We start from the raw sequence: 144179 nt of genomic DNA, 5'->3' as shown, positions 1-144179 counted from the left end.
CAACACGAGTCTATCTAGCCCTGTATGCCTGTCTGTCCGTCCGTCTGTCCGTCCGTCTGTCCGTCCGTCTGAACACCTGAATCTCAGAGACTGTAAGACTAGTGACACAAAATTTTGCACAAAGATGCCTTATGTGTGTACGCTATACGAGTTTGTTTTATTTATTTATTTTTTTTTTATTTCCCCCCCCACCTCCCCCCTATTGGAGACTTTCGGAAACGCCGTTCGTATAATCACCTATATCTCGGAGACCTAGGAGCACCAAATTCTATTTCAAGATTCCTTTTGTGAACACGCAGAGAATGTGAATTTTGGAATTCCCCCTTCCCCCTCTCCCCAGCAAAAACTGATTTTCCATTTTCTTGGAATTTTTGACTCAAATTTGGCAAATACCTTCAGTAAGGGATTAGTCCGTGTCCCAAGTTGCATTATGATAGGCCGATTTAACAAGAAGATATAATGTCAGGCCAGGCATTGCCCGCAGACACACACAAACTTGTAAGACACACCTACTAGGTACAGAGTATTGCAAGGTCGGGACTTTAGCTTTTTTACTTGTTTTATTATCAATCTTGTCTATCGACGCTCTCAGCTGTACTAATTTAACACACTTGCACTTGCAGCATATCAAATGCCAGCCTGCTCCGCTTGCCCGGATTAGTTGGCGTTTTATTTCATTTTTAAGTCGACCCAACACACAATGCTACCAATGGCGGCCGCAAGGACATGTGGAGTACACAAGCAAACGCATATGTACAAGGGTCTGACAGAAATACGGCTTAGGCTCAACAGAATTAGCATTAAAATAAAATGCAGGAAATGGGGCGCAGTGTGTTAAACAAATAACACACACACGCACACACACGCACACACAGTTACACAGCACATAAAGCGGCTTGTGCTTATGCGGGTAGTGGAAATTTATCCCTTTGCCATAAATGTTCGTTTTTAGACATTTCTAAATTTTAATACATCCGTTCTGCGTCCCATACACACACACACACATATATATATATATATATTTGTATATATATACGCATATGCCCATTTGTTTAACTCAAAACTGTAACGGAAACGGAAATATATGCTGTCAGCATTTTATTTGTTTGTGAGTGCGTGATTTTTATGCTTTTGCCTTGGCAAACAAAACAAAAAAAGGGCTAAAATAATAGCAAGAGAAAGAAAAGGAAAACTGCTGGGCGAACGGAAAATAAAACGGAAAGGGACTTAGAAAATAGAGCAGCAAAGCTGAGCACAATGAAATCGCCCGAAGCATCACTTTTAGCCGCCATTTGCGGCAAATGCCCGTCATTTTGTTAAGTTTCATTTCAATGGCAACGGCAGTGCGCCCCCAGCATTGTATTATTTCATTTTACAAAATTTCTATTTGCAGCTGCTGTTTGTGTTGTTTTGTATTTTTTTTTTTTTTAGTCTGTGCAATCAGCGATGCAAATATGCGGAGCACAACAAAGAGGCAAAAAGGAAGCAAAACGTTTACTGCTTCAATGGCTTGAGGGCCTCTAATGCTTTTAAGGCCATAATTAAAGCCAGTTAATATCAATAGATAAGGCCAATAAACAACAATTTACAACAAGTGCCGGGCTTCTCTAATAAATTCACACAAGTGGAATCGAAACAAAGCTGAAAGCCGAGCGGCAGACAGCAAGAACACAGCCAATACATAAGCGATTGCACACAAAAGCAAATAAATCCGAGAGCATCCACCAGACGGCTGCATCCATTCGTACCATCGCCTATAGTCTATACCCGTAAGTGTGAAGTATGTACGTGTATGTGTATGTGTATGTGTGGAACATGCGCTAGATTCTCATTGCTGTTGTGGGTTTAATGCCTCTCCTTTGTTTATCATTGCTCGAGCTGTTGAAGCCAACGCCGATCCCGTTTCCAGCATCAAACTTGCAGACTCATTGCAGTGACTCAGCGCATTAGCAAGCGGAAGTGTGTGCTTCGCTATTAGAGAACAACAATGCTGCGAATTACCGTTGGAATATCTTCAATAGTTCTAGAGTATTTAAATTATAAGTAAACGCAAATTAAAAGTAGATGAACATTCCGATACTAGTAATTAAAATCAAAACTCAATTGTGGAAATATTACGGATCAACGCCAGATTATTAAACCAAGTGTACGCATTTCTATACGTGTATGCTCTACAAGTAAATAATAATATGTGAACAGACGTCTTCACTTCTCTTCTTTTGTTAAATCTTAAACATACCGCAGTAAAAATTATATACAGGGTGTCTTTTGAATATCTTTGAAAATAAACAACCAATTTTCAAGTATGAGATAATATTATTTAATTTGGTTCTGTACAATTTCTTGAACTGAGGTTTTCAACACTGGTCTACTCAAGTCAATCGGTTCACTAGTGACAAAGTTATTCAATATTTACTTACCGACATAGAAGATTGCGCACCCTGTATGTATGTGCAATATGTTTTTTTTAGTTTCATAGGAACTCCTGCATGTTCGATTTTTATTTTTTTAATAGGTAATAGATATTGATAATAAGGAAATATTTCATATTTAATTATACGACCCTAAAAAAAAAACAAAAACAAATTGTTCATGGAAAGTTGATAATTGTGCAAATGAAAAGAAATTAAGATTTTAAATATTATGTACATTCTAAATACAATTTTCTTAATGTTTTAGTAGGATATGGTGTATCCCTTCTGGAGTCGGACCATTTGCAACCGTCGGGCATGGAATTTACTAATTTTTGAAGGACCGCTATATCAATATTTGGCCATTCCTGGCCAATGGCCTCCCTTAAATTTTGTAAGAAGTCAAATTGTATTCCACCTCTGAACAATTTGGCTCATAAGATAGCGATATTTCGTACATGCCATTATAAATATGCATTGATATTGGGAAAAACATATGTTTTTTACCAGCACACATACAAGTATGAGACTATTGCATCTTCAGAGAGTGGCAGGCAGTTTGGTCCGGATCAGTGGCATCTTTGGTTAATTTTTCTTTGAATATATTTCGGTCAACGGCGAGCGCTACAAAGGGATGATTTTTTGTTGCCGGAAATTTAATTGTGTTATCATCCGTTTAGACGAATTAACAGGCAAAGTTTTTTTCTTTCGAATAAGCTAATAATTATCCGGCAAAAATTTAAAACGCAACCAGTATATGGGCCATCCTGTATATTTTACTTATTAATTTAAACTTTCATAATCATTCGTCTTTTTGTTGCACCATATTTTGCGTTCATTGGAATCAAGACTAATCTAAAATGAGTTTCTTTGTTAAGTTATTATACACTTTAAATAAATACCAACAAGAAGATTCAGAGCTTGGTCCTGCGGCAAACGTGACGAAAAAGTCGAAGAAATAAGTTCACGGTTTTGGCAGAATGTACGCGCTAACCCAAAAACAAGGACAAAGTACACTCGAATTGCTTATCTCTAGTTGCCACATACACAGCGGCGTTTTGTGCCACTCAATATATAGCAACAAAAAAGAGCTTCCGGTTTTTGTTTTCATAAATTACGCCGCATAAATTGCGCGTTCAATCGTGTGTGTAAAAAGACACAGCATGCAAGCGGGACTTGTGTTCGACTTGTGTTGTGTTGTGTTGTCCCTACACACGGAGAGCTCCTCTGCTGTCTGGTACACTTTGCTTTTACGATATTTTTATTTACTTGGCCCGGTCTGGCCCTCAGGCGAGCTGAGTGTGCCGTTGTTTACTGTAGTTGTTGGCAGGCTCTTTTTGCGAGCGAGTGTTCGTATTGGTGTTGATGTTGGTGTTGGTTTTGCGTTTAACCCGCATCTACAATTCAATTGATTTTCATTTTTCCGACGGCTGTTGAGTCATTTGTAAAGTACGCGCTTCGCAGCCCTCCAGTTTGCACTTTGGCAATGAATTCCAAAGCCTATGCTCAACACTCGACCCATTCAATTACAAACGAGGCGGGACAGCAGTGTGGCGCCTTTTGTTGGTAAACATGCGGGGCAGGTGGCAAAGTTTAATAATGAAACACATAAATTGCAAAAGGTTAACACTACACGGACGCCGTAGGGTGTGTTTGTGTGTTATGTGTGCGTGGCAGATAAATGTACGAGAGACCATAAAAAGGAACACCGGCTGGCCAGCTTGCCAGCTTCCTCGGCAAATATGCGGCATGCTCTGATTTCATCCTGTCCTGTCCTGTCCTGCTGGCCTTCTGCTAAGCCACTGAGTAAAGTGACGTTGTAAATGAGTGCAGGTGCCGTGGCTGTGTTCGCCTTGCCTGTTTGACTTTTCAATTTTGTGTTTCAACAAAGCACACAACCAAAGTAAATTAGCAGTTAGTTTATTATAAATATTTGTGTTAAAGGGAGAGAGCGTCGCCATGTTCCACAGCCAAAGCCAAAGCCAAAGGAAAGCATATTGTAAAAGTTTTTATTGCAAATCCAATTAAAATACTTTCCCAACACACGAACACACAAACAGGCTCCTTTCACACACACACACACGCACGCACGCAGGCAGGGTAGGGAATTGTTAGGCTTGCAGCTGTAAAGAATTTTGTGAGCCGTCTGCGATAATAAGGTCAGGCCGGATAAGAGTGGCCCCCATATACTTGACCCCATTTTTCGGGCAATAGCCATATTGCAGGCCATCTGGGTGGTGGTTGCTCAGCTCCATTTAACTGGACATGCTCTGCTAAATGTGACAAATCTCTCAGCTTGTACTACACACAGATTAAACAAATAGCCGTGTGCTTATTGTCAATGCTTCCACACATAAATATGCATTTATTCAATACAAGCCGAATATAAGTAGCTGAAGAAGAATACAAGTAGAGCAAACAAAAGAATTATAAATAAATTTCAGAGTGCCTTGAACAGACCAAAAGTCTAGACTAAATAAATCATGATGCATGCGCTTTCTGCCCTCCGGGAGCTAAAACAAAATACCAAATACTGAAAACCAAGCACTGAACTACGCAGAAACACATGTGACGTGTGAGTCTTAAATTATATAAATTGGCCAACTTTTCAGCAGTTGACTGTTAAGTTTTTCCTCTATCAATCAAATTCAAGTACGCTTATGACGGACAACGGAGCAGCTGTACCCACCTGTGTTGGCCGCAGTTCTTCAATTACTTATGTTTTACTCAAAATGTGTAAAATTTTAGCTTTGTAAGTACTTAGTTTTAGCATGCACAGTACAATGTCATTAAATACAATACTTCAAAAATCTGAGCACTAAATTCTGGTTAAATGAAATCAGTTCCACCGTTTGACTAACAAATTGGGTTTTATTAAAGGTTTTCCCATTAAGGAGCAAACAAGTCGAAACAAGATTATTTCGATCTACTCAATCATACGCGGGTATGATACCAGTCCGTGGTGCACTCTACTTCCTCTAAAAATGGGATAACTTTGAATTCTGCTCAGGGAAAATATCAGGATCGGATCCAATGGTCCAATCATCTACTTATCCAAATTACATTTTTGTCTTACACTATGTATTTATACCAAACAACCGCTGAAAACCGCCTTGGGGAATTCTAGTCAATGTTTGTTTAGTATTTGTTATTGGAATACGGTGTATATTAAATTTAAATATGGTTCAACATTAAATTAAGAATGAGACGCTTTAAGGATGAAGACTTCCACTTTTATGTTGAATATTATTCATGTTTCTGTAATTGAATATGTTTTTAGTTAAATTTACGATTTTAGTATTTGGTTAAAGCACGAAATATTAGAACATTGTATTGAATATGAAAATATTCATATTTATTATCTTAAATAACGGATAATTTACGATGACATAGCCAGGACAAATAAGCTGTGTGTATGAAGCTATAATAAGGTATCATTTATGTTTATGAAGGCATTGTATCAGTTTCCGTGTTGTTTAACAATTAAAAATGAACTAAACTTTAAACACATTTTAAATCGGAATAGTTTTAGTTTTATAGTTTTAGTGAAAATATTAATAAATTAATTAAAACTACAAGTATATCAGAGTAAAAATATAACGAGTATGTGTAAATACTGAACGTAATTTTTCTTGGAGTTTTTTAATTCATCTCAGCAAACAGGCATTCCTTTGACTGTCTGTCGAGTAGCCTCATTGTCTAGTGAAACGGAAAGAATGCCAAGCAGATAATTAATTGCTTCTTACAAATAATAGACTGCATATTTGCCAGACCTTAGCAAAATGGAGACAGCGCTAAGTAGATTATAAATTTCTTGTTAGTGACTTGAGTGGAATATTCCTCAATTCACTTCACCATCAGCATGTGTCTTTGTGCATTTTTTCCAGCACAATGAAATTTTTTCCACATATGTGGAGAATTTGAGTGCCTTATCTATAGTGGTTATGCACTTTCAAGCTAAAGCTGCTTTGAAATTTATAAAAACAATTGCATTCATAACGATGTGTGCACTATCGCCACTGCTGTTGTAATGACATCCTGTGGCTGCTGTCATGATTTTGTTCCCCCCTCAGCCTGTTTGTTGTTGGCACATGGCCTTTGGCAAATAGCATGACACCAGCCCGGCAAACGCCATAAATGTGCTTAAATTTGCATTTCAATTGTGTTTATTTGTTTATCAGTTTGTTTGTCTTAATGCTTTTCATATGTATTGAGGCAATTCTCCCACACACCCACACACACCCAGCTTAAGCTTATAAGAGCTTTTTCATACAGAAGTGTACAGTGTTCGTTTAACGTCAATGAATATTGAAAGCAACTTTAGAGCTAATTTGCTCACCAATATGAACTAATACAAGTATGTGCGAGTATGAACTCGTATATTTCTGTTTAGATATTGGTTGGAAATTGCTTCAGACCATTAAATCGGATTACAGGATTTAAAAACTACCCACAACATTGAGCTAAAAACGAAATCAATTATTGTTACTACATTCATATGATAAATGCTATTTGTTAGCTTTTGCCAACCAAATTAGCAGAACAGTCTTAAAACTAAAGGGATTTTTGCGCATTACAAAGAGTTGAGGAGTTTTTCGGACTGTTACATATTTACAAAACAAGACTACTCACAAATAAATGTACTTGCTTACGTTGCTCTTTTAATTTACGTTTTAAGTCCCTCCATGTTTAATTTGTCCTTTACATGCTTTATACTTGTATATTCAGTACAATATATACATTTACATACTCGTATATACATACGTAGTCCATAAAGTATGCTATTCATACTTTAAATTTTTGTTCATTTCCACTCAACTGATAATTACTACTATGCAACCATTCCAAAAGAAGCGTAATCGGAAGAAAATTTGAACAGAAAAAACTACACGCTTTTACCCAACGCTGGTTGGAATAAATAAAGTATACAATAATCTGTTCATACTTATTTTGTTTCGTGAACATAAAACAAATATCTAGTCAAATTTTGAGAAAAATATCTTTATTTTTTCGGTTAAAATGTACAAGTATATCTAGAAATATAATTTACAATATAAATACAAATAATTTATGCCATAAATATATAATTCTAGTTTTGGTCTCTCTTAACTTTCTCATTTATGAACAACTTATTTATCTACAAGTATATTATGTGTTTACAAAAGCAATCTTTCTAATTGATTTTATGCATATAATAGAATATGTATCTGTAATTTGAATAGTCTAATATTCAATGTTGCATATTAAAAGGGCATTCTTTTCTTTTTAGAAACGTTGATTAAAGAATGTATTTTCATTTAACAACTTGTTATCTTTTAGAGATTAAAATATAAAATTTTAAACAATGGTTTGGCAGAAATGTTATTTCTTTGTTTTAACATATTCTCTTCCCATTGGGTGAACCCAAATTCTCGGTATACAAAAGAGCATAGCTATTAATACCCCACAAATTCTAGAGAGGGAAAAACACTAGGCCTACCTTTAAAGTAGTGCTCTACTATCACATGTTGCTTGGACTCGAATTGCAGTTTATAAGTAGAAATAAATGTATGTAGATAGATTTTGTCAACTTGGCTATTTAGCAGTTCATTTTGTGGTCAAGTTAGACGGAAAGTTTGAGCCACATAACCGCAACTTATTGCTGAGCAAGGCGCTAAACATTTATTGCTTTATTACTTGGAAATTTTATATGTTAAAGGAGTAGGTGGGGGTCGTCAGGACATGTGTCGGTTTCCATTAAATGCGGTTGTATTAATGGGCCATCGCACATAACCCAAAACACATTCAAACACACAATCGCACCCATTGTACATGGATCGTTGATTCTCGTTATTTGTTTTGCCATACAGACAATATTTCTTTGTCGGATTTGAGTGTAGACCAGCCGTCAATATGCCATTAATAGGATAACAAATGACAATTGTTGTTGATCGTGGTAATTTGTTTTGATTTTGGCCTGCGACAGCATGACAAGCACATGAACATGTTTAAAGGAGGCAAAGTTTTCAAGCCAAAAGTTATTTTCTTCCTACTCCTATCCCTCTAGGAGGGAGTGTGTGTGTTTGTATTACTTGGCCAACAGTTAGGGCTCATACTAATAATAATAATGGCGATATTTGCTTAAAGCAACTAACGCCATGTAAACATGTGCACGCATCTAAGAGGGGATTTGTTCGACATGTTGTCATGCGATTTGGCTTTTTATTATCACCAAAGAATTTTCATGGGCTTGCTGGCTTGTGAATTTATTGTTCAAATATAATATTTTATGGTTGCTTTTAGCCGCTTGCCTTAAGAGCCATTTATGCTTTGATTTCACAGATTTCCGCTGTCAATGGTTATTAATTGCTATCTAAAGCCGACGAAAGGGCAAATTTAATAAAAAAGCCAACAATTCACTAAACTGTTTTAAAGACTGTGTGCATTGCCTAAAAAGATAATTTGTTTTTGTAGTTGAATTTTAGGGATGAAAAATATGCTTGAGTTAAATTCTTATATGTATTTTTCTTTGGTTAATGTTATCCAAATATTTTCCCTTTGCAACATAATATTAACAAACCTCCACTCTGCCATACACATATGTATGTAGTATGGTATATATATGTATGTATGTATGTATGTATGTGTTTCTATACATTACGTGTATGCCACGATTATGTGTACTTTACAGGCTTCGTCAGCATAATTACATGTCAGGCTCCATAGTACTTGCAACGTTGACGCTTGTAATTAATTTCCTTGCACCACATAATTCTAAGGATAATATGTATAAACAATTCGATAAGCTCCGGCTGGGTGTGTTGGAAATCCGCTCTTAAGCATGCGATAACGTGCAACGAATATACGGAGATTTCGTGCCACACATACAAGTAAGCCAAGCAGTCGCCCGTCGATGCTTGCACAGGCCTGAGACTCGAACTGCCAAGGCTTTAATCGCATTTCAGCAACGCTGCCATGACCGCGAGCAACAGGAAGCTAACGAACACGCACAGCAACCGATTACATGACAGCACTTCCCAGACCAGCCATCCTGGTCAATATCTGAGCCTGGGCCTCAGTTGAGCCTTGGCCTACACCTGTGTCAACGCCAATATCGTTTGGCGTTGACAGAGCTCGAGTTGCGGGCTCTGTTGTTACTCTGCTGCTGTCCCCGATGTCATCGCAGGTGCGAGGGAAATGGTTAAATGTCCTTTGATTTGGTTAGCAGCAACGTACGCATCACCATCGCCATCACCATCATTATTAACATCATTTGGCAGCCACATACGATGGCAGATTGTTGCGCGACCAAGCCCTGTAATGCAATTTGCAGGCATTTCACTAAATTACAAATTCCGCATATTCCAGTTATTGTTATTATACCTAATCATCAATGTGTCCATCAGCAGCAACGACCCTACACAATAGATGGGAATGGAAATTCCTGCCGAGTGATGCAAAAACACATTTCAGCTAATTAATTTACTTTTTCACTCTCGTACCGCAGATTCTCATTTAAAATTGTGTGGAATACTTGTTTAAATATCGGTTACCAAACATTACGACGCGCTCAAGTCCCATCGGTAAAACAGCTGCCACATCATAGGATTGTTCCCTTTTTTCATATTATTAGCTCAGCCAGAGCATATTGCTTTTTGGTAAGATCGATTTCCGCTAAGAGCAGCTTAGCTATCTAATGCACAAGCATTTTTATTTTTCAGTGCTATTATATCAGCTAATTAAAGGAGATGTGCAAGTAACGCAACTAAACAGTGCATGCTGCAATAATTATATGTGTCTTTTTTGGCTAAATGCTTTTCAACGGGTCTAAATGCTTGTTAACGGGTCTATACCTAATTGAAACCGTCGACGTCTGCATACTCTACACGCCTGCTTTAAAAATATTTCTTTTGTTGTGACTCTAAGGATCTCTTTATATCAGTCGAACAAGTGTAATGAAATGACGAGCGATTAACTATGGTTTGAAATATGACAACTTAGGTTTGTTGTCTTGAAATAATTGAATTCTATTTTATACAACTTTTTTAAAATATAAATCAATTAAATTTTAAAATCTAAGTACGTGTGTAAAAGTATTAAAAGATCAGTAATACTTTCTTTAGCCAGAGAATCATCAATAGAGGCACTGCCTGGAAAGGGATTTCAATTTAATTCAAACTCTTCTTTCATACTTTTGTTAATAATAGAGTATCATGCCGTCATACTCCACAGTATCAATTAAAAAATTAATATTTTGATTAAATAATGCACGATGCATTTAAAAAATAATTTATGCATATGATCAATGAAAAATCCACAAATCAACAAATCCAACTCAGTTCCATTGTAAGGCGAAATAGTGCGTTATAATAATGAACGTGTGGTCGACTTTGTATGGAAAAATGTTCTGCCTTCGCCCTTGTCTTTGCGATTAAACTCAAAATGAAGACACATTAGCAACAATTGCATGTAATTGCCAATTTAGTAACAAATTTCAACAATTACGAGAGTGGGGAGTGGGGGTGCATTTAAAAACACTACATTGATCTTCCTAGGAATTATGAGAACCTGCATAACAAGTTTGATAATCTAGCTCTTATATTTATACTACTTGTACTTTCAGAAGAGCAGTTTCAATTTTGGGTACAGAGTTTGAAAAGGTAAAATCTGTAATTAGAAATCGTTTCATATTTCCAAATTTTCAGATAAAGCTCCCTATAAATATAGGCCATAGAAATACTCTATAGCACAACGCTATCAAACCTTAGCTTTAAATACTTGTACGCAAATCGTTTTAACAATGAATATCTAGACGAAGAGGTATACATGTACGAGTGTTCATGATCAGCATTACTAGTCTAAATTTCAATTATAGTGAATGGAAAACACACTAACTTGCTCCTTGGCTCGCTCCCTTTCCTTCCCTTCCCTTCTCTTCCACTCGTCTAGAAAATTGTAGTGAAGTGATTTTGTGGCATCGTTTCATATTTTATTGTTGAAAGAGTTTCTCTCTAAGTGTGAATAACGACCATACATGTGCACTTTGTTAATCGATTTTCGCGGCATTGTACCCCTCAGCTGCGTAATGCGGTGCGCTTAGCAGCAGCGGGAAGAGCAGGAGCAGGAGCAGGAGCAGCATCTGGGCGAGCTATAGACCATGGCTTATGCATATGCTGAAACGTGTTAAATTTATGGTTTGATTTCGTTTTGGCAGCGCCAATATGGCTGGCTAACATGCCCTGCGCTCTGTAATATTTATGGATAAGACGTGAGCACATGTGCCAACCGACGCCGATTCCCCATCAGTAGTTGGCGCTGAGTTGCAAGTGTTTAAGGCTCCGTTAGGGGAAACTCGAAATCCGTGCATTGCAACCTGCGAATGTCTGCGGATGCGACAGTAAATAAAGAATTTATGGCCTGGCAGAGTGCAAGGAGCACTTGGGCAATCTAAAAGGAAGCGCATATAAGTAAGTAAACAAGATCAAATCATTGTCAGCAACAGCAGCTTTATTAGCAAATATATATTATAAAATTATAAAATTATAAATTACCGGCTACAAAGAAATCTATCAATAATTCACAGCTATGCTTTTGCTCATCTTCCTTTCAAGGGCATATGCAAGGTTACTGCAATCGTATAATTATAAAATGGTTTAATTTCTCTGATTTATGATTGCTCGCAGAGCTAGATTTTTATTCCAGAGCGAGGGGAGAACCTCACATGCTCGGCAACTGCTTTCAGAATTGTAGAAAGCAAATAAAAATAAAAGTAGAACAAATTGCTGTTGTGCCAACTTCAATTACAGCGGTGCACGTAAAAATCACGTAAGTTTAAATTCGCTTTAACATCATTAAGATAAAGTGCACTCGCTGCCTCGCTGCCTCGCTGCAATGGAACCCTTTGCCCTCCGCACCTCCCCTTCACAGCTCCACTCTCCTCCACTCCACCTTAGACCATGCACATGCCTTTAGCAGTGAAAGCAATTGAGACAGGAAACGAAACGGTTGGCGGTGGGAAGGCGGCGGGGACAGCGGTTGCTGCGGCTATGAAAACAGTCTAATGAAAATTTAAGTGGTGCATGCTTGATTTAGCAAATGAGTTGAGTGTTGAGTGTTGCTAAGCACACCCACCCACACATAGATACACAGCCACATACATACCATTCCATACCATACCATTCTATACTATATAGTAAGTGTGTGTACGTATGTTTGCACGTGGATGATTACTTGCTGCCTGAGTTGATGAAGAGCCATGTTGTAATTTTCAAATTAATTAAACGCCAAGTGTTTTGTGTGTTTTTAATTGCGCTTTTGAGCCAACAACTTCGCTTACGCAAGTTTAGTTTAAGCAGGCTTTCATAAAACGCTCATAAGTATAATCGGCAACCACACAATGGATGTGTCTAAAATGAGGACGAATGAGTTGTCGGCTAAGTGTGCCAAATCCCTGAGAGCTAAAAACTTCGATATTTAGTTATGTATATATACTTGTATGTATATGTATGCATCAAGACTTCAGCCTCAGTTTCAGCCTCAATTTTCGTGAATTTTGTCGGCCATATTTTCGCAGCAAGTTGCTGTCATAAGCCTGCTAAGTGCTTGGGCATGAAATGTTATCGAAAATTCATAAATCTATTTATAGCAGCGAGGCAGACAAGGCAGACATGTAGGAGGCGCCCTAATCTTAACAAGCGTTGCTGCACAGTTTGAGATTCTGGCGGCGTTTTTAATGGGCGCGCGCCATTTGAATTCAGATGCGCCGACTGCTGACCGCTAGCGCACGCAGCGAGCCCAGCGGGTGGGCGGCCGGAAGGAGGAAAGTGGAAAGCGGAAAGCGGGTGATGACGACTATTACGACTGCTAGGACTACTGTCTAAAACAAAATGTCGAGCACGCCGCCATAACCTTTGACCCATTAAGATAAGCAAGTGCAAAAAACAAAAACGCAAAAGCAAAAGCAAATGGCCGCTATGTAAATATAAGCGTAGTGTGCAAATCGTGGCCGCCAAGTAAACAGGGAGAGAAAAGAAAAGGAAAGAAAGCGACAAAAACTGTGCTGCGAAATGAATTATTTGAGCAGGCACGGGCAGGCCTGGGCGATAAGCAACTCGTTGGCCACTGCCACCCGCTTAAAGACAAGGCAATGGCCGGCAATTCATTAGCGGAGCTTTAAAAACTTTTCCTGTCGCAGACGGGCCCTAAAGTTGGCTCATTTGTCATTGTGGCCACCGCAAAACTTGAGCCATATTATAATTCACCTCCACAAAAAAATAAATGGTAAAAAAAGCTCAGATAGAAAAAAAAAAACAAATCGAAATCGAAATCGCTGCATCTAAATCCAAATCCAAATCCGAGTCCAAATCGAAACCGAAATGCAAATGCAAATCATTATTTTGTGGCATTCGAAACTGCCTGAGCTGAGCAGAGCAGAGCTGAACTGAACTGAACTGAGCTCGACTGCGAATATCTGAATCGAGTTACTTGACTGCGACTGCGACTGCCTCGAGTGCAGGCGCACGTGCTAGCCAGCAGCCACGTCTCATTGCGGAACATTTCGCATAAGTATCGCACTCTCAGAGAACTTATTGATGCGCATAAATCAGTGGAAAGCAGCGTCGCGGCCCATAGCGAGGCGAAGTGGAAGTGGAAGTGGGACGGAAGTTGGACCAACTAAACGAAACGAAACTTTAGACGATGCATTCAAAATCACTGCAGTAGAAAATTAGAAAATTTTCTGTTGGGCCCGGCGGCGTGCACAAGAAATACAAAGAAAAAGCGAAAAGAAAAAATAGCAGAAGAGGAACAAAAAATTATATTTAGTCCGCATCGGTTTACGTCCATCTGCACGTAGTTTGGAGTTGCGTGCATATCTGCATATCGTTTGCCATCATTGACGACAGCCTGAGATGAGCCGAGCCGAGCCGAACTGAGCTGCCAAGCCCGGCGGAGCAGGCAGTTGGCTCAATGGCTTACACAAAATGAAGTCATATATAAGAGCAACGTGACAAAGGTCCTTCCTGGTGAAGATGAAGACGAAGATGGAGATGCTGATGCTGATGCTGAGGGCAATGGTTATGGAGGCGGGGGCTAAAGATGGCAGTGAGAACTTGCCAAACGATGCTAAAAACTCACTCTTAAGCGCATCACGACCAAGCGCAAATTGCAATTAACTTTTGGCGCTCTCTAATTAGCTGGCGGTCGTTGTTGTTGCTGTTACTGTGGCTGCTATTGCTTTAAGTGCTCAATTAGCCTGCAGCAAAAGGCGTTTGACAAAAAAGCAACCACAACAACATCAACCGAAAGACAATTAATTCAACATCCACCCACTTGTACTTGTAGTTATACTTGTAGTACATATAATACATGTGAGATTGCGAACGCACCTCTCTAAAATGTACGTGGACATGGCTACTTAAGCCCCAATCGGGTGTACAGACAGCCTCGTTGGCTGGACAACGACAACGTAGTGGGTGGTCATACCTTTTGCCGCTTATCAGCTGCTCATGTCATCAGTCAAACGCTTTGTCGTCGAAAAGCCCAGCAGGTGTGAGGTCTGAGGTCTGAGGTGTGTGAGTCGTTGCTACGTGCGAAGGGGGCGTACCTTTGAATACGTGTAAGCGCGAGCCATTGTTGCTAAGGCAAATCAATTGTTAAATATACATATATATAAATATAAATCAAATGCTGATATCATCATCATATGCCGACGCCTCAATACTCTCTTCAGTATGATTGTTCATTTAATCTGTACATTCTCTAATATAATTACTATTGACTAACAACAATTTCTCACATACGCAACAACTTAATTCTCACGCAATAGATAACAAAAAAGCAGCTTGATAAGATAAGCATTGAAAATATGAATCTATGTTGACCTCATCGTGAATAAATATATTCCATATTCTGTAATCCATATAATACCAATAGTAAAGCCTCTATATCTTTGAACATCAACTCAAACTAAATACTTTTTGTATAGAGTATACAAGTGCTGTAACGAATAATTGGCACATACGAGTAGTGCCCGTAATGAATATTTTAATTGCTTTCAGTCCAATTAATTTAATTGAAAATGCAATCGTGTATGCAATGTGTGGTACATACATATACAAGTACAAGTATAGTAATTGAGGAGCGGTTGCTAAGGCGACCTCTTTATTTCAGCCAAGTTAGACGAACTGCATGCAAATGTCAAATAAAATGCAGACAGTTTAAGTTGCTGGTACTTTAATATAAAAATAATTAATTGAAATGAAATACAAAGTCCTTTTGCTTACGGTTTAATTATATTAAAGGGGGTCTTTTCTTTTAATGGCCATTCAAATGGCGTATACAATGCAGCACTATATAGAATACTTATATATCTTTATAACATTAAAAGCAACGTCACTGTTTGACTCGAACTTTATGTTACAACATTTGCGCTGCTCTTGCATTCCATTCGCACTTCATTTAAGAATAACTTTTAATTTGATTAAAAATTACGGCAACAAGGACATCGCCGAGCAACGGCCCAAAAGTGAAAAGCAAGTGGAAAAGCAAAATCTTATGCAATTAACTTAAAGCCAACTTGACTTGGCGACTTGACTTGCTGCAGTGCAGAGGACAAGCGTTGTTGCCATTGCCCCGGCTAAGGCTGCCAGGCTGGCAGACAGGCGACGAAGGACTCGCGAATTGCCTGCCGCCTTCCTTTGCTTTAAAAAACTAATTGACATCGTTACAGTAGCAAGAGGCAGTGCTGACAGCGTTCGCGAAGTTCCTTTAAAGTGAACAAAAACGCAAAAAAAAACACTGCACAAATACTCGTATATCCGCAGTTGTGTTTTTACTATTTTCAATTTTTTTTTTGCGCTCGACAGTTTTAATTTAATTTTACAGCGAAATTTTCGAGCCATGCCCTTCCAGAAAGTAGAAGTACAAGTCATCGTCGTTGCCGGAAGGAGACGGGAGGCAGGCGACAGGCGACAATTTTCGCGCCATCCTCGACGAGCGTCTTTTTGTGGCTGGCGTGCACATTTTGGCCAACTATTGTCAGTTGTCAGTGTCATTAAAAAAGTTTAGTGCGATTTGAGCGGGCGCACTCGCTTAATGGCTAAGATTTTAATCAGAAAATGAGTTAAACGCAAGCTGGCAGCTGAAGGAGCACGAGACCTCGTCCTCCTAAAACAACGACGCCTGCCACTGATTGTTGCAACTGATGCACAATTACTTGCACACGCAAGTCCTTTGCCTCAAGCCCATTTGAGGCCAATATGGCTGCAAGATTATAGCCAAACGGCTTAGCAAAGGCGAGGGCATTAAAAGTTTCTTTCATACCCGTGGCATTAAAATAAAAGTTTCATCAAAAGAGGGCTTAAACTTAAAGGCGCTACTGATGTATTCGGCCCAACTACATTTTGTAAGCCCTTTCTATCGATCAATCACACAGTTTGTGGAAGCGACAAACTAACGAAAAAACATGCAAGTGGTGGGAAAAAAATTAAGATTCATGGGAGCTGCTGAAATTCGGGAAATGGCTTGCCATTGTTTTATCTGAAAGGTGGGAAGGCGTTAAAATTGATAATGGAGGGTTCTACTAGTTTTATGTTCTAAGTTATTCCACCTGTCTATTATTTAAGTAGCTCAAGTTTTCGCACTTCTACATATTGTCAATAGCAACAACAACTTGTATCCTCGTATTCTATTGAACGCAGTGGATATAGTTTACGATTGCATTTAAATTGAATATATCAAATATGTAAGTCTGGTATATTCAAATTCTCAATGGGTGAATCATCTACCAAGACAACCAATTCGGGCAGTACAAAATTGAATTAAGAATATAACACCTGAACTTATTTAAAGAGCACGAAAGAATCTGTATCTAAAGCATATATATTGATCATACTCGAGACTACTATTCTATGGGCTTTAGTGGTTGCATGGGCTGCCATTCCAGGGGCTTCAGCGTCTGCATCGGCTGCCATTCCAAGGGAGGCAGTGTCTGCATGGGCTGCCATTCCAAGGGAGGCAGTGTCTGCATGGGCTGCCATTCCAAAGGTGGCAGTGTCTGCATGGGCTGCCATTCCAAGGGTTTCAGCGTCGACAATGGCTCCCATTCTAGAGGGTTAAGGGTGGGTAGGGAAGCACAACCAGATCCGCTGCACTGCGACTGCGATTGTGTGCCATCACCAGTCTGGCTCTGACTCTGGCTTTGTGAGCCATCCTCAGAGGTTTGGGTTTGACATCCAGGTCCAGTTTGCGTCTGCGTCTGAGAACCGTCGGCTGAGGTTTGCGTGTGGGTGCCACTGCCCTCATTGCATTGCAATGTACGAATAGCCAGCGACTGTTTTAAAATAATTAGTATTCTATATAATTCGATATTTCTTCGTTTTGAACAGAATCAATTAGCATTACATTTACGCAGGCAGCCCCGATAATGGCTAAAAAGCACGCCAACCAAATTTTTCCCATACAGCACGTGTCGACTACCAATAATCAACTAAAACACATTCCCACATTGTGAGGGCATGAGCATAACACAGTAATATAAAAGCAACTGTTTACACACAAATTGTTGAAATGATAAAAGCATAAGAATAAGCAGTGATAAGATATTTGGCTTTTCGTTGTATCATATATAGAATATTAATGTATGTGTTTTTCAACTTATTAGCGCCCCTATTCTACTTTTTGTTTAATAAATTAAAAAAACAATTCACAAGTTTTTTCGGCAAGCCGAATACTAAATGCACTAAATTATAAATAATATAATATAATCATTTTAGGAAAATTAATATATTTTGTTTTTATTTAATTCGCAAAAACTTTACACAAAACATAAAAAACAGACAGAATTGTTTTTAAATAAATTAAATTTTTAGTTGTACAAAATTCATATACTATAAGACTATAATGTCGGTTAAAATATAGATATTTAGAATTAATTCGAAAACTGGATCAGTTTTGTTTTTGTCTTGCAAAGGAATCTTTCTAATGATTTTGGTTTTATTCCTCTAATTAACGGAACATGTCGTCCATACTAAAGCTTTTCTAATTCGACGAAACAATGGGGGCAAATTTTGGGTTTAGATTGGTAAAACATACAAGTAGATTACACAAATAAGCACACAATCATATGTTTTTTGTCATAACTTTTTATTAAACTAAAAACGGCAGTCCAACGCTTTGTTGCCTTCGTGCAAATAACCGTACAACTACTTATCCAATTAATTATTATATAATAATCCGCTTGTCTGTATTTTTCAACACCATATGTTCAAACAACAAACAAACAATAAAGAAATTATAGAGTGGAGCCGGCTCAACTTTTAAATACCCTGTACCCACTCGCACAGAAAAGAAAAAAATTAAAAAATTAATTTTAAAAAAATGGCATTAATTTATAATATTAATTTACATCAGAATCATGCCTATAAGAATTTAAATATATATGTTCGTGTGTGTGTGCACCCGAGATTACACCCGAGAGATTACATTTATGGCTATAACTTCCTTTTTCATACCGACTGGTCTTATCATACTAGTCAATAATATATTTACTTTTATGGGTCTGCCACTCCTCCTTCTTTTACCATTTGGGTACTGGGTAAAGAAAAATAGAAATTCAATTCAAAATAGCGATGTTTAATTCACTCGGATAAGAACTCTCAAGAAAAATGTAAACGATAAAATAACTTTAAAACAAGATGAAAGTTTTGACTTTTACTTAAAACGGCCTACTTTGTTTTAAACTGTCTTTGTGGAAGAAAACCAGCTCCGAACGTCCAAAACAATATTGAGGATTGGCGGATGCGGCAATTGAAGCAAATTCACTATAGATTGGAGAGTTATCTTGTTGGAAACGCCATTTTTGGACCTGGACAGCCCAAATTCCATGGAAGGCTTCCCACTCATTAGCTTCCGCTTCTTTGATGATGATCTAAAAAATATTGTTCCCTCCGTATACTGCTGAAATAATATTTATAAACATCAGGTTATTAATTTCCATTCCATAAAGTTGCGCGTAAATACAGTAGGGTCTTTACTAATTGACAATTTTTATACCCTGTACCCGTAGGGTAAAAAGGGTATATTAGGTTTGTGCAAAGTATGTAACATACAGAAGGAAGCATCTCCGACCCCATAAAGTATATATATTCTTGATCAGCTTGACGAGAGAAATCGATCTAGACATGTCCGTCTGTCCGTCTGTCCGTCCGTCCGTCCGTCTGTCCGTCCGTCTGGATGAACGCAAGGATCTCGGAAACTATAAAAGCTAGAATAACCAAAGTTGGCATCCAGATTCTCCTAGGTCCGAGTAAGGACGAGTTTATTTATTTTTTTTTAATTTCCCCCCCCTCCCCCCCCTCCCCCGCTACAGAATTTCGTCAATAGCGTCCACATTTCAAAAGCTACCTAAACCAAACTTTGCACACATAATTTCTATACAATTATCTAATGTTGTTTAAAATTTTATTCAATTCGGTCAATTCTAAGAAAAGTTATTAGCAAAACAAATTCTCACCAGTACAACCCCACCAAACTGCAGCAACAAGTTCGCTCTTCTTCTTCCTCTTTTTGCTGCTGCTATGGGCGCATATAACTCAGTGACGGAAGTTTACCTGGGTACAGGGTATTACACTGTCGGGCTTGCTCGACTGTAGCGTTCTCTCTTGTTTTTTTTTTTGGTTTTTTGAGATGTTCTTTGTAACGAAAACTTTGAGTTACAGTCGAAATACCTGACTTTAGCCCCAAGTCAGATCTAATTTTGGGAGCTGACTGAAATAAAAGAAAGCTATTTTGATTAAAGCTCGTGTTACAGTCGCTGAAGACGCCTTTTTGGTTCGACAGTAAGTCTTGTTCCCATACTTGGAGGATTTCTGAAGAAAATGAAATACTGCTTTAGAACTCTTTCCAATTTTTCCCCGATTTCTCGAAACGACTACTTCATCTCTTTATATGGCAAGGCTTTATCTTCAGCCGTCAAAAGAACGAATTCTTATTTATTTCATTAAGCTGAAACGACCTCCAATAAAGATAACGAAGGACTGATCGTTTTCTGATATTCTTATTATAGTAACGCTAAAGAGGGCGCTATTTTAAAACAAGGCTGCGCTCAAGGCACGGTACTTAAAAATAGTTAATAAACGTTAGTTTCAAAGTGTCATAAACCAATTTATATTATAGAAGAGATATTATCATGTGAACTCAATCATGTTCTTATTCAAATGGCCAGAAGTATATGTACATAAATAAATTTATGTATTTTGAAATTGAATGAGCGTGCGAGTAGGACTAGCTGTGTTCCAATTAGTCAATGAATGGAGCCCTGTATAACCATATGAATATGGTGGAACCCTCTTGGCATGTATCCCAAATTTGTATACAACCTAGTAACCTTCTTCATTATTTCACTAAATTTGCTTATATGTTCTTGTTTGCTTTATTATGCATGCTGCAGTAATTGAACGCTCATTTAGACGCTTGAGGCATCTGTCGATACAGATGCTTCGGGTGCATTCGTTGTATCGGTACTGGAGTCTACAGTAGTGTCAGATGTTGACGAGACATCAGCAGTGGCGTCGGAGCTAAGAGTAGTAGCGGCAGTAGTGCTGACAGTCCCGACTGCTGTAGATGTTGTGGGTAATCCGTTTTTCAGACAGCTGTCCAACAGATCATACGTGGCTGCCGTATCACGCACATAGTTGCTCTCTGTGGTGTTTGTGCACTGATACTCCGTGTCCTGTATGGCCTGAATGCCTTGGCTTAGGGAGTTGGCCGTGCTGGCGGCATTGGTGGAAATGTCGTAAATTACAGATACATCGCTCTGGGCCTGCAGGGCAGTAATTAAAGTTATATTGGTCTTCAAGACAGTTGAAATGAGACTTACAGCAGCGGCGTAGCAGTTGAAGAAGGCAACAGTATCGTTGTCGCTGTCGCAACTGGTGAAGGCACTGCATATGCTGGTAACTTCCTGCTTGTACAATTGCTGGTTGCTCGCTGCTTGCGAAGTTATATTTGCAATTTCTTCGTTGGCCACAGCGATGCATTGCTGATACTGGCTGGAGAAACTGGCGGCCACCTCATTGAGCATGGGCAAGTAGAGCTGGAAGCATTCGGAAGTCACATCGGGATCAAGATTGACATCAAAGTCACGCTGCTGAAGCAGATACTGCTTCATTGCATTTTGCACACTCGCGCTCACTACGCTGCTGTTGGGCTTAGCCTGTGTTCAAAAATTGTAGATTAAAAGCAGATGCTTGATTTCCAATTCAAACCTCTTTATACTTGCACATAAGCAGCGAAAGAGCTGACCAGGATGAGAAAACTACACAGAAACTTCATATTTCGTTCGATTCGTTGCTGGTTGAACTGTGGGTGGCAATGGGCCAGCCCATTTGCTTTATATAGTTGGCAATCCGTCTAAGCATACAAATGATTGATAAGTTTGCAAATGGTATTTACGTAAATATTTTCGGTGATTTTTGTGCATGTCTGGGCTGGCAATTAGGCTGATGGAGTTGCTATTTCTGAAAATTGTACGCACTACCCCAGCCGACTCATCAATTAGATGGCATTAATTATACGCGTACGAGTAATACTTTGCGCCAAACCGAGGCCTCAAATTGCTTTGCATGTGCATTTCAATTGATCTCATTCACGTGCAGCCAGGGTTAACACGAACGGCCCCTTCGCCCATCCCACCAATGAAACGCTAGGTTGTGCGTGTGCCATTGGTGAACACCTAGGTATTGATTTCTAAGGTATTATGTACAATTTGTGATATCATTGTTCGCAACTCTGCATTTGTCGAAACGCACAAAAGTATACTATACCCCTTCTATGGGTAACTACTGTTAATACACAGTTTGGAAACAACTGAGCTTTATCTTCCCTGCCTGCCTGCCTACCTGCCAGCCTGCCAGTCCGCCTGTCTGCCTGCGATAACGGCCAGGCATTCGTAAACAAAAACAAATCATGCATCACTGTCATTTATCATAAGCAAATACGAGTTTGTCAAACACAAGCCTTCCTGCCATGGAAGCATGCGATAGCAGTAATATTTTGGTCCCAGAACCGCGCAGACATGAAAGCACTGCTAACAACGCTGGCCTTCAGCATTTGGCTCACTGTAGGTTAAATGTTATACCCGTAGAATTGACTAAAAAATTGTAGCTTCGAATAAATACTTCAGCACTCGCTGTCCTATCTGGAAGAAGATGGTCAAAAAGTCAGCGCTGCCGGGAACGACACGACGCAATGTTTTTCGCTTTATCAACCACTTCTTAAGGAGTTGGGTGCACAGTGGTCCACAGACTATGAGCAATGTTTGCAAAATGCTTCCACTATTCGCGTTCAACTCCTAACTGATATAGGTGCTCTGAAAGACGACATAAAGCAGGCGGCAATGGGCGTATCCAATTTTATAGAAGAATGCCTACAGTTGACCGATGCTCTGGAATATTTCAATTGTTTTTCCAAGTTTGTGAGTATTGCAAAAATTGTGAACTAAATTATAATTACGTCTACTTATTAATGTGTCATATGTAGTCCAAACAGAATCTAGCTACTGTCTATGCAATATCCTTCAATGCCTCAGCAGATGCTTTAATCCTCAATGAGAAACTGGCCAGCAATGAGATAAGCAAGTATCAGTGCACCAACGAAACGGAGCGTGATTATGTAGTGGGGACCTCACAAGTCTTTGACGCCCTGGACCACTGCTTGCTCTACGGGCCACCCTCAACAGCAACGACCACATTTTTGGGATCTTAAGTTAATTTACTAAACATTAAAATATGCTATTCGAACAGTTTTCCATCTGTGCACGACATTCCAAAAGTTCATTGTAGGCCAGTCGCACACTGTTCACATAGACCTGTTGCGCCTCGAGAGTGCACAGCAGGAAAGTCTGGTGCACCTCGTCGTAGTCGGTGCGAAGACGGGTGTGTGCGCTCGTAGCATTAAAATGAATCTCAACAAGTATGTCCAAGTTCTTGTTTCCCTGTAAAAGTGAAGGCGTCGATAAGCACTTTGTCAAGTTGAAAGCATTTAACCATATCTCTGAAAGTACTTACAATCTCACGAATGCACTTCATGTAGTCTAAGTCGTCGGCAATCGCAGAGCATTGGGCCAAATTGTCACATACTGCCCCGGCACCTTGTTCGATTTGCATTCGCTCCAACTTTTCATCAATGGTCAGCTCAATCATTGTGTCATTAGCCGTCTGCTCGCATAAAGTGTAGCTCGAAGTATAAGTGTTCGACGCGTCTGCAGCTTGAAGAGTATACGTATTATGGCAGCTATCGTTGTCGACTTTAGGCGCCATGTTCGCCAATGCTGTTGTACCTACTGCCATGAAGAACCCAATCAGGCACAAGAACTGGAGACTTCTAGTCTCGGACTGGTTTATTGCTAGCATTATTTTGGAATTCAAGTGTTATTCTGTTGTACGTATAGGAACTTAATATCAGTTGGGAACTTCCGACTAATTTGTAATAATCAAGTCGTAAATACAAGTATTGTCGAAAATAAAAATACATAAATATTTAAGATTAGCATGTACTCGTTAATCAACAGCAGATAACCGTTTCTAGTAAAATTCGTTGCCAGTTCTACGAGTTTGTTTTGTATTTGTATGATCCGATCTCCAACAGAGCTAAATTCAACTGCACCAGCTCTAAAATAAATCATATGTTACATGTGTGCGATTTGTCTTAGTGGCTGTTTTATGATATAAAGATAGTTCTCAATTGATAAGTTTATTGTCCGATAAGAACTTTGTACAGCTGGTTTTTAAAGTGCAGCCTAGAAGTATGCAATGAAATAAATTACGAGTTTTTTTTTTCATATATACTTGTTTTTTTTTTTACATATATACAATTTATTAAACTAGTTTTCTACTACCAATATGGCAGCTTAAGCTAGTTGAAAGTTAGGGAATACAAAAGTTGTCTATAGTAAGCATCTATAGGACGCACTTATATCTATGTACATATATAAAATATTTACACTGTTTTACATGAAAAATGAAATTATATTTTATGATATATACTATATATTTTATACAAGGGATCTTGTGGGGAGATCCTTTGGATGGCACTACTTCAGTGTTCTCTTCTTAGGTTTGGACAGGAGCCGCCTCGCTAGTGCGTTGGGGTGACTGCCGAGTCGCTTCTCGTAATTGCTTGCGTGCACTTGAATGACATCGCCAACCTTGGGGACACATAAGTCTCTTTCGATGTCCCTAGTTGCATTGTTTTTGCATATTTTTCTCAGTATTTTAGCTTGCGCAACTCTTAGAATTAGAATTCTTCGTATAAATACGCGAGATCCCAGATTTCGATGTGCGTATGTCGTAATCGTCAGGGGAGACAGCAGAATTGAGCGCCACCTCCAGCTTATCCAATTTGTTAACTTGTGGCACACAAATAGCAGGAGGCTTAGGAATAGTACTTCCCTGCTGGAGACGGCTGGCTTCATTTTGCTGGCTCGATCGATCTTCGGAATCTGGCTCTTCCATTTCCATAATGGAATCAGCTTCTTCCGAAAGTGTAACGACGCTGGCGGCGAATATCGTAAATTAAATTGCATTCCCTTAGTCAAGCAGCTCATTGGCTATTTATGTTTACGCACTGCTTGTTTAGTTACGGTTTGAATTGGCGATTCGTTTTAGCGCCAACTGCCTATGATCGCATTTTTATTATTCTTGCCTTAGCAGACGAAACAAACCAATTTTCCATAATTGTTTTTATATATGTACAAAAAAATTATTTTCTGCAGCCGCACGGCTATCGGCCACCTATGGGTTATTTTCAGTATTGCTCAGTGGCATTATTTGCTAGTTGTCAGTGGCCCTTTCTTCAACCTTGACCTGTCAAAGGGAGATTGTCAGAAGAGGGGGTGAAGCAATTTCCGCAAAGAAAAGTTGCTTTCTTTTCGCTTGAAGATCGCATGGGAGCAGGTTGTGCCCAATATACTCTGGCTGGCAAATATATGGTCATACATATAGTATAACCTATAAGCCGTTTCAAATTCGGCTTGGCCAAAGCGTAAAGCCTGCCGCAACAAATTTGCAGAATTTGCAGTAATTTTTCACTTTTTCACTTCAATTGTGTTAGCAAAAGGAATTCTGCCTGGAGCCACTTCCGGATATCGGGTAAATTTTATTTTTTTTTTCGTTTATTCGCATTTAAAATGCAAAAGCTAATGCTATTTCTTCATTGTACATTGTTTTCGTGCAGAATTGGCACTTAATAAAAAGTCCAATCCCAAAAAGTGCATTAACCTTTGCTTATCGCTTTGATGGGCACTTGCTAGAGCGACGACTAGGCAAAGGGAAGGGCACGGGAGAAGGAGGCGTGCAAGAGACGAGATCGGCGCTTCGCTCAGGCCATTGAAACGGCGAAAAGAATCACCGCCTCAGTTGCGTGGATCATATCAGATATGACAGTCGTCGGCTTAAACTAGTGCACCTGTTTTTTTTGTTGCGTTTCCGTGCACCGAAAAGGTGGCAAAGCCCCATGTGGCTTTAGTGAAGAGTGCCTGCATATCAAAAAAAAAAATTTTTATATTTTTTTTATTTTATAACTATACACAAATGTGGGCCCTGCAAAAACAACAAAAACGTGCTAACCGAGAGAAATAGGCATTTTTTTTTTTTTTGGTATTCTTTCATCTTATATTCTTTTTTTTTTTGTCGTATACGGCTCTATACTTAAATTAATCTATATTCGATGTGAGCAAAGCAGCACGGCCTGGTGTGTAGAGCGAGAAAAAAAATGAAATAAGTGAAAACCAAAAAAAAAAGGAAAAGAAAAGGCGAGAAAGGCAAATCAACAAATAACAAGAAAGGAATGCTAAAGTCGAGCAGGCTCAACTCTTAAATACCCTGTACCACCCCACAAAAAAGTAATTAAATTAATTTAATTAAATTAATTAATTAATTTAATTTAACTAAATTAATTTAATTAATTAACCAAATTAAATATAAAATATTCCATGCATGCATAGATACATTTACATTTACATCAGAATCGTGCCTTATGCGTGTTTGTGTACTTGTACATATGTATGTATGTGTGCATTGGGCCTGGTTATATGGCTATAACTTTCTTTCCGATCATTCTATCATAATGAAACTCGGTATACGGATATACAATTACTAACTGGATGTGTCTACCAAATTTCAAAATTCCAAGAATTACGGGAGTTATAGAAAATCGTTAATAGGGGGGGAGTGGGGGGGTGGATCAGAAAAAATGAACAAACTCGTCCTTTCTCGGTCTCAGGAGAATCTGTATACCAAGTTTGGTTATTCTAACTCTTATACTTTCGGAGATCCTTGCGTTCATACAGACAGACAGACAGACGGACAGACGGACATGGCTATATCGACTCGGCTTGTCATGCTGATCAAGAATATATATACTTTGTGGGGTCTACCAAGCCTCCTTCTGTGTGTTCCATGTGCGCTCGCACAAAACTAATATACCCTTGTACCCTTTGGGTACAGGGTATAAAAACCCCTTTGACTAAACGTTTCAAAATAACATTTTAATATGCATGGCGACAAGTGAATGTACAAGTATGAAAAGAGCATGTTTTAAAACAAAAATTTCAACATAAAATTTTACATTTACAAACAAATTAAAAATCATAATTAATGTGCATTTAAGCAGCAACGAGCCTATGCAGAGCGCCTCAACGGAAAGATCTTTCGACGTTGGACGACAACTGTAAGTAGAACCGTTTGAATTTTATTTACTTTCATGCAGGAGAGCACGCGTACAAAAACAAAAAAAATAAAACACCTGTTCATATGCGTCATATGTCTGCCTGCTGGCCATGTAAAGTAAAATTTCCGCATTATTTTTTTTTTTTTTAAATCACCGTAATAACGTAATACTTGTTTGCGGTCATTTCTTATTTAAATTTATGGCCAATCTTTGCAAATAAGGCACGCCTACGAAAAGCGATGCAAGAATTTATAACATTCTAAATATCAACACATTCTCTTACATCATATTTTTATTTATTATATTACGATCCATTTCAATTATTAACCATCTCTTACAGCCAAGCCGTTGCTTTACTCACCTTGCTCAATTTATATTTTAATTAGTATTTTAGGGCAGTCATATGTTCACCTATTCTGCCTACTGGCTACGAATCCAGTGATAATTAGCTTTAGATTTCTATTATCGGTTAATGTACGGTCACTTTTTGAATTCCTTGAAAATTATGAATTTTAGTTTTTAATAAAAAGTTTATAATGTTTGCTTAAATTCCGCCTAACATTGATTTCCGCTAGCCACAGCATGTAGAGGTTCGAAGGGGTCATTTGCATAATTGTTTTTGGATATAAATGACCAAGGATGGGTGGGCCAATACTTCCTCAACACCAACAGAGGAATACCAGATGTGTGTACACTTGTGTTACGTGGTCTGCCAACCAACGTTCCTTTTGTTAGTCCTATTTATGTATGTCTTTACCGGTTTTTTTTTTTGGCTTTCACAATAGCACGCTTTAACTTTAAATAATAAGCTTAATGAAAGGCCGTATGATTTGAGAGACATCGAACACCACCCACTAGCCGACGAGCCCGAGCCGGAACATATAGCGTGCGCTCTCAAACATACACACACCAACTCGCGTAATATAATGGGATATGTCCTATACCCGTTACAAAAGGGCTGCAAATCTATTATTTTGAAGCGCTGGCGGAGAGGAGGACGCAGTTCGTTGTCCTTGGGTTGTATTGACAGGAGTTGGCTTATTTTTTTGAGCCGATTTTAGTGACTCGACGGCTCCTTTTCGCTTCCTATTAATACCGGGTACTGGCATTTGAAACGAGCAAAATTTGTCCAGAGTTGGATTTGCAACTAAGTTTGTGATTGAAGCCGGTGTACTCACAACGGCGGGTGTGGAGCACAAACTGTCATTTGATGTCGCTACTGAGGTGTACATTGATTGAGAGTTCACCACAGAAAATGTAAGGGTACTTGTAGTCGATGTACAAGTGGTTGAGGCAATCCAGTTACTGGTTGAACTTTACGTATGGTTTTCCCATTGACATATGCAGGTCCTTGGTTATTTTTCCTCTCAGCTCCGAAGGTGATTTACCAGAAATTTTTCTCATCTCCACGTACTTCGGCATCTTATTGACTACTTCCTCAGCTGCTCCGAGAGCGGCCGAGTCTTCATCAGCATCTCAGTGAGATAAGATGATTTGCAAAAACAAGCAAAGAAGAAAAATTCTGGGCTGTCTCTGCTTCGATGACGTGTATACGTCAGCAGAGCAGCCCCATACAGCAGATTAATTTTTGAATGGAATCCAAGAAAATAAGGACACTAAACGATTGCCAAACAGCCAAGATGAAACTAGGTTTCCGGGTGATTTTTTTTTTTTTTTAAACGCACTAGACGCGAATTAATTGAAAAAAAAAGAAGGAATTTAATACAATTTTTCACGAAGCGCACAATCAAAAGTCGACTAGTCGACAACAAATGATTTACATACTTTTTTTTTTGGTACATTACTTACAATTTATTAAACTAGTATTCTGCTACAGTCACCCCAACGCACTAGCGAGGCGGCTCCTATCCAAACCTAAGAAGAGAAGACTGAATAAGTGCCATCCAAAGGATCTCCCCACCAGATCCCTTGTATAAAATATATAGTATATATCATAAAATATAAATTCATTTTCCATGTAAGACATTGTAAATCTCTATATATATAAAACAGTTTGTCCTGACTGACTGACTGACTGACTGATTGGCAATCAACGCACAGCCCAAACGGTAAGAGCTAGGAAGCTGAAATTTGGACACAAGATCCCTCTTATAGTGAAAGTGAGCACTAAGAAGGGGTTTCGGAAAATTCGAGCTCCAAAGGGGGGAAAACGAGCTCCAACGTTTGTATGAAAAATCTACAATTTTTATCCGATTAACTTCAAACTTAGTTTGTATATTCTCAAAAAGAATACAAAAAAAACTGTATACTTGGATTTTCAATATTTTTCCTGCGGCCTGAATAATAATGATTTTCCGGTGGAAAATTCGGTAAACGAAAAGCTATGTGCAATCAACGCACAGCCCAAACGGTAAGAGCTAAGAGGCTGAAAATTGGACACATGTTGTCTTCAGTGGTGTAGGTGAGCACTAAGAAGCGGTTTTGGAAAATTCGAACGCCAAAGGGGGGAAAACGTTTGTATGAAAAATCTGCATTTTTGAATCGATCAACTTTAAATTTAGGTTTTATAATCTATAAAAGAATACAAACAAAACTGCATACTCGGTTTTTCAAAATTTGTGTTGGAGCTTGAATTATTGGGGTTTTAATATTTATTCATTTTTTCAAATGAAAAGTTTGTGTTATAAATTTTGTCAGATCGATTTCAAATTTGGGTAATATAATCTACGTAACTAAAATTACAACTTTGCATTTAACGATTTTTAAAATATGCATTTTACAAATGCAGGTAGAACAAACAATACAAAATATCAAACAGTTGGGGACAGTTCGTGTCTATGTGTGCCCATGCATACATACATACATATGTACAAGCATATGTATCTATGCCTGTATATGTATGAAGCATGTAAATACAAAACAACAACAACAACTTCAAGTTGTTGGGTCGCTCATATTCTTTCGTTTTGACCATTTAATGTTAATTGCAAAGGCAAAACGCCAAAAGTTTACAGTTACCGTCGCTAAGCAACGACTGCGTATGCGATAGTAAAGCAGAAACCGAATAACGGAGCTACGCATATTCTGCTTCGCATTGCGGGCAGATGTATGTATGTATATGATTTGTTCTTATCGATCTCAATAAATAATTAGATTTTATTATTTAAATATTCTGCTTATTGCATTCAAACTTCGATATTTTGATGGTATCGGTGGCTTCAACTATCGAAAGTTTTACTCTAGCAAATTAAGATGAGAATTGTCAGTGCTTTTTGATCGTGGCTCATCGCTGCACGGCATTGACACGAGTGCCGTGTTTCATATTCCGAGTTTGTGCGTGATCGTATTGACTCAATATGACACGAAAAGGCTCAAATGTGAATTTAAAATTAGGATATACCCTTATAATTATTCCCCTTTTTTGCACATAGTCTATCTTAAAACGTTGCGTTATCTCTATATATAAAACAGTTTGTCCTGACTAATTGGTGATCAACGCACAGCCCAAACGGTAAAAGATGAAATTTGGACTCAAGTATCTTTTCATAGTATCCATCATAGTGTAGGAGCACACTAAGAAAGGCTTTTGGAAAATTCTAACTCCAAAGGGGGGAGGTTTAAAAAAGTATTAGTTATAGTGGTCATGTTCGTTTAAAGAAATAGTTTGGCAAGAACAAAAATGTAACGGACTACTGAACAATTTTTTGTCAAGAACAGAAAATGTTCATTTAAATACCTTAAATGCCTTCCTACTGGTAACTTATAAGGTGAAAACATATGGGTAGGTTATGCACACACAAAATAAATACAATTGGAAACATTATATTGAGCCGGGTTAAGACGGGCAATACCTGCTAGTATTGTATATATGTACATAGATGTAAGTGCGTCCTATAAATGCTTATTATAGACAACTTTTGTATTCCCTAACTTTCAACTAGCTTAAGCTGCCATATTGGTAGTAGAAAACTAGTTTAATAAATTGTATATATGTATGAAAAAAAAGTATTCTGCTAGCAATATGGCAGCTTTAGGTAGTTAAAAATTAAAGCGAATACAAAAATTGCCCATATTATATATCTATAGGACTCATTTAAATCTTTGTATATCTATGTTTATATGTACAAGTATAGACAATGGAATATTTACAAAATTTTTAGATTTTTAGATTAAATACGGAATATATTTTATGATATTATATTATATATTTTACACAAGGGATCTCGTAAACTTGAATGACATCACCCACCTTAGGAACGCCTAGATCTTATTCAATGAACCTAGTGCGCACATACATATAAATTGATATATATACATACATATATATGACAAAAAAGAAAGGAATGCTAAAGACGAGCAGGCTCAACTTTTAAAAAGCCTGTTCGTCCCACCAAAAAAGAGACTGAAAAAAATTTTAATTAATTAAAAAAAAATTATATTAATTAAATTAAATCAACAGCATACATTTATATCAGAATCGTGTGTCTGCGTGTTTATACAAGTATGCGTGTATGTATGCAGCACAAAGTTGAACGAAAGCAGCAACAACAAAAGCTGCAGGTAGCGCATGGGCAGCGAGTTTATTTATGGCTATAACTTTTTTCAGAATTGATCGATCATGATGAACACACATAATCATTAACTGGATGTATATGGCAAATTTGAGTTCAAAATTCCAAGAATTGGGGGGTGTATCAGAAAAAAACACAAACTCGCCTTTTCTCGGAATTAGGAGAATCTGGATACCAAGTTTGGTTATTCTTGCTCTTGTACTTGCTGCGATCCTTGCGTTCATACAGACGAACGGACGGCTACTTCATAGTTACTAAACGTTGCATGGATTCTCTGCTGAGTGAGTAAACATTATGTTCAATGCATATAAATAGTTTTATGTATTTAATTTGTTTGTGGAATAATTTAACAATGTTTCTTTACTTTCAAATTTGTTTACTGAATAGTTCGTAGTCGATCGCACCCTTTCTATCAAGATTGTTAACATGATTTCTGATTAAAAGTGGCGCTTAAACAGTTGCCAATTATGTTTTTGAAGCAAAGGCAGAGCTTTGAACACATCCTCTTCTTGACTTTTCTCAGTAGTTTCTTCAGGAATTATCTCCTCAGGCGTTGTTTCCTCAGGTGCTGTCTCCTCAGGTGTTGTGGGTTCTTCAGTGGTGGGCTCTTCAGTGGTCGGCTCTTCAGTGGTGGGTTCTTCAGTGGTGGGTTCTTCAGTTGTTGGCTCTTCAGTGGTGGGTTCTTCAGTGGTGGGTTCTTCAGTTGTGGGTTCTTCAGTGGTGGGTTCTTCAGTGGTGGGCTCTTCAGTGGTCGGCTCTTCAGTGGTGGGCTGTTCAGTGGTGGGCTCTTCAGTGGTGGGCTGTTCAGTGGTGGGCTGTTCAGTGGTGGGCTCTTCAGTGGTGGGCTCTTCAGTGGTGGGCTCTTCAGTGGTGGGCTCTTCAGTGGTGGGCTCTTCAGTGGTGGGCTCTTCAGTGGTGGGTTCTTCAGTGGTGGGTTCTTCAGTGGTAGTTTCTTCTGTGGTATCCGAAGAACCGCCAGCCAAACAGGTCTGCAAATTCTCATTGGCAACGTCCATGTCCTTCGCATAGCTTAAGCGTGCCTGATCAAAACAGACACTGAGATCACTTTCGATAGCCAAGTAAGCAGCGCTTATAATAGTGTACTGAGTATTGGCATCAGAATTCAAAGTGAACAGGACCTTGTATGTGTCACTTGACTGAAAATAATTCGCAAAATGTACTTATATTATAATAGCTCTACCAAAACACCAAACTCACTGCGCCATTGTAACATTCAAAGAACTCCAGACCGTCAGTGTAAACATCGCAGACCGTCAGAGCTTGACACACATCGTTGCTCCGAGACAACAAGTCATTACGCTGCTCTGAGCTTTCTTCAGTTAACTTGTCTTTCTGACGTTGGGCCACATCGACACATCCATTGTATTCTTTATTATAGCTATCAACAACGGCTGCTTGATCCTTCAAGTATCCATTGAAACACAAGTTCACTAATTCAATATCGTTGGGCGTATCATATGTGGAAACCAATGATCGCATGGCAATGTGTTGATGACGTAACAGTAAATCGAAATCGATATGTCCCTTGGAAAACAAGGCGCTGCAACTGCTGGCCAGAAGCAGGCAGGCTGTGAATGCGATCGCGAATTTCATGACTTCCGGTAATATTTTAGACGCAAGTTCACAAAGTCGGTTTCAGTTAAAAGGTTTCGAATCTTACTAATAGCAGTATCAGTACAGACTTCACTTTTATAGTCGCACATTAATCATTAAGCCAGTGCACTGGCAGTGGTCGCTTCCTATAAAAGTTATTGGTTGATTAAAACCCAATTTTGAATTTATCAACACTTGAAATCATGGCAAGATTATTCTGATTGTTCTTTAATGAGATTTTTAAGAAGTCTTATTAAAAATTGGCAACTATATAATGACGAATACGAATACCAGACAATCGCACAAGTTAAAGAAGATCCTCTTGTTGATAAGAATTTGTTAAAAATATCCCCGTTTGCCAAAGCCGAGTGCCGATCGACCCTTTTATACCCTCTAGTTATTTTTTTTTAATGATTCTAGAAATTAATTCGTATTGCAAGAACAACATTATGGTAGACAGAAAATGAGCAGCACATTTTTTTAGAAGATAAAGTACATTCGTGGAATAATTTCGTTGATTTAAGAGCCTAAATTGCCAATAGTCTTTCCGAAAATCCACTAATTTCAAAAGTAATAAAAATATTCAAATGTACATTAGGAGCCCTGTTGTGCCTGCCAAACTCTTTGGGCATAGAGTATAACGAACAATGTTTAATGGTAAGCCACAAACAAGAACGTCACTTCCTAATCAAAATCGTGTGCACACCAGAATATATCTGTACCATTCATCATACACTAACACGAGTCTGACTATCTCTGAGCAAAAAGCTTTACAGATATTCACGCAAGGCCTTCCATTTTGCTATGGCAGGCAGCTTATAAAAAGTATAATCTATTGAAAATTGTGCTTTATATTTTAACATATACAAACAAGACTAAGCTAATCGCATGAATCACATCGTTGGAAGGGGCGACTGGAATGATAACCTATTCCTATATCAGCCACATACAATATTACTGAAGCTTTTTCAATTATATTGTATACAAGTAGAAAATGAATTGAATTTTCTGAAGATGGCGTACACATTTACACAGCTCTGGCTGTTCTGTATGGAATTACTTCATTTTAAGCTCGCCATAGAAAGTCTTAAGCAGCTTTCAAAATAATATTCTCTGGGCAGTTCAAAAGCTTTCAATGTCAGTTAAAAATCAATTTGGGCATTACAGTGCAACTGCTCTTTGCGAATGATAGTTAGCTAGCCAGCCATCTTGCTCAAATTTTGACACTTTTATAAATGATCAATTTATTTTATTTTTCCTGCATATTTGAGGTGAACAATTTGCTTTAAAAAAGCAATAATTGTATATTTATGTGCTCAATTCAATAAATGTTAATGTATAGTCCAAAACTAAATTCACCATTCCAAAAGGTTGTTAATTATTTATGGACGAATAAATTCAAATGCAAAATGATCTGAATAGCTTTGAAGGTCTACGCAATAAATAATCTTTACTGCATTGAACAAAGGTGGCCAACTTTTATGGTCAAACTCCAATTGTAGTGGAAGTATAAAATACCCTACATTGGCCCGGTGGGGGGTGTGTCACAATTTTGTGTCTTTACTATAGTCTCTGAGATCCAGGTGTTCATACGGACGAACAGACTGAAAGGCGGACAGACAGACAGACAGGGCTGGATCGACTAGTTTCTTCAAATTGATCAAGAATATATATAAGTAGTTTGCGTCAGGCACTCCTCCTTCTGCCTGTTACATTTTTAGCTCGCGCACACCTCTTGTACCTTTTAGGTCAAAAGCAGTCAACACGAATATTTAAAAAATTTACATTCCTGTTGGCCACATTAACACAAAAATCTCATGTAGCTTCAAAGTATGTGCACAAAAATTCATTCTTCTAAAAAGTAGGCTTTGATAAAAAGTTTTACAATCATTTTGTAGCTGCAAATTGGTATTGGTTTTTTATTGAATTTGATATATATTCATGAACTTTGATTAAATTGAATTGAAAATCACTTTTTTTTACAGTTTTCCATTTTTGTTTAATTATCGATTATACAATTTGTTGTAATACTAAATTAGGAACGCTGGAACTTATTCTTCCAGCCGGACAGCCATTTGTCGAATATATCTTTAATATCCTCTTCAGGTGATGGTTCTTCAGTAGATGGTTCTTCTGGAGACGAGTTTGCTGTTGATTCCGAAGAATCTGAAGGAGAGGAATCCTCGGGTGCGTCTGTTGGCCCATCAGTTGGTGATGGCTCAGAAGGAGATGACTCAGACGGAGAAGGCTCAGAAGGCGATGGCTCTGAAGGGGAAGGCTCATCGGTGGATGGCTCAGAGGGGGATGGCTCAGCGGTGGATGGCTCAGAAGGAGATGGCTCAGAAGGAGATGGCTCAGAAGGGGAAGGCTCATCGGTGGATGGCTCAGAGGGGGATGGCTCAGCGGTGGATGGCTCAGAAGGAGATGGCTCGGAAGGAGATGGCTCAGAAGGAGATGGCTCAGAAGGGGAAGGCTCAGCAGTGGATGGCTCAGCGGTAGATGGCTCAGAAGGGGAAGGCTCAGCGGTGGATGGCTCAGAAGGGGATGGCTCAGCGGTGGATGGCTCAGAAGGGGATGGCTCAGCGGTGGATGGCTCAGAAGGGGATGGCTCAGCGGTGGATGGCTCAGAAGTTGTAGATGATGCTGGCGCTGAAGAGGAAGACGTTGCCACGGGCACTCCTGCACCGGCCAAACATTTACTAAGCTCTTCATAGGTCTCAGCGGTATTTTCAGCGTATTCCCGCTCTGTTTTGTTTGTGCAAACATATTGATTCACATCAATTAGTCGGTATTCTTCGCGTACTTTAGCCAACAGCTCAGATGCATTTGCCGATATGGTAAACATTGATTTTGCATTTTCAGAACCCTAGAAATTTGAAAGATGATACTAAACGCTCCTTTGAATATTGATATAGTTTCAACGTACCGCTTCCGCGTAGCACTCGAAGAAAGGAATCGAGCTACTGTTTTCGTTACAGTTTTGCAGAGCAGCGCAAGAACTGCTAGCGGAATCCTCGATAGCTTCACGATCGGGTTTCGTTGACTCATCAACGTCCAAACGTTGGGCATCAGCAACATCCAAGCACCTAGTGTACTCCACTTGATACTCATCAGCAATATCCTTCAGTATGGGAACATAGTAATCAAAACAGGACAGCGAACGGGTGGGGTCGTCTTGGGTCAGATCACGGGACTGCATCATGAAACTCATTAGACCAAGCTCGTGGAGGTTATTCTGCGGAACAGCTGCATAGCTAAGGCAAATGCTCAGAAGGAGCACACACAATTTCGTGAACATTTTTATTGTTTGGTAAATGCTTTGCTGTATTTTTCAGTAATTTTCACTTTGTTCGTTCGTTCGCGACAAGCGCGCTTTTACTACTTGGCCGTATTGTGAACCTCAGTTAGGCTTTATAGGCATCGTAGTCAAGTACTAAGGTCCATAAAACGTCGAATATAAATGTCATGTTATTGCCATATTATTACTTTAGATTTCGTTCTATCACTTGAGTTATCGTGGAATCCAGTCGGCGTTATCATTCTTATCACGAAGCCACTACTCACAATGCGTTTCAAAAACATTTCCGAAGAAGCAGTTAAGGGGTTTTTCTTGCAGGAGATAAGGTATTTATTATTTTTTATTTCATTCAACACAATTAATATTATAAAAATATTCTCGAGTTCACACAGTATATATTTTATATAATTTATTTATAGCATAATCTATATAAAAACCCAAAAAATTGTACACGCTCACAATCTTATCAGAAAAGTGAAAGTGTTTTTATAGTTTTAGGCGTAAAAAGTAAATCCATATTTATTGCTTCCTTCGAATCTAATCATTGAATTCTAATCTTGTGTTACTACTTATAATAAGCTGTTAAATTACATGCATTAACAAAGTATAACAAATCTGTGCAGTTTATTACTAATAATTTAAAAATTTTTATTTCTAATTATTCAGTAATTTTATGAGTATACCCGCAATTATTTTATCTCTGCCACAAATTTAGGTGATGGTCATCGTGTCATTGGCTATTGCTATCAGGTTAAGTTTTAAGTACGCATGGCGCTACAACTTGATAAGATTTCCCCATGGAGCTACTTTAGTATTTATTTATTGAAAATATTAATATACTACGTGTTACTTTAAACACTAAAAACTATACATCAATAATTGTATTGCTTGGTGTCACCGGAAAAAAAAATCACAATGTCCCCTGAACATCGTCTTATCGAAACACGAGGTGCGTAGTTAACTGAAAAAATCACAAAAACAAATTAATATACATGAGTCATGAAGTCTAGGACTTGTTACTCTTCGGGTCTCTAATAATAAACATCTAATCAATACTGATAGCGATAAGCTATAACAAGTGGAAAAGCAAATGTCGGGTGCCCCGACTTTTAAATACTCTGTGTACAATAATTAAATAAATTTATGGCAATCGGAAAAAAGCAATTAGCAAAATTGTAAAAAATTAAAATGATTGATTACTACACATTTGCATCGGCATGCAGTACAGAGTTGGTCCAAAGCAGGAACAGCAGCTGCTGGCAGAGCTTAGGCAGAGATTAGATTAATGGCTATGACTTCCTTTAGCCAATCGTGATGAAACTTTACATATGGATACATAACCACTAATTGGATAAAATTAACAAATGTTACAGTAGTTATGTATATAAGGCATCTTTTGCTTGTAGCTCTTACACGAGATGAGATCCAGGTGTTCATACGAACGGAGTTTTTAAATATCCGTAATACCCACAGCTATAGTTAATGCTTCATTTTATGCCATTGAAGATAATCTGAGCAAATTTTTAATTAATGCAATTTTATATCTGTATAGAAAGGCAATAAACGACGCTTGAGAAGATAGCAACATGTTATGAAAAAACATTCAATTATCAGTCATTGTCTTATCTCGCGATCTCAGTAATTTCTTGGAAGAGCCCAAGAATTTATCTAGCGCCTACAATCGCATGCCACCACCTGAGACCTTAATAAAGCAAGCAAACGCAAACACACATCACTACACACATCTTCTAATTTGCATATCTTAATTGCGTTCTTTGTGAGCACTCCGAACAGCACGCAGCCACATCACTCGCATATATGTACAAGTATAGTACTTGCATAAATGTGTGCACACACAAAGGCCAGTTTGTTGAGGTACATTCAACTTGCAACTTGCAGAGTGCTACGCGTTGCACGGTGCCTATGTTATTAGGTTCATTTGTGTAGGGCGCGCCATGTTGGGGCAACTGCAGCATTCGGAGCTTATTTTAATTGCTAAGCCAGCAACAAAAACAACAAAAACCAAAAACAAATTCAATTAAATGTTAATGTTAATGACAAAAACGCCTGGGGGCCAAAATGCAACAACTGTTTATTCAATTCTTTGCCTTGCATTAATGTGGGCTCCTACTTGTTTGCCGGTCCTTAGCAACAGGCGTGAAAGTTAACAAACTGATTTGCATGTTTGCATTTTAATGTTGCTTCAAGGCTCTTTGATAATCCACTAGCAAAATTAAAATCACGTCGCAAATGCAAAAACTTTGTGGCTCTCCCACTCTCTTCCGCATTGCCTATGCAAATTGCAGAACGGCGGCTCTTTACTTTCCCATGTCGTTAATTAAGTTGCAATACGTTTTTTATGCCGCGCCGTCTCTCACTTGACGAGTGTTGTCAATATCAGCTTTAACTCGTCACTTTATTTCTAGTAGTTTTTAGTGCTGTGCCTGCGGAAATAACCAGGAAGAGAAATTGAGAAAGTTGGCCTTCTCTTCACTCATTCGTAGTCTGGTTTTCATGTTCTGCCGCTAAGCCAGCAACTTTAACAAACGCATCAAACAGGAAAATGTACAAAGGCATAACAGGATTATAAATTCACTACCTATTCTGAAAACCCTTTATCTTACACAATATAAGCTGAAAAATATTTTTGGACAAGTAAAAAAGCTAACGTCCGGGGTTCCTACTTGGAAATACTCTGTACATATGTTTAGAATAATTATTAAAAAAAAAAATTTATTGATTTTACCTCTCTCGGTATTCGAACTCACGTAAAGCGTGTATAATTGCACATTCGTCTATGTGAGTGTATGCTTGGCTATGAGTGTCTATTCGTGTCTGTGTGGGCATGTTTGCAGTCAACCAAAGCACCAGGATCAACAACAGCTGCGGGCAGCGCTTGGGCAGCAAATATATTTAATGCTATAACTTCTTGTTAAATCGGTCTATCATAGTGAAACTTGACATACGGATACATAATCACTCACTGGGAGTATTTGAGCTCGAAATTGCAAGAACTACGGGAGTTACGTTTTGCGTGGGAGAGGGGAGAGGGAAGGAAACTCCAAAATACACATTTTCTGCGTATTCACAAAAGGCATCATGGAATAAAATTTCGTGTCCCTAGGTCTTATAGTCTCCGAGATATATTCGATTATACGAATGGCAAATCGGGAAAACCCCCATAGGGGGGAAGTGGGGGGGAAAATGAAAAAAGTAAAACAAACTTGCACAGCGTACACACATAAGGCATCCTTGCGAAAAATTGTGTATCTCTATCTCTTATAGTCTCTGAGATCCAGGTGTTCATACGGACAGACAGACAGACGGACAGACAGAAAGACAGGCAGGGCTAGATCGACCCGTCTTGTCATGCTGATCAAAAATATATATACTCTGTGGGGTCTGCCACGCCTCCTTCTGCCTGTTACATTTTCAGCTCCCGCAAACCTAATATACTCTTCTACATTTCATGTGCAGAGTATAAAAAGCAGCGCATTAGTTGAACTCACTCTTGTCTCGTTTAACACGATTTCGCTTAACACGAGGTTCCCTAGTAACGCAAGCGAGTGGTAGGTGTATATTTATATTTCATATCGACTTTGCTTCATTGAAATACATGTATAATTATATATACAATAATTTGTTCTGTTTTGATTTGATGTAGTCAAATCAATCAAACGTTTAAATGTTTGATCTTATTCAAAATATTTGCGATGTCGCTATTAAAGTTGTCCTCCGGCGGCGTTGGTACGGTGGTTGGCGTCGTCGTGGTCCTGGTTGTCGTGGCAACAGTTGTTGATATGGTCGTCGGTTCAGGTGTCGGCACAGGAATCTCGCCCTTCAAGCATTTCTGAAGATCAACATAGGCCGCATCACAACGTTGCTCGTATGCATTTCTGGAGGTATTCTTGCAAGTTTCTTCCTCGAACTGCGCATATTGATATTGCAGCAGCAACTGACCATAGTAAACCGAAGCGTTCGTTGAAACAGCGTATATATCTTTGGAAGATTCGGGTCCCTGAAACCAAGCCATTTGTTAAATATCTTAATAATAAGTCGAGATAGGGTGTTGTACTTACCACCTGCGCGAAGCAGCCAAAGGAGTCCAGTACCCTTGACGAGTCATAGCATGCGAGCAAATTAGTGCACGCCAAGTCCGAATATGTATTCAGGTTTTTTAGTGACCCCACATAGTTGGAATCGTATTTCTCAGTTAAGTTCTTCGCATCAGCCTCACACTGTGCAAATTCAGTCTCGTATATCTGCAAGTACCCTTCGAACAGCTCACTGTAGTAATGGAAACAGTCCAGAGATCGCTGAGGATCAGTCTGCTGAGCGCTGCGAGTGGCGCGCATGAGCTGCAACAGCTTGGAGTCGCCAATGGGTAAGCTGGAACTTGCGCTGGCGCTGGCCAGCAAACATGCCAATAAGGCAAACAAATAGCAACATTGATGCATTTTCATTTGAATAAAATGTTTAAGTAATGTATATTAATATTCGGTAACAGCTTTAGGGTCTGCGCCTTCGACACTGAGGCAGCTATTGAAAAGGTGCGCATTTTTATACGAAAAGATTTTGATAATTGGCCGGAAATAGATCGACAGTCCACATATAAACTAAAAATATCAGTATAGCAGTACACATATTCGTATGCTTTTTTTATTCAATTTGTTATCAAAGTTATAAAAACAATTGTTAAATTCTAAGACTTTTAATAACAATTTCCATGCCGCCGCCCACTATGTTATTTAAACTTAAAGAAATTGTTAAATGTTATCGTACAAAGTACGCAGATTAAGTTATAAACAAGTAGAAAATGTAAGGTCGCGCGTCCCAACTTTGAAATACCCTGTACTTATGTCTAGAATACTTGTTTCATTTTAAAAAATACACAAACGGTTTGAAAAAGCAATATGCAAAATTGTAATAAAAATGATTTTATATGAATAAAGCATATGTGTGATGGACAGACATACCTCCATCGATTTATGTTGTCCTGCCGGAGTGGCTAATAAATCTTCCCCCCAATTAACAACTAATTCTAAGCTTCTTCTCTCTGTTAGGCTTTTTATTTTTATATTGGTAGATCTGTTGCCGCCTCTGTCCACACTTGGCAGTAAGACGGGCTTAGCTAGCCGAAAGGCAAACAACGCTTATTAGATACTATTGTAATTTGATCACATTTCTCCTTAATCTTTCCTACTTTGTAAAGATTTTTTTATAATCTTTATATATAATTTCCCGACAGTGAATTTTTTTTTTTTTGACATAAATATAATTAATAAATAAAATAAAAAATAATTTATTTTGTTGGGTCTGCCACGCCTCCTTTAGTATGTTACATTTTTTATTTTGCAAAAACCTAATCTAGCTAATTTTCCTTGGATTTCTTTACCAAACTTTGCATCCGTTCAGTAATTATGTGCCATTAATTCTTAAGGAAATTATACCCATAAATGTATATGTGCCCAAGCTCTGCCAGCAATATACGATTTGTTGTTGCCGATATGACTTAACTCTGTATGGACCGGATATCGAAAAGTTCGGCAGGCTTGACTCTAGCATTTTTGTTTGTTTTATTGACTGTTTTACACTCGGAAAATATCCCGGAAATTGATTCATGCAATAGGCTTTAACATAAGTTTGTCAATTTTAGCTGCATATCGTGAATCCCGTGAAAAATACATTTTTTGTATGACTTGGCAATACTTAAGAGCTGACTTGTCTTTATCAACAAATGATTTATTTACAAACTTAATATAGATAAATCGACACGTTATCAGCCGAAGGTATGTCAATGGCAAACATATTGGTTTTATTTATTTTAAAGGAATTCCAAGAAGCACCTTCCGATTGATATTTCAATCGAAATCTTGGCCACATAGTGGTCAAGATAACTTTAATAATATTCGCAGACAAGTACTCAGGAAATTACAGTAGTGGCAAAAATCCGTTTCGTCTCTCTCAATAACGTAGTCACACAACTGACACACACGCAAATAATTCATTTCATTTTGCACGCGCACAATTCACAAACGACGGACTTAAGAGTTTACGCCAACAGCGCGTACCACCACCTCCCCCTCTGCCACCACCCCAGCACCCGACCACCACCAATAACACAATGAATTTTCAATTTTCCAATTTCTGCACGCGCTGTTTGATGCATGTCTGGTGGCAGCCGCCCTTCACCTGCGGCACCGCTGTGCGTATGATTAATTTTATTTACTTAAACGTGAATGCTAACATCGCTGCTGCAGCTGCCGGCCCCCGAAATGCTTAGCGTGCCGCGACCTGTCTGCCCTGAGCTGAATACTAAGCGAGCTCTGTTGCTCCTGCCACATAGCCACACCGCCGCACAGCTCTACTGCCACGGTGCATCAAAGTGCATTTCAAGAGGCTGTCAGGCAATATCTTCTGCCTCGCAAATGAAGTCGTGCAACACATACAGACGAATAAGCGGAGCGAGAAGTCAAGTAAGGAGGCGTGGGGAAAGCCGACATTGAGTTACTTGCTCAGCGCTCTGATAGATTGGCACTCATCAGCGCCGCTGTTCTTAAAAAGGCAGGAACTGCATTTGCAGCAACATCTGACGAGTGGCCCACAACTAATTTTTTTCTTTCTCAAATGGAGCTAAAACTACAATATAAACACTTTTCCGAGACAGCAACTTTGGAAATGCCACATTTAGGTAATGTGAATCACATGAGTACACAAAGCTATCTAATGGGGAAATATTTATGATCTAATTTCTTTATTTAAGAACTAATAATCTCCAATTTGATTCGTCTTTTGACAAGCTAAATTAAAAATTTACATGTCAATTAAATTCCAATAATTATTAATTTATTAAATATGAGTAAGCACTTACAAATCACGTAAAAAAGCTAAAGTCGGGTGTCCCGACTTTGAAATACTCTGTACACATGTTTACAATAATTATAGAAATTAAAAACAATTAAGAACATAAAAAAAAATTAGATCGATTTTACCTCTTTTGGTATTCGAACTCACGTAAAGGGTGTATAATTGCACATATATAAAGCAATTGCCTCTATGTGAGTGTATGTATGTTTATGCTCGTATATTCGTGTCTGTGTAAGCATGTTCGCAGTCAACCAAAGCACCAGCATCAACAACAGCCGCGGGCAGCGCTTGAGCAGCGCCTGCCACGCCTCCTTCTGCCTGTTACATTTTCAGCTCCCGCAAACCTAATATACTCTTCTACATTTCATGTACAGAGTATAAAAATTTAAAATAACGTACATGTAGTCAACTTAGAGGAAATATGGAAATATAAATTAAATTAGTTTTTTTTTAGTAATTTGCACATTCATAAGCTTGATCTTATTCAAAGTATTTAGGGTTCCACTATTTTTGGGAATAATCTGTCACCCGACAAGCGTTCTCACAGTCAATATGTACAATATCGCAACGATCCTCGTAAGCACTCTTCGATTTTTACCTGCATGTTTATATATTGATAAAGTAACGACAACTGACCACAATACTTAGAAGCATTCATTGATATAAGGATTATGTCCTTCGAAGATTGGAGTCCCTGAAATTTCATTATATTCAGACTCTACTTGGTCAAGTTGGTCATCTTAAAGATATTCTGACCAAATAAAAAATTTTGTGTGTAACTATTACATACTTAGTTACATTATAATTAAATTTAAATAATTAAACAGCTAAAATTTGTAAAAGAAAATATATAAAGTATGTACTATACATGGGCTCTGTCATACCTCCTTTTCTTCATTAAATCAATCGGAATGTACATATACAAATGGTATATTGAAGTCGAATGAAATATTGAAGTCGTTTTATAAAAAGGAAAAGAGAAAGGAAAAGGCATTGTTGTTATTTATTATTAATTAATACGTCAACGACAGAGCATGCAACAATAATTGAAAATTTATACAGTCAAGATAAGAAAGTTTCAGAAATACTCTAGCAGCATTAATATAACACCTCCATTAGGGGAATTTTATTTACCATCCGGCCAACTATAGCCTGACTCACGGCCAGATATGGTCTGAAACGTTATTAAAGTTACTTAAGTTAGAAAGTGTAGTTTTATTGTCATGCTTTCTATAATTTACAAAGGATTAGATGTATAAGGATCATTAGAATCCTTGCATCAACGTTTAATGAATACAGTTGTGGAGATGTGAAGATTGAAGTTAATTTGGAGTCAAAATGTTCGCAAAGGTATTCTTCTTCCAATGGTACATTTTCAATAGTATAAGTGGCTAAATGGGGTATAGTTCGATGGAAGATCATAAACTTAAGCTCATATTAATTTAAGTGGAAGTGGTTAGCCAAGCATCATGATAAAAATACTTATTACTGATTATAAATCAGAGTTTGATAATGAGATTTCAGGGACGCCAATCTTATGTATTAGGGTCAGCTGTCGCTGCGATATCCATATGTAAAGTTCGATGAAGAAACTTGCAAGAATATCTCCAAAAGCAACGTTGTGATGATCCTCAGAAATGCTTGTCGGGTGACTTAGCTTTAACGGCACCTGCAACGACAACAGATGGTTAGATGATTTAAGTATAAGAAGAAATTAAATCGCACCTACACACATCAACGCAGTAGAGCTAAATTTACAGGTCAACGATGAGTATGTAGACTTACGTATTGAGGTCAAGCAACATTTTGAGCGGGCCCGGAGCAAATACAAGCACAATTATGGCAAGAAGAGCCTTACTAAACATGGATGGTTTCGTGCCCATTAATAGGACACATTTTTTTGCACTTCGCAAGATGCCAGTTCATTTATTGGACTCAACAAAATCAACAAAAAGTGAAACACAGCAGGTGCTTTGATATATCGAAAGCTAGAAACGACGTCGAATTCTGAATGTTAGGCATTAATAAGTCAATAAAACATATTTCAATATGATTTCTTTATAACTATTTCCATATTTCTTAGCCCTTGACTTTTTGAAATAAATGCAATGTTATATATGACTTTGGATCTTATTAATTTGATTTTGGATTTCATTTTGTACCCTATGGAAAGAAGGCACAGGTGCGCAATTCCTAAAAGCAGACAAAAGAGTCCACCATTTGTGTTGGATCGTTGCAAGGAAGCAAACTATTGTGTGCCTCCATTGTTGAATCATTCAAGTCGTCTAGTAGCTACCTATTATTGGAATCATATGTTTCAGGTAATTCTTGGGCGTCAACTTCTCTGTTGTAATGGAAACCTTCCAGAAACCGACCCGAGCAACACCAGGTTAGATTCGGCATTGCCAGAACTTTCGCTGGCGCTGGCAATTCCGTATAATATATAGTAGAGTCAACTATATAGCAGGAAATGAGAAAGCGACAAGTCCGTGAAGCGGATGTTCATAAATTTCATTTACAATAAGATTCAACGGCCGAGTAGCAACAATAATAACTATTGAAATGAATTTGGCATTTAGATAAGTTCCAAGAAACCTCATACGACGTTGGCAACAGCTACTTATATAGCTTATCACAAATCCAACCAAACTTAAACGTGACACGGCAGCAGTTTTTTGTTGCTTTTATGTCGATTTCTCAGTCCTTATTGGCTAGATTAGGACTGTTTACTTTGCGATAATTGTTTTTTAATAGCAATCTCGAGCAACATCAGTAATTGAAAGCAAAGCAACAAACAAGGTTTGCAGGAAATTGGGAGTACAGCAAAATATCGTAATATTAAGTTAATAATCCTAATCATGTTTTGTAAAGCTGTGTGAGTTTAAATTATTATTTCGCAGCAAAAATAACGTATTCGCGCCGATGTCATGCTTATTATTATTATTATTTTTACGAACTACACACAACGACGAGTACAGCAAATTGTTGTGCCGTAATAACAAAAGATTTTACGATTGCAATAACAAGAACTGCGCGCAATTAAACACGCTGTCATTTCCCGGATGCGAGTCCAGGCAAGGACAATGCACATAAAAGAAAGAAGCTAAGTTCAGCAATGAAACGCGAAATAAAAATAACAATTCGCCAATTGTGTGTGTGTGTGAGTGGTTGTAATACTTAATAAAACTTGGGCGTACCAAGTGTTGTTGTTGCTATTTTTGTTAATGCTTCTGCTATCTCTTGGCTAGTTATGAGCAACTATTGGCAGAAGCGCGTTCGAACTTTACGAGGGAGTGCGAAATTCAATTAAAGCGCATGTTCGTATTCCATATTAGTTACAATGGCCAATTCTAACGAGGCCCATAAACAATAATATTGAATCGCATCGATGGTGGTGGTCGATGGACCGCAAATGCGGCTCCGGGGCGGTATCAATGCCAGTGGCAGTGGCAGTGGCAATGGCAATGGCACTGCCAATGCTTATCGATAACTCCTCATGTAAATGTCGGCAAAATAGTTGCCATATGATTTATGCCACAGAGAATTGTAGAAGCGCTTGTGCTGCACATCAGTTGCCCTTTACGGCAGCCATGTGGGCGTTTTATGGTCAAAAGCTTGTGCGTCACTTTTATCGTTAGCCGCACATATCTGTAACTACGAGTATGTACTATTATCCGTGGGCATGCGTACTATATAGATTACACGCTGATTATGAGTTCTTATCAAAGCACAAGAATTTTAATTGAATGCGAGTCCGTTGCAGTGTTTGCCGCCAAACAGCGGTCGCATGAAAATTAATTAAACACAAATTTAATGAACTGCTGCAAATGTCCCTGCATCTAATTGTGAGCGTCATAAAAATTTGATTAGCTGCAAGAACAAAGGCACTCACTGGGAACAGCAAGTAGCAAGCAGTCATAACACCATCAGGAACAACCAAACTTGACGGGCTGTTACACATAAAGTACAGAAGCAGATCCAACCTCGACTAGAGAAGTAGCAGAAGCAACAACTTCCCTGGCAGCATAAATTGAAATTTTCGCCTTGTTGCACAGAGAAACAAAACGAACCAGCCCGCCTGCCAGCCAGCTTTCTTGTCTACTATACTTCGTATTTGTGTGCAACGAATGAAAATGCTAACTAATTAAATTTGTACTTGCACAAACATTTGAAGCAGGACCAGCGAGGTCTGTCTGTCCTGTTCCCGCCCGCCCTTTCCCTATACGGCCAACTGCATGTAATTGCCATGTTGACTTAACGTAAAGACCAGTATAGTATACGAGTAGTACTCGTATAGAGTACTATAGTTTTTCCCCTGTAGGAAATGCAATACATTTTTAACAGCCCCCACAATATTCCCCAATAGAATTTAAAATAAAAAGTACGTTCACAATCACATGATTTTATTTGAGGCTTATAAATTTTGAGCATATCTCTCTTTTCAGTTATATTAATGGATTTATAAACGAGCTAAATATTATATTCGCACAATCTACTATTAAAATGGACGTGGCAGCTTGGTCTTGTCTTGTTGTACTGATAATACATATATATGTTCATACTTGTATGTACATAAGTAATAATACCTTTACTCAGCCGTCCTTCCTTCTGGGTATTACAAACAAAATAAAGAGTATACACATAAATAATACATATTATTAATTCACACAGAGGTTAAGGATCTACGATATATTCGTACTGACGTGCTAAATAATAAAATAAAAAAACATTCTCAATTTTCATTCCGCAATTTAAGTTTTGGAATAGTAAAAATCTTTTGAGGAGATATGAAGATTTTTTAAAAACGCGTTGTTAGAGTTAAACGGCTTTTAAACCAAATATCTATTTTTAATTGCTTTATTCACTTTAGCTTATTATATAAGGTACTTACAATTGAGATTAAGATATTCTACTTATATATTATAGAAAATATACAGCTGTCAATGTAAAGTGGGAAAAAATTTTACAAAAGCAATCCATTAGGTAATTTATATCTATTTTTTACAATCATACATATTTTATATTTAGATCATAGAATAAGACCAAATAGAATAAATTTCCAACAAAAGGTTTTTACAGCTTTGCAAAACCAACTTAACTAGTATACCCTTCTGCTCATAAAAAGGTATAAAATATGTTAGCTAACAATGTCTTCTAATAATGAAAAATGTACTTATTACAACATAAATGTATATACAAGATATACGTAGAATGCTGCAGTCGAGCATGAGGACATGTCTGGAGTAAAATCGATTCGCCAACATCGTTTCTTAGAATTCACCAATTTGGATAAAATTTTAAATAACGAAAGATAATATATTAATTCTATTATACATTTATTATGTATGCAAAATTTAATGAATATAGCTTTAGAATTTTGGTCAGATTTGTCAAAATCTATTTATCGTATGACGAGACATTCCTATTACAAAATATAATAATATAATACTATATATAATATGTATACTTACCCTTTTTACACTTCGGGTACAAAGTATAATAACATAGACAAACCGATAAACAATTTTAACGTAACAAAATTAATGAAACTGGCTACTTGAATCCCACAAAAGAGTGCAACTGCTCTATAAAATGAACTTTTTTCCAAATTCTACAAAATAAGTTTTCCAGAATAAATATGTAGAAGCATTTCTAAAGTAATACTGCAACAAACTACTGGACAAAAATGAAAAACAAGCAAAATAATAATAAGCCTCCATAAACACAAAAGTTGTCTCCCGCAGCTATTTTATGAACTTTAAGTTAGAAACGCCGAGAAAAAATGAAAGTAAATGTTCCAAATGAAATGAACGAGGCAAAAAAGTGAGCATTTATGGCCAGTTGTTGTAGGAGGCAACAAAAACCGCAACATGAAATGAAGTCAACAACGTCAACGGTCGCCATCAAAGCAACTGAATGAGGCAGGCTGCAGTATACAAGTAGTTTTCCGACTATGCTTTTAAAAGTTCGCCAAGTTATGCTTTTGTAAAAATTTGGTTGGCTTATGCAAAATGTATGAAAGGAGACCAACAACAAACGTTAGTTGAGCAGCTTACTTGTAAAAATGTTGCTTCGTTGTTATGTGATGTCAACTTATTGCTGTAACTTTTTTGGCGACTAAATACGTGAATATTTTTCGACGAATATTAAATTTCTTGGCAATAAAGCAGCCAATTCGCACAACTATTGTGGTATATCAAGCACTAGGAGAGTGCGTACGTAACAGTTTCCAATATTCAGTAAAAATACAATAAAAACCATTTAAGCCGTTCAGAGCTAAGGAAGTATGCAGTGCAAGCAAATGGCAAGGAACACATTGCTATTTCGAATATTGGAAAACTTGTTAAAATGAAAAAGCTGAAGAAAAAAAGCCAAAAATATCAGATTGCACCACACAGCCACACTCACCGAATTGTATTAAACCGAGCTGCAAAGCCGACTGAAAACAATAGCTGCATTTTACAACGGACAAAGCCGGCAGCGTTCATGTCGATATCGTCCAATGTAAACAGGAAAAATTTAAGTTTGCTGGAATAAAACAAGAACCTGCCAATTCTTAGATGAGGGCGTGCATGGGATTGCCACGAATATCGGCACAATAAACAAACCAACAATGACACAAGTTGGGCATGCCAGCACACACACCCATTTGGGTATACGAGTATACCCAATTAAATCGCTTACTCTTTGTTGAATCACAAAGCATGTTCAAAATGCTGTCAAATGTCTTGAATATGGATGGGCGTGGTTTAACGTTTTTGTGGTGATACCATCGATGATTTTTGAGGGAAAGTTTTATTATCATTTGTTGGTCTTCAGTAAACTTTTAGGTCTTACAAAGATTCTCTCTTATCGATTAATTATAATTATTTACATTTGATAATTGACAAATTCAACGTTTTCAATTTTGAACGTTTCTTTCAATTTATAACATGTTAGTCAAACTCATTGTTTTGCCACCGACTTTTCATCAAGCAAATTGATGTCGCAGTACATAATATAAAGGAGTAAATGGAGAAATTGGGGAGAAGTACGCTTATATCGTCACGTACCATTGTACCACTGTACCATTGTGGCTTTATTGACTACCGTAACAAATGCCATCGCGCCACCCATTGGGCCTACGCTAATATCACGATTGACTTATCTTCTACTTTATTTATAAACACTCCAAACAACACACGTGTGAGCACTAACACTTTAAACAATCAGCGTTCGTCATTCCGTAGTGTGCTATATATTTTGATGTCTAGCCACTCTTGATTAAAAACAATAGAAAAACAACGATTACGTTCGATACAAATAAATAAATAAATACAAATAATATCAAAATCTCAAATATTGATCATTTTACAAAGACGTTGGAGCCATAAAGCTTAAATGTATAATATAAACAAATATATACATAATTAATTATCTTTTCTACTCCCAGAGTTCTAGCACTAAAATAAATGTTTTATTTTACTAATCATGTGGAAACAAATAATGTTATTATCTTCTGTACAAAAAATGTATAAGATAAATGTATATATTAGGTTTGCGGGAGATGAAAAATGTAACAAGCAGAAGGAGGCTTGGCAGACCGTACAGAGTATATACATATATATATTCTTGATCAGAATAACAGGGCGAGTCATCTACTCTGTCTGTCTACAGAAGCTAGAGACATCAACTTTTGCAGACAAATGCCTTATATACGTACGCTGCGCAAGTTTGTTTTATTTATTTGATTTACACCCCCACCCATCTATTGATCCCCTTCCCATCACAACTATGAACTGTTTTAAAACAAACAAACAAAAACAAAAAATGAGACCGGAACTCGCCATAAACCGGATGGGACCGCAAATCCCTCAAATCAAATGGTCATAGACTTGACCGTCACAAGAATGGGAACTCCCATACCATTGCCGTCAGTGCAGGTGGAGCAAAGCCAAAATGCTCATCGGGTGTGTCCTTTTCTGCGAAGCAGCTTAGCCAAGCTGCCAAGCCAGACATCACCAGACAACCAGGCAGAGAGGATGGTCTTATCCCAAGGTACAGATGGACAGGAATCAACAATGAACTAATATATAATATATATACATACTAGCAGGTATTGCCCGTCTTAACCCGGCTCAATATAATGCTTCAAATTGTATTTATTTTATGTGTGGGTGCATTACTACCCATATATTTTCACCTTATTAATTACCAGTAAGAAGGCATTTTAGGTATTTAAATGAACATTTTCTGTTCCTGACAAAAAATTGTTCAGTAGTCCGTTCAGTAGTCCGTTCTTGCCAAAATATTTCGTTAAACGTACACACACATGACCACTGTAACTAATATTTTTTTAAGCTCGTTTACCCCCCTTTGGAGCTCGAATTTTCCAAAAGCCTTTCTTAGTGCGCACTTACAATGTGATGGATACTATGAAAGGATACTTGAGTTCAAATTTCAGCTTCCTAGCTTTTACCGTTTGGGTTGTGCGTTGATTGCCAATCAGTCAGTCAGTCAGTCAGGAAAAACTGCTTTATATATACAGATTACACGTATTAGTATATATCTAAATACTTGCAACAAATAAATACATAAATAAATAAATACAAAGTTTTACAATTACGATTGAAAACTACAAACTAAATCAATTATATTTTGGCAATCGGTATTTTTATAAATATTATGTATATGAATACATAAAACTATCTTCTTTTTCGTAAAAGAGGAAAGCAAAAAATATATGTTTCTCAATTGCTTATTGGACATTCGAAAATGAGCATTTACTGTTAATCGAGATCGGAATGATCTCTTTGAAAATCTTTTAAAACAAAGGAAATTGAATATTTTTTCTATTGTTTTGTCACTTCTATGTGGAAATGCCCACATAAACATCTAAACAGAAATTCTTCACTAGCTTTAATCAAAATTACAGTAAGACCCATCCTTTTATTACATCAACTTGCGCGTTCAGAAGTAGTCTTTGATCTGAATGAAGCTACATAAATATCAAAACAGAACTAATGTTTGCATTACAATTTTATCATTATTTTGCAGATGCATTATTTAAGCGAGGAAAAGGCCCCAACATTTGAACTGTGATAGGAGCGACAAATATTAGAAGGGAATAAATTATGCAAAAATTAACTACACATTTGAGTGCAAATCGAAATGATGCCCAAAATTAAGGTCACGGTGGCACAAATTGATTCAATTCTCTATGGCCACTTTACGTCGAAGTTTCGATCGTTGTTGGTGTCGACGTCGCGTCGACGTCGCGTCGTCGTCGTCGTTGTCATCGTTGACGTTTGCGCTGCACGGTTGTTTTGATATGCCAGCCAACGTACATGATACGCTCATAAATCAAGCCGAAATTCAAATGTTATCAGCATACAGTGTGGGAAATTCCAATGTAGCAAACGACGTAACGCCAAATAGTTGCCCATGTGTGGGTGCCCATGAGTGCGAGCGTGTGTGTGCGCCTGTGTATTAGAGATAAACAAGCAGCTGCTACTCAGTGAGTTAGTGCCACTGCAGTGAACTGGCAAAGCATGTTGTACACGTACACACGTATCTACATACTATAGAAAGATAGTATGCATGCATATGTATATGATGTATTGCTAGTGTCTGTGTGGGTAGCTGGCAAAAACATTAATGAAATTTCTTGCCGTGCCCTTTTTACACGTTTTCCTCTATCTCCATATATAGTAGACTCACTCACACACACACACACACACACACACACACCTATAATCACTAACACAATCACAGATGTGTTCTCTATCACTTTTTACAATTCCTGACATGTCCAACACTACACCAGCTGCAAAATCTTAGCAACAGCTTCAAAATCAAATTGGCAAAGAGAGAGTGAGTGAGGATAACTAATAAAGAGGGGAGCGTTAAAGAGCGCTGAAGAGCGTTGAAGAGCGCCGTGTAAGCGGTACATTAGTTTAATTATTGCAATTAAATAATTGCGGCGTCAATGTGGCTAAGTTGACAACAACAACAGCTTTACTGTGCCAACAAAAATTGCTCTTATTGCCATAGCGGCACCTTTAGCCAATGGCAAGTGTCGCTTTCTATGTATAGGTATAGCGTTAGCTTTATGTATCTAACAATAGAGGCTTCAGGTTATATAGATATCACTGCATACTTTGAGGGCGCCCGTTATAAATGGCTCCGTGCTGCGGTTTCTGTATTCATTTCGGAAAAGGAGTCAATTCGCAATTCGTGCGCGCTGGCCCTAAAAGCACAATTTCGGATAAATAAAATTAACACCACAAATATATTAATTTAAAAATCTGTTGCGTTGCATTTGGGTGGAATTGAAAACTAAACACGCTATAAAACTATTATAATTATCATTTCTAAGCAAAAAGTGGCGCTTGTATTTAAAAGAATCGAACCACTTGTGTCCAGTGTTAATTTTATCGCCAATCGCCATGTTCACCAGAATATTGGTAAGTCGGCAACACTAAATATAACATCATAAGCTTCAACACACGTACAAATTTGGCAATGTTAAAAGAATTTTCAATTTTCGAACGAGATGACCTGCAGAGCATGCACATCAATAAAGGATATTGGATAGTCACATCACTCCATCACCAGCCAGAGTTTGACAGGTCGGCGCCTTTTCAAAAGCTCAAAAACAAATTGCTTCCAGTTATGGCTAAGGCAGTAAATGCTAATTGCATAATCATGACGTGATAAATGCGATTTTCTGACATCAATCACATGTGCCTTCAAAATTGTTGGTTATATGCAGCTTTTGCTATTTGTGCATAATTAGGAAATCAATGAGTTTACTTTCAGTCCTAGCTTGTGAAATCGTTTTTCATTATGTAATGTTATGGAAATAATCCTTAAAGTGAGCTTTTATTTAAAGCATGCACATCATATACAAAAAACATACAAGTAATAATACTTTTCTTTCATCATGAATTTTTAAATTTTATTAAAGAACGCATTTCTTAAACGCTTTAAAAAATATCAAGCTAAAAGAGATAATCGTTTTTAATAGTTATATTATATACATAAATCCCAAAGTCTTTAACAGCTCCACAAACATTGGATACGCCTATACCTCTCTCATAGACACATATTTTAAGCAGTCTATGCTTACAAAGTGGCTGCAAACTTTATTATTATGGCAACGAAAAAGTTGCAATATGTAGCAATTTGTTAACCACAATAAACAAACAATAACAAACAAAAACCAAACATTACAGAAAAGGATATTCCTTCTACGAATGCAAAACAGTTTTAATTATTTTGAGGGAAATGCACAATTTAAACTTAAACATAGCATACATTTCTGCGCAATGCAAAGATGCATTGAATGAAAGTTTGGAAGAAAGTAGATAAAGGCATAGAAGCCCAAATATGAACATACGCTAACATACGCGAGCTCTAATTTTATTAATGCCGTTAGTTTGCTTCAATTGTAAGACCAACCGCTACAAATGCCAAACGAATTATTGGTTAGTCGAGCACACAAGTACACAAAACACATGCCTCACAGACACAGGCGTAGGCACAGAACTAGACACACAAATGCTCAGACTGCAGAAAATGGTTAGAAAATTGCAAATTAACAAAAACCAACACTCAAAAGTGCTGGAAGAAATTTAGCAGAAAACCCAGAAAGGGGGAAAAACAGCAACCGATCACATTGCTTGGGCAAAGGCATGACCATGTGCTCGGACGTGCGTGTGCATGTTTGTTGCTGGTGTTTTTGTTGTTGGCGCTGCTGTTGCACATCAATGCTAACTATGTACGTCGCTCAGTTGAAAATGCGAATTAGTGTAGCCACTCGACAGTTTGTACAACAAGCTAGAAAGCAGGGGCAAAAAGTGAGCACAATACCAACCAAATCAGAGCGAAAGCGTTGCGGCAGTAGCAGTGGGAGAAGCACCAACAAAAAGTTGAAAGCGGGCAAAAAGTGTTGAATTTCTTTCAAGTGCAACAAGAAACGGTTCTCGTAGCATTTTTTGTTATTTGTTTCGCCTTTTTTATCATTGTTTTTGCCGCCTACAAGCTCCTTCCGTTGCATGTTTAACGTGTCACTCGCTTGGGACGACAACGATGATGACAACCAGACAACCGGAGTCCGCGCCGGCTCCGGCGTCGACGTTGGTGTCCAAAATATAAAAGCCTTGCGCAAAAATATGCAAATTAGACATCAAAAATGCTTTAATGAAAATTCCGCTTGCAGCTAAAGGCAAGAAAAAATGCTCATTTTGACACCATGCCACATTATGCCGTTTTTATTCTTGTGACACTTTTCCCACTACACTTTCACATTTCGCTTTTTGCATGTGAATACCAATTGTTTTTTCTACGAGTGCGCACACCGCTTGCACGAATTGCTTTATAGCAACAACAAAAACAACGACAGCGGCAGATGATGAAAACAATTAGCCAAAATTTAAATTTTAATGAATGCTAGGATGAGAGTGCATACAATATTTTATACTCAACACTGTTGCCAACATTTGTTGCACACAATTGCGCACCAATTAAGCTTGACAACCGCAGCACGACACCGCACGACGCAACAAAAAATAAGCAAAGCAAAAATTCAAATATTGCGCATAAAGCGCAGTAATCGGTCGTCATATACTCGTATGTATGTATATATTTTATATGCGCTTACAAACTCAAACATTTACCCTGCAAACATAGTCCAGAGTTCGCCATTTTTGAAGGGTTTTGAATGCTGGATTCTCCTACATTACATTAAGCACGCAATCAAGAGCAATTGATTTGCCTTCCTTTCATTTATGACTACCGCACCACTCTAACTATAACTACTATAATTTTTTAAAGTCGCAATTTTTTGTGGTTTTCGATGGTTTCCATTTATAAAAGATGCCCTTACCAATCCAAAAAAAATTAAATCATTCCAATACAACCGTTAAGTTTCACTTCAATCGCGTGTCGCCCTAACTCAAAAATTTCTTTTAATATTTCCAAAATTTTTTACTTTCTTACAGTCTTTCTAGGAACACTAAGTAAGATTCTCCTATTCATCGTAAAGTAGTTTATCGTCTAAGTTGATATTCTACATTGGCAATACGAAACCTAAAACATGATTTATGATTTAATATTTGTATAACTTGGCTGTATTCTTTACTAAACTCTAAATAATATAAAAACCTAAATAAACGTCAATAAATATTCATTCTATTTTCTTCTGCAAGAGAAAATGTTCGCTGGATAGATGACTGTGAAGATACAAACATTCATAGATACGTAGTGACCAGCTGCATGTAATTGCTATGCTAAACGACAACCACAAAAATTGTTATCGGAATATATTCTAAAAGCTTGACCATTGACTTCAAAGCGCACAAATTGCGAACAAGTGACATATAAAAAAGGAACGGCTTTCCTTTATTCTTGTGCATTTGGTGAAATGGCCACGCAGATTACCGATTTTAGTATTTGAACTGAAAAATGTCAATAAATTCGTAAAGGTCCATTAGCACTTCAGGCCTTTATTCGAGTATGACCAAAGTTATATTTTAAAGTTTTAGTATTTGATTGCATATTCTGACGGGAAAGATATCCCGGAATGCGCATCATCAGTGAGTGTATTCAGAAAGTGCATAAACAAAAGAGGAAACACAACCCTCCTCTACACCACACAATGAAATAAATTTTTCAATTAAAAGTTGCACTCCTTCGAAAACATTTGTCACCGCAAATAAACGTAAATTAAGTTTATTTTGCATTTCGTTACATTTTTTCTCTGGCTTGTTTCTTTGCTTTTCATTTTGCTTGTCTTGCCGGTTTGTTAGCAGTCCTTATACACACACACACATAGATTCGCGCATATCTATGTATGTGTGCATGTCCGTACGTACGTATGTAGGTATGTTTTGTTGTTATTTTCTATTTGTATTTTGTTGCGCCAAATGGCTAAATAGGAAACACGAGAGAGGATGCCAAGTAGGAAAACAAGCGCTGCTTCCGTTGAAACTGTAACTCGCATTTCATGTTGTTTTAATTACTTTCTGATTTATTTAGCGGGCCAACAATGACGCGAACTCATACACACACTCCATTTGTGTTTATGTTTTGTAGCACTGTTTATGTTTGTGTTTTGCTGGCTACTGCAGTTTCCTATTCAGCGTCCCAGATTGCACGTTGCTGTGCTTAATTATTTGCATTGTCACCTGAGCGCTTATTTTCCCCCTCAGTCCGCTCCCGATTCACAAAATGCATTACTAAACAAAACCAAATGACATAAATGTTAAGCATGGTGCTGCATAAAATTCAACTAATTTAATCTGAAATCTAAATGGGCTGGTGCCCAGACACATATTTGAAATGCAAAATCACAGGCAAAGAGCCAAATAATATTTACATTATTTAAGTGCAACATCAGAGCTAAAAAGCAACAACAGCCGCCGCTATATAAGTGCCTTTGTTTTGCGTGATGCGCTCTTGCATAGCGTATGGCAAATAGTTTTTGGTTTCACACCATTTTCCAAACAAGTCAACATTTTCCATGGGGAATTGGAAATGCTAAACACTTCTGTTTGACTAGTGAAAAGAAGTGGATCCCAGGAAAACAACCATTATTTAATTCAAATGGAATAAAATATCAATTAAAATGCAACAGAGCGAAACCAATTTGCCAAATAATATAATACATTTCATTCAAACGTGTGTATGATGTCGAATTCCGAGAGTAATCATAAAACAAAAATTGTATTTACATATAATCCGAAGACAAAACAACATTGGAAAGCTAGTGTTGAGCGGGCCAACAATTTTTTTTAAATTAATGAAATAATATTAAAATTATCAACACATACAGACATACCTCTGTTTAGGTACATTACTGTCTGTATCTATGCAATGAAATCCTTTCATTCAAAAGGACCAACATCCGTAGAGAAAGACAGGCGCTATATCTACTGGTATTGTCACCTGATTAAAATACTTTTTAAATATTTACTTTTTGTCGTCTGCCGTCCCTCCTTCTGCGTGTTACATATTTACATTCGCACGAAACCAATATGCCCTAATACATACATTTACAAAGTATAACAAAAGAATTAGAGAATTTTTCTTTCTTTGTTGCATGAAATAATGTTCTGGAATGCATGCCGAAGAACAACTGTGTTGTTATCGAAATATACAACAATAGTAGGGATTACTCGTATGAATAATTTCCGAATAATTGATGAACAGCATCAAGCCCAACCCATTGTTAAATTTGTTGAGCTATTGAAAAATTGAACCGCAGTGTTTCTGTTACCAACCATTAGATATTCAAAAATGGACATCAGTCATTGCTAAGTTTTCATATGCAGCAAATCTATTGTTAATTAACATTTAGGTCGGTAGCTAAGCAACCGTCTATCCAATTAAAATGTGAGCTCAACATTTGCATAAGCTCGAAAAAGTTTATGTGCTGGCGGATTAGAAAATACTGCTCGCTCTGCTACCGTTACATTAATTGTGTCGGTCGAACAAACTCAAAAATTGCAAACTGCACATTGCGTGGCTGTCTCCAAAATTAATTGGAATTCTAAATTCTGCATACAAAATACATTTAATTGCATACTTTTCGGCGTTGCAATTAACTGCAGCAAATTTCTGCCACACACAAAGAGACATACTACTTGTATACGAGTACATACATGCATATGTGCGTATTACATTTTTGCTGTGTGGCGGTGGTGATGGCGATGGTCTCTATGGGAAATAGCACAAACGAATTGTGGAATGCAAATTGCACTAAATATTTAGCTGTTGCCTCGCCTCGTGACAATTACAAAACTAATGTCATTTAATTAAGTTAACACGTGCCACAATTAAATCCTCAACGCTAATTGATGAACGTGCGAAGCGTGTGCAGCAAGTTTTGAAAGGCAGACAAAAATTCACACACTCAGTACATACATATGTATCTGTGCGTGTGAGTGTGAGTGTACGCCTATGTTTGTATGAGTGCGTACATCCGGTGATGCATTCAAAAAACTCACGTAGTCAGCCATCAACAAAATAAAGGAATGAAGGTATGCCCGCGCGTGGGTATGTGTGTGTGTATGAGCGTAGAAACAGAAATCGTGTTGGGAAATCATAAACACTTTTTGCCCTTCTGTTATATAGTACACCAAGTATCCTTTTTGGAACTAAGCAAACACTCACACACAATAAATACACGATTTTGCTTACGCGATGCCCATGTCCATTTTATTTTTTGTTTTGTTTTGTTTTGTTGTAATTCGGGCATCCTTTTTCACTTGCTTGCCCGGCATTAGCGTAGATTGTTGTTGTTGCTTTCACTGCAGATTTGGCACGTTTGCGCTTGGCCGGACGTTGGCGCCACCTTTTTGTCCAAGTGGGCGTGTCCGGCCCGAAAGTTAGTGGCGGCATTTATTTTGGCAGCAAGCACAAAAATTCGAAAATTATTTAGCAAATTAACACGCTGACAAGTTAACAACAAGTATTGAAGTGGACGTGAATGTGGACGAGGCCCAGCTAAATTATGTGACCTGACTGCCATATGTATGTGTGTGAGTGCCTTTGCGTTTTTGGCCTTGTTTACTTCGCTGTCATTGTGTATATTTATGTATTTCATGCATTTCAGCTAATAAACGCCGTCCTACACGGACAGCATTTAAATAGAGCCCACAGCAATTTAGCAAACCTACACAGGTAAACAATGTGTTCATGATTGCTCGCGTGTGTGTATGTGTGTATGTGTGGCTGCCAACCAAATAAATATGCACAACTTGAGTTGGCTAAAGTGTCCAGGCTTATGCTCACAGCCATTGGCTTTAGAAAGCGAGTTTATGGCTGCTGACCGACATGGTCATACATACGTACGTAGTCTGAGCTTGCACGTAAAATACAAGCACGTTTGAAGTAATTTTCTTATTGTTTTGTTTTGCTTTGTTTAGTTTTTGGCTTTTGCTTGCTTACTTAACTTTTCGAAGCATATATGTATACTCGTATAGACATACACATTCACAAACTCTCGTACCTGTCTGGCTGTTGCATTTTACTATTTTTCTCTCTATATATATATATACAAATACATATACAAACGTCTGCATTTACGCAAATATTTAAGTTACGGTGGTTGAGCAACTTCTGAATCTCACTAGGAAACACATACGCCGGTACCGCAAACTTGTCTGTGGCCACTTTTATTATGTGCATGTGTCAGCTTAATGTCTTGTTAAAACCAGCTTAGTCAGTTCAAGCGGCCACACAATACAATTCCATGTAATTTGCCAGGACATATTAAGTTTTAGACGCTACAGAACAAAGCGTATTGTTCTTTGCATCGTTGAACAAACCATATTCCATTGAATTTGTTCTGCACATTTGAATAAGGCATCGAATGTTTTCGATAGCCGTTGAAAACAGGCAAAACGAGAGCCCTTCACACTCTCAACAATGATTGTAATATAAGATAATACTTAAATCGTACATACATATGTGGGCAATACTGTTGAGGAAGATTCAACAATTACACTCTCATAAGTTGACCCATTTAGGATGAATGTACTAGTTATTATATGACCATTATGATTTATATTTTTATGTTTTCTTGCAGTGTTATATGTAGTTATTTGTAGAAAAGAATAAATATCTTCAAACGAGTCGTCTATTTGCCATTAAATATTCGGATACTATATTTAAATGTATTAGATAATGAATGTACTTAGATAATGACAAAAATAACCCAAATGTTCGAGCGTACACACCATAGAGGGGACAACAATATTAATTAATTAATATTCAATTTGCACCTCTCTTCTAAAATAAACTCGATTATGTCATTCGTTTAGTTTTTCAATTGAAATGAGTTCATGACTTTGAGGGGACAACAACATTTGCTTCGAATATTGTTTGAGTCCTAGTTCCTCGAATAATGTCAGTATTTTCTTTGACTTTAGCTTAGCATTTAATTTCAGCACCTTTCTTCTAAAATAAACTAGAACACGGCATTTCTTAAGCTTTCCAATTGAAATGAGTTCAAGTTGTATGCGCAAATAATTAACTTTAAGCCATTGAGTAAGCACTCAATATTTGCTGCGAAAGTATTGGGCTTCTCTTAAGTACAAGATAAGTTCATTATGGTGCAGCAGACATCTCGATATATTACGGGACTGCCCGCCTCAAGTGTACAGTCAGTGGTTGTGGATGCACTTGGCATAATTTGTGCAGCCAAAAACTTGCTATATATCAGGCAAGCACCCAGCTGGCAGCAGGCAGGCTCTATGGAGAAGACTTACGCTGTGTTCGACAAGTCGACTAAAAAATGTGTGGTCGGCAAACTGCGAACGGCAAACGAGGTCAACGACTGTGGGTGGCAATGCGCATTTAGCCACGGGCCTGAGGGTGGCATCTGTGCGCAATGGTCAGCCACTTGGTGGATAATAAAACAATTAAACGCAAAGTCAACATGGCGCGCCAAAAATGTCGCTTGCCAAATGAATTGGAAATGGAAATAGAAATGGAAATGGAATAAGGAGGAGGTGCCTCAAATGCATTTAGCTCGCACAATATTCGAATGCAAACCGCTGGCAGGCGAGGCCACATGCGGTCTGTAAGGGCGTATGTTTAATCAAAACCTAAACATACGCGGTGGGATAGAACGCCGCTTAAAACCACTGCCTTCATATATATGTAGCCTTAGACCATAAACGCGCTTGCCCCGGCAAGTTTAATTGGAATTTATGGTTGACACTATGACCAAAGCGGCGGTCATTTAGAATCGTTTCTCTAAAACCGTCCGCTTCACGTTTGATTTGTGCCTTTGAAATTTAGTTTTGGGCTTGTTAAAAATTTCAATTATGCATATAAGATATCCAATTACACATATTTGCGCTTCAACGTCTTGCCAGCGCATGGCTCTCTTCCGGCATATATAGTACATGCGAGTACATATGTATGCGAAATGTGTACGAAAGGAGCGAGTTACGTCGTTTGTAATGCTTGAATGCGCTGTTGAGTGACGTTATCCGTTGAAAGTTTTATACGCGCTACGCGCATTATTAAGGCACACAAATAATGCGCTTATGGTGTCGTTCTTGGTCTTGGCCTCCACGAGTGTGTGCTTATATCTGTGTGCGCGTGTGGACATGTTTGACTAAAGCTAAAGTTACTGAACATTTCAAGGATGGGAATGCTGCGCATACTTACATACATATTTCATAAGCATTATACAATGCGTCGTGCAGAGCATAATTTTACCCGACATACTAAAATTGTGGTCGTAAAGCATTGTGTGGCAGACACCGCAAAGCAACGATATACTTGTATGCATGTGTGTAGTGGTAATCTAGTTAGGTATAGTTAGGCGAAGACTTATGCAAATGCAGAATACATAGCACTCACTGGAATATTTAGCAATACCATATGAGATAGTCAATTCTGAACATTACTGTTTTTAAGACATTCGATTTATTTTCATTTTCATATTACATTAAATTATGAAATTTTACATAATAGCTTCTTTATTGATCATTTAGTAAGTGATATTATGGACAGATGTTGAATTATTCGCACACTATCTCTTATTAGTACTATACACTTGTCCACTCGTAAAAATTCTTAGTTTTTACTTACATTAGAATAAATACAAGCATTGCAGAACAGCATATTTTTCAATATTATTCTTTTGTTATACTCGTAAGTATAATCTATTTAAAGTTGTAAGCTGAAATTGTTGAATAATTTGCGTTAAGCATTTGGCGCGTGTTTTCCCGCATACGTTTATTAAAATGGTAAAGTTTCCATTCAAGAATAGTATATCATTTTTATGTACAGCCAACAACTGCCAGTTAAGCAGCTCTAATGATTAACTGGGTCATCATTAATGGGCATTCAGAGGCACTTTATTGGTTTTGTGCAGAATAAGCCTGCCTTTGTGCTGGCATGCTGATTGGTTTAAGCGAACTGAATATAATGAAGTGATATCCGCCAATTGAGCTGTATGGGCGATTCAATTTATAATGCGCTCAATTACGAGAAGTCAACGAGCTCCAAATTTTTGCATCTTACGGGCTGGGCAAATATATTTATAAATTGGTGCAACACAGCCGACGCATTGTTTAAGTGGCCAGGACCAGAACAGACGACACAGCTGAGTGGCGCCTGCAGCACAATAAAATAGCGCAAAATATTATAAGCTTATGCCTTTTACGACTCACTTGTCGCAAAGTTTATGCGCCGGCGACAACAAGCGAAGCGATCACACTAACAATAACGATGGCAACAATGGTGGATAAGAAGACAACGACATCGACTCGAATTTCGGGAGCAGCTTACTACCGCTTTATCCCCACAGACTGGGCCATGAGGAGAGCGTGGGCGAGGGCGAGGGCAAGGCAGAACAAGGAGGTGTGGTGCTTGCAGCAACCACATATGTCGGCGTTACGGCGCTGAACCATAAAATAAAAGATAATCATTACTCCTCTAAGATTGCACATAAATTCTTCGTGTGCGCGCTGTAGCGTCGAACGTGCGGCTGCACTTGGTCAAACCATACACACACACACACACATGCACCCACCCCACATGCACATGCACATGCACACCCACACCCACATCCGAGAAGGCGCACACATAAGCGCCGGAAATGCATCAAAATTCGTTGACGTTGTATGGCAGCGGCCGCCGGCAAGCTCATGGCTTGTAGAAAGCGGAGAGGAAGAAGAAGGAAACAAGCTAGCGCACAGGAACAGGAATAAAGTACGTAAAATATATGTATGTACAAGCGTACAGACGGATGCGGCGGTGGAGCTGGACTGGCGGGCGGATATGTGTGTGTATATGTTGTAGGTATGTATGTCGAGTTGCAAAAAAAGTGCCCAAGCGTTAAGAATGCAGCGGTTGCAGTTGGCCGGATGCAGCTCATTTCACTCAAGCGAGCGCAAAATGCGAGCCACACACCCACGTATACACCGATATACAACAATATACCGTACATGATGCAACGTGATAGTAAAATAATACATTTTCGAATATTGAAGGCGTGTGTATTGCTTATATACGCACAGTTCTTAGGCCCACCATTTACTCTGCTCCATGTGCGTTTAAATTTAATAAATTGGTTTCAAAGGAAAATACTCAGTATTCTATTGCCATAGAAATAAAATGAAAACTTAATGATACAGAAGCCCTTTGTGTACTTGATTAGATTTTTAAGGAGAATTATTTTGAAACTAATTACAATGTCTCATTGAAAATTCATTAAGCTGCTAGGTTGCAATTTAAATTTGAATGAAAACCAAAAAATATATATCCAATTAGTCTTTAAGCTAGTTGTGTTGAATACTTGTACAGTATACAAGTATGTGGGGATTCAACTGGCAAATTTTTGCAGCTAACATTAAACAATAATAACTGATATGAAATCAGAAGTAATTGGCTTAATGTATAAATCAAATGTGATTGAGCCAAAAATTGTAATATTAGAGTAATAATTACTAGGAATATTTTCAAAATCCAGTACATTTCTTTCTGCCCTTCCATGAAGGGCACGCAGCCATGTCTGACTTACTATTATTTATTATCTATTTCAAAAACAAGATTCTTATCGCATTAGTGTTCTTCTTTTTTGATTATACTTGCTTTGAGCAACGTTTTTACTACTCTCAAAATAAATTAATATGTCTAATTTTTAAAGTACCCCGTTCATTGGCCTAAGAACTGCGAATTGCACAGTCCTACAGGTTAGGAATCACAAAGCCTATTCAAGTCACATAGCTTTCTCGTAAATCATGCAGCACAATTAGCAAGGAATATACATGGAGAAGAGCTGTTATCCCTGGCCATTTGGTTTCCTTTACAAGCTGTGTAATAATGATGAAGCTTTAGACCAAACTAAACAAGTTTATGTTTAGGAAGGAGCAAATGAAAAAACGATTCTTGCAAAAAGTCTAAGCTACACTATATTCAAGAAATTTTTGTACATGCCAAACAAAAGTTAACTAAGTTATCTAGTGATTATGTATGCGTTCGTCTGGTATCGCAAGTGTATTAAAGAGGTGGTATACTTTTATGGCCACACTCCAGTAATGTGCACACACACACACTCAATATATTACAAACGCACTTCGTATATCTGTGTGCACTTATGCCTTCCATTACAAGTTAAAAAGTTTCGTGCGCTTAATTAAATGTCGTATAAATGAAATTTGCGATAAAAAAATACACGAGAGCAGCACAAGCTTCAGCCACAAAGACGAGCTCAGCCCTGTACAGCCTTGGCTGAATTCGAGGAAAGACAGCCAATGTCGTCGAGAGGACGAGCAGCCACATCCTTCATGTCTGAAAAGTGATTAAATTGAGCAACCATTAAAATAAATATGGCGCCAAATGGCATAAGTGGTGGGCGTGCTCCAGCAGCTCAACGCATTGGACTGGGGAATACTCATTAAGGGGCGCTCCGCTTGTCTTACTCCCCAGCTTTATGTGTAAATTGCTAAAGTGTAAAAAATGCCACAAAATTATGCGCAAATGTGCGCACTCTTGTGCGGTGTGATTTTTTGTTTCAGTCTATTTAATAAAGCGCCGCCAGTCCCAGGACCTGTAGCCGTCCCAGTGGGCAGGTAAACAGCAGCTGTTGCTACTACTGGTATCAAAACTGTGAACAGCGGCAGTTAATTAAAATGATGCCAACAACTGTTGGCCATTTATTAAACGCCGCTGCGATTAAAGACAAATTTAAAGTCCTGCCTACCGCAACAAGCGCATTGAGACCGCAACGTCATGACCAAGTGGGCACAATCGGACTTGAAGCCCCACCAAGTTTGTCACAACAGGCGCTGCAAACCTCAACCTCAGCCTCATATTCTGCTTAAGCCTCACTATCAGTCTCAACGTCAACGAGTGACAAACCGAGCAACTGTCGAGTCATCCAACAACAGAACGTTGCCAAGTACACAACTTACAACTACACTTACCAGCTATTTTGACCACTTTCGTCTTGGTGCTGCCCCTCACCCATCCGCAGACAACACTGTTGTAGTTGGAACACTTTGACTGCCAGGCATCCAAATGTAGCGCCCCATAGCGCTGCGAGTGTTAGTAAACTGTCATTGAGCACGACCAGTCTAAAGCAACAGCCACAGACAGCCGCCCCATGAACACAATTACCCAACGTTTTTGTGTTGCTTATAATATACAAAGGCATACAGGCCGCACCTGGCGCGGCCTCAGCGCCTGCAGGCAGTTTTACAGCGGTCCTGCAAAATACTAACAACAAATACAAACAAATATAGTCCCATCACTTGTGTTGCGCCTTTTGCACGCTAGTTAGTCGTCGTTGTCGTTGTCGTTTCTGTTGCCATTGCGATGCTTGGCCACTTTATCAGCCCAGACAGCAATGACGTTTGCTTATTTATTTTTGTTTCCGCCACTCCTTGCACCCACACAACAACAACAACAACAACAACAACACCAGCAGCAGCACCACCGCCGCACGCTCCACACCGCATAAATCTTTCCGCACACTTTAGCAATTTAAACATAACCGCTGGCATTTATTGTCACTTTGTCGAGAGGCTGAGCGTGTCTTACCCACCACCTAGCATTTACGAGTACATCGGCAATCGTTGCTCGCCATTGTCGCAACCTCTTTGCGCGTTTGTCACCCAAAAAGTGGCCCGTTTTTACACACTGCCTTCGACCGATAAAGTCATCTTGTTTTTTGCCCACGGCTAGCCAAGTTCTGCGAGCTGCGAGCTGCGAGTTGCGCTGCTTGAGCTTCAAAGTGTCACGTTGCCTAGTCACTTATTAGCTGGGCACATTAACGTTTTTGGGCGAACCTACTCGGGGCATATAGATAGCAGGCCAGAGATCAAATTACGAGGCGTGCATTTGTTGAGGTAAAAGTATGGCCACAATTTATAGTTTTTTCTGTTTTCCTTTTTCTTTTTTTGTTCAGACCACAAATGTGAGCAATGGCTGCAAGAGTAAATAAGTAGAAAGCTAGTAGAAAGCGTGGTTTTTCCTTTTGTCATTTGCAGGTCACGTTAAGCATGGCGTGGCAGTTGAATTTGCATTAGTCAAAACGAAAGGCGACAGCGTTGACTGCCAACATATATAAGTGTCACATTAGTTCACGCTGCGCATACGCAATGTGTGCTTAAATATTAATAATATTACGCATACGCACTGCTGTCTTTAGATGCTGAAGTGCAAATGTTTTTGCTGAGAAGAATATATAAAATGCAAATAGCATCATTAGATCCCCCAATGGCTAGCAGTATTTCTAGTTTTGCAAATGCGGCTTAAAAAAAACATTGACGCCTTAAACTCGACCTCATTTTTCTTAAAAGAGGTATGTCTTTAAAGCACAATCAAAACGTAACCATTTCTTTATTTAACTCCGCCAGACCAGAACGGCTGTAAAATGCTTCCTTAGATAAAGAATATATATGTTCTTTTGAGATGTTATTTTCAAAATAAATAATAATTTTGGAAGCTCAAGTTTCTTCCTCTTATTATATCAATAATGTATATATAAAGAGATATAGATATATATAGCCACTTTAAAAACCGAAAACCTCAACCGTTTTCAGTAAAAACGCACTTCTAAATTTAACACTTGAAATAAAAAGAATAGGAACTAAATAATCTGCGAAAAATGAGAGAGGCAATCGGAAATAATGTTTCTAATATATGTATATACTCGTTATATGTACATATAAAGAAACCAGTTGTTAAACTTACCAAGAACACTTATATTTGACTAAGTTCATTTTCGGCATCCCCGTCTGCCATAACATGCAGCTTGTCCTATAATTTATACTTACTTATGTAAGGCTTGAATTATCTACTCAATCAAGGCTGAATGGAAATACAAAACAATGGATGCTTAGCCAAGCCAACAGCGTTCAGCAGCTTGATGAATTAGCACAATAATGCCGCATCATTATGCTCGACTAATTGTGGGCTAACCCGAGTCATTTGCAAAAGTCAATTATCATTGCATTGTTCTCACCGATCTCAGTCCTGTGTCTCTCTGTGTGTGTGTGTGTGCGTTTGGATGGCTATTTGTGCGCAAAGAGTTTGTCATAAATTAGGCTATTTGATGATCTAACAAACAGCCAGACAAACAAAATAACAAACAAACAGGCTCAACAAACGGAGCAGAGTCACACAAAACACATTTAATTGATTATTATGAAGCCATTGCCCCATATATCAAAATCACGCCGAGGCCAAGGCAAATGTCACTATAATTGGTTTTTCACAGCGCTTCCAACACGTTTATCTAGCGCTCGTCGTTGCCTCAATAAGCTAACAAACTATTGAATAAAGCAGCAGATGAAAACAAAAGTCGCATTGATACATAATTGAGTGTGCACACATTGTCACATATTGTCTGCCATATAAATAACACGCAGACATCCGATTGCCATAAAACTGACGCGCACCAAACTGAAATGGCGCCCAGCCTTGGCAACAAAACTTCCGTTTTGTGAACTAACACGGTAAAGCCCAACCAATGGCAAAGAATGAAAAAAAGGAAGCACTGGCTGCTACTGCTTCTCTTTCTACGTCTTCTTATTGCTTACGTTTGCCACTGCGGGCGACAGCTTGAGAGCCGATCAGGACACAGCAGGCAATAGAGGCCCCAACAACGCATCCAGCACTACCAAGTCGAAAGATGGTGGCAGAAATCGTAAATTTCAATCAACGCCGCTGACAGCAGAGGCGGCAGCGCTGATATCAATACCGAAAGGCATCGAGGCAGCAAGGCAGTAAGGCGATGACTAACAGCCGAATGAGTGTAAAGTGTCATTCAATAACACCCACGACAACATGACGGATCGAGCCCAGGCCCAGGCCCAGGCCCAGACCCAGACCCAAGGAGCGCAATGTCTACATAGTTTTGGCGCCCGCCACGCCCACTCCCGAAAGTTGACGACCGCGCGACGCGTTGAAGCGCAAGTTGGCTAAATTCATGTTTTATTGCTGTAAAAGCCATTTTTGAGGACGAATGTTTGACAGTAAAAGTCAAAATCCGCACAATAGACAGATAAATATTTTTGTCGGTGTTTGTGTTGAGTGTTTGTGGTCATTCAGATGCCGGTAGTGCCGGGGCAGAGCCGTGGCTCAGGGAAAACATTTATAGTATACTTTCGCAGAATGAGATTTAATTGAATGGTTAGCTACGAATACAATTCAGGCAATTTGGAAGGGCTTCATGAGGGCGAATATAAAATTGTGAAAACTTCCTTCCATTTCAAAGCGACACAAAATTACAATGCAGTGTGCACAACTAGCCAAGCAATAAATATAAATCTTATCTGATGTGGTGTAAACCAAAAAAAAAGCAACAAATTGAATCGAACAAATTGATTTATGATTGAAATCGGTCTTTAATAATTAATTTTTGTTCATTTTACATTTACAAACGAAACACAATTTAGAAAAACAATTATCATACAAATACCACATATTTAAAACAATCAGTAGACTTCTTGAAACTTTTTTATAAATATCAGAACTAAGAAAAATTCCTTTCGATAGACATGTGATTAAAAATGTGTATGCAATGCATTTATTGAAATTTACCATAAATATTATTAGAACACTATACATCGTATGAATGGGCTTCAAATGTAAATATCTTGATATGGATTTCTATCTTCATAGCAAGACTTTTATATTGGAATATGCAAGCACTCTCGTACATAAGCCACAGCACAGACGCTTACTTGCCTCTCAGGAAGTTATACTTGTACTTGACAATAGATGGAAAGTTGTCTCGGTGCGTACTATCAACAACATTACTACAATAGCGACCAAAACTGCTCGCCAAGTATTTTACTTTTGTCCAACTGTTCTCAATGGACCATTTCAAGCCAAGCTCAAGCAAGCAAGAAAGTTGACAGAAATCGAGAATGCTGTACATACCGGTATACATACATATGTATATTCATATTCTATATTATTTATGTAGAACAGCGCTTTTGGGGTGTTAGAGACTGGCCAGCAGCATCGTCTTCATCTTCGTGCCTGCCGTCTGTTTCCCATAATAGTTGCGGTTATTGTTGCTATTGCTTTTGCTGCTGCTGCTATGGCTGAGCAGGTTAATCGAAAAACTTTTGCTAAATAATTTGAAAATTTTCAAATTGCCATTTAAATAGGAACGCAGCCGCAGGCAACAGCGACAACAGTAGGGTTTAATTTTTGCCATGTCCCTTATTTTGACTCAGAGTTGGAGGAGCAGCTTAAAATAGTTATTCATTGTCTTTTCAAGCCAATTAAAGCAGCTTTGAATTCTTGCTTCAAGTTGAGTATTCTTGTGCACATGTACATACAAGTATATATATATTATATACAAATGGAAGGCTAATAAGCTAATTTTACTCACGCACACATCAAAAGTGTGATTTATGTATCTTCATTAGCCACATGTGGCACCTCGATGTACATTATTCAATTTTAACAAGCTTTTGGAACGATTTCAATGCCCATTTATCCACATCCGTTGCACATATTTTGTGTTTGTTTGTTTGCTTTCAAAGTAATTATGCACATACATAATAAAACCGCAATCTAATGGGCGAAAAGCCGCAAAACACAAATCAAAATTGCATGAGGTTCATTACCCAATAAGTAATTCATTGCTTTATCTCTTTTCACCTTTCTCTTGACAAATGAGATGAAATTATCTAACAAATTCAATATATATGATAACAAATAATGTAATTGCGGCAATGCCAAATAATAGGCAACATTAAATTCGAAATAAATAAAATGAATAGAGTCATTTAGTTTACAAGTATTATCAAAAATTGTTGCAATACAAAAAAGAATGGACCGAATGATCTTTTTATTTGTATTTATTTTTTCCTAATGTGCCAACCTGTCCAGGATGAGCCTGAGACACTTTTCCTAATATGAAAACACTTTTCCATGAATTGAAGTGTAAATGGAGTACATTCAAACTAAAGCCACATCAAAATACCGTTCATATCCCGATTTAATCGAATAAACGAAACGAGCACATTAAAAGTCATATGTCCTATTTGGAAAATAAAAAACGTATAATTAACAAGACCGCAGGTCAACACACATTTAAATAAATAATTGCAATTGACGGTAATTTAATCAACATGTGAATTAAATATTTATAATGTGTATCAGACAAGTTACAAATGCATGCAATAAGTTTGTTTTGGTCTCTGCATACAACAAAATAACAATATAATTTTTCCATTAAATATTCCCACCCACATGCAGGTCTGTGCAGCTTCGTTTCGATTGTACAATAAATTGAAGGAATTTTTTAACAAGACTTAAAGCGCAGACGAATAATATTCGGACAGCATATTTTACATTTCACTTCTGACAGGGTAAAAAAGTCAAATGTGATGTTTATTAAATTAGCATATGCATCGTGTTAGTGCTGTCACCAAAAAGAACGCAATGTAAAACGAATTTATATTTTGAATTTTGCCGGTTCAACAAATGCTAAAGCGCCGATGTATAAGTATAACAACCCAAAAGCCAAAAAACTCAGTCACTCTGAACAAGTCGAACCCACAACCGGCGAATACCGTCGGATGTTTATGGAGGCGCACTCAAGTCGTAAAAAGTATTTATGTATATACATTTGATTTGTTTTTAATGCGGCTCACACTTGTGACTTGCAATTCCTGACTTGTGGCCCTTGAGCTGTGACGCCTGTGCCTGCGACCTGCCCCTGGGGCAATCAAATGTTGGCCGGCCATGTCTGTAAACCAAGTCCGCCACCATTTCAGTGCCTTCAAATTTTCGACGCGTACATGTTCCAGTGATAACCAAGCTGTTGAAATAAAATGTCATGTATACCTACATATATACTGTAGATATAAAACTGCTTGACTGAATGACGATATTGAAAAATATATGACTAAGTGGCCACTCATACAGCCTTGAGTTTTTATAGTAATATACTTCTTCTGTACAACAGATATACACTTTTTATTTGCTGCTGCGTTTTGTGCTTCCACTTGACCCTTTTTCCTTTCCTTCGTTTATTAACAAACAACATTTTTAGGTGTCACTAAAACGAGTTAGCCCAGCAGACCGACAGACCAAAGGCAATTGGTACGTCATATGATGTTTGTATATGATGTTTGTCCACTGGACATTGCCAACTGTGTTTGTGGAAAGGCTCATATTCAGACATATAGTAAAAGCTTTATGTGTCAGCAGTTTGTACACAGAACTGGCAGTTAAAAAGGCACTAGATAAAAAATTGAAAATTGCGAAATCTAAAATCTGTGTAAAAAGCAAAGTATCAGGACGAATGCAACCCACTAATAAATATACAATATAGATACGGATATTGATAAGATATCCACCCCTATTGCTTTCTTTGAACCTTTCGATTTATTCACATGAAATACTTTGACAAAGTGCTGTAAATAAACTGAAATAATAACTTAATGCACGAATGTACCTAATCGTACATACAAAGGAATATAATCATTTTAATTCTTCACTTATTTAATCATCCTTTAAATATTTGTGCTCTTGTAAGCCATAAAGATACGTATATTTTTTAGAAATTTCTTAGAACACTTCAATGGCTTCCTTTACCTAAATTACTTTAATATAAATAATATAAGTATAAATAAATAAAAGCGATGACTACATCTGATTCTGAGCATTTATTAGCAGTAATATCGATTCATTTTCTTCTCAAATATATTTCCGTCCTCTTGGCCACACTTGCTATATACGAGTAAATTTCTAAGTATTTTTGTACATTGTATTTTGTGTATTGTGAGCGCTGTGATTGATATTTTGTTGGGCGGAAATTTGGTTTTTATGATATTATGTATAAACAACTACACACAAGGAGCCATAAAGCATAAGCAAATCCAATATTAGCCCCCTATGAATATGAATAAATTAATGCGCCCTATTTAAATACGTGCGCACACTGCGTATGCGTGATGTGAATTAGTGTTTGGTTCTGGGACTGGGCATAAAGTAATCAAATAGTGGCAAAAAAAAAATCGCTTTAAGTTTGAAGCTATACTAATTGTTAGAGAATGACAGTGCTGTAATATAATCCATCTAGATTTACAGATTGCTGAAGTTCAATCAAGGTTTATTTGAGCTCGAGACGAATATTTGTATACTTGTACATATGCATACGTACATGCCTGAATAGTTGCTTAAAAATACTTTTAGCTCGAAATATAAATCAAAATAAATTGCCAAATCATGAACTTAATTTAAATGTCATGCAGTTTCAAGTGCTGACAGGCATTGTTAGCAGCAGAGGCAGACACACACCCACACGCACTGGCATCACAGTTGACTTCAGGCATGTTTGTAGTACGTGTTAATGGAATTTTATATCGTAGAGCCGACTGACAGTTCTCATTTTACTTTTCATTTTACGAATACTAAGTATGTTAGAGAAATCAGATTTTTGCAAATGCATTGCATATCTTACGTGTTTTGTTTATACTTTTATTTGCGTCGGTTACCCCCAAATACGGACAGCTGTTGCACATCAAACGAAACACAAACGCAAACGGAGCGCAAAAAGGCAACGACAAATCCATTTAAAGGCAATCCTTAATGCTCCTGCTCATTGGCTTTTATTTATGCAATTCGAATTGCTTTGCCCACAGCTTTCACTTTCGTTTCCGCAATCCAGGCGACCATCCAACCATTTTTCTTATCCTGCTGGTGCTGCTGCTGCTGCCACTGCTGCTGCCACTGCTGCTGTTACTGCTTTTGCAGCTGCACGCTCCATTTTCGCAGCCATTGAGTAAAAGGAAAATCGAAATTAAACTGTCCAAGGCTGCAGCACAATTTACGACCTAATGCAAACGATGACTCTGCGGCTATGTGTCCTTTCATTTGGCCGCAGACATCCTGCGGCGTTCGCGCGTGCCCAGCCCTCTTGCACCCCTCCTCCCACCCACCTTCGACCGCCCAGCCACACCATCATCTCTTCTTCCTCATCTCGTTGGTACTGTTCAGTGAAATGACTTTGTGGTTGATTTTCACATAACGTGCATGTGAGGATAACCAGCCGCAGACGACGGAACAGTGGCACACAGTGCGACATCTAGCAGCGTTGACTGCCATTTAATCCTTGTAAGAATTGTGCGCACTCACACAAAGCTATGCAAACGGGCACACATGCACATGCATTGGTTTGGTCTGGCTTTCCAATTTTTGATTTTTGGACCTTGTCCTCGTTGTTTTTGCGTTGTTGCGGTTGACTTCATGAATGTTAATGTCACTTTGTCGAGCGCATTGAAGTCATGATTATTCGATTGAACACAATTCCTGGTACAAAGCGAACATTTGAGTGAGATTATGATTATAGAGCAGACGAGGGTCTAATCTAAGTAGGCCTGTATGTAGATTCGTATTGGCATCCTTTGTTTCAAGTCATACGATAGTGGTCCCAATTCTTTGAGCCATTGCTACTTTTCCATTCGTCTGCTATAGAAGAAGCATTTTAACGAAAGTAGACTTTTGTATTATCGATAGATTTTCATTGAACTACAATACATAGTCGTCGATATATAGTACTTGCCAACGTGTAATTGCTCGTCCATCTTTTCCCATATAATTGCACTCTTATTTTAAGTAATAAATTTTGTTGAAATATTTCTCCGCTACCACTACAAAATAGCAAATTGTAATTTAATAGATTAAAATACGCACTTATAAATGCAAAATTTCAAATTAAATTAGGTAAAACGATCACTGCAATTCCGAAATATCGAACATTGCAATTATAAGTAATAACAATAACAATAGCTTCTCTCTGTCTGTTATTTCTAGTTTGAATAGGCGAATGCTTAATAGAAAGATTAGATCTTGAACATTTACTGTATTCAAATATTGCTTTTTGGACTAAAAATGCTACTTATGTTTAAAAGCAGATTGTGCTATGATAACAATATCGAGGAGTTGTACTCTAAAATGTTTGGCAATACATTTTTCAAGCACTTCCTGAGAGCGCAAAATTGAAAAATTTCTGACAAAATAATAATGCTTTATCGCGTTCTTCTCGTTCAGGACGGTGAAATGTATTTTTTTGCTTGGCTTTCCAAAAATCGCAAACAGAAGCAGCTATGTGGGAAAATATGTGTGTGCAGGCACGTAAATAGTTGAAGCACTGCTTAGATACACATCCAAACATCGCTTGAGTGTTTGCCAGTATCCATGCGCTTCGTTGCACGCACAAATTGCCACTCGAGGCATACCTTTGCTTGAACTCTAGCAATATACTATGTACCTGTGTATGTATGTAAATAGTCGCAGGCATACTATTCTGTATAAACATGTACATACATATGTACATATTTATGAATGCATAGTATATTGTAACTACTCGAACGAGTAGTAGTACTGGCCCAACAACTTAGCCATAACACAAAGACAAACAAAGCCAAATGTAAAAAGTGTTATGGCATTTTTTTGTCGCTCAGTTGCCAACCAATGTCATTTGTAAAAGATTCAACCACAAGGCTACTCTAGTGGTCTTTGGGATAAGCCGAAAACATTTGTCATATGTCGTGATCAAATAAATAAAAAATATAAATATTTAAACTAACCAACCGACAAAGGCAACTTGTCAAGAGTAAAAGCAGCTTGATACCCACTCACTTAGGTGGCTTTCAATTGTAATACGAGTATATGAATATTTGAATATGTGAACTGTAAAAATTTTAAATCTTATGGGTTGGAATTTAAAACAAACCCTATCCTTTTTCAAAATCAATTTTGTGTTCATTTTGCTACTGTTTTATATAGGACATAGGAAAGGCTTTCACTCGGAAACTAAATTACTTACAAAGGATAACAAATCGGAAGCTCTTGACATAAAACTTCATAACTTGTTGTAAAAAAAAAAAAAAAAAAAAAAACATGAAACATGATTTCGGACTTAATTTTGAATGAATTCAGTATGTTAAAACCACTTATATTTGGGACTAAGTACGGAATATTTAAACTTCTAGTAAATAAACCGATATTAATCAAAAGATTCGATCTGTTATATGAAACCTTTACTCACGGAAATTTATAACTGCACAATTAAATCAATTGGCCTACCAACGACATACCATCTCTATAAAATACTATTTAATTTTCTTATATATTGAAGATTATTTTTAAAACGAAATTTAGGCGTTTTTTATGAAATACATAAACTTTACCTCTCCCTTTCATTATTTTAAATATATATTCTATGCAAATAGCCTCTAAAGTTGTAAAAAGGTAACAGTTACCAGATAATTTCTAACAATCCTAACCATCCAACCACCTAACATACATACATATATATCTTACTTTGATTAGATTTTGAGCATACAAAATATATACTACTAAGTTTAATTTTAAAAATATCACAAAAGGCAATCACAAAAACGTTTAATCAACTTCAGGCTTCATAGATTTTGGCAGAGTCTATCGTTGAGCTCCATGTCTAAGCGAACAATCATAAAACAAAGTGTGCAAGTGAAAACTTCTCATCAAAAATGCAGCTTGGCAAAGACTAGCAAACAACATGGCGCAATTACAGGCGGTTCCTTGCATTAGAGCCCGAAATTGCCAGCCATGATTGTCATTTAGTGTTTTATTTTATACTCCGTATCTCCAACCGAACCCTCAATGCTGGCAAAATAGTACGCCACCGGAAGTTGGTCTAACATGATATTTATTATTGTCAACGCCTGCTATAAACTTCAAAGGGAAAATGGACATGGTGGCGACAACTGAGGCACTCACCAAATTGTTAAATTGCTCATGAGCTTCAGCTAGACATCTTTGGGCTCACAAGCAACACAGACAAACGATGGCAAAAACAAGAATGAAACAGCAACCACAGCTGAAAATGTATGTGCAACTAATTACAACAATTGTCACATAGAACAAGCAACTGGAACAAACTATAAACTGCAATTGCACAAATTTAGTGCAGAGACATCTCGAAGAACTCTTGCTGTTGGATTCCACTGTGTGACATGCTGTGGCAATTTCCGTTCTTGATTGAAATAGTTGAAATATGTTTTGTGATAAATTGTTGCGCCCACACATACAAGCACACATACATTTGTTACGAGTTTTTACTTATAATTCAAACTTTTAGGAATTTTAGCAAGTCCCATAAGAAATAAACGAACAGTCACAAATTACTCAGCATTCGGTCTGCAAATTAATGGTTAACCAATATTGATATTCACACATACAGGCACACACGAACGGTTCCAACTATATTCAGAGCTGAAGCAAGATGTCTTAACTTAATCAATGAGAGATTAAACTTTTGCATGCAGATTGTCTGATTGTCAGATTGCCAGATTGCCAGATTGCCAGATTTCAGATTTCAGAGCATCAATTTGTCACAACACGTTTTTGTTGACAGTGAGGGGGGAAAAGGGAAAGCAATCCCACTGACAGCGAGCAGTGCAACAACAACTCAATTGTACTGTGCACAAATTATGAACATTCTCACAGCTCTGGCATTGCAGAAGCCAACAAGAGTGCCAACAAATACTTGGAACGAAAACGACTTGAAGGAAAATCCCAACAATGTTGAAAGACTTTTGTCATATTTTGACATATTTTAATGCGAATTTATAACAGCTTTTTTTGCCGTCAGCACTTGAGTACTACTACCATTCCTCCCCTCCCAAATCCCCACTACCTACCGCTTGTCATTCTGACAGTTGGTCAACTTTTATTTGTATGGGGAAAAGGGCTACGGGCTGTGCACTGAACGCCTTTAACTAAATTTAGTGCTGCCTACTTCTCGGCGCTACATGCCAAGGGACCGTGGCAGTAAATTTAATAAATAACTGAAGCAGATTTTGTATCTTCTGGGTTGGTAGCTCTTTTTTTATTGCGGCGCACCTCAATCAAAACATGTCGCAACACAATCGAGAACCCTGTGCGCTTTTCCACAGTGTCTTCAATAATTTTTCACACACACTCGTATATTTTGGCAGCTGTCATGTTAAATTCCCAATAGGCAGGCCACTTTCTCACTTTGTCTTTCTCACTTGATTTCCCCTCATATATGTATATGTATATTTTTGGGTCTATGTAAAATATTTGTTCTCCTTTTGCCTGCTCCTAGGCGCAAAGGGCTATGTTGCGAATAGAAAAGCATATAAAATATAATAAAAATGCAAAAATACAATAAATTCGGAGAAGGTACTCGTATTTGAAAAGTTGTGTATATATATAAAAATGGCTTTCAGTGCTCTGCACAGCTTTTTGCCAAGTGCTGATTTCAAATGCAAAATTTAGTTTGCGTGCATATATACACTGGTATAAACGAGTACATATACAAGAATATGAATAAGCATAAGTGACTAAGTGGATTTTTAATCTGACAGCGGACTAAGAGTAAGAAGCTTATTGGTGTCAATCGTATAGTGCATAAAAAATAACCAAAGAATTAGATGTGAGTTTCTGTCCTTCTGTTTATTTTAAACATTCGATTTCCCTGTATTGTGCAATTAGCTTTATTGATAGATGACACCACATACGAGTATTACCACAAACTTGGCAAATATTTAGCATATTAGCGTATAAAAATATTCAAAATTTCACTTTACTTGTACAATACTGCCCATTTACCCAAATCATTTACTAACAACAGCAACTATTAAATATGCGTTTAACAAGAAAACAAACAAACAGATGCGTGTATTTGGCAACGAATTTCTCGTACGCATAGAATAATGGCATGACGTGTATATACGCACATAACAGTCAATAAGTGGTTGGAAATCAAAGCAATGCGGGGTCCATAAAAGGCAAATCCATGAGAAGAAAACAAGGCTTATTCTACACATTCTTGTAGGATGTTGCAACTATTTTAAGTCAAAATGTTCTTTGCTAACTCTACGCTAAACTAGTTTATACTATATTCACTTAATTTCATCACGATGTTAGATCTTTTAAGCTCTTATCTTAAAGATAAATTCTATCTAATTGCTTTACTTTGCCGAATTCAATATATTTCATGTACCATTTATAAACGTGAAAATAATAGACATAGCAAATGAACTCCAAGAATAATTATATACAATTGAATTAGAACGCATATCTTTAATAATCTCACATATGTGTCTAAGCATATATATACATATGTGCATGCTTCTGAAGCGACTGTTAAGGAAAGCTGTCAGCTGCATTGTATTATTTGCCAATTGTAGAAGCACGGATGCGGGCCAAACAGCAGAGCTCATGACTCGTAAACGTCCTTTTGCTGTGGAGCCTCTCCTCGTTTTTCTAATCAAAAACATGCCATTTGTAATACTTGCTTTCGAACTTTGCTGCAAGCACACAATAGCTTCGCAGACAATGGAAACGTTAAAGTAGTCTTTGAAAAATGCACTCTACTAGGTTTTGTGTGGAAGCGTCAATATTGGAATTAAAAGATTGCAGCATTTGCTAAGCCAAGTGCAAAAAAGTTCCGCATCAGAAAGCTAAGAACATTTGAACAGATTGCCCAACAATGGCATATAATTTGTGATAAAGCGCACATACAAGAGTCATAAAAAGTCAGTTCAGCTTAAGAATAGTTTTACTCGCAGTGTGTCCGAAATACTCATTCACAACGTTTTTCTGCATATATCGGAGCTTCGTCTAAGCTGGGCCGCATGCCGACAAGCCCGTTCATGGCACAAGGCAAAGGACACCAGAAGCCAAATGCCACAGCAACCACTAATTGCAGCATTAGAGGTCATGCTGAAGAGAGCCCAAAAAGTCAAAGTCGTTGCATGTGGAAAAACTCATGTGTGTATCAGGTACGGTGACAGCAGAGAAGAGAGCAAAGAGACGGGATAAAATAAGCAGCATAGCTGCTGAGGAAGGTTATTAACAGGATTTGGTATCACTGACCAAACTATAGACGAACACATATGAACTATATGTAGATGTAAATGAATGTACTTGTATGTATGTCTATGCATTTTTATAAATATAATGAGAGATTTTGTCAAAACATGCTTCGTAAGCACATAAAAAAAGTATAGTGGTGAGCGAACTGCGTTTTACTGCGATTTACTGGTATCCCAGCAACATAACAACCTACAAATACATATAATATACAAAGAGCTTACCCGTTCCATAGATAGATCAAATGAAAATGTAAAGCATTACCTTTTCAGCAATCATGATACATTTTATTTAATTCTTCGTATACTAGCAGTTTGAGCTGACGGAGCTTAAAATATAAATTCCGGATTTCTCAAAATATTCATTTTACTTAAGAGAATGACTAATATTTATTCGGCCGGTGATGCATGCACATATTTTAGAAAATAATTTAAATTAAAAGTGCACCAAAACTCACCTTAAATATCTTTAGAGCAATAATTGTCACTCAGCTGCAAGTGCAGAGCAATATTGGCAGTATGCTTAGCTGGCAACTTAATAAACTTTTATGAATGGGAAATGATGCCCAGACCATGAGAGAAAAACAATGAGAACACAAACAAGCGTTATAACTTTCAAATTGGCAAACTTTGAAATTAATTAAAATCGCTTCATTGCATTGATGAAAACATAACAAAAACTAATATTTGACAATTGCCAATAATCGTCAGCCGCATGTATTGGCCAACACAAACACGCACACTCACAAACATAAGCAACAGCAGCAACAAACTGCGACAACGGGCAAAGAACAACTTCGAATAGCAAAAATAGCAGACGGGCTAACCAATTGGGGGACCAACAACAACAACAATCCCTGTTCTGTGAGAGCAACAATTAAAACGAATCGAAAAAGAGCAATGTACAATTTTCATGTTGCTGTTGCCATTTTTTTTTTTTTTTGTCGATTTCATGGCAGCCTTGTGGGCACGTATTGGCCCACTCTGGCCTTTGCAAGTTCGCCAATATGAATATATGTACATCTTCGTGCATACATATATATGCAAATTGGTAATGGTGTGAGGTTGTGCTTGTCGCCTACTTTTTGTTGGTATATTTTTTGTGCATGTTTTTGTTATGAGGACAAAGTTTTGTACAATTGCTGCCGTGAGCAAAATTCAATTGAAAACTCAAAGGTTACAAATTTATGCAATATGTATTTCATATATGGCATGTATGCATCGCATGGAGGCAAGTGTATCTGTCATCAGTGTTCAATAGTGAATATTGCTTGTTTAATTGTACGCAACACACCAACGTGAAAAAACATATACATATATTGATGTATAAGAGCAGAAATGTCAAAAACAAAACAAGTTGTAGAATACTTTTTTTTATCATGTTTTATTCATATCTTCATAAGTAAATAATCAATAGTTGCAGAAATATGAAAAAGGTGACCAACTGAATAATATACAAGTATGTTCAATAATATGCAAGCAAGCCATAGATTTTTTTTATATATAAAATACTAATATTTATTATTATTTAGATATATTGAGTTTAACTCCTTTAACTCAGAGTAAATAAGTAGCAAGTAGTAGTAAATAATTGGGTGGCATAAACCTTTTTTTTTTTTTTTTTTTGAAGCGCTTTTCTCATTGACATACAAACAAGCTGAGTATTTAAGACCCCTTGGAAAAATATTATATCAATAAGGCTTAGAGTACCTTTGTCTTTTCCCATATCCTACACGGTGTCCACTAAGCCTTTTTATTATTTCCGATTGATTATTATAAAATATGTTTAAAATTATCGAAATCAAATCATATGTTGAGCTTACTGATTATTTCTCCTGCACGTATGTATCTGCACCATAACATAGAGAAAACAAATGTAGAATATAAATATAGATGTTTCTGCCGAAATGTATTTACTCTACATTCCAACAGAAACAGCTGGGAAATGCAGAAAGGCTAATCCAATTAGTAATGTAAAAGCACATTGATAAATTTCACATGAAACCACTAACAAAGCCAATGTAAATAGAGCGGCAACACAAGACTTTTGAAACAATCTTAAATTGACCCAAAATTCGTTCGGTTTGAGGCCAAAACCAAAATTCCGTTAACTTAGACAAGCAGCTTAAGAAAACATACGCTGAACTTTAAATCAAATGCTTTGGGTTACACCGAATCCACCTGTGATCCCAATTCCTAAGACCAAGAAGCCCTAGAAGAAACTATTTGGTCACGTATCCATAGCTCTAATGAATGCGCCTTGCCATCTTTATCCTTCCTGTGCCTATGCGAGCGTGTGTGGGTGTGTATGTGTCAACCTATTGGGCGCGCGTGCTGCATATTATCACTAGAACTCGAACTAGAACTAATGCCGGCCAACCTAATTCGGCGCAGCATTTTACTCGAGGCACTGTTTGTCTTAACGCACATCATCAAACAAGGACAGTGTGATAGTACGTAAATAAAAATAGGACAAATGCGAAAGTAGAACAAAAAATATGCGAATAAATAATTAAAATACCTACTTTTCGACTTCGGTCCGAAATTTGTTCACTTTCGGGGGATTTGCCGTTTTAGAGGACTAAACAGACATTAATTTTTTTGAAAATACATACCTGTTTCTCTTAAAGAAGACGTCAAAGTCAATTTATAAAATCATTTTATTTTTGGATAATACGAGTGCCAACATATAATAAGAATATCATTTTATAATCACCATCGTAACATTGTGTTCTATTCACAATTCATATTTCTAACCCAAATATTACCATTTTGTCAATAAATAAGAAGTTATCGAAGTAAGTTTTCCTATAGTTTTGAGCTTCTTGACTGATTAGTAATGAATCTGCAAACACAATATAAAGTCTAATTTAAATAAATGCACCTCATAAATGATATATTTAATATTTATTTATTTATTTTTATGATAAATGTAAATACAACAAGTTGAACTAATTTTGTTCGTTTTGGACTCACTGTGAGAAACACAAACACAATCTAAGTCTTGGGCATTTTACCGCTGACGATGTCTAACTCCCAAAAACCGCCAAATAGGCGCGTGCACAGACGGCTTTCACTTGATGAAAAGTTTTGCAAGTTGTTTGGGTTTGGTTGCGGTTTGGTTTTTCTTTGGACATAATGCCTTGGGGTCGACCCATCGTACTGATATTGATTGTCAACGGCACTTCCCAAGCGAAAGGGAATTGAACTTTAGAAAAGTAAAAAGTTTACGCAGCTGTCGTTTCTGGTGTTTAAGTTTGTCTGTGTCTCGGTTTATTTGAGTTACAAAGACTCTCGTCATAACTTTTTTACTTTAATTAATGGTCGATTAGTTGGCATTTTATAGTTCAAATATTTTACTATAACTGAAGCTTTTAAAAGAAGAAATCAATTTTACATACAACATTTGATACTGTAATAATAGCTGTATTTGTAATAAAAATTCAAATGCTTGGCTGCGCTTTACTCAATTCAAAAAATTCAAAGAAACTCGTGTTGCCTGGGTATTATGTAGCCTACCTACCAAGTTTGGCCGATGTCAGCCGTTTCTGAAATCCAGGCATTCATGCAGATAGATGTACATACATGGCTAATCGATTCGTCTCGTAATGGTCATTAATTATGTTTAGATACAAACCTAAACCAAGATTTTTGTATATATTTTGTATTTTAACTACGTTTTAAAATTAATATCCCATAAAGGTAATAGCACATAAAATTCCATGAACCAACCAACCATAACGCTAATCCGACAACGTAACAAAGCGCCACCTGTTGCTCGACAGTCGAAAACAATGGACATTAGCTTTATAGATTTGACTGCAACAATAAATTCAAATAGCTAATTCAAAAGCGGTCACCATGAAAGGGCTCCAACACACCGACACTCGTATGGATACACACACAAATACTCACTCACAAAGCACTATCGAAAACTATTTGAACAACAATGATATTAGCACCACAATGTAATTGTTTAACATTTCACTCTGCTGCTCCATTCTTAATATGCATTTTGTTTGTATTTTGCTTTTATCTTTGCCACATTTACAGTTGCTTGTCGTCGCTATTGTTGCTGCCACATTTTGTAGTTTTTCCAAACGCTCTCTCGCGCTTGCCTGCGAGCAGCAGGACATTGATGATGCGGCAGCGGCGCCAATGGGCGCATTTGCGCTCAAAAACAATAGATACAAAAACAACAACAATAACAAGGAGAATGACTACGACAACAACTATGGCTATGACTATGTCTATAGCTATGGCTTTGATGCCATTGGAGATAGCAACAGTAATGGCGGCGACTGGAGGAACAATGAAAACTATAACAACAACAAAGCGTCGACAAAATGGCAGCAACAAAAAGCGTACGGAAATCCCAGGAGCATATATACTAGTGCCAGCCCACGGCAGAAACAGCAGCAAAATGAACATCAACAACAACAAGAACAGCACCAGTTTGTTGATGATCCTGAGGATGCTCGCAATGACTTCCGTCTGCGATTGTCTGACTTAAATGAGGCCGTTAAAGGTGCGGGTACTGCTGTTGTTGCCGGGCAGCCGGCTGGCTATGACAATGCCAACAACAACAACAACAACAAAAATAACGACAATGCGTCCCAGCAACAGGAACAAAGTTTGTCATTCGACAAGCGCCGCAGCCAAAGCAACGTACAAAGGTAGGCAATCAAAAATGATGAAACGATGAAAAAGTGAAACCACAAACAAAAATTAGCTATGCAGCATTACATGTACATAGGTGTGTGTGTGTGTGTGTGTGTGTCGATTGGTGCTATGTATGTATGTGTGAATTTGTGTTCGTTGCCTGTTTAAGTTCTGATTGCATCTTAGGTCTGTCCAGCCATGATTATGACTATCTTCAAGGGAGTATCAATGGATACCATGAGGACATGAGGGAGCGGACAATGCCCCCATATCCTTCATAAATAGTACTAATTTTTAGTAAAATTTTTTGAAAACGTATATGGTTCGTTTTCATAGAATGAATTGAATCACCCCCTCTCTCAACACTGACATGAACATCGGATAGCTCCGAATCGCTTTTTCGTCACTCTTCCCATGTCATATTTTTTGGGTTTCTCCTTAATGCCTTGACGTCATTGTGAACGTAATCGTAAGCCCTTAAGCTGATTCGTTTCTTCTTTGTGCATTCCCCCTTCTCAGAATCACGGATCAAACCAATTCCATGCCAATGTTGTTATGCAAGTTGTGATGCAATGTAATCTAACAAAAACATTGTTGCAAGCTCAATGATAAAAGCCATTGCGGATTTTTTGATGCAAATTGTAAATTCTTTTATATAGTATATATGATTTTTCGTTTCGACATACAAGCATATAAAGTTCCTATATATATATTATACTTTATATAGTATACAAACGTTGTTGAAATTCGTTGACACGAGCGTTTTTAGCCAACATTATTTTCAAGTAAATGTATTAAAAATGTTTTACTCATAAAAATTGTGTTCGCCGCGAAGCGAAACTTTATTTATTTATTACAAGTATTATTGAAAGAAAACTTAGAGTTGCAGAATTATGTTCGTCACTAAAATGCTTACCTCGTGAAGATGCTTTTTTTAATTGATGTGCATAATTAGGGTTTCAACTTTACTTTGTTCTCTTCATACTTTTATGCGCATTCGCTTGAAAGCTTCAAAAGAAAACTTGTTTGTACGGTATTGTGTTTGGGCTTTTAGATAATGAGACAAGCTGGAATTATCAGTAATAATTCGCATACTAGTTGGTAGCTCTCCACCGAACACTGAACATGTCAACAAAGCAGTTCTGCACTATCAGTTGATTTGTTCTCTTCTTCAATTATACACAATTATATAGGTTTAATAGCCGACTAGTCATAAAAATGCCCAAGCTTTTGGAAATAATAGGTAATTAGGTATGTGGGAAATGTCCACTTGGATGATTTGCTGAAGGTTTAAGCGCGACAAGCAACTTAGCAACATCACACCTAGACATATGTCATATTTTGAACACAAAGCTACGTATGTATAAATTCCGATTGACATAAAAAAAACATGCTCAGCTCGCTTCGGGAACAGGTCGAACTAGTCGGAATGTGTCAATGTTTTTGGTATAGATCGAATAATTTACGCTTCATTTTTAAGGTTGGTTAGTCGTTACCAGGTCTCTCACCTATTGATATGTCTGCAAATCTTTACTGCTTAGTAAGTTCGGCTTTACTTGTTAAAGCAGTTTTGTTTAACTCCGTTGTCAGTTGTGTATCGTATTGCTTTGTAGGGTGGCATGCACAGCACCTCTGCAAAAGCTGCATATACCAAATGTTTCATCCGATGGGGTCGAGCTAAAGGTGGCCGAAGACAAAAACTCGTACACTCTCAGGTATACTAAACATGATAAAGAACAGACTATAACTAATTTTTTTCGTTACTCTTTATACTCTCAGCATTTTATATAACAGTGGCGCACGCGAGGAAAAGGTGCAATTGATTGATGGAGACGTCCTTATAGTCAATGGTCATACCAATCAAGTGTATCCTACTCAGGGGGGAACACTTCTTACAACATACACAGCCGGTCCCAATGGCACGTATGTCAAGTATGAATATATAGGCACAATTTTATTAGGCGCGTCTGCGAATGCGCTAAAATCATCAGTTGGCTAAGAGTCTACATTTGACAACCAAAGTTGAAATTAAATAAATGGAAGTCTTTCCTCTTCAGAATATAAGTCTTTCTATAATTTTGTGTGTATATATTCATCTTAATAGTTGTAGGATAAACTGTGCCACTTAAAACTTGCGACTAGTTCCACCTCCAACGCGAGCCCTTCACATTTCTGATACCAATCGGAATTTGTATGCAGTTAATAATAAGATACGTACATATGTACATATGTACGTTTGTGTTCAAAGTATAACATTCGACTATGTATGATTTTTCTCATTCCTAGCCGAGGCTTGAGCACTTCTGGGTATCAAAGTTAAAATATTTCACTTACGTAACCAATTCTGAAATTTTATTAAATTTGTTTATCCTTCCTGTAATATATTTTTAAAATGTTAGTTTCTGATAGTCGAAATTTTAGTTGTGTATATAATTAGATACAATTAAAGAGTATTGTTCTGCGCAGAATTGTCCCCTTAACTTGTTGACTGCTCAATGGGTAGCTATCAACTATATGAATTGTTAGCAACTTCTCAGCTTGTCTCATCATCATCTGCTCAAGCTTAATTCCGAACAAACCAGTTTTCAGCGAATGCGGAAAAAACATTAAGTACAAAGTAAAATTTGAATACTAATTATACTTAATAATATAGAAAGCTTTTGACGAGGTAAGAAACTAGTGGCAAAAGTAATTCCCTATTCATAAAATTTCAAATATGTATTTGTGCCGAAAGATACAAAACACTGGTACTGTTAGGTGTTAAGTTTATTTAATATCAATTCAATATTATCAATGTTTAAAATGTTCGTTACATAACAAATTTGTTTTTCATTAAAATGTCTATAAATAATCATGGAAATTTCGCATAGAAACCAACAAATTTTGTATGCGTATAATAATTGATAACACCTTTGACTAAACCGCTTCTAATAACCAATTGCACCTTCTACTTATGGCTGACTTTTTGATATAGCTACAGTTTAAATGTTCTTTATCAAGTTTTATTACATATATTTGTAATCGATCGCAATTACTCGTTAAATAAAACAGGGGATAGATGCCGTTATTTTAGAGATGCTGTGAATGCGATGAAATGCAATACACAACTGACAAAGGAGTTGAAAAGAAACGTTAAGATCAAAAACTTAACTCACTAAAAAATGTAATGGCATGGCTTTTAGGAGGTGCTAACAAATCTTCTCCCACTAATAATAACCTAGAACCATTAAATCAATAATAAAAATTATATTTCTTAGTAACGTAATTTTCACTATCAATTAATGACCTTTGACAGAAGATACCAAATTTTATACATATGTCACTAATAATAAATGTCAACACTAATTATTAAAGTAATTGCTTTGGTTTCATGATAAATTCATTTCCGCCAGATTGGCTCCTTGGCTCTTGGATCTTTAAAATACATCCATATCTATACACATGTTAATAATTGTGTACTTTCATAAGTGAAATTGCGTTGGAGCATTCAAGTTGAATCTCACTGAAGCAGAAGCTCAATCTCCACAAACGTCGAATTTCTAAACATTTCTGCCAACTTTGCGACAAAACTATCTAGCCGGGCTTTAATGGATTATATGTTTTTTGGATGGCTGCGTTTTAAAATATGTTGGTAAAATGGGGGGCGAGTATGGGGTGTTGGCTGACAAAAGGCAAAGCTTCGACAAGGAAAAAGGAAATCCGTTGCCAGCTACGGGCAGAGTCGCATAACGGCGAAGCTTTGGGTGCGCCATTCCGCTTTTTCAGTGCTCCCGCGGCTAAAAAACGCTACAAAACGAAAGCTAAAAAATTCATTGGCATTTGCTGCAGTTGAATGCGGAATGATGCGCTTTTGTTAAGCAACAAAAAAAAAAAAAGAAAATGGAATGAAGGAATATATTTGTGTACAGTCCCATGCAAATAACAAACGTCAAAAACTTATTTTTGTTCTCTAAAAAAACTTTTTGCAGTCAGCCGCAACTGCTTCCGGCACCAGCTGACTGCCTCTGGCTGCGGCTGTTGCTGCGGCTGTGGCGGCGTCGGCTGCGGAGCGTGAAATACGCCACGGCGTGAATTCATTGCCAACGCTGACTGACGCGCTTAACTTTTCTATGCATGTGAAATTGCAGCGAACGAGGTCAGCCAGAATACTATGATTATGACGGAATCGATGTGGAGGGCGAGGAGGATTACGCAGTGGCGGACAATGCTAGCTTCAACGATCTCCCAGATGACATTGATAGCGAGGACGCTGATGAGCTGAGCTCGCAGCTGCCATACGGCATCCAAAATGTGCGCAAGCGTCTGGTCCGCAGCGTCATGCCTCCACCCCACCATACTGGCAATGCTGGGAACGATGGTGTAAGTACACACAGAGAAGAAATCTGGAATTTTGTACATGATAGCGACAGAGATACAGAGCCAAAAGTGCAGTCAGCTCCTTTTTTTCTCCATCATAGATTCTTTATCAACACGTTTCGGCATTAAAATATTGCATATGTTTTTAAATTTATCTTGTTTTTGCAATGCTATTAATACGTGTTTTATTTTAAAGTGAAAACTCGGTTATCTTCATTCATAGTAATTACCTTGCCTAGAAATCTTTAATATTTTAAATAATAGCCCATTAAACGAGCAAGACCTTTTTTATGAAAGATTTTGAATGTGTTGGCCTTAGGCTTAAAAAAAAAACTATCAAAGAAAATAGCCTTATCTTAAGTAATTAGTTTTAAAAGCCATTTTCAAAAGTAGGCACATAAAATAGTATTCTGCAAGGCAGCTGCTAAAGATTTAACTTCAATACAGTGAGGTTATACTTAGTTGGATTGTTAAAAAAAGAAAACTATTAAGGGATCCTAATTAATTTTTCAACTTTTGCCTTGTTCCATATAATTGAAGAATAAAAATAGAAAAAATAGAAAGAAAATAGCATTATCTTAAGTAATTAGTTTTAAAAGCCATTTTCAAAAGTAGGCACATAAGATAGTATTCTGCAAGGCAGCTGCTAAAGATTTAACTTCAATACAGTGAGGCTATACTTAGTTGGATTGTTAAAATAAGAAAACTATTAATTATAATAGTTAATTATTTTTTCAACTTTTGCCTTGTTCCATATAATTGAAGAATAATGTTGGCAATTTTTTCCTGCAACATTAAAAGAAGGTGAAAGAATACTATATTTATGAAATATGCAATAGGCGAGATCGATATATTTTTTAGATTTAATCAGTAATGTGATGGGAATCTATGGTAATCTAAAGAAACAAATTTATTAATTGACAGATTACATACCAGTCATTATGTCCAACGAATCGGGTGACCATTAAACTGGAAAGAGGTCAATATCGACCCAATCATTATGTGGAGGTCACATGTGCTCATAATTACGTGCCACAGCCAATACGGGCCAACAGCAACAACAACTACGAGTATAAGTATAGAAGCAATGACCTGACACTTCTGAGAGCACTCTGGGCGGAGGGATCAGGCGAGAAGCGTGAGGTAAGTCCTAAACAATATCATTATTTTTTATACATGCATGAACACACTAACTAAATGCTACACTGGCAGATCTGCTCCGCCACAGGCTTTTCGTGCATCCAACTTAATCGCACCATACACTTGATACGTCTTGATGAAGGATCCGGCTGTTGGGAATCGGAGACGCGCACGGTGCCCTCCGGCTGTGAGTGTATGTGGCCGAAGCATAGCTACGGAGACATTGCCTCTTATCATCAGACCCAAAAGCGCTTCGGTACGCTGACCAGGCTCCGGAATGGCGGAGACTACAAGTCGGGCATCGGATATCGCCAACAGACTCTCCGAGCCCGTGGACAGGGTGGCACCCCAGGAAATGCCGCTCGTAGTCGACGCGACAACGTCGGCTACAATGACATATACGAACTCAATTGAGTACTAGGATAACGCTGTGAGAGTAACTGCCAGGCAGACAGGACCATTCCACATTGTGGTCGATTAGCATTTAATAAGTGCATATTGTATTCAAAAATAAATTATTGTCGCTATAATTTAGTTTTAATTAGCTGTAAATTACGATTCCAACTGGACAATTTTTTGGTTGGTTCAATATTAGTTAATTAATAATAAAAACTACAATGGGGCAACAGATTTGATTCCCAATTGCCTATTGAGTGGTGTAAATTGGAATGCTTGGCATTTCAATGAATTGACATCATAAAGCCAATAATGATAAAATACTCGCAAATGTCTGCCGTAGCTTATGCAAATAGATACATACGTATGTATGTATTTATACACAAACGGTATACAAGCATACATACAAACATACTACTCGTATATCACGCTGATTTTTTCAGCTTATTTGAGCAATAAATCAACGGGCGTATAAACAAACACACGCTGCGTAGGCCTATTTTATGAAAATCATAGCAAAAACAGAACACAGTTTGGAGTTAATATTCACATTATTTAACTTAAATTTAAATATTTGATCTTTAATTTACAAATGCAGCATAATTTATAGCTCAGCGTGCACGCGTAAATTAAAAATTAAGCGGAGGCAACAAAATAAATGTGGCCAAATCATTTAAAACAAATGCGCAATGCGTAAATCAATGCAAATCCTTTCACCGTAATTAAGCACCAGAGAAAATGTATGCACATACATACTTGTATGTATGTATGTATGTATGTACGTATTATTTTGCTCAGTGAAAAGGACTTATTGACCTACTACTGCAGCAACCTCAGATTTCAGCAGTAAAATTAAGATTTCGAGTATAAATTACTTAGTCCTTAAAACTTTACGTAAAAGTGTCACTCAAATGCTGAGCAATTTAAATCCTTCCCGAATTACATTGACGTTTCCTGCCAATTCGGCCAAAACAGTAATTAGGTAATGTCCCTTTCCAATATGTAGATTTTGCACAAAGGATCCTTTGAATTGCAGCAGCTCTCCTGTGGATTAAATTTTATTTTTGATGCTGAGTTTGAAATTAGAACAGTACAAATATTATCTACAGCGTCTACAATTACCCAAGCCATCTGCTGAGCGTCCATATATTATTTGCTTGTTTTCAGTTTATATAATAAGGAAAACAGTTTTTAAAAGCTATTGTTTTTTGTTGCACCGGTAATGCAATTTTCGGTGAGCTGCGACGGTTCGCTCATTCGAACTGGTAACTAAGCTGAACTATTAAATTGATTTAGTAATTGTTATTCCCTTTTCATATAAAATTAAAAGCACTTTTTGCCTGCTTCAAACATATCTAAAAGTTTCGTAATTTTAATCTATGTATCTACAAATTTAAACCACTACTACTTAAATTCATAACTTTATTTAAATTGCGAACACAGACTTGTTCACAAAATAAATAAACGAACTAATTCACTTTATTGAACAAACGAGGGATGCGTAAGCACGGTTGAGCGCATGGCAAAAAGCTCTCTGCTACGCGATTCTGATGTTTCATGAGCTACTGAATCCACCGCTCGCAAGTTGGTGAATCGTTCATGAACCACAAAACACAGAAGCGCAAGCACACGTAAATTAATTTTCGTTTAAGCAATTGAAACACGCGAAAAAGGCAAGAACTTGTAGCGGCATTAGTATTAAAACAGTATAGTTTAAACGGAATAACAGTTGCTATGTGTTAGCAGAAAAGTGCGTGCGCCATACGATTTTGTAAGGCTTGGTTTTGCTTGCGGCCCAAAACAAGTAATTTGCAAAGAATCGCAACGAAGTTGCGATGCGCTACAACTGAGGTATTTTACAAATCACGCTTGTTTGTGTGTTCTAATCAGTTTCTAAAACTAAACAATGTCCTCACATAGCACCTTATGTTGCTGACCACGTATCATCTAATCAGCTATTTAAGCGCTTGTTGTGCATTAAAAAGTGTCTAGAGTCGATGTTGTAAAAAAGTATCTGTGTTGCAACGACCGCGTGCTTGTGACGTAGCGTGCAGCGAAAGCGCTGGCAGTACCAGGAGCAGTCAGGCAGGCGGGAGGCAGGCAAAACAACGCTGGCAACTGTCGATAACTTTTGACGGTGTGTCGGGAGTTATCGCGCAAGGACCACGGAGCGATTGCCGCTAGCACTTTTGTAAGTGGGTGGTGTGAAAAAAGTGCGTGAGGAATTGTTTATACGTGAAAAACAGTAAGACTAGCAAGCAAGCAACGTAATAATAATTATGTCGATATTGTACTAAGGTAGTTGCTTGCTAAGCAGACGCGCAAGTCGGCTTAAGAAGTTAGGCAAGTCCTCATGCACCTAATGGGCCTTACTAGACTTACTGGTGTTTGGCCCATTTTTGCTTGGCGAGCAATTTGCTGTGGCTAAATTGCCGCGCGTTAATTACACGAAATTTACTTGGACACAATTTCTGGGTACTACCGGCTTCGTCATACTGAGTTGTCCTGTTTGTTTCTGAAAACGCCGGACGCAGATTGATTTTTGTTAAGTTATGCTTCTAATTCTGGTAAATTCGTTCAGAGTTGAATGATCTCAGGTCAATGCTTGAAAGCAAATCACAAAACCGCATTTAATTTAGATAATTTTCACTCACTAAAAGTACCCAAGGACAATGTCCAATAACAATCATCCACACGGTCATTTAAGCCAAGCTGCACAGAATCCTTCATGGAATCCCCTGCAAGTAAGTAAATGCCGGTTAGGCCATTGAAGTACGTTCACATTGCTCTGCATCCTAATGAGCTGTGGTGTTATTGTTGTTTTTTTTTTTATTTTACAATGCTGCCATCCATCTGCAGATACCATCGTATATACCGCGACAACCGCAATTGGCGCACATGTCCAACGAACGGCCCATGGTGCGCTCCCCGCTGGCCTGGCATGCGTCCGCACAGCCGCCGCCAGATGCCATTTACAATTTCATGTCGGCCAATCATAAAAACGTAATTAGCGTAGTTTCAAAATAGCATGCACGATATCCTCGCCTTCATCATACTCCCTTTTGTCTCCATCTGTACGTCAGTTTTGTTATTTCTTGAGTGCGTGTTTTACCTTAAATCCGAACGTAGAGCTTGCAACACTCCCACCCAAATAGTCCAAATCTTTTGCTTTATGCTGTACCATTATGTTTTAATATTTTAAAAGTGTTTTGTTCCAAACTATCTTTCAGTTACAATGCTAATGCAGATATTGTTGAATATATTACAGTTGGATCATCATCATCAAATGAATCCACTTCTAGCACCGCCATACGTCTCTGGAACATTGCCATTTGACTCCATGGATTTGTCGCTACAATCAAGTCGCAGCTCTGCTCCGCCACTCAGCAAGTCTGGCTTGACACAGCAATCCCCTCAACAACAACAACAGCAATCGCAACAACAGCAGCAGCAGCAATCACATGCAAATACGCATCAGCAACAAACTTCCCATCTCCATGCGCCCAACTACCCAACGATGTAATGCCAGTTTTCGACTTATCCAGCTCTGATAACATTCAAAATATTGTCAAATTGTTTTTTAGCCATAATCTGACGTCTAATGCATCTGGCTCACAGCAACAGCATCTGGCGGCCATGGTTGCTGGGCAGCATGCACATTCAAGCCTACTGCCCAGCAATGCGCCGCCCACAGCCACACCCACGTCGTCGGCCACCCCTATCAGTGGACCGCCAAATAAGTACATCAATGCCAATGGAAGCGATTGCGAGTCCTTACTGCCGCCGCCGCCTACCACGCCCACTAGTCTGGTGGCCAACGCTCCCAGCAGTAATCATGCTAGCAGTAATAATAACGTTCATTACATGCAATCCAACCGCGATGAGAACTTCAAGCTGGCGCAACTAAAGCGCAACTTTGAACACGAGGTGCGTGTTACATTAGGCTTTTTAATCCAAGAAGAACGCCTATTTTATTTAGAAAAAGATTTAGGTGTAAAATATTATGCAGTATGTTATCGTATTAAACTGACTTTTTATAATTGTTTACTTGTATTTTGTTAAAGTCCAAGCCCATGCAGAAACCCCCAGAACTGCTCGGGAAAGACTGCAGCTTTGGAGCTAGTACTGGAAAGCTGTCCACTCACAACTTGCAGCAACATGTGGCAACTAACAAGAAGGGTAAGTCCCCCATCAGTTGTACCTTTAAAAAGATTGCTAATTCTCTTGCTATCCGCAGGGTCGCCGCTACGTAACTACCATCAACAGCAGCAGCAATCATACAGCATGAAGTTTAATGGACCCCAGACGCCTCCAACGCCACAGTCGCCAGTAATGCAACAAACCCCACATCAAATGCAATCGCCAACAGCACACGGGCCTCCGCATGGATCATCTGGTTTGGATTATAATCAATTGCATATGCATCACCATTTGCATTCTGGAAATTACGGGCCACAGTCGCACCATATGTCACAACAAGAGCAACAGCAGCAGCAACATCATTTACACTTCGCGCCACATCACAATCAGCACCTGCCCACACAAATACAACAGCAACAGCAACAACAGCAGCAGCAACAACAACAACAGCAGCAACAACAACATATACCAGGCGCACAGTATCACGCACAACAGCAGCAGCAATCATCGCCTCAACAACAGGCACCGCAACAATTGCATTCCCGTAGCTCGCAATTAACGAATCTCGACATTTTGCCCAAGCCCAAGGAAATGCCAGCACGGGAGGATCTGAAGGGTGAGGAGGATCACACCGTCATAACCGACTTATCAACAACTGCTTCTTATCGCACACATGTGCCCGCATTGCCGCCACCGCCGACGACGAGCTCATCTGCCGACAACGAAAAGGCCTCGCAGCTTTTAGATGCCCCTGAATCGCCTTACTTGACCACATCGAATGAGGAGTCGCTGGAATCGAACAGCAACAGCAGCAGTCGTAAACGACGTAAACGAAAATCCAGTCAAGTCATGCGTTTGACGCCGAGCGACAATGGCACAATCTCCACCACCGCTGTTGCCGCCGAGGAGCAGGATGAGCAACTCAAGCGTTCCCGCATGTCCAACCAAAACACAAACAGTAACAGCTGCAGTCCCAAATCACTGCCTGCACAGCAGCAGCTGAAGTCTCCAAATAATGGTGGCACCGAACTGGATACGTTTGCATTGCAGACAACTAACAAAAACAATAAGATGGACACTGAGCTCGCCCAAGAAAATGGATGTCCAATGCCAACACATACTCAGTCCACGCCAGGAGCCACTTCAGAAAATAGTAATAGCGCACAGCTGTACAACGATGACAAGCCCAAGACTAAGAAACAAAGACAGGCGCTACTGCAGCGGAACATAAAGGAGCAGCAGCGTCGGCAGACTGAAGATGAATCCCAGGATTTGCCGGCCAAAGAGGAGCCTGTGGCACAGCCTATGCCGCCAAGTCCGCAAAGTAATAGTAGTAGTAGCAGCTCAAGTAGCTCCAGCGGCGGCACTCACAGTAGCCACAGCCATAGTCAAAGCGATAATACGAAAGCAACGACAGACACGCCAGCTTCGCCGGCACTTGTGGAACAAGGGAACATCGATACCAAGCCAGTGGTAAGTGTACACGATGATGAAGACGACGAGTTGTTCAAGAACGCGGAAAAAACAACCGCTATTGTTGTGGCCCCTCCGACAACGGTTTCAGAAGGTGGCAGTGAACCTTGCCATTTCGAAGAGGTAAGCATTTAATTTTATTTAACCGAATTAACTGAACAATGACATCTACTACCTTGGCAGGTGGAGGACAAGTTGGAGGAAATGTTTGCCGGCATTGAAGATGAGCCCGCTGAGCAGTCAACTCGCGTCATATCACCAACAAAGCAGGTAGCAGCTGCTGCTAGAAATGACCTTAGCTCGCAACTCACGTTAGAAAACAGTGTACGGGCTGCTAAGGCAGAGGAAAGCAAGTCAAAGGAAACTGAACCGACTGCAAAACTTCAAGAAGAGCAGCAGCCAGCGCCTACGCCAGAGGTGCGACCAATGGCTACAAAAGCTTCAATGAAGTCCACAATGCCTAGTCCCATACACAGCCCCACACCTGAGGCACGCTCCACATCTACACCGGTGCCAGCCCCACACACTGATCAGAGTTGTAGTGATACACCCCCACAGTCACAAGAGCAGCTACAGAGTCCACCATCAGCTGACTTTAAGTCTACGCCTAGTCGCCGCTTGCCGCCACGCCGACTGTCCGTGGGCATTGATCCATCGCTTTTGCGTTTTATGATAGACGATCCGTCGAAGCCAAAAAAGACTGCAGGAGCGCGCAAGAAGCTGCAAGGCTCAGGGACCCCCGATCTGCAAACGCCAATTCATAACGAAAGTGATGATGACAAGCCTAGCACCTCGGCGGCAGCGGCAGCAGCGTTAGCAGCGCGCAAGCTCAGTGAGGCGGCAGCTTCGCAGGTGCTGCTTGATCCAAAAAGCACGTCGACAAAAACGCCGCCCTCAAAAAAGAAAAAGGCCACGGCCAAGGGAAAGAACGCCAAAAGTGCGGGTGCTTCAACGAAAAATGCTAAGAACAATGCCAAAAATGCCAAGCAGAAGAAACAAATTGGTGGTCGCAAGCCTCCAACAACGGATGAGGATAGTACACCAGCACCTAGCAAAGAGAGCAATGGCTCATCCGAGCAGAAACTAAAATCCCCATACATACTTATCAAGCCCGATGGTAGTATCGTCATAAAGAACGCACATACATCCGAAGACGTCAACGATAAACAGACGAAAGTAAAAAAGGCACCGCACGAACGCAAAAATGTTCGTGGCATGCACTCTTCAACGCTAAGCAACCGTTACGATGCCGACACCACCGACTCCAGTTGGATATGCGTGTTTTGCAAGCGCGGACCACACAAGATGGGCCTCGGTGATCTCTTTGGCCCATATCTAGTCTCTGTAGATTGCGAGGAATATCGCATGGCAATACAAGCGCCTGGTGCGCAGGAAATCGATGCTAAAAAGCGAATGCGTAGCGACATGGTTCAGACGAATGCACGTAATGTGCCCGCGGTGGCGGCCACATTGGCGAAAATCATGCAGGCGCCAAAGATTACAATGGTGAGTGAGAAGTTATTTCATACATGAACTAATACTAATGATTTATTATAAATTGAAGCACAAGCGCAAACGAAAGCAACCCTTCGAAAACACCTATTCCTGCAGCGATGATCAGAATGAATCGCAGTGCTCGTCAGTGGATGTGGATCCGCTCGACTGCAGTTACGAGACAAAATTTATTGAAACATTTCGAGGCATGTGCAAGACTTCGGAGCACGGGTACGAGGTGTGGTTGCATGAGGATTGTGCTGTATGGGTCAGCGACATACAGCTTATTGGCGCCCATCTACAAGGACTTGATGCAGCGGTGTGGGATAGTTCGCGATCTCAGTGCCTTCAGTGCTGTCAGCCCGGTGCCATTGTCTGCTGCTTTCAACGCGCCTGTGAGGCGAAAGCTCACGTGCCCTGCGCTCGTTCCGCCAACTGGAGTCTCGACGAAAAGAATCGTATGGTATTTTGTGGACAACATGCACCGCCACCATCGACAGGAACAACAACAGAAATGGTGTCTCTAAGAACGACACCAGCTACACCAGCGTTAGTTTCCGCCGCTCCTCTGGCGTCTACGGCGCTTAATGTCAATTCGCTTCCCTGAGTGCGAGTGCGCCTGCACAATTGTCTGGCCATTAAACGTTGAGCGTGCCAAGTGTATGTTTCTTTGTCCGTTTCGCTGTACAGTGTACACACGAGAGTTAATCAGTTAGAATGCGTTAGTTATTTAGGGCAATACACTTAAGCACATATGTAATGTTACTTTATGTTAAGACTTCAGTGTTTGCACTTTCATTTGTGGTTGTTACTTTAGAATATTTCCTTAATATATCTGCACTGTAAATAATTTGAAATGGCCAAGGAATAATGGGAATTCTCCCAAAGCTATAGCTACTGCAGCCGAAGTGCGCGCACATTGCATTTTAAAGTAATATTAATATTTTGTATAAACTAGCTGCGGAACATTTAAGTGCTGACGTTTTGTTTTTATTATTTTTGTGTTTGTTTTTAAATGTCAAACAAGATTATTTACGCCTTTAATTGATCAACAATTATTAGATATTAATCGTAGGTAGCAGCAAAGTTACAACAAATTAAATGCCCCAATGGTTTAATTAGCTTGCTCATTTGCTTAGCCCGTCCCATTAGTTTTCACAGCATCACATTATTTTTCTTCTCGACCAAAATTTCATTTTCTTTTAGTTCAATTTGTGTGTGTATAAACAAATACTCCATGCCATAACACTTAATATCCAAAAATATGCATAACATATGAGAAAAATTATAGAAACGCAATGTGCACAGCATTAACTGAAATAAGCAACTATGCATAAATAGAAAATGTTTGACACTAATTAAAACATTCGTAAACTATTTAAAATGTAATATTGTAAAACAATAAACAATTAATGTAACTAACAATTACAATAATGACTATGACTACATTTACATGTAAAACCTTGTATTGTATTTATTTATAGGCATTGTACGTATTGAAAATAATTTTAATTCTAAAATATAAAATATTAAAAAGCTATAGAAAAACCAGTCCTATGTAGTTGCCATTATTTGCTGGGTATGGATTATACCATTACTATTACCGGCAAGTTATTCGGTGAACCTTTTTTGAATGCAAATTAGTTGGGAAATGAAAATTACGAAAACGAAAAGGAGGCGTTATGTTATTGACACATAGATGATCGGCAAGACTCGAAGAATAGGTAAAATACTTTCGCCCTGTCCGTTCCTGTTATGTTATGCGTTTAACATAATATACTTGTAGTATCATCACCGTGAACATATCTAAGTATTTGGACCAAATCGGACTACTATGTAGCAGACATTCTAAAGAATAATACATTCTCAAAGGATAATACAATGAACGAACGGCTTTCAAAACAAAACATATATTTAGTAAAATTGAAAGCTGCTGATCCCACATTTACAGTTTTAGAATGTATATATTCTTACAAAAACATTTTAGCATATCAAAAATAAAAATAAACAAATGATTTCCAAAGGTAGCTTTTTGTAATCATATTTTTTTATTTAAATAAATATGGAAGAGGTACAGAAGTTATGAATTTGAACAATGAGACTATTTAGAATGCTTAAATATTGTACAACGATTTTAAACGGTACACATTTCTAACTTAACTTAGACGGATAAATAAATTAGCTAGGAATAATCTCATTGAGAGCGGCTCAATAATGGCGTACACGTCGTCGCATCTGATGCGTAATATCGTTGGGCAGTCGACCGACACTGTTTTGGGCGACTTCGTAAGAAGTGGCGCCACGGTAGAAATCGGTTTCACGACCCTTATCTGCCCTGCTTCCCAACTTCAATTGGGCGATGTTTGGATCGCTGCGTCTCTGAGCCACCTGGAGTGTGGGTGCCGGGATCAGTCCATTCGCTAATGCCGGCAGCTGCACATTCAGATGACGATCAGTGTTTTGGGTTCGGGAGTTACCGATCACCGAATATGTTGCTGGCTCAGCTGCTACCTGTGTCAGCGGTGGAAACTGTGGCAATAGTTGCTGTTGCTGTTGATAAGGCACAAAAATGTTTGGCGTTAAATAGGGCTGTTGAATCGATTGTATCGTCGGCCGCTGCTGAGCCTGATGGAAATATTGCTGATGTTGCTGCTCCTGGTATTGTGGTTGCTGCACATATGTTTGTTGGGGCGTGTGGTAGTAAGTCTGCTGCTGTTGTGGATGCTGTTTCTGTTGCTGCACTACTTGTATTTGTTGCTGCTGTTGCAATAATTGATGTTGCTGTTGCTGCTGTACTAACTGTTGCTTCTGCTGCTGAACAAATTGCTGTTGGTGCTGCTGCTGCTGCTGCTGCTGTACTAATTGTTGTTGCGACTGCTGCTGCGGCAGCACGATGTGTTTCTGTTGATATTGCTGAGCTATAAAACTTAACTGTTGTTGTTGCTGCTGCTGCAGTGGCTGCTGTTGCTGTAGCTGTTGGTGTTGCTGCTGTTGCTGTTGGTGTTGCTGCTGTTGCTGTTGGTGTTGCTGCTGCTGCTGCTGCTGTAATGTTGCTGCTGCACCTGCATCTCTGAATTTATTGTTTAGGAAGTCGTTGAGAGACACATACGAGCTGCTCTGCGTGACCTTCACCTGTGGCTGTCTAACCAGGGACGATATAACGTTGCTGACCGAATTGGGCTGAATGCGTTGACCCTCGGCGCGGGCAATTACGATGCCCGGTGGCTTAACTTGAGGAACTTCTGCTGCGACTATAAAGTAAACAGAATCTTAGTTGTACGGTTTGATAGCCACGGCTAGTGAATTCGCCTTACCTGGTGCTACGGGCTTCAGATAACTGTAGCTGTTGGTCACCGTTGCCGCTGCAATTCTGTCCACTGATGGCTTCGCCACACGCTGCTGCGGTCTGCCAGCTTGGTACGTTGAAGGACCGCGTGATGGGGTTGCCTTGGTGTGGGTTACTTTAAAATTCTGCAAGTTGGAATCGTCAACAATGGCACGCGTTAACTTATCAAAGGGAAGGAAAGCGGAGGATGAGTCTTGAGTGCCGCTCACTATGGGAGCTGCGAATGTTTGTGCTGGTGTGTTGTGTGTGTTGTCATTGATGTGGATGTTGTTGCTATTATTGATTTGGGCTGCATTTGGCTGCCTTCTGGGCGCCTGCGTGACTGACGTGGCCGTGTAGCTATAGCCATGATTGTAGTTGGATGCTAAAGCTGAAATTTGCTGCGCCAGCGTTGACAATGCTGTGGGCGTTGTTCGTTGGGGTGTTACTGGTGTGGTTGTTGTTGTTGCTGCTGTCGTTCTGCTAGTGGTGCGTGGAGTGGTGGTGCCACGGGTACGTTGTACTTGCGTCTTGTAGCTGTTGTAGCGATTGCGACCTCGGTTGGCGCTGCTGCGGACGGGCGTCGCCTCAGTCGTAGATCTACTTGCGTGCTGAATTGTAGTGGGCGTGGTATTACTAGCAGGCGTGGAACGTGTGGCAGGCGTATAGACGCGATTGCCTCGCTGCACCTGGAACCGTTGTAAATTGCTATGAACACTTTCCCAGGTGGCCTTGGAGTCGCTGCTTTGCAATAGATTAACAGAACTTGTGTCCTTTTCAATATTGCGTACGGTGAGCTTCTTATTGGGACCCGAGTCAGCTCCGCCTCTAACATGTGCCAATGGTGAGGGTGTGGTTGTTGTTGTAGTTGATGTTGAACTTGGAGTTGATGTTGACGTTGTTGTGCTTGTTGATGATGTTGTGTGTCTTGTGGCAGCCGATAGGCGCGACAAACGCAGGCGACTGGCAGCCAAGCGCTCCAAATAGCTGCGTGTGGGCTTTAGTGTTGTGCCCACACTTGTTGTTGTTGTTGTGGTGGTGCGTGGTGTAGTGCTGCGTGGTGTCGTGCTGCGAACCAGGGGTCGCAAATTAGTGCGGCGCTCGTAGAGCTGTGAATGGTGCTGTCTCTTCAGCGTTGCTGCTTCGCCTGCTCGTTGTTTCTGCGAGTTACGTCGATAGCCACGAATTCGCTCCTGCGTGCTGCTGATTTCCGTAACCGTTTCTGTTGAGGTGCTCATGGCTGGCGTGCTGCTGATCGCTGCCACAACAGGAATTGTCGTTGCATCAGCACTTAAATTATTTGTCTCGCCGTCGTGAGAAGTTAACTTAACTCCAGCCAGCAACAATTTTTCCGCTTGCTGATTAACATCCACTTTTTCCGACTGATCATTTAACTCAACGCCCTTAGCTTGCGAGCCAATGACGCCTTCCTCTGGTATGGCCGCTGTCAAAGCTGCGGCTTGGCCTATGGATTCTATGGCGGGAAATTCGTTGATATCGTCAGTGCTGGGCAAGATCGGCGGCTCCAACAGTCCTAGAGGCACCGCCACCACTGAGTTTGTTGCTATTGTAGTTGAGATTTCTGGCGTAGCATCTGTTAAGTCAGGTTCAGGTGTTGGTGTTGTTGTTATTTGAAATGCCACAGCCTCGGCTTCATCGGCTGGAGATAATGTGGGTGCTATTAATAAATATTCGCCCACATATTCATCATCGTGCGGGGCTGCTTCCGTTGTACTGGTTGTGGAGGATTTGTCTTCACCAAGCTTTAGCTTGTGGCCGGAATCTTTGTGTGTATCAATAGGTATTTCATTTGGCTGCAGTGTTTATGTGTTGTTTGTTTATGTGTTGAATTGTATGGGTTGGCAGAAGGTGTGACAATAGTGGTGTGGATAGTGGAGTACAGACAGTTAAGCACAGAGATAGATAACAAGTTAGAAGCATAGATAGAAACAGAAATACAAGTAGAGTAGAAAATGATGTTGCAAGTTTAGCTTAATGTCTGCTCACTGGGAATCTTAGTTCGTTCAATTCGTTTTAGCTGCTTAGCTTACAAGTATTATATAAAAAAAACATAGCGGCTACTGCGAATGGAACATTATAGCTCTTTCGATTTGAAAAGGCAAACAATAAGCTAAATTTTTAATAATCTGCTAGCATTCAACATACTGATGTACTTACCGTAAATCTCACCGTACTTTCCGTCTGCTTTGGCCTATTATACACATACGATGTAGTTCCCTTGCCCTGCGTGGCAAATCCGCGACTCAGAAACCTAAAAGGTTGCTTCACCTTTTGTGGCGCCATTGCCTGATATCCCGAAACACTTGGATCCAAATCTGTAGAAACTTCATCAAGCAGATTATTGATGTTTGATACCAAATCTAGCTGGGTGGCCTCCTCGTTGGTATTGCGTATTTGCTTAATGTACTCCGGTGCCAGAACCTCATTCTCATTTCCGTTGCTAGACAAATCGCTCAGCTCGTTTAAGCCTGAATTGACGCGCTCCGCGAAGTTCATCTGCTTTTTATAGTGATACTCACGCGGATATTCGGCGATGATGTGTGCATTAGTGTGATCGAAATTGATGCCAGGATCAGAGGACAGCTCGCCCAGGCTGTTCACATAGATGTCATCGCCTTCGGATGTGATGCTTAACGGTTCGCTCTTTACAGCCTCACCGCGCGCCGATTTCTCATCCGATGTCACCTGAACTTGATCAACCGAAATGGGCTTTACAGCCGCAGGCTTGCTTAGCACTCCACTTTCATGGGACAAGTCCTTACTGAGCGACTGATGAATGCGCTTCGACTGCAAAATAGGCGCCTCCCCTTGCCCCTGCTGCAATGCCTTGGTTATGGTTTTCATAGGATACTCCATCATTTGGCGCACTCGCTCCATCATGTCATGTGTGCTGCCGACTGTGCTTTCCATATTCTTTTCATAGTACTGCTCCGATTCATCGCAGTTAACATTGCGATACCAATCGCATACGAAATGCTTCTGACTGAAAAGCGTTCCATTCGGACAGAGAAAACCAAAGCCCTGCGCCGAACGTGCGGTGTGAGCGCAAATTCGAAAAGCCTGACAACGGCTCTCCACGTCCGCATAGTAACCTAAAGGTAGAGCATAAAACTTAAGATTAATTTCGATTACGAATGTCTGAGCCCCAAAATTTCCCTTACATCATTTTTCAATGTTCAAGCCATTCTTAAACATTAGATTGACCTCATATGGGAACGGTTTTCAAATTATGTCATTATACTGAGGGTATAACCATCACAGCAGAGATGGGGTTTAAAAGAAATTGTTTGATTGCTTAATTTTCTGATTAGTGTAAATAATACACGTATTTTTATTTAAATAAGCATTTAAAAGCTAACCGTTTAAGCCGGTCGGCCTCAGACTTTCTTGTTCCTAATTATATAGCTGATAATTCTAAAAAACAAGTTTTATATCTATTGCTGTTTAAATAGCGACAGATTTCACACATCGCCTACCTTCGTGACGTCCTTGACATACAAAACTGGTCTTGGGAACGGTGCTCAGAATTGGGTAGTCCACGCCTGGCTCGCCTGGGATAGTGTGTCGCAAGTCGAACTCCTGGTCCGTGTACTCATTGGATTTGTCAGCATCCTCGAAATTGTCCTGAGCTCCAACGCCTAGCAGGCCTCCCACGAACATAACAAGTAGCAAAATTTTCATTTTTGGCGCTCGCATGCTGAAAGCAAAAGTGTTTAACTTATTTAATATTCCACATATTGTGCCATTTCAAAGCGTTCCGTATTACAAAATATTATGCATTGGACTGATTGATAAATTATGAATAGATAAATATTCATTGATTAAATGACCGCGGTGTTGAAAACTTTGCATATAAATACAAAAGCTATCAGACGAGCCACAGAGCAACTGCCGGTAAATTAGCATACCTACTCAGCATACACATGCCCCTCTACTCGCCTTCGCCCTTCTATCGGACCGGGCTCCGCTCTTATGCATTTCTCACGTAACCGAAACAAATCAATATGAATAGCGATATAGTTGTTACACATTTAGGTCTTCTTCGGAGCTAATTTATAAACTCAAACAAATACCAAATAGAGCTATACATAGACTTATACGCGGCACTGTCAACCAACTAGACAGGCAGGCGTGGGTCGCTCTCAATGAATTCGTCATTTGTTGCTTTTTTGGTTGCCATATAAAACTACGCACTCGTGCCCAGCGTAACTCACACAAGTGAGCGCGTGCTTTGCCTCAACTCATAGAAATCGAGCTTCATGTTTCGAGCAACTGCAATAAAAGGAAGTGATCAGGCCTAGGTCGTACAACCTTGAAATATTTGCTCCAGTTTCCATCTGATTTAATGCTTCGTTTTATAAATATTTATGGCCAAATTGATGGTGACATTTAATTTAATTATTAATGCGTTGCATAGGCCGAAGCTTTGTTTCCATGTTACATAAGAACTTGCCTGAAGTTTGTTTAAGAGACTGATAAAAATGTGTCTTTTTGTTGCTTAGCAGATAGACCTACGCAAAATTTAGAAACTAAATTATTTTAATTGACAGCAAGAAAAAGCACTAAATTCGATTTCATTGGAATGCGGCTAATTGAAAATAATCAAAAATGTCTTAAGCACACAGACTCAGCGCTTTCAATGCTTATATAATAGTGCTCGAGTCAGTAGATTATCAATTAAAGTGTGATGTTCAGTTGAAAAAGTAAAGGAAGCACACAAATATTCTAGAGTCGTTACTATACAGAGGCAGGCGGCAGCTGAGTTCAGCAGCTGTTATTGACAGGCCATCAGCTTTTAAAATTATATGTGCTGACAGCGTATAGTGTTATATATTTAGCGAATTGTCGGCTATTTTTCTATAATAATTTATTTAATAACGGATCTCACTTGATTTGCCAAAAGCAAACAAAAGACTTAAGACACGAACTTGCCAAAAGCGGACAACCACTTCGCATGTTTTCTGCAATGTGCTTGTCAGTAACCACCGCTATATTAACCGACAAGGGTACAAAAGAATGTTAGCAATTGAGTGCTGCGGTGGCAAGTGCCCGACACCCATAGATTCGAGTGCAGCTCATGACAGATGGGAGTGCACGCATATTTTTATGCAAATTAAATGAAGAAATGGTGGGTTGGTTTTTGTTTTGTTTTCATATACTATTGCAAACACTTCATAAAACGCTTCACAACAAATATTGAATAATCCACAAAGCATGCAACAATATTGGCAAAATATGCAAACTCAACCTGGTATACGGGTATATATTATTTTTGCTGGAGTAAAAGCGAATCAAAGCCAGCGAAATAAATAAACAACATATACTCAATTATTTTCCAATTTTAACTGTCGATGCCAAATTTTGATAACATAATCAATTATATAATGCCGCATGCATGCAAATCTTCAATTCGTTCGTATAATGACTGATGATGTAAACATCATAAAATAATTATAATTGAGGCTTATTATTTGGCAAGCATTTGAATTATTTTTATTTCTTTGCACTTAGCAATTGTGTTGATGGGCCATTTCTGTAACAATTTATTGATGCTTTTAGTCACGCCTTAATTGTGTGATTGTTATAGTCTGTACCCCAAATTTTATAAAATCGAGATGTGTGATGTATAGTAGCTGCATGTCATGCTGAAAAGTTGTAAGCCGTAGCTTAGTGTCACAAATAAAATTCATATACGAGTAGATATAGCCACCTAAACGGTAAGTTTTATTTCAAATCTAAATGAAAACCCAAAAAAAAACTTCAGGCTCATATTAATTTTGTTTTAAGCTTCATAAAATTCCAACATATTTATATTTTCGTAAAAATATATAAACGAGGAGTTTTAAATTTGAATTATTCTTTTGTTTATCACCTTTTTTATGTGTCATAACCTAATAGTCATTCATTTGTTTACTTATATCGACTTATTTATCAATGTTTTATTAAATATTTATACTTGCTTTACAGCTTAATTGTACCAATAATTTGGGTTTTCAAAAGAAAAATTCATATACAATTCAATTTCTTTTATTTATACTTCCAACTATGTACATAAAAGAAGAAATTGCTTTGATATTGATTAAATTGATTAAATTAATTGGATAACTAAAAGTCTATCTTCAAAGCATCGGAATTTAACTTGGAACATCATTGAATCAAAATATCTTTATGACAAAATTGGATTATTGACCGAATAGTGGTGCCCGACTCGATGTTTGAAGCTCCTTCCATTTTGAAATAATTTACGCGATATGTCAGTAACCTTCAGCTTCACATACATGAAAATGCTCGTATGTATTCTATATGCTATATGTACCCATATATTAGCTTTTTGTTAGCTAACAGCATGTCAACAAACTGCAAATATACTAATTCTATATAATTTTGATAATTAATACTTAAGAGACATCTAATGGAATTTTAATGATGTGCGTTTGTGAAGTCTCTCCTACAAACCATGTAGCATATACATATGTACATATGTATGTATGACGTATGTAAATTTCTCATTGGAATGCATTTTCACGAAGTGTATGAAAAATGGCTTTTGCTTAATTTAAAGCGCACCCGAGGGCAATTGTAATTGTCTGCAGCGGTTGAAAAGGCAAAGAATATATCTGAATTATAACAAATGATGATTTCGTTCGACATTTTCAGGGTCAATATCAAGATCAATAGCGGCAGCAAACATCCAAACAATACAAGTAATACTACATATTTACAGCAACCACAACAAAAGCCACAGAAATTGTAATGCTGCCGCCAACAATGAGGAAGCGTCGCTTAACATTCGAAATCAGCAGCATCATCTTCAGCATGTGTTTCAAATAATTTGACTACAACTACAGAAGTTGTACTTCTCATTGTTTTTCAAGCACGGATGGTATAGAGAATATGTTGATAACAGCACAGCACTTCTGCATTAATGTGTAAAAGAGAATGGCAAAACTCATTAAATCATTTTGAATGATTTCTTGAACTTCAAATAGCAACTGACAAATTGAAATGTTTGAAGAGTCTCAATTTTGAAATGGTAAATCCGAGTTTGTGTAAGCGCAGCAGTTCACCTTTGTTTTTATTGGAGCTGTAAGTAATTTGTAGGCCAATCAGATCCGCCTCAGTTACAGACCCTAGGCCCTTGCTGGTGGATCGGTCGTGGCGCCCCACATAGCTTAAGGACGTTCGTGTGTTGGTAAAGATGCTTGAAGTTTTAATTATCTCTTGAGCTGAACTGCCTGATTTCTATGTCTAAAACGAGGGTATTGGCAACGTCAATAAATCAATAACAATACCACATGCCCACAATTAATTAAATGACTCTGTCAGCCAGAAAACTGGTTTCGAAAGCCGAATTCATGGCATACTCTTGCAGTTAATTATAGAAAATCTTATTTTGGTCACTTTTGTTTTCTAACATTGCCCATGCTAGAGTCTGACTTAAAGGTAAGCAAACAGCCACTTAAATGTCATCGAACGCTTGATGGCACCCCTTAAGATTTTTAGCAGGAGAAGGATCTGGTCCATCATTTTTTCTTTTCGTAAACTTCTGCCGGGGTTTTTCGTACGTTATTTGATGGCCCATGCCGGTACTTGATCGGTTTGTTTGATTTTTAAAGTGTGTAGTCTTGCTGCCACATCGCAAAATGACTCACATTCTCTATCACAAAAATATACCTTGGCTTACTAAGCGGCAGATAATACGGTGTTACTAATTTCATTTCATTGAATAATATATTCAGAATCCAATTATATTTTTACTCTATGCCCAGCGAGTACATATTATGATTTTAATTTAGTGCAACTGTATGTAACGCACAGATCACACCTCTGACCCCACGAAGCACATATATTCTTGATCAGTATGACAAGACGATTCGATTTAGCCATGTAGCCAGATTAAGCAATTGTGGTATTAATTTATCTCAAATATCTAGGCAGATGAAACTTATGTTTTTTCCAAAGCAGTCCCCTACTCCCCAGCTCATATTGTTCTTGATATTTGTTGCTGAATTTACAAATACATCTAGTTAGTGCTTATGTATCATCATGTCATGATTCATCGTTGTAGTGTAATTCTGAACGAAGCTCAAATGTAATCTCGTGGCAGACCCCACAAAGTATATGTATATATTCCTGATCAGCATGACAAGACGAATCCGTCTGTCCGTCCGTTCGTATATCACAGACTATAAGAGATAGAGAAACCAAAATGTTACACGCAGATGCCCTATGTGTATACGAGTTTATTTTATTTTTTTGATACACCCCTCTCCCCAACACTTCTCTGTTAATAGTAATAATTTTGCAGTAATGCCGTTCGTATAATCACATATATCTCGGAGACACCGAATTTTTTTTTCAATACGCGGAAAATACATTTCAGAATGTTCCTCCCTCCCCATTTTCCATAAATTTCAGTATTTGGCAAATACTTCTAGTTAGTGATTAAGAGTCTGTATGCCAAGTTTCATTATCATAGACCGATTTTAAAAGAAGTTATAGCCATATATGTAATCTCAAGTCGTCGCACCCAACTTTAGCTTTTCCATTTGTTTATTTAATTTTTTACGACATAAAGCTATAGAAACACGTATACAAATTTCAATAATCAATCAATATGCATTTCGACAAGTTTCGTTTTCTATCGAGCTCAAATAAGTAGAACGCTTTTCAAATATTCATCAAAACCAACAATCTTTCATTTTATTTATTTAAATAACCTGTAACATAATTTTTCATTTATAATATTTATGATGTAAAATATATGAAACCTTATAGAAAGTTTTCTAATATTTAAAAAAAAAATTGACTAAGATGTGGAAAATGAAACTTGTGTATATTGAAATCTCATGATATGGATGAAAAGTGTTGTGCTAAAACAATTGTATGATTCAAAATCATTTGAAAATACATATCTATCAGTTACCTTGATTGAATTATCAAATCAACCTAAAAATAATAAGTTGGTAGGAAGCCAAATGTGTTTTGGATCTTGGTCCTTTAGTTTGTTTATCAATCAATTTCGATCACTACGATTAGTTTCTTTTGTAATTGATTTAATGGATATTCGGTTTTTAAACATTCACAATGAGTTCGTATTTATTAATTTATTTACCTTAAACACCGGAGCATAGTCTCGCAATATGAAATATTATGTATTGATAAGTTTTAAGTAAAACTCGTTTAGTCCTTGTCACGCACTATGAAAACACTTTTCGTATTCAACTTCACTTTAACAAAAGAAGTTTAAAAGCATAATTGTGCATTTATCCTTTATTATCCTTCAGGCGATTGTTTCTCACATTCGATAATGAAGGCGACTACGCGCCAAGACAAAACTTAACCGCTCGACACGCGAACTTGAACTGAACTGTATGGCTAAAGATAATCGAAATATTTGGCCAGAAAGAGCAACAGCACCAGCAGCAGTATTCGTCAGACACCATGAAAGCATCAGCAGCTGAAAGAGCAGCAGCAGCAGCAGCAACAACGACATCAGCAATAACCGATACCCAACACCCAAATATGCCATAATATGTTTAAAAGAAGAAGACACCGAAGCCAAAAACAAAAACAATCGATTGCGTATTAAATGGTGAAGGCGATGATGATGATGATGATGCTGTTACTATAGCTGATGCTATTGCCCGGCTTGTTATTGTTGCTGGGGCGAAACGACGACTACAATCGCGAGTGTTGGCTGAAGACAGTGACAAGCTGAACTACCTGCTGGGAGTGCTCCCCGGTAGAGCATAACAGTTAATAATGAATTAATAAAACAGCTTGACAAAAACAAAAGACAGAGCAAAAATGCAGGGCCCTTTTCTGCATGGGAAATGCATTTAGCCTTACTTTCATTTTCATGAGCAAGTTGTTTATTTTCTTTCTCACGATTTTGTGCGTTTAAGAAATGCAGTATATCGAGTTATAGAGGCAGCAACAAGGTATGTTTGATTGCATTTACTTGAAATTTATTATGCATATACTTAGTAAATCAATTTCAATGCCCTGCTGTCCAAATAAAAAACACATTCATCTGTCCCATCATTGGCTATTTCCGCATAGCATTCGTACTAATAGGTAGTATTAGTAACCTCTGCTAAAATTGCCACAAATTTTGAATATCATATGACCCAAATCTTGCCTTTTAATTTAACTACAAACTGTGCGGTCAATTAAACGTCCGTGTCCAGCTCACACACTATCGGTCTTGTCTTGCTTTTTAAATGCTCCGTCAGTAGTCGGCTTTGGGTTGCACTTCAAGCCTAACCATGTTGGCCAAATGATTAATGTTTTAGCCAATGGTGGTGGTGGTAACGAATTCGTAGCGGCTCATCACACTGTACGCATGAAATCTCACGCCAATCAGATACGAATCTGAACAATTATACCGACACCCAGAAAATATTTGAAAAATACTCGACATTAAAGCATATAATATAAATACTATTTTGATTGCATATAGCTTTAGTGACTCATGAATGTTTCGAAACTTTAAAACTGATAATTTAATAGAACGAATACAAAATGTAATACTATAATAATAAAATGTAAGTATTTTATTTGTATTATCTATGTAAACTAAATAAAATTGAAGTTTTTGTTTTTGAAATCCAAATAAATTCAATAAAATTAACTTTTAATTACTTAGCAAGCCAAGGAAAGAAGGTGAGCATTTCAATATCGATAATGTAAAGAAAACCCTTCACGAATTCACATTTAGAAATTCATAATTCAAGGACCAGCTCGAAAAATTCATTTTTCGGATTTTTTTAGAATTTATATATTTTTTTCTTTGTGTATACTTGTATGTAGTATGTTGTTGTGGAGATATGTTTACTAAATACTTGTTATTTGCTGTTCAATAATTGTGCATAATTTTTCAGCGTTGGTTCTACTAGTTTCAATATGTAGGAGTAACTAAAAATTAGCAGAAGCAGCGGCAAAAATAATAGCTACGGCGGCCGTCGCATTTAAATTGTTTTAAGCATTTGCCCATGATCCGCTTTTGGGTAAACATGTGGCCGACACAAAGCTCGTTATATTTGCGGACTGTGAATGTTGATGTCTAGCAAATAGACGAATACTATACCAACTGATCCAATATGAAAATGGGGCCTACGATGTGCAGTGGGTGTAATTGCCTATAAAAGTGCAATGCACAGCTCCCAGTTAAGATATTATTATTATTTTACGAAATGTCGCTCATCTTTAATTGGAGTCTTGGCATAGCACTCATGCTACTCCTGGCCTGTGAATCGGTTAGGGCTGTGGATGATGCTGAAACCCTCGACCTGCCAATTGTCGATTTTGATGCACTTTTTAGAGCATATTTGAAGCTGGGTGAGGCACTATTCGGCGATTGGCAACCACCCAGCATTGACATTGCAAGCGGCTTATACGGATCAACACCACACTTTTAACAGACATCAACCGTACGAGTACATATAGAGTTTTTAAAACAAAAACTCTCCTATCTCCATATTATAATTAATAAATACGATTCGAATAAATAAATTGAATAATTGTATGCGAAACAAACTTAAAATTCTTGAATGAAATAATTTTGGACCATTTCGAACAATTTTCGCTTTTAATTTTATAAATCCACGAAATCAAATCTATTTACAAAGAGATAAATGGAAATTATCAATAGCTAACCTCGAAAGACAGTTACTATTAATTAATATTACATACGTATTTAAGGAATATAATTTTTAAAACGAATCAATCCTCTACGTAGATATCACAAATTATCTAAAGAAGTAAACAATTTTTGTGAATAACTCATAATTTTGGAAGAGTTAAATTAGATTAGATGACGGAAGGACCTTTCACTGGGTCGATTACTTTTAAAGACGGACGAAAGACAGTTATCATTAAAATGTATTACATATTTAAGGAATATAATTTTCAAAACGAGTCACAGTAGTAAAAAATTTTTCTGACTAACTCATCATTTTATAGTTAAATGAGTTATGAGTTGTTGTTGCGATTAGATGATGGAAGGACCTTCCACTGGGCCGATTACTTTTAAATTGAACTGCGTGTAAATATTATGTATTCAACGAGAGTATAAATAGTGTTGGCTTAGTCGAAGCTGCATTATTTATTTTTGTTACATCCTATCAGTAAATTAATTAAAGAAACAATCTAAAGAGACTAATTAATCAGGCACGCTTCAGTTTTAACTGTTGGCTTTCATTTATTGGCCAAATCATTGCTTTTGTTACTAATGCCATTTTATTGGTGTATTGTATTTTTTTCAACAACTTTCAAACCTTTTGTATCTCTTATCTTCGAACATGACACTTCATGTGTTTCCAATCGATGGCAAATTTGTTATTAAGCATTATTTTTTTAAGATTCGCACAAGTCGCAAAGTCGAAACCGAAACCGAAACTCGCCAAATCCGCTATGCGCCCGCTGCCATAAAACACATTTGCCATTTTATTCATCACATTATACACATCGATCATTTTCTTAATCACATTCAAACATTCGATTTTATGCAAGCTCGGCACTTAATCGAATTCTGCTTTTGGCACCCCCACAATTAAGACTTGTGTGTAGAGATGTGTGTGTAGTATAGAAGTAAGCGTTAGACAAGCACTTGTCGCTATTCCATTTATTGTGTTAATGATAATGGTAATTTTGGCAAATTCTTCACTTCAATCGAACATACAAGTACGGGTATAAGAAATGAACTCAATAATAATGAGCTGATCTGATCTCACGGGCTTTGCAGTTGGCCAAGTGTTGGGCTGAAGTGCGTTCTTCAAGTCGCCTTTTGTGTTAGCATACACGCATTATTAATTAAGAACTCCAACTTTTATAAACTGATATTTATTTTGCTCTATAATACACAAATTTACGCATCATTTGTTTTCGTTTTGTGTTTCTTGCAAACATAATGCTGTGATATTTCACCTGCGGCCAATTATTGAGGCGTGCGGCTTCATTTCGGTCTCCGTTTCGCTTTCGGTTTCCTGATGATGTGGGCGCTCATTTTGCTTCCTGCACGTGTCAACAAAATTACTGGGTACGGCTCACAATTTAACAATCATAATTGCAGGTCTCTAGCCACAAAAGATGGTTGAGTCTATTATTAGGCAAATTTGCATATTGTTTGCCAGAACATTGCATTGGCCGATACACATACTCGTAGTTTTGTACGTGAGTTCGATGAGGAGTTTTTATCATATCACTGACAATATTATACCATTTTCCCTAGGCCTATGCCCTAACCTACTGCATTACATACCAAATGCCTAGCTAATCCTTAATCTTAATTTGTAGTGCTCTCATCTCAACATAAACCTATCATGATCAAATTTTAATAATGAAGCAGTTAGGTGGTTAGGTTAATGAAGTCCGAAAGAGATTTAAAACTTGCGTTCTAAGTATATGTGCTTAGATATCATCAGCTTGTAAAAAGCGTTGAGACTTGCTGTCTAACTTTCCAGCAATTATAAAATGATTGGTTATCAGCTATAGTTTGAATCAGACATCGCTTTTGTTGGAGTCTAGCAACAATTCGCGTGCCACTGGGCCTCAGGGGGCTTCAATTATTTATGTAGCAGGCAAATCATATGCAAATGTGCTCACATTAAAAAATGCTTTAAGCCCAATCCAATACATATAAAGTGTGCATATGTATGTATATGAAGCTACGTACATGTGTATTCTTTGTCAGCGCACACATAAATAAACATCGCAGACTCCGATTTTGTATATGAATGCCATCTCCAAACATAAAAACATTAAAAAACATGTGTGGGCACGCAACTGAAAGCCAATTTTTATAATCGGCAGAGTGTTTAAATTCATTTATTTTCTTTTTCAAACAATAAGCTTAAAATAAATATTGGCTACCTGAAAGCTACTACCTTCTTCTCCCTTGTCTTGAAATTCCCACAAGAAGAGTAGCTTGAGACTGATGGGCGTTTGCTTCTAAATTCATGTCAAACATGGCTCGGCTCAGTAGTTTTCAAAACCGTCCGAAGCTGACATTGAATATAAATAAAAAAAAAAACAAGATAAGGTAGACTAGCAGGCGGGCAGGTAGGCAGACATATGGACGCTCATGCCAATGTTGTAATCAAAATATGTGAAAGAGTTTCACTTTCTTGTATAGTAAGACACGCGTATTCGTATTATATGCCGCCAACAACCACTTGACCCCAACCACGCCACGCCACGCCACCCCGCGTCCACTTCCACGTTCCATGCACTGATTTAACATAAAACACATTTGGTAACCTTTTAAACGCGTACGAGTATTGTTGACATTTACATTGACGGTGAACATGTGAACCGGCAGGCCGGTAGAAAAGAAATATCGCACAGATATAGTTTTATAAGCGTTTATAATCATTTAAATAAATATGCGCGTCATTTTTGAATTTTTATTTATTGGCATTCCAATGAATTAATATTTTGAATTTGTATGTAAATGAGGCTTATATAAGTGCACGTATATATTTGTGCTAATGCATCCAACTATCTAATTGAGTGTGTGAGCTGCACAACTTCATTTCCGCTACCAATTGCCAATAGCAAAAAATTCCAAAAACTAACACCGAAACCGAAACCAAAACCCAAATTCAATGGCATTTTAAAATCAAACGCTCATTACATCACACGCATACAGGTATGTATGTCTGTCTCTCTGTCTGTTTGTATCTCATAGATACCCACACAGCGCGCTGACAAACACATGTTAATTTAGTCTCAAATTGTATTTTATTTCTTTTAGTTTCTTTCTCCACATACGCACATGTGTATTATGGATTTCTTTTGGCAACAACGCCAAAACTCCAAATCAAATTTCATAATACATGCACACACTACTCTGCCGGATTATTATCAGAGCTATAAATTAATCAACACATGGCGACAGCGAATTGCGCCGATCGGCGAACTCTTCAGTTAGGGGAGGGACACGGACACGGGAACGGGAACGGAGGTCCCAATAGAAATGCATATGCAAATGGGAAGAGCACGGAAACGCTTTGATTTTGCCGGGTGTTTTTTTGAGGGCCGCATACACTCCACAAACATGTAGCGATGTGTGCAAGCGAAGCATTAATTTAATTTTATGTTTTTATTATGCATTTGCCGCATCAACATACAACTCTTACGATTGGCCCAAACCCAGACCCAGCCCAGTGAGTCGGCCAGCCGGCAAACTAAAATGCCAGCGGAGAAAGTGGACGCTGCAATTAAAGCTTCAGAGAGCGCGGAGGCGCAGTAAAACATGTTTTTTTTTGTTTAATTTCCATTTTTAGGTCTGCTTTTGGCCTACAGGACCATTTTATTATTGAAAATGTTGTTGTGGAAAATGTCATAATTGAGGTTGCGACCGCATTCGAAAGGAGCCAGTCGACCCGTAGTTGTTTGTATACGTGTGTATAACTAATTGATTTTATTTCGATCGCGTTGCAATAAAAGTATACAATTTAGTAGCCCTCTGTTTTGTTTGCATAAATATTAGGCGATTGATTAGTCATCGCCTGACTGTAGATTAGAGACTTATTAGGTTTGTGAACGGTTTACAGTTTTGATCGGAACTTGCGAAATGCTGCCAAATTAACAAGCATTTCGGACTTTGATGTCTCACGTCTGTCACTCGATCTCTGTTGTGGGTTTAGAAAATAATTTTCACTAATTTTTATGATATTTATGTAAGCGCTGCGTTGCTTTGATTAGCCTATTGCCCATTGGCTATTGTGTCGCATTTTGGGGGCAGGGCTTGGGTTATTACGGTCATAAATAATAATACGAGTGTCTATTTGCGGACATAATATGATGCTTGAAAGGCATATTTGTTATAATGATGTATATCAAACATTTTTAAAAATATGCCAATCCGTCTTCGTCTTTTTGTTTTTAATATTAAGTTTTTAAAATAAGTGAAAAGTGAGTGGCTTTTTGCATTTCTGTAGCTTTATTTCAATTTTTATTTCAATCGATACATTGTACATAATTATAATCGTAATGTCTTGCTTTATGGAAATAACATACTAGTATGCTGGCGCACAATAGACAGGGTAAATGGTAAATAGACAACATAAACAGTGTTCCTTCTTTAAGACTAACACTAGCACGTGTTATTGATGTTGGCTTACAACTACTAAATAAAAGTGTGGTTACCCACCCATTTATTTCGATTATTTTTTACGCACCGAGCGCAAACTTCTCGCACAGTACATTTAACGCGCTTTTATACTTAGTAATTCTAATAAGAAAATAGTTGATTTTCTCTTTTGTTTTTTGAATTTTGAGAAGATTTTGCAAAGCATGCATTTTTGAAAAATTGTTTTTAGGCAAACTTTTTGGTCTTTTGCAAAATCTTCTGTCAAAATAAACACGCATGCGAACAATGTGCACAATGATAGTGTGTGGGGGTTATGTTTAATTTTAGTATACTTTAATACTGGGTGTGACTTTTAATAAGTTAAATTTATGTATAGGTATGCTTATGTTATGTTTAGTCGTAACAAATCATGCACATTGTTGCTGAAGGCGCGTCGATCTGGACATCAAAGGCCTTGCCGCCAATGATTACGTTTTGTTTGGTTGTTTTCGTTTTTTGCTTAGACAAAATACATTTTACATAATGCAACTTAACACTTAATGTGCTGTTTAATTGGCGTGTGTTTTCTTTATTTTTATATAAATATATGCGTGGGTATATGAGTGTGTCAGTGTCTGGGAGTGTATGTGCTATTGTGTGGAAGAAAAAAACATTAATACTATTGTACAAATTTCACTTAATGTGTGATATTCAAATACAAAAAATCGTTGTGTAGGTGCAGGCAATAAAACATTTAAGAGTAATACAAAACAAGCTACAATAGGATAAATAGAGGACATGAAGCATTTAAACAACACGCGCTTTTTTCATAAATATGTTCAGTTTTTCGCAGAAATGGGCGCACTACACAATAGAATACCCTGTAGCATTTCTGGAGCATAAAACAATTCAAAAGAATTTGCTGGAATATAGTGGGAGTTCGCAAGTAAATAAATAGCCGTCAGATGCGACTAGGTCGACTTCGGTTAAATGTAGCGTTTGAAGTTTTTGTGTACAGGGTATAGGTAGCATGGCAAAAATCTGAACATTTACAAAAGGATTTTTAAACATTTATAATTAGAATAATGACGATTATGCAAATTGTATTTTATGACTTAAGAAAAACATCAATGTGCCCACAATTTATAGCAACACTTTTACTCAAACCACAAAGCAATCGCTTAACTCTACCACTTATAATTATGATTTCTATCTTCACTTCGGTAAATTTTGTGCATTGCTATAAATTGTACAGCAATACCTAACAAATTTCAGCAACGCAACAACTTATTTATGAAAACACGCCAGACACACACACATTGGTCGGCGCATTTTGAAAACTACATTGTTTGTTCGTTTGAAATTTGTTATTGTATGCATCGTTAATTCAATGCAGCTTAAGAATAATATTAAAATAGATTCATTATTAGCCGAGTTCCATCAGACATGCCAGCACAGTGTTCCTGTTGCTGTTTAGTAGCTTCTTGTTTACATTTTGTTGACTTTGAAAATAAATAAATACAAAATTTCACCAATATCTTTATCTCCATTATGACTGGGCAATAAATTTTCCATTTATTTTTTCAAGCGCTTGCCACTCATCGGAAGCACAAGAGTCTGACCTGCCGCCTGTATACATAAGTATGACGCTGGTTTTGAGCTTCGTTCATCAATATAATTCAATAATGCGTTAACAAGTACTCTTCCTATAAGACTATTTCGTAAATGTTTTGGGTATTGTATTATGTTCTTGCTTCATTTATCAACTTCAACTTCAACAACAAATAAATAAATATAATAACAACAGTTGGCACAATGTTAAATTCAGCAATATTAAATCCACTGTGCCCGCTGTCACACATAAATAAATAAATAGTTATTAACTAATAATTTGCTATTTCAAAATAGTACAAGTGCAGATATTTTTCATATTTTGCGTATTTCAATTTCTTGTATAATTTTGCACACAGGTTCAGTTTTAAGTTTCATGTTTTTTTTTTGACATTTTTTTTAGCTTTTGTGGACGGGTATTTACGAGCGATGGCAACAAAGAACTGCGTTTTTTGTTTTATTTTTTAGCATTGTTCAAGCCGAGCTCACTGAGAATTTTCAATGCGTTGCGCGCTGCATCGTTTTGCGACTCATCTGAACTTTTGCCAACGCCATGACAAATCTGTGGCGGTTCAGTGGAGAGTGTAACAATGGTGAGGAACTCGTTGTGATTGCCTTTCGGATAATCGGAGAAGTTTACCTAAAATATGATAAAAAATAAAGATTACTTATCTCATTAAATTTAAGCATGCGAATTGTACCCAGACACTAGTGTCAAGTACTATAAGACCCTCCTTAGGGACTGAATGAATGCTACTCAACATTTTCAAAACATTGTGGAATTGAATTTAGTTGAATAGGAATTGAATCAGTTTTAAATTCATTTCGATTCCCCTTGATACACAAAATGTACTTAAAAGCCGGATTGAAACATTGTGTAAGACAAGTTTCGACATCAGTTATAGCATTTCAACTACACTTAAGCGGTTTTCTTCATCACTCATTACCGCTTTCTAAAGTCCCCATTTTCTAAGACTGCTAGGAACTACATTAGGAAAATAAAATAAATTATTTTAAAAAAAATATTGTTGCATGAAAATTAAATCGTCTCTAGTAAGCATTTTGGATCAGGCTTCTTTAACTTTTTTCCATTTTTAATTTCACAGCTTTTTTGTGTAATGGTTCAACATTTCGAATAATGCATATTGTAGCGAACTTCTAAATCCAATCCAATTTTATGTAGATTTGAAGAAATTGAATTGCTGGCGATAGTTTTCAGTTGTAGCGTCAAAACCTAAGGCATTCAAATGTAATTTGCTTGATTTACTGAGAAGTAAATGCAGCAAGCTCTGTCAATAGATTATAAGAAAACGCACCTCGAAGTCTAGAAGTTTGCTTAAATACAATAGCTGCTCCTTCATGTGCACACCACCGCCAACTGCACCACCGCTATTTCCGCTCGTACTACTGCAGGAATTGCCAGCGTTGCTGCTGTTGTTCTTGCCATTACTGCTGCCAGTTGCATTGCTACTATTGCTGCTCACGCCGCTCGTGTTGCTTCCCGTGGAGGTGTTGAGTACGCTCTCAGTTGTAGCCTCGGGTGGATTAGACTCATTGTTGGTATTATCCTTAGACTCATCCGCTATAGCTATCGTCGAGGTTGCCGTCTTTGCCGTTGTGGCCTCCACTATAGCTTCTTCTTTGAGCTCCACGTTGTTTTTCACAATTGCCGAAATGTCCTTTTTCTTAGCTGCTTGAGGGAAATTATATACAAATATATTTCTTGAATTCATAAGATTTGGTGGCGCACTTACCTTTCTTGTTTTGTCGTAATATTAATATGCCGGGAACGGGTCCTGCTGGTGTTGAAACCATTGGTACATCTAGCCCAGCAACAGATTCAATGGCTGGGAGGGGGGCTACGGCTGCTGCTGAATCATTTTCTATGACATGCTCTGCTTCCGAGCTGGGAACATTTTCCGTATTTTCTAGCAATTCCAGGAGTGCTGTTTATATCAAGAGGAAAACGATTAGATTTTACTTTTAATAAAATGGGTTGTGACTTACCCTGCGCTGCGTTTCGTTTCGCCAACTTTTTGCTGTTGCCTGTCCCACGTGCTGTGTTGCCATTGGCGGATACTTCAATTACAAATTCCCGCCTCCTGGAACTCTCATTGCCATTCTTGGCCACTAGTTCGAAAATGGGCTCCTTTTCCTTGCGGTTCTGTTGCAATTGTATGAGCTTCGTAATTGGATTCTCCGCATCGTCCAGTTCCACAGTCTTCTCCTTAGTTGTATTACTCGCTCTTTTGCGTCGCTCGCCCTTCGCTGGGGGCGTGGCAGCAGTAGCTCCCTGGCCATTACTTGCCGCTGCTGCAGCGCCTTTGCCGGGTGTTTTCACTTTAATGCGCTTCATAGGGGTTTGTTTGGTGGGAGTCAATGGCGGCAGTTTTTGCAGTTCAGTCAACATCTTCTCCGCGGCACGCTTTTTCGAAATTTTCTTTCCATTGCCCTCGCCCTCGGTCACTATGGAGCCCACAATACAAGCAGTTATGAAATTCTTCATGTGAGCCGGTCCCTCCTCCCGGAGAACCTTGAAATGCACCGTCATGTTGCGTTTGATGCCGATTTCGTGCACCTGCGAGATGGGAGATTTCTTATCACCCTCATCCATAGAGTCATCCAATGCCTCTTCCGTGGAGCTGTTTGCCTGGGCCTTCAGCACCTGCAGCGCTCGTGCTGCTGCATCATGTTTAGCCTGCTGAAGCGTGCGTCCTATGCCCACGAACTTTTGCTTGCCCACGAACAGTGTTATCTTGCTGGGCGTGACGGGCAGTGGGGCAAAGGGACCATGTGGTCCGTGCATCATGTGCCCACCGAGCGGTGGTGGAAGCGCATACCGAGCCGGATATTTGGGCGTGAAGGTTCGCTGATGGCCGTAGATTCCACGATGCGGCTGCAGCGCCAAATGCGGATGTATGGGAGGCGCCGGTACCATATAGTTGCCATTACGACGCATGGCGTACGGAACGTGATTTGAGGGCGGTGGCCCTGATGCTTGCACCAAGCCAGCGGATGGCGGCGTGGGAAGCAGTGAGGCCCCATAACTATCCGTAGTCAGCATGGTATCACTAGGCGGTACTTGGGTGGGATCCAGCAGATAATAGGTACGCTGACCAAGCTTCATTGCCAGAGCATTGAGCTCTACTGTGGGCGTAATGTGGGTCCGAGACGGGTTAATTTCATCATTGCGCCGCACCTTGGGCGGCGGATGTTTATACGTGGTCTCCTCTATCGCCTTGGAGGCTGCCAAATGCTGTGCCTTTTTGATCTTAAATCCATCCGCCGAATACTCTTCCTCACCCAGTTTAAGGGTTACTGTAAAGGTTTTGCAATGTGCCGGACCGCGTTCGCCAGTTAACCGATACTGGTGCGTAATCTATAATGAGAAAAAGCAAAATACATTTTAATCGATATTTCAGTTTAGACTTTCTTTAATTTATAAAACAAAATTAATTTGTTCATTATTATCTAAAAATAATTTTAAAAAGCGAATTTAAGACATGTTTGAATATTGCATTTTCTTCAAAATAATTAATCAGATTTATTTAATGTTGCTTACATATTTACTTTATCTAAACTTTATTCGGCTTTCTGTAGGGTTAATGGGTAACGAATAAATTTAAGAGGTAGAATAAGGCCCGTTTATAGATATAATCCCTAATCTTGGCGTTTTATACGTTGAACAAAAAATCAACAATTTTATATTCGGTTTTCCGTGTCGTTATTATATGTCACCACTTTATTGGCTTTTTATGATTATACCACTGACCTTTACGTTGTGATTAACAAACACAAAAAAAGTTTATTTTGCGAACAATGCTCCCTTATTGTAACCATTTCTTTAAATGATATAAGTTTATTAGTTTCAGGTTTAAGCAATTTAAATGCACAGTTATTAGTTTATTTAGTTTATTTATTTTATAATTTCTTTCATTAATTCGAAAGAGCTACAACAATTATATGACTTGCTACTGCTTCTCTCGCCTCTAAGCAATTTTAAATACCAATTTATTGGTTTATTTAGATTATTGGTTTTATAATTTTTTGGTTAATCCACAGGAGCTACACCAATTAGTAATAGTTATAGAAGCCTATGACTCGCTACTATTCCTCTCACCTTGTTGTATCGCGCTAACTCATTAACCAAACACATGGGCGTTTTATCCTTGGAGCTGCGTGAAGTGCTGTTGTCCTCGTTGGGTAAATTGCCAGCTGCATCGATGTGTTCCGAGCTGCTGCTGATGTTGTCCTCGTTTGGAGTTTGAAGCGCCGAAGCAGCAGCCGTGTCCGTGGCTTCTAGAGACGTTGTCGTCGTCGTAGTCTTCTCGACGAACTCGCCAGCTGCATTGTCGTCGGGCGTGATGACAATATTGTTGCTATTGCTAGTGGTTGCTAACGGAAGAAGCTCTGTTGCTGCTACTACTACATCTGAGGCGGGAACTGTTTGGCCATTTGTCTTGGCATTGCGATATGTGTTTTGCAGAATGGTTTTGGGCGCATGCGTAAAACTGTTGTTGACACTATTAGCATTGTAGTGGCTGATGTTGTTGTTGTATTTGGAAGGCTTTGTGGCATTGTTTATGTAGTAGTGGGGCGGTTTACCGCCCATTATGGGCTGCGGCTGCGCAGCATAGCCCCCCAAATGGGCAGTCATGTAGGGTGGGGCTTGATTGTAGGAAAGTGCCGCAGCATTCGCTGCCATGTGGTTGTAGGTCTGCGGAGCTGGCTGATTACATTTCACATGTCCATTATTGGTATTCAGGTGCTGATGCTGCTGGCGAATCTTTTGCATTTGATTCGTATTGTGATGATAGGTGGCGGTGCTGGCGTTTGCCGGCTGTGTGTGATGATGATGATGGCTCAGACTGCAAGTATACGCAGGAATAAAGCAACAAATTCGGTTGATAATATTGACAAACAACTTAGAAGGCAGCGGTCAAAGTTTGTGGCATGTAAACAAAAACGCGCGCACAATGCGAGATATCAGGCGTGAAAAGGATTATGGAGGAGCAAAATGTGGCACACACACACAATTTATACAAAATTGGGCGCATAAAAATTCTTAAGACCTACTACAAAATACTTGAACGCGCTTTTCTGTATATGTAGTATAAGTACGAACATGGCAAACAAAATTTGGCAGCCAAACAATCAAAATACCAACATAGCCATAGAAGCGACAGAAGCAGACCCAGCCGTAAGGAAACAGTCGGCAGCAGCAGCATGCCTATCTCACCCTTTCGCTTTGTGATCCTTTATGCCTTGTGGTTGGAGTTTTTGCCGCGGCCGAAGCTTCTGACAACAGCGGCGAGTGGGAACAATAGGGGAAATCGTAGCAAAGCACAAAAGCCGCATTCTTTTTTGTATCGTGTCATTTTTCGCCAACTGTCAGTTTCAATTGAGACGCACCTACCGCACCCCGACACCCGAAACTCTACACCCAACAACACCCTGATATTCGTAGCTGGGCATGCGCAAATGCCAGCGGCATGTTGACCAATAAACTTATGAATTTCACAATAGGCAATGAGAATTTGGCACTTTTTAATCGCAAGATCAGTGAACTGTGGAATGGAATCAAATTAGCACTGATATGGGTAATTGCATCCAATTTCAAATCAACACAGGCTTCAAAATGCAGACATTTTCGATAGAAGTTATTATCAAGAATAGAAGTATCAAATAGGGGAGATATTTTAACTAAATTACATTATTATTTTAACTTTTCTTTTACAATTCAGCACTACACTCTTTTGCATTTATAACTCTCCCAACTTTTTCTTTTTGGATAATAATCTTTCACCTGCAAGTTTGCGTTTTAATTTTGGCATGCTGCCAAAAATGATCGAGAATGCACGTTTAAGCTGATAACGGCGAGTTGCTGCGCCAGACACAAGCGACGCGAGTGTGATTCCAATCGCAGCTGAATTCGAACTGAGGACTAACGAGGATGAGAAGCTCATTCCTATGAAGTCGTCGGTGCAAAACATATGATATCGGGGAGAATATACGAAACGAGGCACGCAGAACTGGATGCCGCAGTGTATGAGTAAATGGGCAAGCGATCCAACGTCAAGGATAATTGCAGCGCAGACTTCGAAGGCGACGTCGTCGCCAGAAACCCGTTATTGAGCGGAAGTCATGCTGAGTGCGAAAGAACAAAGGTGCACTGAAATTATAATTTATGAGTTGAGAAAATGGGATGATGAGTCTCACACCGATTGTCAGTGACAGGAATTAACATAATTGCTGAAACGCATAAAGCTAGACATGCTGCCGATTTTGATGCTGTCAAGGGTAACGACTAACCACTAGGCTAAAGTTTAACTTTAATTTTGCTTTCGCCCATCCCTAATAGATTTAAGTTCATTGAAATTATTTCTAAAAACGTTTATAAAACTATAAAACGAATAATTCAAGCAACGTTTTTTCTCCTGATCAAATTTTCATCAATCTAGTCAAATATATTATTATTATAATCGTACTTGTATAGCAAAATACTTGCTAGGTCCTAATTCTAATTGCCATTCAAATGGTTTTAATAAAATGTTTAATATTTAATTCAATTGAATTGAATTCATGTGTTGAGAATAAGATTTCAAATAAATGTGAATTGAATATTAACAATATTTCAATTTTCGATTCATTTGAGAGTTTTGACCTTTAACATATGTAGTATATGTACCGTGCATGGTGATGTTCCCGCTGTGTCTGTTGCTGTTGTGGAGCTCCAAGAGCTACCGTCGCAGCTGACGCTCCAGGCGCTGTCGGCGGTAGACTGGCCATAAGCTGTTGATCCTGTGTGAGGGCAGGCGCCATGGCTGGATGTAGGGGTATGTGATTGTGATGATGGGCAGCACGGACGTGTGGCGTCTGTCTGGCCGAATGCACATGATGTTGCATCTTGTACTGATTGCTCCCAAGGTTCCCGATGGAGAGGGAGTTGACAGAAGGCTGACAGAGTGCTGCGGGCAGCTGCAAAAAGAGTTAACGTTCAGTTCAACAAACAAACAAGAAGAGCGCGGCACAATGCAATATTTTTATTGGCGACACAAAGGGGCAAAAGGTGTCTTATTGTTTGCCAATTGTGTGTGCTTTCAACAGGAATCGGAAACAACATGTAGCAGGATGGACACTACATGTAAATGGATGCACCCAGCCCAAGATGAGTCTTTTTGTCTGTGCCTAAATCAAATTGTGACAGGCTCTTTGATTTGGTGGCGGGTTTAGGGGCAGCAGCAACCATCAACCACCAACAGGGAGCAGGCAAGAAATGTGCAATGCAAACACATAGCTACTTTTACACACACACATGCGTACATAGTACGTGCAGCAATGCAACGCGACACAAACAAACATATACATATGTGAATATATTTGTGTGGAAGTTGTTGCACTTTTCTAGTTTTTGTGGTAGTTTGATTTCGATGCATTCAAATGTGTGCTTGTATCTCTGTATGTTCATATTATGTATATGCATTGAAATTGGATAAAATGCAGCTGCATTTTTGATTCAAATAAATTGTTTTGCATATGGAAATCAAGTTCTAAAGGACGGACCGCACTTACGTGCATTGAACTGAACACTCACACAGCAGAGACTGCATAGTTTGTGATTTTCGTTAACCCCTTTGTGTGCACACATATGCGACGCCACTGTCCGGTGTGGCATAACCATTTGTTGTGCCGACCAGCGCTTGTACGAGGATAGTTCTACTTACCGCTTATTGTCAGCGTATTTTTGTACTTCACTTGTTTGTGTGTAAAAGGCCAAACGCATTAAAAGGCAATGCAGCTCGAATCGAATCGGTTTGTGTATGTGTGGTGTATATGTATATGTATAGAAAGTATTAGAATTTACTGGTGGCGGCGACAGCGAGAAATCGTTTTTAAGGGACCGAGACTTTTAGCTACACAAAGAACACTTTAAAACTACATTAACACTTAAATTAAATTGATGAACTTATTAGACTAACATTTAACTTTAGTTTAGGACATTAAGTAAGCCTTATTAGTTGTTGAAAACTTGCTTTAATTATAATTTATAAACGTGCGGCCATACTTTGCACTGTGGCTGCGGATGAAACTCGACAAATAATAATGGCATTTAGGTAAGCGGGACGCGGGGTGTTTGCGCTTTGGTGTTGGTAAGTGTTTCGTTTCTGTCAGGGTTGTGTATTGTAGAGCTACCACTAGATTTAAGCACTGGTGTTGCCAGATCAATGTAACTAGTTGTACAAATAAATACCATACTGAAATGGTTCAAAAACTTAATTGAAGTTTTTATATGTGCCAATGGCGCCCTCTTTTGAAAAGGACTCGAACGTTTCTATAAAAAAAACTGGATTTTTTAACATTTTGGCCTGGGACTTAATAGTTGGTATTACTACTTATATATAATAGTTTATGTTTTATGATCTGAGAGTGTTTTAAAAATGAAATTAATTAACGTATAAATTTGAACGATTGCCCTTCAGATTAAAAACTAATATTTATTTAACGCTCGTCTGTCTGTTTTTGCTGACATCTTTGCTACAATGCTTACTGGCCTCTATGCTGGCCGTTTCATGGCACACCCAGAATTTCCGGCTTTATGAACGTTGACACCCACAGCTAAGAGAAGGCCGCTCTCAAACTTCCGCAATGACGCCTCCAATCCGGTTATTAACTAATTTCGTCAATCTTGTTCCAGAATAAGATGGATTATCATTTGAACGTGGTTCTCACCGTATTGGCGTCCCCCAGTCACAGGACAGTATAAACATAGCTGAAATAGCACTTGTTAAGAATGTTTCATTTCGAAATATAAAAAAAGATTGTAGAAAAACTGTAACATAAGATACGTTTAAAAACGCTGTCATAGTAACATAATATTTGTGAAACTTTTATTAGCTATTGTATAAGTAACTAATATGGCAGGAATTATAATTCTCATCTTCGAGAAGGGGGTTGTGGAATAATTGAATCTAATTGTAACTCAAGATCCTGTCTTTTCCATGGCGTGTTTAAATATCCAGAAAGGACTTTTGAAGCCTTCTGATCAAGTTTAACTTTCTCGAAATTCTCAAAAATCAGGACCTACTATTTTCATAGGTAATTAGAAAAGGCAATACTTATTCCTTACATAGTTACTGAATCGTAAAACAAGGAAAGTTCTTTCCCCCCTACGCGTAAGACTAACCATTTTTAATTATCTACCAAATTTTATATTATTTTATTTCTTTTGATGTATAAAACAAAATCGAAAAGAACGAACACTAACTCGTAAAGCCACATTATGAATAATAGCAACATAAAATGAAACAAATTTGCTTATAACTTTTGAATACTTGGTCCGATCATAGTTGATGTCGTTGGGCGTGGAATTAAGCGGATTCAAAAAGTCAATTTAATTAACTGTTATTCAAAGTAAATATTTTTTAGTTGGCTTAAATTAACTAAACTAGGCCACAAGTTATTTATTAAAGAAATACATTTTTGCTTCCATATTACCAGGATATTAGAGATACGAAGGCTGACGCTGCTTATATTAAATTATTGCTTAAATTAAATGAAGCTATTGTTAAATCTTACAGTAAGCTTCTATAACATAATAACAAAATTCCATAGTACAGGGCAGTTGTTTCTCAAATGGAGTTTAATTCGAAATTAAATGATTATTCATAAAACTATTTTTGTTTAGTATGTACTTAGTAACCTAAAGATGGGGAATGGGTTATACATTTTACAAATCACACTAAATAAAACATTTCAGAACTCATCAATTAATAAGCAAAGATTGCAAGTGCATTGAGATTTGCAGAAATTGCTCGAACACTTTTTCAAATTGCTGTTGGGCGGAGAAGACCACTCCCTGTTTTTCCTACTGGAAACCTCAATAACCAACTCTATCAATCTCGTCCGGTGCAAACAATGAACCGACAACTCAACTGACTAATTTTTGAGCAATTGCCAAAACCGATGAAAACAAAATAATTTCAGAATTATAGCAATGGCCACAAAATAATAAAATTTACCACAAAATGTGCAAAAATGCAAAACCTTACTGCGCCATAAATTCTTGAAAGTTAAGCAATCGAATAGTTAGTTGGCAAGAGGAGATGCTTGAACGAGGGGAAGAATGTAAAATATGGCTTTTGAGGTCAAGTGTAAATTCTGTGCGGTTTTTGAACGCTGTTGTGAACCAGAAATACAATCAAAAGCAATTCGCATGACCAGTCATATATAGATATTCAAAAATACGTATAATATGGCAAAAAAATATATTCCAAGCAATTGAAACCTGGCCTCAGATTACAAGTATTGTAGCTAATTAACACACTATATGGTACTCATTAAAAACACGGAGCGTTGTTCAATCATATGTTGGCAATGTAAGTCAGGCATAGTACACTTACACTTAGTGAACTACAGATATACTTGTATGTACATATATATAAAGAAGAGTGTTTGTCTGGGGCTGCCCAATGAAATCGAAAACAAATAAAACTCAAATAAGCACAGAGCGGAGCCAGAAAAATAACATGAAATTTATTTAAAGGTAAATAGAAGCACAAAAAGTCGAAAACCAAGCCAAATATGTACATTTCAGCAAACAATAATAAACTTTAGTTCCGCGGGGAGCTACAAGCCAAATGAGAATTCTTGTTTGCAATCACGCAAAGCCACGGAGCCCAGAAAAATAGAGGGCGAGAATGAGTACGAGAGAGTCACAAAAAGCCCGCCACTTGAACGAGTCAGACATCCAACAACTTAACAAAACAGCTTCAAGTGTCTGAGACTTAGTCGAAGAAGAAGTTTTCACTCAGTGCCGGCGATGGGAAAGGAAAAGAGGAAGTGGGCTGCACCTTCTGCGCCAGCTGTTTGCCACCAAATGCAACAAAATCAACGGCCAACAGCTTGTTCCAAGCTCGGAACGAGGCAATGAAATTTGAAAGCCGTCATGAATTGTAAACAATCGGAACGAAGACAAAACAAATTTAAAATGTTGCATCACGGATTTGTGAAAATTCAGTTAAAGTTGTAAATTTGTAAACACATACATACATACATACCAGAGAACTGCAGCGGTGCACCGCAACAATAAGTACACCGCATACCTACTTAGAATATTTCACTCACGATCACACAAAACACCGCATAAAAAATGATGCGGTGTTGATTATACTCATGGCCTTCTTATACTTAGATCAATGCAATCACAACAAGACTTTTCGCTATCCTCTTCACTCATTTTTGTACTTATGCGGTTGGTGATTGCAAAGAAACTTGTGAGAGTAAAAACCACCACCAAATGTTTGCGATCAATTGAGTATTGGGTTTTCTCGCACTCGGCAATTTTTTTACTCTGTCTTTTTGAGTGTTCGCTCTGCACCATCAATTCAGATGCGGTGCCTGCAATACTTGTACTTATGAAAGTATAATTTGCGATGTTGACCTTGGATATTCAGTGCACATGTGTTTACACGTATGTACATATGTATGTAGTAGAACATGTATGTATGTTCTTTTGTGTGTACACTGTACATATTCCGCTACGATTTTGTTTTGGCTATATCGCTAAGAATACAAACATAAACAAGGCAAGGTAAAAAAAAGATGTGTACAAAATTAAAAGGATTTATTTAATTCATTTTTTTGCTCTTATGAATACGATCATCTATGATCGATTCAACACTAATGAGGCTTATGCAGCAATTAACTATACCCTTCCATATGAAGCAGAATGCAGAAACAAATAATTTACAGTGCATTATGAGCATACATAAAAAAACGCCGTTATGCACATGCGTTGTTTTCAGTACTTGGTCTTTGCTTCGCTTCGATTTTCATATGCGGTGTTTGCAGTACCCGGTCTTTGCTTTGCTAATCATCACATTGATTTTGTCAACTCTTCTCTCATCGTTTCTTGCGCACGCAATATTTGTATTGTGCGCGTATGAGTATAAGTACGATTGCAGAAAACGACAACAAGAATGTGCGATGAAAAAGTAAAGCAGAAACCGCATACACCCATGATCGAGTACGAAAGTGATCCAGTCATACCAATACAAAAATGCCTTTTGAGTATGTCACTGAATTGACAAAATAGTATGCGGTGGCGATCACACCGCAACCGCTTTTTCAGTAAGTATACTTAGAGTCACAAAAATAGGCACTCATGCAGTTCTCTGATACATACCTAATACAAATGCTACTTCTAAAGTGTCTGTGTCGCTGCGGCAAACTCTGCGGTAATTAAACGAAGCGCCGACTTGCTTTAAGAAATTCACTGCATACTCGTATTGCCAGAAATGTTGCAAAACAATTAAAAACTTTGGACTTTCATGAGTCAATCAAAAGCTGCATAGTCAGCGCCACGCCCCCAACACTCCCAACGCCCTTAACGCCTCTTACGCCCACAACGCCCACATCTGTCGCATACAAACAACAACAACCACCGCAAACAAAATGCAAGTTGGTAAAGTTATTGTGGCAAGTTTTTGCAAAGCACTTTGAATGCCAGGCGCAATATTTTGCCAAGCATAACACAACACGCATCCGCCGCGTTGGACAGCACATCATACACACATCCACCCACATACCCACACATGCTACTTATATACATACATGCATATAAGATGACAGCAGCCGTTGCTTTATGCAATTTCTCGTGTGTTTTGCAATCAGACAAGCGAAACGAGTGGGCGGCGCAGAAACAACAGCTGTTGCGAAAACAAAATTTTCAAAAATGCCTAAAAGGGGAAAATAAATCAAGAGAACTCGTGTGCTTAACAGAAAACGCAACAGTCAACAGGGTCCGATGTACCTAGTATGTATATGTCCATTGAGACCCACAAAACTCATATAAATACATATGTATATATACAGCATTTTGATGATTTCTACCCACATTTTACGGCCACAAGCAGTGCACATTTAAATCCTATTTTTCCGTGTTTGTTTTTATTTCAGTATAAATAAAATCAGCTAAGTTTGTTTGCTTTAAATATTTACTATTTGCGCACATATCGTGTGTGGAATCATTGGAATGCATGCATACATATATTTCAACTGATTTTAAATGGAGAACACTACTGAATTACCTTAATAAATTACTTAATTACTAGGCATTAGAATAAATTTCATTTTAAATAAATAACGAGCTCGAAGTCCCATGGGCTTACCAGCTGAGCAGAGCCCACGTAAACCGACTGGACAGGCACACCAATCCCCTCGCCATTAACCTGCTAGACAACAGCACCTCCACCCGTCGTCCAAGAATATAGCACCTTCCTCATCGCACAAACTAAAATTCCGCACCCATATCAGCCCACCACCCTACTAAGTCCCACATAATACAAAATCCTAATGCCAATGTTCTCCCATTGGAATTTACTGATTGTCCAATCGGACAGATTGCAAATATAAATCATCTGTTACAAAAAATTAAATAAATAGAATGCACTTAATATAATTTGAAGTATCTTAATTGAAATTAGGAATGGAATGCTTGAGTCGAGTGTCTTTTTTTTCTATCTTTAATATAAGCATTGACAATACATGTTAACAAATATAAATAGTCTAACCTCGGGCACTTTCGCGCCAGGATTAATAAGTAAGGGGTGGCTTATGCGTATGTAATTGTTTTGACAAATCCTAATCGTTTTAGCCTTCGCAAAGGTCTGGCAGGAAGGAGTCCTCTTGCAAGCAAACTGCGGTACCTCAGTAGCTTGTCACTACTTGTCTACTTGTGTGCCTTCCAATCTGCTCCTCCACGGTGAACAGGCTTAGGTCTCGGTGAAGGGTCGAGCCGGTCGAGCCGGTCGAGCCGCACGTACGAGGGACAGTTAGTAATTCTTGAGTCGAGTGCTAAGAATAACACCAAATTCACTTTTACGCATGCTATTGCAACTGTTCATAAACATATGACTCTTAGTATACAAGATATTTAAGATCTGGCATTTCGTAGTTTTAATGAAGAAGAAACCTGTTAATTGTAATGGAATTATCAACTATTTTCTGCTGGAAGCATTCCTGTTTAAGCCGCTATAAGTATAATAGTGGCTGTTTGTTTAAGAGAAATACGGTTGAAGAGTCCGGTTGCTAGCTTAGCCCGCATGGCATGTGTTTTGTCAGGCGACCGAAATGTTATGAATAACAAAATAGCACAAGATCCACAAGCATATATGAATGTACGTGTATATATATGTATATATGGAATTTGATGCCGGTTGCAGGAGTTTCCATTTGCAGTAACAGGACAGTGAGAGAGGCGAGACGCTTCGGCTTGTGAAACCAAAGCAATTGGGCTGTCAGACAGCTCTTCATAAATTAAATTTCATTTAGTTAGTTGGGCTTATCAGAAAAGACAACTCTGCAAATTATGCAGAAGAGAACAATTTAAAATTTAATAGTAAATGGAGGCCACAAACTTTACATTATAGAGGTAATGCAATGATTGGGCGTTAATTTACTCGCATCGCCCCGGCACTGGTTGTGGAACCAGCCATAGCGCCAGCTGGTCGCCTCCGGGTAGTGGTATTTGAGCTCGGGACAGCGCTCATAGCGCGTTTCTAGATACGTGGCACGTTGCCCGCTCCGCAGCAGCTGCAACTCGGCATCTGGCACAGACTTCATCGCATGATGGCAGTGGCCGAAGTTGCGCTGCTCCACCTGAGACAGATCGTAATCGAAGGCGCAGGATGCGGCTGCACGGCGGCTTCGACTACGCCGCTGGTACGAGGAAACACAATTCCACTTGGGTACTGGCTTCGATGTTGCTGTTGTGGTCGAAACAGATTTTGTTGCAACTACTGCTGCTGCCTTGCTGCGCATGTGTGACTTGGACTTGGAAGCAGCTGAGGAGTTGACGAGCGTATCGCGCTTCACCTCTGGCAGAACTTTATTTCTGGGGGACTTCTTAGCCGCAGCAATGGGCGCTGAGTTTGGCGCTATCTGATGCTGTGTCCTTGTGGCACTCAATATTCGACTGATATGTGCTCCTGGACGCTCTTCCGTACTTCGTCTTAGCGCCGCAGTCATTCTGGTAGCACTATTTGAGGATCGATTCTTAGTCGCGTTTTCGTTCTTGTTTTCAATACGTTGCTTTTGCACGCACGCATTTTGGAATTTGGAAGAGCTTTGTGTAGTTTTAGTACGAAACATTTTCCACCAGACCTATAACTGAAGTTCATGGCAGGGCATTCCAAGTGTCTAAAGATGGGAGAAAATTTGAAAATGTGTTCTGAGCTAAGACGATAGTTCCCATATATTTCATAAAAGCCTGAAAGCCTTAGGGGATTCAAAATGTTTACATTTTAAAATAAATTATAAATACTTTAGTTAATTTAATAGTTAGGTATTTTTTAATTAAAATATAGCTAACATTAGAATATTTTCGTTTTTCAATGAACCTTTTGTAAAACCATTTTTAAATTAAAATAATTTGTGAATAAACACGATCCACTATCACGATCCAATATCAGTTGTTATTGTTTCAATTCAAATAAACTAAATGCTTTGAATAATTGCTGGGACGCTAATAAAACCCGTGGGCGTGAAATCTCCATTGTTTCACAAAAGATTATCGCTCAGCTATTTTATTTATTCAGGTCCCGGTACGAACCTATTTTTTAAACGTAAGTAATCGCGGTAACAAGAGTTAATGTTTATTTTCAATTTCCGCGGTACAGTGAAAGTATGAAGTGGATTATGTAGAGATAAGAGCAATGCGCAGATACAGTTTTTTACAGTCGTGCATATCCGTATCCGCGTATGGATGTCATGGAACGCTGCCAGCGCACGTTGGCCATAAAAATATCTCAGATATGTATGTTGTGCACCGTGAAATGTTTATACTTGCATGCATGTGGGTCGCGTGCCGTCGCTCGCAGTTCGGCAAACAATTGCCATGTTTGGCACACGCTGGGAATGGGAAGGGGAATGGGAAGAGAAGAGACGAGACGAGAAGGAGACTTGGAGAGGAGTAAGTAAATAAAAGTTCTATCGACGACAAGGCCCTCGTGGCAGCATAAATTGCAGCGACTGTCGGCGCCAATAATCCGCCGGCATGGCTGTAAGGGCTAATCCAAATAAAGAAAAAAGAACGAAATGTTGGTTACAGTTTTTGTGGCTAATATCTTTAACGGCTTGAATGCCAATCCGTTTGTGAGTAGATGGTTGTCTCTTTGAATGTTTAATCCGTGTCTGCAATGATTTTGGGTTTTTTCTTGCATTCTGTTTTGGTACTCGGTGCTTTACAGAAAGGTGCAATTTACTTTGGGTATTTACTTTGGTGTTCTACGAAACATCCGCAGCAGAATATTTTTTCTAATTGAAAAATGTTTCAATGGATACAATTCTATTTCAGTTTACTTCTGTAATGGTCGCCTGCATTAAAATAAAATTAATGTTACTTTTATCGCAGCTCGGTGCTACAAAATTAGCACTTGCGATAAAAAGGGCTAATATTTGTCCCAAAGCTTCAGGCCCCTATCAGCTGTATTACTCTGAAAGCTTTAGTTAGTACAACTCTGGGTTTTGGTTGGAATGTAAAGCGCACCTAACTTTACGCACTTCAGTAGTTCCCTGGAATGAGGTGTTATAAAAGGCCTGATCTAGCTAAAACCGACCTCTTTTGTGCATTAACTTTTGGATGGCCAAGTTCTACAAAGTAGCCACGTCCGTCAGCTACGCCTAACACGTGTTTTGGGTGTTATTCACTGGCCCAAAAGGAAAACGGCGTGACACTCTCGAACCCTAAGATTTTGTCCACGTTAACCTGGACCTTCATCGAGTGTAAAACCGTGCGGCTGGAGACGATTTGAAGACCCCCCCCAATCTTTATGGCATTTTCCGCCTGTGGGCAACTGCCTATTAAGGGCGCTGCCAAGTAATCGGTGCGCATCCGTCACGAGATTTGCGACTAACCCCTTGTCGCTGCTGTATTGGGTGCAGCCGAATCAAATAACTTCGACATAAGGGTTATTTCCCGGTGGAATTCAAACCGCAGTCGTTGTTTACACTTGGACGAAACATTTGGTTCCAACCGGCAAAGTGAATTGCCGTATGCTACCAGTCCGTCTTCCAAAAAGGAGCTTGCGAACATGCGGGATATATCTTTTTGCTCTGGGTGTCGAAACGTCATTAGCCCAACCTGACCACCGCCGACTTCCCTCTGCCGTAGAAACCATTGCCGCCACCACCACCTCAGCGTTAACTACATAAAATGTGTTACTGCTCACAAAAAGAGCCTATATAGTGTCTAAGTTTGAAAATCACAGTTTCACAATTGAAGAGAGTGTGTGTACAGTGCCTCGAAAGGGAAATGCCTTAAAACCCAATATAGTGCATATACTTATATGTACCAATAGGTACAGTTTTTTTAGCAGACATGTGCATTTAATTTTTTTTGCTATTGTTTTTTTTCGTGCCCAAGATCAGTGCATACAAGCTTAAACCGAAATAAATTCTCGAAAAGGCATGTGTACAAATATATATCATAATAGCAAACGAAAATGAACCCGAAAAAAATATGCCTCGAGATAAATAAGACCAATTTAAATAAGCCCAAAATTAACCCATCCATATAATAACACACCATATAAATATGCATTTGCATATAAATGTATGTGCATTGAATGAATCTGTACATAAAACAACGACTACACCTCGCTGGAGGGCCCTTCATCGCTGGAGTCTGTACGTAAGTCTGTATTTATCATTGCTATTGCTTTTGTCTCTTATCTCGTTTGTAAGCCGAAGTTAAATTGATATAATGTGATACATGCATACATATCAATTTTAGTACAGAGCTTTTGCTCGACAGTTATCGCATGTCAATTTACTTTCGTCTTATACTAACTTTTTCTCTTATACTAATATGCCTTTGAGAGAACATATGACAATAACTTAAAATGCGGAGGTCAATGAACCCGCAAAGAATGCGCTGATCTGCAGCACTGACCTACCTCACTATCACTCATGTGAGCTTTTAGTTTAGTTTTGTTTTTTTTCATTTAATTGCCTTTAAATAAACTGCTGCTGATTCGGGTAGCTAAATTTTGAATCGACGTTACTTTAACACATAAAGAATAACATGAGAATAAATAACATTAAGCGTATATGCACACACACTTTCTGATTTCACAATAAATTTTTCCAATTTTTTTTAGACTATAAAATATTCAGCCTATGTTCTTTGAATTATATATATAAATAACTACTTGGCTTAAATTTGTATTTTTTTTTTTACTCATACTAAATAAGTTTCTTCAATGAATTATACCTATTATGTTTGCATTGTCATAAGAATTTATCCTGCTAATAGATTTATAATTTGTTTGCTCGACAATGTATATCTTTATAATTAATCATGCGTATTATTAAATTTTGTTTAAAATGAATTAGTAAAGTTTTATTTTCTGGTGACATGGTGACGTAAAACTAGCTAGAACATTTACTTTAGGGGAACTCCATAAACAATACTCGCATTGGAGCTCCATGGTTGGGTGGGTATAGAACGCGAGCATCGACTTCCATCTCAAGATCTCGCAAAATAGCTAGACATATTTTCTGATGCAAGAAGCTATCACTTGTACCGTCAGTTTCCCTCTCCCATTTAATTGGCCTTTGATTTGTTTTAGTTGTTTTGTTGGAAGTAGGCCTTCCAAAATTTAGTTTCAGCAGGGACTCTATAATAATTTAATTTATGTACTTAGAGTCTTCAGGACACAGCAAACCCACCCCACCCCGAAAGAGCTAGGGTATCAAAGGGTCCCGACCTCCGCTGTGACACCGTCGGCTCACGCTATCTGGTTTTTGTTGTTTTTACATCTAGCCAGGATACTTCAATGAGTAGTTTATTACATAAATTTTTGGCGCCCAACGTGGGGCAAAACTAGATAGCGTTTTACAGCAATGATTAGTTTATTACATAAATTTTTGGCGCCCAACGTGGGGCAAAACTAGATAGCGTTTTACAGCAATGATTAGTTTATTACATAAATTTTTGGCGCCCAACACGTGGGGCTGCTACTGCTTGTGAATAACAAAAGTTACATACATTTAGACCACAACATGTGTGGCGGCTGCTGCATGTGAATAAATAAGGGTACGATGGATTAAGAACATAATTGAAGTGAAGTCCATTTATGCGCAGTAGTAACTCCTCCCAAATTTTTCGAAGCTGTATTTTGCAATATAGAGTTCATTATGACTGATGGCACGTATGTGTTACCTGGCACAACATAATGTTCTTTAAGAGTTGTGATTACGTTTCAATACTTCAGAATATACGTACTGGAACCTGGTATTTGAGTGCGATCGGATGCCTTGCCGACGTTTATTTTGTTGTGTATTGACTTAATCAAATTCGAGTTGTAAAATCCTAAACAGATAGAATAACATCGCTATCACACTGCTTCGGAGTTTTAGCTCGTTTTGTTTTCGATTGCTTTTTGATTTTGTCTAGATTTTGAGCATTTTGAGTTTTGAAATACTATCGTATACTTTCTGGAATCTTGCGTATTCAGCTAAGATTGGATACCCTGCCGATTGTCACTGTGAGAGCCTTTTCATTGATCAGGTATTCAAAAGTTTAGTAGATATTAAATTGCGTCACCTTCCTTTCGGATCGTAAGATTGATAAATGGTTGTTAGTGTTTATCTGGTGATATTGGACTCCCTTTGTTTCTGGAATAGATGTATCATGCTGCTTCGGCATATCGCTACCGAGCAAGGGCGGTCAATTGAAAGGGTACATACATAGCACGTTTTATTTATCTTTTTATAAATGCAATAGCCCATATAAAAAAAAAAAAAAAAAAAAAAAAAAAAAAAAAAAAACACACTACTTCTTGCACTTGAATAATGTCTAGTTGATTTTTGTTCTAGTTATTATGTCAACCAAAAATGTCATATATCAGAAAAATATATTGAAAAGTATTATGCCTATTGAACATAGTCCCCAAAATGCGCAATCCTCAGCGGATACTGCCGCAAGGAATTGCAATATTTGTTGTCAGTTAATGACAAATACGCAGTCATGTTTTATTACAAACTGTAAACACATTTTTCACAAAACATGTCTTGAAAGTTGGCTAGAGTCTCACACTGAATGTCCCAATTGTTCCACTGTGCTAGAGGTCCAACAATTTAAATTGGTTATAGGAAATTGCTCTCCACAACCTAAGCAAGTAGATCCTATAGGCCCTGGTCCAAGTCGTCGTCCGGTCACTAGAAATTTGGCAAAAAGCATGAGAGATGCTCAAGGCCCTGACGAAGTTATTGATCCCCGTCCTCTGGACGTGAGCGATGCACCAGTGCCAGAATTAGATGCCAGTCAAGTTACAGTTGCAGCAGACCCTCCTCCACAGCGAATTGCAAACACTAGGAGAAGAGGTCGTCCCAATCGTGTCGGTCATGTACGTGAACAGCCAGTTAATTATTCTACTATACAAGCTATGATTGAACAAACTGTATCTAGAGTAATGTCCTCTTTGAATGTGAGCCCTGTTTCGAATGCTAATTCGTCACAAGTAACGACAGCCGCAAGATCGTCTAATAGTCGTACTTCAGTTCATCCCAGTAAAGTGGCAGAGGTAATACAGAAGTGGAATTTGCACTTTGATGGTTCTTCGGATGGTTTAGGGGTCGAAGAGTTTATTTATCGCGTAAAAGCGCTTACCGATGAAACTCTCGATAGCGATTTTACTGCATTGTGTAAACATATGCACATTCTGTTCGTAGGAAGAGCCAGGGATTGGTATTGGCGATACCACAAACAAGTGGATCACATTGCCTGGACAGATTTTTGCCTTTCATTACGACAGCAGTACAAAGAGTACCGATCAGAATTTGCAAGCAAAGAACAAATACGGTCTCGCAAACAGAAATCAGGTGAAACTTTTGCTAATTTTTATGAAGCTGTAATCGCATTGATTGATAAATCTTCGATAAGGTTTGAGGATGAAGAATTGATTGAAATTCTTAAAAATAATTTGCTCCCAGAAATCCGCCATAAGTTGCTGTATCAGCCTATTCATTCCATAGGTCAGCTACGTAGACTTGTACAAATGCACGAGAATCTGGTGAGCGAACTCAGTTGTCGCGCGGAGGGAAGACAAAGAATAACTCCAGCTATACCGCGTCGTCAATGTTATGCAGTTGAGGAGATTGAAGTAGAAGAGCACACTGATCCTGACATCGATTTAAATATGGAAAATGAACTCGCCGCTATTCGCAATGTAAACATTACCTGTTGGAATTGCGATGGGCAAGGCCATGTATGGGAAAATTGCTTGGCAGAACGCCGAATATTCTGTTACGGATGTGGAGCTCTCAACGTTTATAAGCCACAGTGCCGAACTTGCAATCGTCGTCGTTCGGAAAACCGCCAGCAGGGTGCATCCAACAACAGCCGGATGCCCCCAACCAATTAACTGAGAATGTCAACAAGGACGCCACAGATTCTCTTGCTCCTGTACAAGTGATACAACGACCGCAAGGGGATAAGAATGTGTCCGTCGCCCCTCAAAGTTTTCGTCCATATCATGAGAGGCTGAGAAATTATTTAGAAGTCAGAAATAGAATCTTCAATGATATTAATCCTGTAATATCTAGAAATACACAACGGATCAAAAACTATTTCCATCAAATTAGGAAACAATGTAAAATGTTAGTCGCGTCTGTTATTAGTAACAAAAATGATATGCGTTGTTATGCGGAAGTGTCATTTTTGCAATTTACTGAGCACGGTCTGTTAGATACAGGTGCGAATGTAAGTTGTATTGGCTCGAGTTTAGCTTTGGAAAACTTTTCTATATTACCTGAGTTTAAAGCTATTAAATCACAGGTAAGAACTGCAGATGGTAAAGCTCATGACGTCATTGGCGTTTTGACCGTCACTATGACATATAAGGGTACTGCAAAATCAATTCAGCTGTACGTTATTCCTTCTATAAAGCAGAGATTGATTTTAGGCATTGACTTCTGGAAAATTTTTGCTTTGGCCCCTAATATTATCAGTTCGTTAGAATTTTCCACTCTCGAGAAAAATGATAATAGTACCGACCATACAATTACTGACTCGTCTTATTATCCACTTACCAGTATACAAAAGCAACAACTTGATGTGGTGACAAAATTGTTTCCAAACCGTTCAGAAGGTTTGGGTCGCACTCGTTTAATTCAACACCATATTGATGTTGGTGATGCCCGTCCAGTGAAACAGCGTTTTTACCCTGTTAGCCCAGCAGTTGAGAAATTGTTATATGCAGAAATTGATCGAATGTTAGAATTGGATGTTATAGAGCCTTCTTCCAGCGCTTGGAGTTCGCCAATGCGGCTTGTATTAAAACCTAACAAGGTTCGTCTATGTTTGGATGCTAGGAAGTTAAATGATGCCACTAAAAAGGATGCTTATCCTCTACCAAGCATCGATGGTATTTTTGCTCGCTTGCCAAAAGCAAATATAATCTCTAAGCTCGACTTAAAAGATGCATATTGGCAAATTGAGCTTACGGACGATTCAAGACCCTTGACAGCATTCACGGTTCCTGGTAGGCCTTTATACCAATTTAAAGTGATGCCTTTTGGCCTTTGTAATGCGCCGTCTACAATGTGTCGTCTAATGGATGATATCATTCCTCCTGATCTTCGTCATTGCGTTTTTGGTTATCTAGATGATGTTTGTATTGTTTCTGAAGACTTTTCTTCCCACCTTTCGGTGTTGGTTCGTCTTGCAGAACAATTTCGTCAAGCAAATTTAACTCTCAATATTGAGAAAAGTCAATTTTGCGTGAGTAATGTTAACTACTTAGGTTACGTTATTGGCAGCGGTGGTATCTGTACGGATCCCGCAAAAATTGAGTGTATTTTGAATTGGCCACCACCAAGAAATCTCAAGCAGGTTCGAGGATTCTTAGGCGTATGTGGCTGGTATCGTCGTTTTATTGCAAATTATGCAGACTTGACATGCCCCATCACCGAAATGTTGTCAAATAAAAAGAAGTTTGTCTGGACTGAAGAAGCACAGAAAGCCATGGATAACTTGAAAACCATTTTGACTACGGCTCCTGTGTTGCAAAATCCAGATTTCGCCAAGAAATTCTATCTTCATTGCGATGCAAGTAACTTCGGAATAGGCGCTGTGCTAGTGCAATTATCTTCCGAGGGTGATGAAATGCCAATTGCGTTTATGTCTAAAAAATTGAGTCGTGCACAACGCAATTATAGCGTTACCGAACGTGAATGTCTGGCTGTTATTTTAGCAATTGAAAAGTTTAGGTGCTACTTAGAACTTCAAGAATTCGAAGTAGTTACAGATCATTCCAGTCTTATGTGGCTAATGCGCCAACAAAATGCTTCTGGTAGATTGGCCCGCTGGATTTTCCGTTTACAACCATACAAGTTTACCATTTCACATAGAAAAGGGAAAGATCACGTAGTTCCTGACGCACTGTCTCGAATGTGTGAGGATGAGTTAGCGGAATTAACAGTAGGTCCTATCATTGATTTGGAATCAGATGCATTCTTTGATACAGATTATAAGGAATTGAAAGAAAAATTTACTCTGCAGCAATCCAAATTTCCTGACGTTAAAATTCTAAATCAGTTTATTTACATGAGAACTGAACATGCTACCGGAGTAGAGGAACAAGAACCAAATTCTTGGAAACTTTGGGTTCCAGAACGCTTAAGAGCCGAGGTGCTTAAACAAGCTCATGACAGCGTAGTCTCTTCGCATTGTGGTATGCAAAAAACTATTGAAAAGCTTCGTAGAAATCTCTACTGGCCTGGTTTAGCGAGAGATGTGCGCAATTACATTCGTAACTGTGACGCATGCAAGGAAAATAAAGCTCCTAATTGTATTCTTCGCCCACCTATGGGTGCGCAAACACCAACGTGTAGACCATTTCAAAGGTTATACATTGACCTGCTTGGCCCATATCCACGTAGTAAAAGCGGTCATATTGGACTATTAATAGTTCTAGATCATTTTAGTAAATTTCATTGGTTACACCCGTTAAAGAAATTTACTTCGGCTGGGATACAAGAGTTCATGTTAAAGCAAATATTTCACTGTTTTGGAGTGCCCGAGACCATTGTAAGCGATAATGGAACGCAGTTCAAAGCAAACGATTTTAATGCGTTCTTGACAGAATTAGGCATAAAGCATGTTTATACAGCATTGTACTCTCCGCAAAGTAATGCTGCTGAACGAGTAAACCGTTCTCTGTTAGCCGCTATTCGCTCGTATCTGCAACAAGATCAAACCGAGTGGGATAAACACCTTACAGCCATTTCTTGCTCATTACGCTCTGCTTTACATCAATCCTTGGGATGCTCGCCATATAAAGCCTTGTTTGGATTGGATATGATAACACATGGTTCGGATTATCGCTTGTTAAAGGATTTATCGTTGCTAGCAGAACCTGTTGTTCCACTAGATCGAAAAGATAATTTTGCATTGCTACGCAAAGATATTCAAGCAAATATTAAAAAGGCTTATGAACGTAATGCAGCTCAATATAATTTACGATCGAAGCCAGTTTCCTTTAAAGAAGGACAAGAAGTGTTCCGTAGAAACTTTGCCCTTAGCAAGTTTTCGAAAAATTTCAATGCGAAATTAGGACCACAGTTCATAAAGTGCAGAATAGGTAAAAAACTTGGAAATTGCTTCTACCAACTAGAAGATTTTCAAGGTCGGGATATTGGAACTTATCATGCAAAAGATATTCGAAGCTGATTCTCGCTAATCTTCCAATATATATAGTCAGATTATCGTGTGGTGTAATGGTCGCCTGCATTAAAATAAAATTAATGTTACTTTTATCGCAGCTCGGTGCTACAAAATTAGCACTTGCGATAAAAAGGGCTAATATTTGTCCCAAAGCTTCAGGCCCCTATCAGCTGTATTACTCTGAAAGCTTTAGTTAGTACAACTCTGGGTTTTGGTTGGAATGTAAAGCGCACCTAACTTTACGCACTTCAGTAGTTCCCTGGAATGAGGTGTTATAAAAGGCCTGATCTAGCTAAAACCGACCTCTTTTGTGCATTAACTTTTGGATGGCCAAGTTCTACAAAGTAGCCACGTCCGTCAGCTACGCCTAACACGTGTTTTGGGTGTTATTCACTGGCCCAAAAGGAAAACGGCGTGACACTCTCGAACCCTAAGATTTTGTCCACGTTAACCTGGACCTTCATCG

At 38.4% G+C, this 144179-nt stretch overlaps 12 protein-coding genes across 15 annotated transcripts; 3 read left to right on the top strand and 9 right to left on the bottom strand.

Moving 5' to 3' along the window:
- Window positions 1–17292: 17292 nt before the first annotated feature.
- Window positions 17293–17849, bottom strand: LOC115632324. The gene is made up of 2 exons (XM_030529466.1): window positions 17793–17849; window positions 17293–17721 (listed from the first exon to the last, which is right to left on the bottom strand). Exons 1-2 carry the CDS (start codon window positions 17847–17849, stop codon window positions 17293–17295), a joined length of 486 nt encoding a protein of 161 aa, XP_030385326.1.
- Window positions 17850–20853: 3004 nt separating this feature from the next.
- LOC115632243 (papilin-like) lies at window positions 20854–21722 on the bottom strand. Its single transcript, XM_030529347.1, has 3 exons — window positions 21666–21722; window positions 21268–21603; window positions 20854–21210 (listed from the first exon to the last, which is right to left on the bottom strand). Exons 1-3 carry the CDS (start codon window positions 21720–21722, stop codon window positions 20854–20856), a joined length of 750 nt encoding a protein of 249 aa, XP_030385207.1.
- Window positions 21723–22438: 716 nt separating this feature from the next.
- LOC115633997 (protein TsetseEP) lies at window positions 22439–23193 on the top strand. The gene is made up of 3 exons (XM_030531520.1): window positions 22439–22509; window positions 22573–22863; window positions 22929–23193. The coding sequence occupies exons 1-3, from the start codon at window positions 22465–22467 to the stop codon at window positions 23151–23153; spliced, it is 561 nt and encodes a 186-aa protein (XP_030387380.1). The 5' UTR covers window positions 22439–22464; the 3' UTR covers window positions 23154–23193.
- Window positions 23149–23897, bottom strand: LOC115633998. 2 transcript variants are annotated; one of them, XM_030531522.1, is made up of 3 exons: window positions 23728–23897; window positions 23456–23655; window positions 23149–23382 (listed from the first exon to the last, which is right to left on the bottom strand). In XM_030531522.1, the coding sequence occupies exons 1-3, from the start codon at window positions 23798–23800 to the stop codon at window positions 23170–23172; spliced, it is 486 nt and encodes a 161-aa protein (XP_030387382.1). In that variant the 5' UTR covers window positions 23801–23897; the 3' UTR covers window positions 23149–23169. The 2 variants fall into 2 exon arrangements, with proteins under 2 accessions (XP_030387382.1, XP_030387381.1); XM_030531521.1 differs by having other exon boundaries at window positions 23456–23897.
- An 8188-nt stretch (window positions 23898–32085) lies between these two features.
- Window positions 32086–33262, bottom strand: LOC115632160 (protein TsetseEP). The gene is made up of 2 exons (XM_030529226.1): window positions 32867–33262; window positions 32086–32805 (listed from the first exon to the last, which is right to left on the bottom strand). Exons 1-2 carry the CDS (start codon window positions 33260–33262, stop codon window positions 32086–32088), a joined length of 1116 nt encoding a protein of 371 aa, XP_030385086.1.
- Window positions 33263–35152: 1890 nt separating this feature from the next.
- LOC115629906 (proteoglycan 4) lies at window positions 35153–36630 on the bottom strand. The gene is made up of 2 exons (XM_030526515.1): window positions 36189–36630; window positions 35153–36128 (listed from the first exon to the last, which is right to left on the bottom strand). Exons 1-2 carry the CDS (start codon window positions 36558–36560, stop codon window positions 35298–35300), a joined length of 1203 nt encoding a protein of 400 aa, XP_030382375.1. The 5' UTR covers window positions 36561–36630; the 3' UTR covers window positions 35153–35297.
- Window positions 36631–40127: 3497 nt separating this feature from the next.
- Window positions 40128–41066, bottom strand: LOC115634193. The gene is made up of 2 exons (XM_030531781.1): window positions 40640–41066; window positions 40128–40578 (listed from the first exon to the last, which is right to left on the bottom strand). The coding sequence occupies exons 1-2, from the start codon at window positions 41021–41023 to the stop codon at window positions 40234–40236; spliced, it is 729 nt and encodes a 242-aa protein (XP_030387641.1). The 5' UTR covers window positions 41024–41066; the 3' UTR covers window positions 40128–40233.
- A 43085-nt stretch (window positions 41067–84151) lies between these two features.
- LOC115632089 lies at window positions 84152–90929 on the top strand. The gene is made up of 7 exons (XM_030529102.1): window positions 84152–84258; window positions 84547–84966; window positions 86566–86667; window positions 86747–86884; window positions 89080–89311; window positions 90233–90451; window positions 90521–90929. Exons 1-7 carry the CDS (start codon window positions 84152–84154, stop codon window positions 90860–90862), a joined length of 1560 nt encoding a protein of 519 aa, XP_030384962.1. The 3' UTR covers window positions 90863–90929.
- A 1551-nt stretch (window positions 90930–92480) lies between these two features.
- On the top strand, window positions 92481–99276 carry LOC115629741 (uncharacterized protein CG5098). Of its 3 annotated transcripts, none has more exons than XM_030526288.1 (9): window positions 92481–92695; window positions 93505–93588; window positions 93704–93847; window positions 94113–94363; window positions 94429–94771; window positions 94909–95023; window positions 95082–96580; window positions 96641–97963; window positions 98022–99276. In XM_030526288.1, exons 2-9 carry the CDS (start codon window positions 93517–93519, stop codon window positions 98556–98558), a joined length of 4284 nt encoding a protein of 1427 aa, XP_030382148.1. In that variant the 5' UTR covers window positions 92481–92695; window positions 93505–93516; the 3' UTR covers window positions 98559–99276. The 3 variants fall into 3 exon arrangements, with proteins under 3 accessions (XP_030382148.1, XP_030382139.1, XP_030382156.1); XM_030526279.1 differs by having other exon boundaries at window positions 92765–93588; XM_030526296.1 differs by lacking the exons at window positions 93505–93588; window positions 93704–93847 and having other exon boundaries at window positions 92482–92695.
- An 883-nt stretch (window positions 99277–100159) lies between these two features.
- On the bottom strand, window positions 100160–105558 carry LOC115632012 (uncharacterized protein YMR317W). The gene is made up of 6 exons (XM_030528989.1): window positions 105512–105558; window positions 104774–104994; window positions 103455–104389; window positions 101266–103090; window positions 100859–101202; window positions 100160–100603 (listed from the first exon to the last, which is right to left on the bottom strand). Exons 1-6 carry the CDS (start codon window positions 105556–105558, stop codon window positions 100160–100162), a joined length of 3816 nt encoding a protein of 1271 aa, XP_030384849.1.
- A 13478-nt stretch (window positions 105559–119036) lies between these two features.
- On the bottom strand, window positions 119037–127045 carry LOC115620695 (maternal effect protein staufen). Its single transcript, XM_030514068.1, has 7 exons — window positions 126711–127045; window positions 125675–125964; window positions 123107–123854; window positions 120994–122365; window positions 120741–120932; window positions 120303–120676; window positions 119037–119626 (listed from the first exon to the last, which is right to left on the bottom strand). The coding sequence occupies exons 2-7, from the start codon at window positions 125890–125892 to the stop codon at window positions 119444–119446; spliced, it is 3087 nt and encodes a 1028-aa protein (XP_030369928.1). The 5' UTR covers window positions 125893–125964; window positions 126711–127045; the 3' UTR covers window positions 119037–119443.
- Window positions 127046–133352: 6307 nt separating this feature from the next.
- Window positions 133353–134115, bottom strand: LOC115634233. Its single transcript, XM_030531825.1, has one exon. It carries the CDS (start codon window positions 134011–134013, stop codon window positions 133405–133407), a length of 609 nt encoding a protein of 202 aa, XP_030387685.1. The 5' UTR covers window positions 134014–134115; the 3' UTR covers window positions 133353–133404.
- Window positions 134116–144179: the final 10064 nt, after the last annotated feature.

The sequence above is a fragment of the Scaptodrosophila lebanonensis genome, unplaced genomic scaffold (genome assembly GCF_003285725.1).
Source record: "Scaptodrosophila lebanonensis strain 11010-0011.00,11010-0021.00 unplaced genomic scaffold, SlebRS2 tig00000001-arrow-pilon, whole genome shotgun sequence".
NCBI lineage: Eukaryota > Metazoa > Arthropoda > Insecta > Diptera > Drosophilidae > Scaptodrosophila > Scaptodrosophila lebanonensis.
This window is presented reverse-complemented; position numbering and strand designations above follow the sequence as displayed.

Coding starts and splice junctions, on each gene's coding strand:
- LOC115632324 (XM_030529466.1), bottom strand. CDS start 17,849: ATGGGAAAAATTTGGTTGGCGTGCTTTTTAGCCATTATCGGGGCTGCC. Junction 17,722..17,792: donor TCGGGGCTGCCTGCGTAAAT/GTAATGCTAATT, acceptor ATTTTAAAACAG/TCGCTGGCTATTCGTACATT.
- LOC115632243 (XM_030529347.1), bottom strand. CDS start 21,722: ATGAAGTTTCTGTGTAGTTTTCTCATCCTGGTCAGCTCTTTCGCTGCT. Junction 21,604..21,665: donor CTTTCGCTGCTTATGTGCAA/GTATAAAGAGGT, acceptor TTTTGAACACAG/GCTAAGCCCAACAGCAGCGT. Junction 21,211..21,267: donor TCAACTGCTACGCCGCTGCT/GTAAGTCTCATT, acceptor ACTGCCCTGCAG/GCCCAGAGCGATGTATCTGT.
- LOC115633997 (XM_030531520.1), top strand. CDS start 22,465: ATGAAAGCACTGCTAACAACGCTGGCCTTCAGCATTTGGCTCACT. Junction 22,510..22,572: donor CCTTCAGCATTTGGCTCACT/GTAGGTTAAATG, acceptor TAAATACTTCAG/CACTCGCTGTCCTATCTGGA. Junction 22,864..22,928: donor TCAATTGTTTTTCCAAGTTT/GTGAGTATTGCA, acceptor TGTCATATGTAG/TCCAAACAGAATCTAGCTAC.
- LOC115633998 (XM_030531521.1), bottom strand. CDS start 23,800: ATGCTAGCAATAAACCAGTCCGAGACTAGAAGTCTCCAGTTCTTGTGC. Junction 23,383..23,455: donor TGAAGTGCATTCGTGAGATT/GTAAGTACTTTC, acceptor TCACTTTTACAG/GGAAACAAGAACTTGGACAT.
- LOC115632160 (XM_030529226.1), bottom strand. CDS start 33,262: ATGAAATTCGCGATCGCATTCACAGCCTGCCTGCTTCTGGCCAGCAGT. Junction 32,806..32,866: donor TTGAATGTTACAATGGCGCA/GTGAGTTTGGTG, acceptor AATTATTTTCAG/TCAAGTGACACATACAAGGT.
- LOC115629906 (XM_030526515.1), bottom strand. CDS start 36,560: ATGTTCACGAAATTGTGTGTGCTCCTTCTGAGCATTTGCCTTAGCTAT. Junction 36,129..36,188: donor TCGAGTGCTACGCGGAAGCG/GTACGTTGAAAC, acceptor TCAAATTTCTAG/GGTTCTGAAAATGCAAAATC.
- LOC115634193 (XM_030531781.1), bottom strand. CDS start 41,023: ATGAAAATGCATCAATGTTGCTATTTGTTTGCCTTATTGGCATGTTTG. Junction 40,579..40,639: donor TTGGCTGCTTCGCGCAGGTG/GTAAGTACAACA, acceptor GCTTGGTTTCAG/GGACCCGAATCTTCCAAAGA.
- LOC115632089 (XM_030529102.1), top strand. CDS start 84,152: ATGAAAGGGCTCCAACACACCGACACTCGTATGGATACACACACAAAT. Junction 89,312..90,232: donor GCAATGCTGGGAACGATGGT/GTAAGTACACAC, acceptor ATTAATTGACAG/ATTACATACCAGTCATTATG. Junction 90,452..90,520: donor GATCAGGCGAGAAGCGTGAG/GTAAGTCCTAAA, acceptor CTACACTGGCAG/ATCTGCTCCGCCACAGGCTT.
- LOC115629741 (XM_030526288.1), top strand. CDS start 93,517: ATGTCCAATAACAATCATCCACACGGTCATTTAAGCCAAGCTGCACAG. Junction 93,589..93,703: donor CTTCATGGAATCCCCTGCAA/GTAAGTAAATGC, acceptor ATCCATCTGCAG/ATACCATCGTATATACCGCG. Junction 96,581..96,640: donor AACCTTGCCATTTCGAAGAG/GTAAGCATTTAA, acceptor CTACCTTGGCAG/GTGGAGGACAAGTTGGAGGA.
- LOC115632012 (XM_030528989.1), bottom strand. CDS start 105,558: ATGAAGCTCGATTTCTATGAGTTGAGGCAAAGCACGCGCTCACTTGT. Junction 104,995..105,511: donor CAAAGCACGCGCTCACTTGT/GTGAGTTACGCT, acceptor TTTTGCTTTCAG/CATGCGAGCGCCAAAAATGA. Junction 104,390..104,773: donor ATGTCAAGGACGTCACGAAG/GTAGGCGATGTG, acceptor CTCTACCTTTAG/GTTACTATGCGGACGTGGAG.
- LOC115620695 (XM_030514068.1), bottom strand. CDS start 125,892: ATGCAACATCATGTGCATTCGGCCAGACAGACGCCACACGTCCGTGCT. Junction 123,855..125,674: donor CGGGAACATCACCATGCACG/GTACATATACTA, acceptor GTATACTTGCAG/TCTGAGCCATCATCATCATC. Junction 120,933..120,993: donor GAAACGAAACGCAGCGCAGG/GTAAGTCACAAC, acceptor TGATATAAACAG/CACTCCTGGAATTGCTAGAA.
- LOC115634233 (XM_030531825.1), bottom strand. CDS start 134,013: ATGACTGCGGCGCTAAGACGAAGTACGGAAGAGCGTCCAGGAGCACAT.